Here is a 144,179-nt window from a genome sequence, read left to right on the forward strand (position 1 = left end):
TATCTCCTGATAAGACATATGGTGTGGAGTCACTCTTCACAGGCTCCGTTTGATGTGTATTGCTAGAGAGGTTTTTTTTGGGGGGAAGGGAGAGTTTAATACCGAAGAATAACCTTCTTTCAGTGTCCCCAATCCATCTGCTGATAGAAGAGAGCCTTGGGGGCAAGCTACACATGCTCAGTTTCGTGTGTAGTGATAGTTTTTTTTTTTTTTTTTGCTGATAGAAGAGAGCCTTGGGGGCAAGCTAGACATGCTCAGTTTGATGTGTATTGCTAGAGAGGTTTTTTTTGGGGGGAGGGAGAGTTTAATACTGAAGAATACCCTTCTTCCAGTGTCCCCAATCCATCTGCTGATAGAAGAGAGCCTTGGGGGCAAGCTACACATGCTTAGTTTGGTGTGTATTGCTAGAGTTTTTTTTTTCTTGAGAGAGTGCATGTGATCAGCACAGGGCCAATGAGCACTATCCAGACAGAGGTTAGGGGTTCTGCATCCTCTTAGAGCAGAAATAAAACTCCTCCTACAAGCTTTAACCAGTGCTCTGCTGAACACTGATAGAAGTCACAAGAATGCTCTAACTGCTGATGAGTAAAAGTATTTAGCAGTTTATAGTTACTAAAATAACTGCATTTCCATGTATTGTGGGAGACCATATAGAGTGAATGCAGGGTCCTGGGTTTAGATTTAGACTTTAGAAACACTTTCAGCATGTAGACGTAGTAAAGGCGACTTGCTGAAGTTCAAACTGAGCATCAGAATGAGGAAAAAAGGGGATTTAAGTGACTTTGAACATGGCATGGTTGTCGGTGCCAGACGGGCTGGTCTGAATATTTCAAAAACTGATGATCTGCTGGTATTTTCATGTACAACCACCTCTAGGATTTACAGAGAATGATCCGAAAAAGAGAAAATATCCAGTGAGCAGCAGTTGTGTGGTCGAAAATGCCTTGTTGATGTTAGAGGCAGGCATGTATTTAGAGTTTGTGCTGCCCTAGGCAACACAAAAAATCTAATCTGTTGTTAAAAACAACAGACTTACTGGCTGGATCACCAAGTGAAATTAAAGGAAATAAAGCCTAAAAAGAACACTATTGCAGCCACCACATCTAAGGAATGGTAAGCTACAATATATAAAGTTTTGGGTTTAATGTGATTCTAAGGTTAGGTTCACACCTATGCAGTGCCTTTTGTGCTGTGTTTTGCATTTTTGCACATGCATTTTTGATGCATTTTGTGTTTTTTCCCCAACTTGTTGCTGGTCAGAATAAAACGCAAAACGCATAAAAAATGCACTACATGCTTTTCTGCAGCATCTCCCTTGCAGTCCATAGAACCAAAAACGCATTTAAAAAAGTCCCTGACCTTTTCCAAAAAATGCACTGGGTGAAAACGTGGAGATGTGAACCTGTCCCATAGGAAACCATGTTAAATGGACTTCTGTGCGTTTCTGCAAAATGCAGTGGAAAACGCATAGGTGTGCACCTAGACTAAAGGCTTATATTTTTTTAAAATAATAAACACGTGAGCAGTGGTTTTGCACAGAGCAGCCTGAATCCTCCTCTTCTTGGATCCCCTGCAGGCTCTCCTGGCCCCTCTCTCCTTTCAGGTGCACCCACATAAAGCAGCTTGCTATGGGGGCACCCGCTGCTGCATGTGTCCATTCACACATGGAGATGTGGCTTATCCCCACCCCCTCTCTCTTCTCATTGGCTCGCTGTCTGTGATTGACAGCAGTGGGAGCCAATGGCTCCTGCTTCTGTCTCAGCCAATGAGGAGAGGGAGTTCAAAGACTCCAGTGCACATCATTGAATTGAGAGGAGGCTTAGGTGAGTATTAGGGGGGCTGGGGGTGTTGATGCACACAGGACGTTTTTTATCTTCATGCATAGAATGCATGAAGGTAAAAAACCTTGAGCTTTTACAACCACTTTAATACTGCTTTAAATAAGTTGTATTACTACATTGAGTAGTGTATTACCACAAAAAATAAACATTCCCCATTAAACTATTTGTTAAAACATTTACGCCAAGTTATTGCTGCTTACAACTTTCAATGCTGCTGGCTCCTGCTTTCTCTGTGCTGCTTCCCTGAACTTCTGGTATTCACAGGAAAGAGTTGACAGTGGACAGTGCAGTCTTCAGCCAGTCTGTTAGCTTAGAGGAGGGGGGGGGAGCAGAGAAGTTGCCACCCCAGGCTAAGGGGCTGTGTTTTTTTATTGATGCACACAGTATAGGAGACACAACTCTAGTCCCTACATGCAAGGGTGGCTGTATAGGACTCTGACACCCTGACACAGGAAACCAGGGGAACAGTAATGACACCAGCTTAAAGTGGAACACAGGCAAGGATTAAAGATAAAGAAACTGCATAACCAGAAGTGATTAAATCACCTGCTGAAAGTGTTTAGAAACTGAATATCACTTTAAAATGCTTCTGTGTCTGGAGTATAAGTGGCTAATATAAAACACATTGGTATTGGGATGCCTGCCTTTACATTATTATTATACAGTATTTATATAGCACCAGAAAGGTTTGCTCAGTGTTGTACATTATAGTGGAGGACAGAACATGAGACAATACAGTAACAAAACAATTCACGAGGGGTTCGGGGGCCCTGCTCTTTCGAGTTTACAATCTAGGAGATGAACTTTAATGGCATCCCAGTCTTAGTCCGTAGGGTTCAATATTGAGTTGGCCCCGCCCTTTGCAGCTATAACAGCTTCAACTCTTCTGGGAAGGCTGTCCACAAGGTTTAGGAGTGTGTCTATGGGAATGTTTGACCATTCTTCCAGAAGAGCATTTGTGAGGTCAGGCACTGATGTCAGATGAGAAGGCCTGGCTCGCAGTATCTGCTCTAATTCATCCCAAAGGTGTTCTATCAGGTTGAGGTCAGGACTCTGTGCAGGCCAGTCAAGTTCCTCCACCCCAAACTCGTTCATCCATGTGTTTATGGACCTTGCTTTGTGCACTGGTGTGCAGTCATGTTGGAACAGGAAGGGGTCATCCCCAAACTGTTCCCACAAAGTTGGGAGCATGAAATTGTCCAAAATGTCTTGGTATTCTGATGCCTTAAGAGTTCCCTTCACTGTAACTAAGGGACCAATCCTAACCCCTGAAAAACAACCCCTCACCATAATCCCCCCCCACCAAACTTTACACTTGGCACAATGCAGTCAGGCAAGTACCGTTCTCCTGGCAACCGCCAAACCCAGACACGTCCATCGGAATGCCAGACAGAGAAGCGTGATTTGTCACTCCAGAGAACACGTCTCCACTACTGTAGAGTCCAGTGGCGGTGTGCTTTACACCACTGCATCCAAAGCTTTGCATTGCACTTGGTGATGTAAGGCTTGGATGCAGCTGCTCGGCCATGGAAACCCATTCCATGAAGCTCTTTATGCACTGTTGTTGTGCTAATCTGAAGGCCACACAAAGTTTGGAGGTTTTTAGCTATTGATTCTGCAGACAGTTGGCGACTTCTGCGCACTGTGCGCTTCAGCATGCGCTGACCCCGCTCTGTCATTTTACTTGGCCTACCACTTCGTGGCTGAGTTGCTGTTGTTCCCAGTTGCTTCCACTTTGTTATAATACCACTAACAGTTGATTGTGGAATATGTAGTAGCAAGGAAATTTCACAGATGGACTTATTGCACAGGTGGCAACCTATCACGGTACCACGCTTGAATTCACTGAGCCCCTGGGAGCGACCCATTCTTTCACAAATGTTTGTAGAAGCAGTCTGCATGCCTAGGTGCTTGATTATATTCACTTGTGGCCATGGAGGTGATTGGAACACCTGAATCCAATGATTTGGATACTTTGGCTGCTCAATTCTCCGGCATTCTCGGAGAACACAGTTCTCCTGTGAATGCAGTTTATGAAGCAGTTCTCCGAATGAAGGGAGAACGGTCTCCAAACGCTTGAAAACGGTCTACAAACTCTGGAAAACGGCTGATTTTACTATAATCTCGCGAGATTACAGTAAAAGATCAGTTTACTAAGCAGAGGTAAATTATCTCTGCTTAGTTTGCGGTCCGTCCGATTCTCCAGCTCTGGGCTGGAGAATCTGGAGGGAGAACACAGATCTCCAGTGAAGGGCTGACATGATCTCCTGAGTGTCATAAACTGTGAATGACCAGAGAATAGCTGAGATCCGTTGAATCGCAGCTATTCTCTGTGTCATAAACGGACACCATAGTGTATTTAGGAGGTGGAAGTTTACTAGGGTATCAAATGTCACAGGTTAAGGTCGCAGGCTACTGCTAATAGATAAAGAAGTCTATTGCCAATCATTGGGGCTGATTTACTAAAGGCAAATAGACTGTGCACTCTGCAAGAGCTGTTTCTCCAGAGCTTAGTAAATGAGCAGAAGCTCTGCTGACTTTTATCATCCAATCATGTGCAAGCAAAAAATGCTGTTTTTTTTATTTTCCTTGCATGTGATTGGGTATTCTTTTCAAAGTGAAGCTTTACCTCATTTACTAAGCTCTGGAGCAACTGCACTTGCTGAGTGCAACTACACTGCAAAGTGCACAGTCTACTTGCTTTTAGTAAATCAACCCCACTGCTTCCAAGCCTATCGCTTTATATCTCAGCCAGAACAGAAGACATGCAAACTATGCATAAGTCACTGTAAACTCCATCCACTAGGTGGCTTCACAAACACATCTGTTCTGATTTACCCAACTGAATTGCTCTGAAAGCATCTGGCTCTAATCCTACTACAGAATACAAACCATGGCACAATCAACACTCATTAGAATTCCTATACAGGAATGACTGATTTGCTGCATTAGGATTGCACTGAGCTGAGCAGCCAATCTAGATCCTGCATTGATGGCGACGCACGCACCTAGGCGCAGTGCTATTCGCTTGAAAGGCACCCCATAGCACTATGGTAGCGTCCCGCAAAGCAGTTTTATTGTAGTGCACACAAGGCACAGATATGGAGCACCTAAAAAAAAAATTAAAAAAAAAACCATGCCAGTAAATGATGCATTTCAGTGCATTGACAACCCATTCATAATGAAACGCATGTACGGCAATACACTGCAGTAAATCAGACCAGTGTGAATAAGGCTTTCAAAAAAGGTGTTTGGTTTGGTTGGTTGGTTGGTTTGTATCAAATGATTTGTTGGCATGGATGATGCAGTGTTTCTTTAGTTGCAGTGCTCCAATGATTTGGGGCCTCTATAGGGCCACTGCTTACATGCGTTTGGGTGGGCCGGGCTTGGAAAAATGCAGCAGGTCTGAATTTGTTCTGCTGTGGTGCATTAGGCAGCCCATTGAAATAAATGGGCGGTTTTAAAACACCGCACATATGTATGTTAAATGCACCATCATAGACCTGGCTTGTGAATGGGCTGCTTGTAAATATGGGACAAAACACACATTAATCATCATGTGTTAAATGCAACACAGTGGACCTTATACCAATGTTAAGCTGCACATGAAACATAGGTAATTCAGCCTTATTGGCTGTAAAGTCTTTGTTCTGGAACTAATATACTACCCTGGTGTTCAGGAAATGTCAGCTTCAATATGAGACTTCTCACATGGGCATTTGTCTCATTAGAGCTTTGCTTTGTTGTCCTGGAAATGGTCAGGTTCCATTTTTTGAGGAATGATCAATGATACCAGAAAAGCCTTCTTTTTCTGAATGTTATTCTTTGTCTTTTATCGCTGGACATACTGTACATAGTGTTTGTATATTTTGAATGCATTATGTTCAGAATGATAAAAATCATCCTTTTTAGTTGGATATGTTAGAAATATTGCATATAGAACTTGCAGCCAGAAGGTCACAATTGGATATCTGGTACTCTTGGGTGGATGTAATTTAGACACTTTACTGCTCTGAATACAGTCTTGCATACACAGTGGAGCGGCATTGTGCATATAACTTAAAGCACAATGTACAGAGTGGAGCAGTGTAGCGCATATAACATATAGCACAGTGTACAGAGTGGAACATTGCAGAGTATATAACATACAGCACAATGTACAGAGTGGAGCATTGTAAAATATATAACATACAGTACAGAGCACATAGTGGAACATTGCAGAGTATATAACATATAGCACAGTGTACAGTGTGGAGCAGTGTAGAGTATACAACATATAGCACAGTGTACAGAGTGGACCAGTGTAGAGTATACAACATATAGCACAGTGTACAGAGTGGAGCACAGCAGAGTATATAACTTAAAGCACAATGGGGAAGGCTTCCCTGAAGAGATGGGTTTTCAGGGTGCGCCTAAAGGAGAGGAGAGTAGGTGATAATCTGATAGGTTGGGGCAGGGAGTTCCAGAGGATGGGTGACACCCTGGAAAATCCTGGAGGTGGGCATGGGAGGAGGAGACCAGGGAACTAGAGAGAAGGAGGTCTTGTGAGGAGCGGAGTGTGCGTGCTGGGTGGTACTTGGATATTAGGTCAGTGATGTAGTACAGGGCAGTATGGTGGACAGCTTTGTACGTCAGTGTTAGGATTTTGAATTTGATCCGTTGCGCAATCGGAAGCCAGTGGAGGGATTGGCAGAGGGGGGTGGCGGAAATGGAGCGGTTGGAAAGGTGAATGAGTCTGGCAGCCGTATTTAGGATGGACTGAAGCGGGTTAGATAGCCAGCGGCGAGGCAGGCCAGTGAGGAGGGAGTTGCAGTAGTCGAGTCGTGATATGATGAGGGAGTGGATGAGCTGTTTAGTGGTTTCTGGGGTTAGGAACGCGTGTATTTTGGCGATGTTGCGGAGGTGGAGTCTGCACGAGTTTGTTAAAGATTGGACTTGGGGCTAGAAGGATAGGTTGGAGTCCAGAATGACACCAAGTACTCTGGCCTGCGGGGCGGGTTTGATGGTGGCGTTGTTGGATGTGACGGAGAAGTCAATGGGGGGTGGTGTCCGGGCTGGGGGGAAGACAAGAAACTCGGTTTTGGAGAGGTTCAATTTAAGGAAGTGGAGCGACATCCAGTCTGATATGTCGCTCAGTAGGTGTGTGATTCGGGCGGAGATCGAGGGGGTGAGGTGGGGGGTTGAGAGATAGATTTGTGTGTCGCCGGCATAGAGGTGGTAGTTGAAGCCGTGAGAGTGTATGAGTTGGCCAAGGGAGGAGGAGTAGATGGAGAAGAGAAGGGGCCCGAGGACAGAGCCTTGAGGGACCCCAACAGAGAGGGGGAGTGAGGGGGAGGTGGTAGCGCTGAAAGAGCATTGTGACAGGTAGGATGAGAGCCAGGAGAGAGCAGAATCTCTGAGGCCGAGGGAGTGTAGTTTTTTGAGGAGGAGGGGGTGGTCGACTGTGTCGAAGGCCGCAGAGAGGTCAAGGAGTAGGAGCACTGAATAGTGGCCATTAGCTTTGGTGGTTAGCAGGTCGTTGGAGAGTTTGAGTAAGGCAGTTTCGGTGGAGTGTAGGGGATGGAAGCTGGACTGTAGGGGATTGAGGAGGTTGTTGTCGTTGAGGTGAGAGCTTAGGCGGGTGTAGACTAGGCGCTCAAGGAGTTTAGATGTAAATGGGAGCAGGGAGATGGGTCTGAGGTTGTTTGGGTCATTGGGGTCCAGGGAGGGCTTTTTAAGTATGGGGGTGATGTGTGCATGTTTCAGAGGAGAGGGGAAAGTGCCGGAGGAGAGGGAGAGATTAAAGATGTGGGTGAGGGAGCGTAGGATGGAGGGGGAGGGAGGATTTGTGAGGGGATAGGGTCGAGGGGGCAGGTGGTGAGGCGGGCATCAGAGAGGATCTTGGAGACTTCCTCGATGGTAGTAAGGTCAAAGATGTGGAGTGTTGGGGGGGCTTCAGTGTGAGGAATGTAGGGTGGGGTGAAAGTGGAGGTCAGAGCAGTGGTGGGGCCGTGGGAGAGGGGTGATGAGGGGGTAGTTGAGTGAGGGGGAACGGGGTTGGAGGGAGTTTGAGCAGCGACGAAGTCCCTGCGGGTTATGTCGAGGGAGAGGGGGGATGAGGGGGTAGCTGTGTGAGAGGGGACGGGTTGAGAGGGCGTGTGAGTTGCGGCGATGTCCTTGCGAATTGTGTCAGTCTTGTTTTTGAAGTGATTGGCAATCTCAAGGGCAGTGAGTGAGGTGCTGGGTGGAGGTGGGGGTGGCGAGAGTAGAGAGTTGAAGGTGGAGAAGAGTCGGCGAGGATTGGAGGAGAGGGCCTTGATGAGGGTCAGGAAATAGGCTTGTTTGGCTGCGTGGAGGGAGGAGGTGTAGGTGTGGAAGGCAGATTTGTAGAGGGTGCAGGCTTGTTGGGATTTGGTTTTGCACCATAGTCGCTCCAGGGCACGACTGTGTGGTTTGAGGGTTTTGGTGTGATCAGTCTGCCAGGGCTGGAGCGGTCGGGGTCTGATGTTGCGTGTGTATATAACTTAAAGCACAATGTACAGAGTACGGCAGTGTAGAGCATATAACATATAGCACAATATACAGAGTGGAGCACTGCAGAGTATATAACATACAGCACAGTGTAGAGTGGAGCATTGTAGAGTACATAACATATAGTACAGTGTACAGAGTGGAGCACTGCAGAGTATATAACATACAGCACAGTGTGCAGAGTGGAGCATTGTAGAATATATAACATACAGTACAGTGTACAGAGTGGAGCATTGTAGAGTACATAACATATAGTACAGTGTACAGAGTGGAGCACTGCAGAGTATATAACATACAGCACAGTGTGCAGAGTGGAGCACTGCAGAGTATATAACATACAGCATAGTGTACAGAGTGGAGCACTGCAGAGTATATAACATACAGCACAGTGTAGAGAGTGGAGCAGTGTAGAGTATATAACGTACAGTACAGTGTACAGAGAGGAGCAGTGTAGAATATATAACATACAGTATAGTGTACAGAGTGGAGAAGTGTGGAGTGTCTAACATACAGCACAGTGGAGATTTACTAAAACTGGAGCACTCAAAAACTGGAACAGCTGTTGATGGCAGCCAATCAGCTTCTAACATCCACTTGTTCAATTAAGCTTTGATAATAAAACCTGGAAGCTGATTGGTTTCTATGCAAAGCTGCACCAGATTTTGCACCATACAGTTTTAGTAAATAACCCCCATAGTGTATATACAAAGTAGTAGTAGTAAATAACAGAGTACAAAGCACTGTGGAACTATTCATACAATGTGTTTAGAAATGGAGATAAGAGTTTTGTCATTGTCCTTTAGACTCACAATATGTGGAGAAAGATGTACATTTGCTATAACTGCTGCTTGCATTTAAAATCATTTAGCATAAGACATTCATTTTAGAGCTTAAAGTTATACTAAAGCTTCCCATTAAAAAAACAAACAAAAAGAAAACCATGTCATTCTTTCCTGCTCTGCATAATGGTTTTGCAGAGAGCAGCCCTGATCCTTCTCTTCTCAGGTCCCCCGCCGGTGCTCCTGGCTCCTCCCACCTTCTGAGTACCCACAAAGTAAGCTGCTTGCTCTGGGGGCACTCACACATGCTCACTCCCAAGCCGCCTCTGTGTCTCTATAAGACACTCATAGCACAGCTTGGCCCCGCTCTCCACTCTCCTCTCACTGGCTGTGATTGACAGTCTTGGAGGCCAGTGGCTCCCACTGCTGTGTCTCAGCCAATAAGGAAAGAGAGTCCCTAATGCACAGCACTGGATCGAAGTCACGGTGAAGTTAGTATTAAGGGGGCTGAAGGGGGAGCTGCACACTGAAAGTTTTTTTTACCTTCATCCTTTAAACCACTTTAATTACCTACTGTAGCAGCATGAAGGAAAGTAAATGGCTACTTAGCCTCTTTCAACTCTCTCACTGTTGCATACAGTAAATGAGACACTGGAAGCCATTGTACATGCTTAGTGGCTGCACACAGACAGAAGGTTATATAAGGGTATAAAGCTGCCATTCTCAGCCAGGGTTTTGTGGAACTCTAGAGTTCCTCCAGAGGTTGCTAGGGGTTCTATAAGCTGTGGCTGATTGACCTTCCATCTGTTAGTGCTTGCATAGTGGCATGAAACCAAGGATATTTTTTGCTGTCTTAATGGTGGCATTCCGATCATCACAATAAAGGGGGAAGGGGAACATCCCACTGACCATCAGTGTAAGGCACTTTTTTCCCACTGACCACCAATGTAAGGATCATTCTTCCCACTGACGACCAACCTAAGGAGCATTTTTCCCAGTAATCACCAACCTAAGGATCATTCTTCCCACTGACCACCAACGTAAGGAGTGTTCTTCCCACTGACCAGAAACTTAAGGAGCCTTCTTCCCACTGATCACCAACGTAAGGAATGTTTTTCCTGCTGATCATCAACGTAAGGAACATTTTTCCCACTGACCACAATGTAAAAAGCATTTTCCCCACTGATCATCAACGTAAAGAGCATTCTTCCCACTAACCTCCAACCTAAGGAGCATTCTTCTCACTGACCTCCAACCTAAGGAGCGTTCTTCCCAATGACCACCAACGTAAGGAGCATTCTTTCTGCTGACCACTAACGTAAGGAATGTTTTTCCCACTGACCATCAGTGTAAGGAACGTTTTTCCCACTGACCATAATGTAAGAAGAAATTCTTCCCACTGACCATAATGTAAGAATAAATTCTTCCCACTGACCATCAACATAAGGGGCATTCTTCCCACTGACCACCAATGTAAGGAACGTTTTTTCCACTGACCATAATGTAAGAAGAAATTCTTCCCACTGATCATTAACATAAGGGGCATTCTTCCCACTGACCATCAATGTAAGGAACGTTTTTCCCACTGACCATAATGTAAGAAGAAATTCTTCCCACTGACCATCAACATAAGGGGCATTCTTCCCACTGACCACCAATGTAAGGAACGTTTTTTCCACTGACCATAATGTAAGAAGAAATTCTTCCCACTGATCATTAACATAAGGGGCATTCTTCCCACTGACCATCAATGTAAGGAACGTTTTTCCCACTGACCATAATGTAAGAAGAAATTCTTCCCACTGACCATCAACATAAGGGTCATTCTTCCCACTGACCATCAATGTAAGGAACGTTTTTCCCACTGATCATAATGTAAGAAGAAATTCTTCCCACTGACCATCAACATAAGGGGCATTCTTCCCAGTGACCACCAATGTAAAAATCATTGTTCCCACTGACCATCAATGTAAGGAGCATTCTTCCTACTGACCTCCAACCTAAGGAGTGTTCTTCCCACTGACCACCAACCTAAGGAGCGTTCTTTCCACTGACCACCAACCTAAGGAGCGTTCTTTCCACTGACCACCAACGTAAGGAACATTCTTCCCACTGACCACCAACGTAAGGAATGTTTTCCCCACTGATCATGAACATAAGGAACATTTTTCCCACTGACCATAATGTAAGAAGAAATTCTTCCCACTGACCATCAACATAAGGGGCATTCTTCCCACTGACCACCAATGTAAAAAGCATTGTTCCCACTGACCATCAATGAAGGGAGCATTCTTCCTACTGACCTCCAACCTAAGGAGTGTTCTTCACACTGACCACCAACCTAAGGAGCATTCTTTCCACTGACCACCAACCTAAGGAGCGTTCTTTCCACTGACCACCAACGTAAGGAACATTCTTCCACTGACCACCAACGTAAGGAATGTTTTCCCCACTGATCATCAACATAAGGAACCTTTTTCCCACTGACCATAATGTAAGAAGAAATTCTTCCCACTGACCATCAACATAAGGGGCATTCTTCCCACTGACCATCAATGTAAAAACCATTCTTCCTACTGACCATCAATGTAGGGAGCATTCCTCCAACTGACTGTTGATAAATTAATTTTAGTAGTGGTTCCCTTAGACCTAGAAATTATTTCAAAGGATCTCTTGGGGTAAAAAGGTTGGCATAGGCTGGTATAAAGTGTGAACTGCCAGTCAGTCACAGTCCAATTTTTAGCCTTTCAGTAAACTACTTTCCTGCAGGAACTGGTTGTGAAATGTACCCACAGACTATTATAGTCTAATTTTACTCTGGATAATAATAGTACTTGCAAACCTAATAAAGATTCCTCACTGAAATCTTTGAAAGCATATTATTACCATTTATAAGAAAACATAATTATATCAGCTGAGCAATAAACTCTTAGTAAGTCATTATAAATTGCTGGTTATCAATCTAATACATGTACTGTATATTGTAATCTTACCGGTCTTTACGCTTAAGCAAAAAAAGTGGTTTGTATGTATGACTTTACATATACAGTAGTTGTGAACACAAACTATGGTAGGTCAAGCTAAGTGGAGCCAATGAAACTGCTGGTATAGTTTTATGTAAAAATACCCTGAAAAAACACCACAAAATTAGGAAGTAAATACTAACTCCATGCAGATAGTGTCCTTGTGAATTGAACCCAGTGCTGCAATTCCACTTTTTAAGATAATTTGTTGCTGGTCTGGTGTATCTGTCAGTATTTTCTGCAACAGGTGCTGACGCCTCCTCTCCCTTCCTTTTGTTAGTGGTGTGTGGCATCCTAGGTAGGTATCAGGGGCGGACTGACAACTCACTGGGCCCCCGGGCAATAGGGGATCATGGGGCCCCTGTGTCCTTGCCCAAACTCAAAAAGACCTATGAAAAGGTACCAGGGGCATCTCATGGGGCGCCCTACTGACCCCGGGCCCTCGGCAGTGCCCGAGTTTCCAAATGGTCAGTCCGCCCCTGGTAGGTAGGCAATGACCTGACATGGAGAATCAGTGTATACCAGCTGTTCTTGGAGCATGGGTCACATCTGGAAACCAGTGCTGGCTCTCCTAGCTTGGTTTTCCAGCACACTCGAGGGTCCAGCAAGGGTACCAGGCTCAGAACACCGGCTGCAATATCTGTAGGCCTTCCAGGATGGACTTATCTAAAAGTCTAAATCCATCAAGTGCTAAAGACAAGATGGGTAGACAGGCTGTCTATTACTGGTGCTGCTGCAAATGATTATCCACATGCTATATGTGTTCATCAGCAGCCTGGAGAAAACTTGTCCACAATCTATTTTATTTTTATTTATTTATTTTAGGTATTTATATAGTGCTGTCAATTTACACAGCGCTTTACATATATATTGTACATTCACATCAGTCCCTAACCCTCAAGGGGCATACAATCTAAGGTCCCTAACTCACATTCATACACATACATATACTAGGGCCAATATAGACAGGAGACAGTTAAGCTAACAGCATGTCTTTGGAGTGTGGGAAGAAACTGGAGTACCCGGAGAAAACCCACAGAGACACAGGAAGAACATGCATACTCCACGCAGGTGGTGCCATGGTTGGGATTCAAACCAGCAACACTAGTACTGCTAGGCAGAAGTGCTAACCATTTAGCCATTGTGCTGCCCTAAACTATTTATTAACTATTTGAAACCTGCAAGCATTATGCATAATTGCATTAAGTGAGGGCTGATTCATACTTTAGAGCTCCATTGTTATATTGCACATTAAAGCAGTAGTACGAGGAGAAAGATCATAGGTATAGAATGGAAAATTGGAAAGAGAAGTGAAGAGTTATATGAACCGGGGTAAATTATTAGGGGGATTGGGTGGGGGGTTGTGGGATGGTGGGATTGCAAAAATTTGAGGAATAGTTGTATATTGGATGTAAATGTTATTTGGCGGTGCTTTTGTAAAGAAAATAAAAGTTTAATAAAAGATTTAATTAAAAAAAAAAAAATTAAAGCAGTAGTAAACCTAAAAGCAAAAGTTTATTAAAGTGCAGCTTACCAATTCTTAGATGTGATAGCTACATTCATTTTCTTTTTTTTAGGCTTTCTATCTTCTCTAGTCATATGGCAATCTGGCCAGCAAGTCTGTTGTTTTTCAAAAGCTCATGGTCTACATCATAACGTATCGGTTTACATGGATGAGACAAACCATTCAACACTGGCAAGGGTGCTTAAAATGAGCAGCTTTTATTTCTTCATGTGATACCTTTATCCCAAATAGAAAAATAAATGTTGCTGTAACTGATTATAAAGAGTGAGGTGGAGTTTGGCTTCAATTAATTAGTGTATTTAAATCTGCTAGAACATTTAACACTCCCTTCTTCCCCAGACTGACAATGCTGTTGAGTGCTGTGCCTCCTGCGTTCATTCAGCCTGAGAGGAGACACTCTAATAAAGAAGGTGTGTTACTGGCCAGATCACTGAGGGAAAAAGCCAAAGGAAAGAAAACTGATACAGCCACGTCTAAGGATCGGTGAACTGCAATATATTACATTTTTGTTTTTTGGGTTTATAACTGCTTTAAATTTCGTAAAGGCAGCCCGTTCATTATGAATCTACTACCAATTCTCGACAACGGATCAAAAAACACATATGAATTTTTTTTAGCAGCACCTGCGTTGTGGTGTGTTGTGCTCTACTGTACAATGCATTGGGGTTCCATGCAGAATGAATGGTATCGCAATGCATCTCACATGAAACAGATGCATTGCCATGTGTTTTATTGCCACAGTCCACAAGTGTAAATGGGCCCTTAGAGATTCTTCACATTTGAGTGTTAAAATCCAGTGTGGTTTAGGTGCATCATAAGGGATTCATGGGGGACCTACTATCGCACTCTATATAAAGGACCATATCCACTGTTAAAAATGCACGTAGTTTGCTTCTGTTGTGATTGTTGTGGGCCGGGGGAAAAATCTGAAGGTTGCAATCTGCAAAAACTAAAATAATGAAGATCTCCTGCGCTACTATTACGTGATAAATTAGGTGAGTGGGAGCTGCAAGCACCTAACCATATACCATGTGGAAATAAAAACGAACGAAACCAAATTGATGCAGCGCTACCCTAATAATAAAATAATACAATATGGCAAAAACAAACAAAGTAACATAAATATATATATATGTGACAAAAAAATCAGTGGATTGATCCTCTCTGGGATCTCAATATAAAGTGACATAATATATGTATACGTGCCGTATATATATTTTATGTCACTTTATATTGAGATCCCAGGAGAGGATCAATCCACTGATTTTTTTGTCACATATATATATTTATGTCACTTTGTTTTTGTCATATTGTATTATTTTAATATTAGGGTAGCGCTGCATCATTTTGGTTTTGTTAATCTGCAAAAACTCCAACCTACAAAAATGCATAGAAGCAAAAAAGAGTGAAATTGAATGCAACAGCACAGACACCTTGCTGTTTCTGTGCAAAACTGTAGCATGTAGTGGTTTGGAAGCATACTGTCATAACACACTGCATATAACTACATAGGTCTGAACTCCTAATTGGCAGTTATTGATCGCTGCCCTTAACCACTCCGAAGAGACTGAGCCCTAAAGAAAGTTTGTTTACAGTGATCAACCTCTTGTACCATTGCAGTACTTCACATACAAGTGTGACAATGCTGAAATTATTGATTGAGCTAGAATAGAAATAGTTACAGTATAAAGAGACAAAGAAACCTAGAAGAGTGATGGCAGATAAAGACCACATGGTCCGTCGATTCTGCCCAGGGCTGCTGTTAGAAACCCCAAGCAGCCAATCTGACAGGGCCCCCAATCACGCACAGTTTACTATGTTTCAGTTATGAATGTTCATAGTGCGTGATTTGTACTGTCCACTCATTGTGTTCATTCAGGAAAGAAAGGGGCTGGTAAATGTGACATATTTACTTGACCCCTCCCACACTCTCCATCCTGAAGGATCCTATTGTGTGCTTGCAGCTGCCAGTGGGAAGGAGAGGAGGGAAGGCGGCAGCACTTTGGGGATGGGGGCACATGGGGCGTGGGCAACAGGGGGAAACGTATGCTGCACAGAGAGGGTAATGGGTTATGGGTGAGGCTGGAGAGCAATTACTGAACCTGAAAGTTAGTCGGGTCCCTGCAGCAGCTGCTGACTCTGACAGTCTGAGTGGCGTGATCACTCGCTGGCCACGCCACCTCTCAGCACTGACCAATCTGCGTTTGGATTTTTTGCTGTAATACAGTATTTTGCTGCACCACCGGGCGGCCTGGGACATTGGCAAATTATCCACAACAGAGGTCAATTTTCAGGATTCTGCCTGGGACAATCGCAGCGTGGGACATGGGTCAGATTTTTGGGACTGTCCTGGGCAATTAGGGACTATTGGCAACTTTGGATCTAATGTGCTTGCTCCCCTTCACTTGGTTTAGATGAAATCATATAAAGACAGAAATGGAGAGTATCTTATTGCTTAAAACCATCTGGGACCTCTTTCCTCCTGACGGTGACCCCTCTAGAGATAACTAAAGATCTATATAGAGGAATCAATACCTCCTTCCTCCTGACAATGATTCCTCTAGTAATAACTAGAGATCTACAGTATATAGGGAATCAAGGCCTGCTGCCTCCCACTGGTGATCCCTCTAGTAATAACTAAAGATCTATATAGAGGAATCAGGACCTCCTGCTGGTGACCCCTCTAGTGATATCTAAAGATTTATATACAGGAGTCAGGACCTCCTTCCCCCTGACAGGGATCCCTCTAATGATAATTAAAGATGTTTATAAGGGAATAAGGACCTTCTTCCTCCTGCTAGTAATCCCTTTAGTGATAACTAAAGTTCTGTGCAGAGGTATCAGGGCCTCCTTCATCCTGCGTATCCCTCTAGTCATACTTAAAGATCTATATAGAAGAACTAGTCCTTCCTTCCTTGCGATGATGATCCCTCTAGCGATAATTAAAAATTGTTATAGGGGAATCAGGACCTCCTTCCTGCTAAAGGTGATCCCAGTAATGATAATTAAAGATGTTTATAAGGGAATAAGGACCTTCTTTCTCCCATTGGTATTCCCTCTAGTGATAACTGAAGGTCTATATAGAGAAATCAGGACCTTCTTCCTCCCGCTGGTGATCCCTATAGTGATAGGTAAACATCTATAGAGGAATCAGGACCTCCTTTCTCCTGATGATGTTCCCTCTAGTGATAACTAAAGAGCTATATAGAGGAATCAGGACCTCCTTCCTCCTGACAATGATCCCTCTAGTAATAACTCGAGATCTACACTATATAGGGAATCAAGACCTGCTTCCTCCCACAAGTAACCCCTCTAGGGATAACTAAAGATCTATGCAGAGGTATCAGGGCCTCCTTCGTCCTGCTGGGGATCCCTCTAGTCATAATTAAAGATCTTTATAGAGGAATAAGGACCACCTTTCTCCCAATGGTAATCCCTCTAGCGATAATTAAAGATGCTTATAAGGGAATAAGGACCTTCTTCCTCCCACTGGCAATCCCTCTAGTGATAACTAAAGATCTATATAGAGGAATCAAGACCTTCTTCCTCCCACTGGTGATCCCTCTAGTGATAACTAAAGATCTATAGAGGAATCAGGACCTCCTGACGATCATCCCTCTAGTGATGTCCATGTTCAGACAGCAGCTGCATGTAAATAATATGGTCTTGGGCCACCGTTGACTCCTTTCTCATTCATAAAAGGCGCTTGGAGATGATGGTAGAATAGAGAGGTTGGAGATGATGGCAGAATACAGAGGATGGAGATGATGGTTGAATACACACAGAGGAAGGAGATGATGGTTGAATACACACATAGGATGGAGATGGTGGTAGAATACAGAAGATGGAGATGATGGAATATACCTGCTGTACTGTATGAGAATGGGTTGGGTGTTGGGAGTATTTTAATAATTTTGTCTCCTCCTGTACTCTTTGTTGGGGTGAGATGGGTGGGAGGGGACACAAAGAGAAGGGAGGGCAGTGAAAGTCCATGGAGGGGGAGAGAGACCCCACCCCACTAATGGGAAGATGCCTCCAAATGTGAGTGTTGGTATAGGGGAGGGGTAGGTACAGAGGATGATGATGGAATGGAGGGTACAGAGGTGAGCAATGGAATGGGGGTAAGGCCTGCCATCCCCCCTGGCCAGAACTGTGTCATTCACTGGAGGACTGGACATGAACTCTGGAGGAGAACTTGCAGAAGAGGACAAAGGTGGTAATAAGAGGAGCTCCCCAGAGGGCTGTGCCTGACTGCCCTGCACATGAACCAGCAATGGAGGAGGCCAGTGACAGGCAGCTCCTGTCTCCAGTGGCCACACAAAGTGTGCGGGGGGGGGGGGGTCATTGATGTAAGGGGGAATGAATACACTAATGTAAGGAGGGACACTGATAAAAAGGTAACTCTCCCTTACCTCAGTGTATTTACTGCAGAAGGTGGTCTGTTCCTGGCATTCCCCCTTACATCAGAGTTTGCAGGATTATCTCTTACAGTGCATGGGGTAACTCTGCAGACCCTGATGTTAAGGGGAACTCAATGGACTATGATAAAATGGAGAACTTTGTGGACTATTATGTAAAGGGGAACTCTGTGGAGTCTGATGTTAAAGGGAGCTCTGTAAACTCTTATGTAAGGGGGGAGGGGGACTCTGGTTAACAGAGACCCACTTACATCAAAGTTTCCCTTTACAGCAGAGTCTGCAACATTCCTCCTTACATCAGAGTCCTCAGAGTTCTCCTTTACATCAGGGTCCACACAGTTCCCTTTTACATCAGGGTCCGCAGAACTCCCCCTTGCAGTGTAAAGGGGAACCCTGCAGACTCTAATGTAAGGGGGGACTCTGTGCTGGGTTATATTAACCTGACCTTCATGTAAAAGAAAAAATATTTTTTGCCTTTTGTTATACCTTACAAACACATTGCTAATAGCACTGGCTGCATTGTAGTTAAATATTAATATTTGCACTATTTTGCACTGAAAACAGTAATTTTGTGCACTTTTTTGAAGTGTCAGTAGAAAAAAAAATTGGCTCTGTCAACAAATTTCATGTTTTTTAAAAAAAATGGTGCTGTCAGTAAATTCCTGTTAGTAAATTTCACTTTTGAAGGTTGGCAACACTGCCAAAGTTCCGCGTTACAGACACCGCCAGGGATATTAACCCTACAGCTCATGTTTGTGTCATCAGCAAACGTACATACTTCCTTGCAATCTGTAACTTGCTCAATAGAATAGAAAAATTGACTAAAAATACTGAAAATAATATTCTGAAATCCACAAACATCCCAAATATCCAACACTCAAAAGGTCAGACAAGGAATCTGTACAGACACTGCGATTACACATGACGGCCGCTAGGGGGCTTCAAATCCAACATCTGCCAGCACGACACACACTTCCCAAGTAAACATTACACAATCGCAGGTTTGTTAGGTACCAGCCAGTACTCGATATTTGACACGCCTCCCGTAGGAAACTGACCAATCATCAAACACTCAAATCCAGAATCGCAGTGAGGTGTGGAACGCAGGCTGAAACGCTGTTAGCTAGTGCGCATGCGCTGGGAGTGGGCTACGGTGGTGCCTTAGTGGCACTTTTGGGAAGAGAAGTTGATAGAAGGCTGCAATGGAGAAAGCTCAGAGTGCAGGTAAATGAATGGAGGGAGATCGACAGCCTAAAGGATAACCTATACAGGGGGGTCACTGAGCTGTGGCATGTCTGTACACATTACACAGGGTGACAGAGAGGGGAAGGTGCAGAGAAAGGGGTGACAGAGGGGAAGGGGTGACAGAGAGGGGAAGGTGCAGAGAAAGGGGTGACAGAGGGGAAGGGGTGACACAGAGGGGAAGGTGCAAAGGAAGGGGTGACACAGAGGGGAAGGTGCAGAGAAAGGGGTGACAGAGAGGGGAAGGTGCAGAGAAAGGGGTGACAGAGAGGGGAAGGTGCAGAGAAAGGGGTGACACAGAGGGGAAGGTGCAGAGAAAGGGGTGACAGAGAGGGGAAGGTGCAGAGAAAGGGGTGACACAGAGGGTAAGGTGCAGAGATAGGGGTGACACAGAGGGGAAGGTGCAGAGGAAGGGATGACAGAGAGGGGAAGGTGCAGAGGAAGAGGTGACAGAGAGGGGAAGGTGCAGAGAAAGGGGTGACACAGAGGGAAAGGTGCAGAGGAAGGGGTGACAGAGAGGGGAAGGTGCAGAGAAAGGGGTGACACAGAGGGAAAGGTGCAGAGGAAGGGGTGACACAGAGGGGAAGGTGCAGAGAAAGGGGTGACACAGAGAGGAAGGTGCAGAGGAAACGGAGTGACACAGAGAGGAAGGTGTGACACAGAGAGGAAGGTACAGAGGAAGAGGTGACACAGAGAGAAAAGTACAGAGGAAGAGGTGACAGAGAGAGGAAGGTGCAGAGTAAGGGGTGACAGAGAAGGGAAGGTGCAGAGGAAGGGGTGACAGAGAGAGGAAGATGCAGAGGAAGGGGGGACACAGATGGGAAGGGGGGACACAGGGCAAGGTGCAGAGGAAGGGGGGGACACAGAGAGGAAGGTGCAGAGTAAGGGGTGACACAGAGAGCGAGAGTTGACAGAGTGGAAGGGGTGACACAGAGTGGAGGGTGCAGATGAAGAGGTGTCACAGAGGATAAAATGCAAAGGAAGGGGTGACACAGTGGATAAGATGCAGACGAAGGGGTGATGGAGAGAGGAAGGTGCAGAGGAAAGAGGGTGACGGAGAGGAAGGGGTGACGAAGGGAAAGGTGCAGCGGAAGGAGGGACACAGAGGGGAAGGTGAAGAGAAAGGGGGGGCATAGAGTGGAAGGGGGACGCAGAGGAAGGGGTGACACAGTAGATAAGGTGCAGAGGAAGGAGTGACAGACAGAGAGAGGAAGGTGCAGAGGAAGGGGTAACACAGTGGATAAGGTGCAGAGGAAGGGGTGACAGAGAGAGAGGAAGGTGCAGAGGAAAGAGGGAGACAGAGAGGAAAGTGCAGAGGAAGGGGGTGATGGAGATAGGAAGGTGCAGGGGAAAGAGAGTGACATAGGAAGGTGCAGAGGAAGGGGTGACACAGAAGGAAAGGTGCACCTGATTGGGTACTTTTTTTTACAAAGTGAAGCTTTCCCACTCTGACATTTAGCCTCGGTTCCATATATATGAGAATTGGATGCATTTTGAACCACATCTGATTTGCATGACATGTGAACATCTGAAGGGCTTTTCTTTGGAGCCGGATCACATATGTGTGGGCCGTCTGCAGTGCAGTTTCAAAAAAGAGTTTGGTATGATTTTCAGCCTGGTTCAATGTGATTTCCAATGTCATACAGTTTTACAATTTACACTGGAATTGCACCTGAACAGTCACACGGACGGGTCTTTAAATCACACTGCAAACTGGCCCCACACATTTGTGAACCCGGGCTTACTTAGAAAAAGTGCCACTGCACCTGCTGAGTGTACAGTCTATTTGCATGCAGTAAATTCACCCGTGTGTTAAAGTGGAGCTCCACCCAAAAGGGGAAGTTCCGCTTTAAGTACTGGTCCCCCGCTTCCTGTGATGAATTAGCACCTTTGGGGAGTGGGTACCTGATTTTGACAGGTACCCACTTCCACTGCAATCACCTAGGCGATTGGAAGCAAACGTTGCCCCCCACGTAGTCTTCCAGTACATGTGACAGGTCCAAGAAGACTACGGGATCATTCACAAGGTGCAGTGCTACCTGCACATGTGCAGTGGGCACCTGGCTGTGAAGCAGCAAGTTGTCAAATCTGGGTGCCCACACTTAACATGCCAGGAAGCAAGGACGGCCGGTGAAACCAGCTGCAGTGAGGACACCGCTGGATAGTGGGACAGGTGAGTGGCTGTTTTTTAAAAGAACACCTACAGTTCTTTGTAGCTGCTGACATTTTTTTTTTTTCCCAGCTTTGACTAGAGCTCTGCTTTAAGCTACACAGAGAGGGTGCACTTTATGGACAATGATCAGGATTCCATACTGTCAGACCAAAGTGTTTCTATCGCATTGATCTATTTGATCCTCTGCCTTTATAGCCTAATCTGACAGAGTTTTGGCCTCCTGATGCCTACATCCGGGTATAGAAACCACTGCCACGTTCTAGGTTATTTGTGGTTGGCTGTTTGGCAGGAAACCTTAGCAGTGGATGATCCAGATGCTGTTGTTTCAGTATGCTTTATCAATGCTAAACTACACTGCTCAAAAAAATTAAAGGAACACTTTTTAATCAGAGAATCGCATCAAGCCAATTAAACTCCTGGGATATTGATCTGGTCAGTTAAGTAGCGGGGAGGATTGTTAATCAGTTGCAGATGATTTGGTGTTAATGAAATTAACAACAGGTGCACTAGATGGGCAACAATGAGACGACCCCCATAACAGGAATGGTTTTACAGGTGAAGACCACTGACATTTTTTTCTTTACTCATCTTTTCTCACTGTTTTTCATTTAACTAGGGTCAGTGTCATTACTAGTATTACGAGTCGATACCTGGACCCTACAGAGGTTCCATAAACTGTCCAACTCCTCCAGGATGGCACATCAATATGTGCCATTGCCAGAAGGTTTTCTGTGTCTCCCAGCACAGTCTCAAGAGCATGGAGGATGGGTCCTTAACCCATCAGCAGGACCGGTATCTGCTCCTTTGTGCAAGGAGGAACAGGATGAGCACTGCCAGAGCCCTACGAAATGGCCTCCAGCAGGCCAATGGTGTGAATGTCTCTGACCAAACAATCAGAAACAGACTTCATGAGGGTGGCTTGAGGGCCTGACGTCTCAGAGCCTGATTGGCATTTTCCATTGAACACCAGAATTGGCAGGTCCACCACTGGCACCCTGTGCTTTGCACAGATGAGAGCAGGTTCACCCTGAGCACATGTGACAGACGTGAAAGGGACTGGAGAAGCCATGGAGAACGTTATACTGCCTGTTACATCATTCAGCATGACTGTTTTGGTGGTGGGTCAGTGGTGGTCTGGGGAGGCATATCCATGGAGGGACAAACAGAACTCTACAGGCTAGACAATGGCACGCTGACTGCAATCAGGTATCGGGATGAAATCCTTGGACCCATTGGCAGACCCTACGCTGGTGCAGTGGGTCATGGGTTCCTCCTGGTGCACAACAATGCCCAGCCTCATGTGGCAAGAGTATGCAGGCAGTTCCTGGAGGATGAAGGAATTGATACCATTGAATGGCCCCCATGCTCGCCTGACCTAAATCTAATAGCACACCTCTGGAATATCATGTTTCGGTCCATCTGAAGTCGCCAGGTTGCACCTCAGACTGTCTAGGAGCTTAGTAATTCCCTGGTCTAGATCTGAGAGGAAATACCCCAGGACACCATCCGTCATCTCATCAGGAGCATGCCCAAACATTGTCAGGCATGCATACAAGCACGTGGGGGCCATACAAACTACTGAGTACCATTTTATGTTGCTGCAATGAAATTTCAGCAAAACGGACTAGCCTGCTGCATCATTTTTTTCACTTTGATTTTCGGGGTGTCTTTGACTAATGTCCTCTGTGGTTGATCATTTTCATTTCCATCAAACAATGGGGCATCCTTACGTTCCTAACACATTACCCAGTCCATATCAGTGTAGGTATCCAGCATGATATTTTTCCCCATTGAGATCTGATGTGTTTTCAAAGTGTTCCTTTAATTTTTTTGAGCAGTGTATGTTAACATCAGGAGCTGGTGAGTCCACTGCTCTATGTTCCAGCTATGTAGCCAACTATCTCATCATCAATAAATATATCATTTTTTTTCCAGCCACCCTGAAATCAGAAGCATCCCAAGTTAGGCGGCGTAAAAATCACAATGCGGGCGCACCAGAGAGACCAGCAGCACGGTCTCGGCATGAGCAGAGGAGCTTCATGAAGCAGGTGTTTGGTTTTGAGTGCTCTGATCTCTCCAGCTGGCAGCGATTTGTCAGCCTGATGAATCGACCAACTGATCCCGCTGGTCTCGGAGTATTCCGCTTCCTCTTTGGTGAGTTTTCACACTTGTGCTGCATTCCATTTAGGAATAATGTTGTATTACTGTATATCTAATACGTGCATTTTTCTTTCTCTGCTTGGACGTCTCTTTTTTTTCCTTGCATTTTCCTTTCTTGCTTCCTCTCTGCATAAGAGGCATAGGTTTTCACATCTGATCCATGACAACATATCTAAAGGATATCCTCTGTCAGAGTAATGGTCACATCCAGATGACCCTGTATTGTGCTGCTCAGATTATTGTTGCTCTGTGGTTACAGTAGACATTATAACCATACAGGGTTTTGTCAGAAGGGACTAAAGGAATCAAAAAACCCTTCAACCAAATCGGTGCATTGCACTGTAAAGCCCTCTTAAAACAGAAGGTATTCACATGTCTCATTATATTACATCTTCCAAATATAAGACCATTATTCTTCATGTAAGGACAGTGGTCAAAACCATGCAAATCTTTGTCTCCTCAACCAAATGTACATCCAGATCCACTGATGTATAGTACCCATATAGTCTAATAATATTGTGCCATTTACTGCAAACTGCACATATGTATTTCACAATTTTTGGCCGACATCAGTGCACTGTATGAAACCATAGCCATTATGGAGTAGAGATTAATGTGGTTGTAAAGGCTCAAGGTTTCTTGCCTTCATACATTTTATGCATGAAAGTAAACTTTTTGTGTGCAGCAGCGCCCCCAGCTTCCCCCAGTACTTACCTGAGCCCCCTCTCAATCCAGCGATCTGCACAAGAACAGCGGCTCTCCCGGGGACTCTCCCTTTTCATTGGCTGGGACAGCAGTGGGAGCCATTGGCTGAGACAGTAGTTGTTGTCAATTACAGCCAGTAAGCCAATGAGAAGAGAGAGGGGACATGCTGAGCCACAGTTCTGTGTATCAATGGACACAGAGCTGCTTGCTGTGGGGACACTCTGCAAGAGGTAGGAGCCAGGAGTGTCGGCGGACACAGAGCAGGTAAGTATGACATGTTATTTTTAGAAAATGCCTTTAATATCACTTTAAAACCCAACCAGGCATACATATCACAGTAAGAAAAGACTAGAGGAATCAGAAAGTCCTCCAACTTAATCAGTATGTAGCATATTAAAGGTTAAGCTCGCCTTTTGAAAAGAATAATAATGCACATTTTTTATAGGTAAAAAAATGTGCATTTATTTTTTTTTCTAAGGAGCCAGCAGAGCATTGCACACACGATCAGCAGACCACGAGTGCAATCTCAGGCTCCTGCAGACTCTCAGGATAATTGTCTGCCTGTACCTCTTGCAGGCAGGCAGTTACTTGAGAGCAGGAAAATCAATGAACTACCAGAGCCCTTGCCAGCACCCTCATAGTTCATTGAGAACTACAAGCCCTCATCTGCCACAGCTGACGGTACTTGTAGTCTATCCATTCACAGAAAACTGTTATGCGGCCGTGTCTGTGGAGTCCCACATATCCACACTGTTTTCAAATTGTGGCAGCGGGTGCGGGGAGAGGGCCTCCCATCTGCTGTCATAGGGAGTGGGCAGATTCCACCCTAGAAACGGGTGGAACATGTGACCTGTTGCAAAAATGAACTTATCCGTTAAAGTCTTCTTAGAACAGAAGGTGTTCACATGTCCCATTCCTTCACATGTCCCAAAAATAAGTCAGTTAGTTCTCATTTCAGAACAGTGTGCAGAGCTTACAAATCTTTGCCCCATCAGCCTTGTGCACATCCAGAACTGCTAGTGTATAGCCTAATATTATAGAACCACAACATACAACCAGGGGCGGACTGACAACTCATGGGGCCCCCGGGCAATAGGGGATCATGGGGCCCCTGTGTCCTTGCCCAAACTCTAAAAAGCCTATGAAAAAGGTACCAGGGGCATCTCATGGGGCCCCCTACTGACCCCGGGCCCTCGGGCAGTGCCCGAGTTTCCAAATGGTCGGTCCGCCCCTGCCAACTGTTTCAGACATTTGGCGATCATCTGTTCAATGTATGGAAACCATGTCTTCTATGGAATATTGTTAAAGTATGAAGTTATTGATAGAGCCAGTGTTTGAATTCAGATATCCAGACTTATCGTAGCCTAGCAATGCTTGGGATGATTGTAGCCATATGAGTGCACTTTCAACGAGAACAATTGAGTACTGTCCATGATAATTTTATTACTTGCACTAACTTCCACATTTTTAGGGAAAGCTTTCAGAGTGTATCATCCTTTTCATCAAGGTCCTGCTTGGGAGAGGGGGGTAGACCCGGAAAGCTTGTCCTGAATATTTGGAAGTTCGTGCAAGTAGTAAAATTTTCACGGGCAGTACTCAATCATTTGTGTAGCCTAACAAGAACATTGCCTGCACACAGGATCAAGGGTCATTCTCCTTTCTGGCGGGGGAGTGTTGACTGGACGAAGACTGATGTGCAATGATAACCTAACCTTTCATACAGTTTGCCTAATGTGAGAGGTCAGCCATTTATACAAACACAGTAGCTGTGGGGTTACCTGACTACACAATGTGAAGTTTTGTCTGCTCTCATCCTGCTCGAGAGACACGTCAGCTTCAAATAACATAGAGGGTCATATTAGGACGACCTAATGCTTCATACATACTAGCAGGATTTATCTTCAGATTTCATCAACATGGGGAATGTACTTGATTAAAGCTGTGTTTTGATCTCCGTTTTATGTGCTTCTCCCTTTGTTGATATGCTATTCCATGTATTTACATCTGTTAACCACGTACTGCATCATGTGTTTCCATACGTTAATACATCTTTCCTATGAAATAAACTCATGAAAAGTGCACATACTTTCTTCTTTGTACACTGCAGGTATGCGTTGCACATAGAACTGTTATGATAATTTTGTGAATGGCCCCTTTCATTAACGTTACATCTCTTTTACCAAACGGTACTTGTAGTACAAGCTGCTAGTGTTAATGAGGATTCAGGGTTTCCAGTCCTATGGGACCACTAAAGCCGTGTTTGCGCTAGCTGCCATGAAGTGCATTTCCATACTTGCTGTCAGATTTGAGAAACCTCCACTATATGCTTGTTATGTGTTCGCATTCTTCAGCATACCTAAAAATAAGTAGAATAAATGTTTTCTTACCTTTATTGTTGTTTCTTTGGAGAAGATCTATACATAATACTCTAAGCAGCTTGAAATTGTTCAAAATTATTATTATTATTATACAGTATTTATTTAGCGCCAAAAGGTTTGCTCAGCGCTGTACATTATAGTGGGGGCCAGAACATGAGACAATACAGTAACAAGACAATACACAAGGGGTTCGAGGGCCCTGCTCTTTCGAGCTTACAATCTAGGATAGTTTACAGCTTGTAAATAGGCAATAGGGGTCATAATAAAGACATGTTTTAAGTGCATTAACATAAACTGTACCACCCAAGCTTTGAGATCCTAAACCCTTTGTTAGTATAGACGGGTGCACATCTAGTTTACAACTAACTACAAGATCTACCAGCACAGTACAAACGGGTAATCTGCATAGCAGAGGAAAACATCAGTTTTGGAGTTTTCAGAAAAGAGCAAGTAAGAAAGGTAAGAAACACATTTTATATATTGTTATGTGAATGGGCACATGTAATAAATATAATTGTAGGTGTTATCCCAATATCGCTGCAAAAGTAAAAGATGACAGCAAGGAAATAGCTCATAGAGGGTCTCTGTGCAGAGCAGTTATGTTATACGTTAATGTATCTGCCTTCCCCTCAGGTCTTCTTATGGTTCTGGACATCCCCCAGGAGCGCGGACTCAGTTACCTGGACCACAAGTACCTAGATGGGCTGGACGTCTGCCGATTCCCCCTTTTTAACAACCTTCAACCTTTGCCCCTGGACTGGATGTACCTGGTCTACATCATCATGCTCCTAGGTGAGGGGTTCACAGTTGATCGCATTTTACATACCTACCAAAAACTGTTTAAAAACAAATCAACTGATTAATTTATCTCACTATATTTATCTCAATATAAACACGTGTGTTTAATTTCTAACATTTTGGCATAATGTCTTTTTTTTCTATTTCTCTCATTTTATCCGCCTATACAGAGTAGTGTACTCCCTCAATTACTGCAGAATGTTTGGAGTCTAAATGATGCCCTTAATTGGCTAACTTTAGCTTTTCGATATCTTTACTGTCTTATGTTAGCCAATAAAGAGTATCACCTAAAGTGTTACTAAACCCAGGACCCTGCATTCACTATATCTGATCTCCCACAGTACACAAAACATGGAAATGCAATAATTTTAGTAAATATAAACTGATAAATGCTTTTCTCATCAGCAGTTAGAGCAGTCTTCTGACTTCTATCAGTGTTGAGCAGAGCACTGGTTAAAGCTTGTAGGAGGAGTTTTAATTCTCCCCTATATGGCTTTAGGACCCCTGACCCTCTGTCAGGACAGTGGTGATTGGCCCTGGGCTGATCACATGCACTTTCCCAAGGAAAAAAAAAACTCTCTAGCAATACACACCACACTGAGCATGTGCAGCTTGCTCTGTTCTATCAGGAGACGGATTGGGGGACAGTACAAGAAGGGGAGGATCAGAGAAGACAGGATCAAACAGCCTTTTTTACACAATGCAGAGGATTAACCTCTTAGGTTGCAAAGTGAGTATAACAAGCATGCTTTACTTCATATATGGACTGATTTTACTGTTGTGGGTTTAGTAACACTTTAAATACTTCATTACCGATGTACGTCTTTAGTCACTTCCCTGCCTAATTCTGACATTTCTCTCCTACATGTAAAAAAAAAATCATAATTTTGTTTTGCTAAAAAATTACTTAGATGCCCCAGACATTATAAATATATATTTTCACAGAGAAATAAAATGGTGGGTTTTGCAGATTTTTGTTTCACTCTGTATTTGTACATTGGTTTTTCAAAAGCAAATTTTTTGGAAAAATACAATTTTAGTGCACACAAACTCCATATAATACTCGTTTTAGGTAAATATTAAAGTGGAGCTCCAGGCATCATGATTATTATTACTTGTACTGAAATAATTGGCTATTGTTATAACTATTTATACCTGTTATTCTTACATCTGTAAATCGATCACACAAGCTTGTCAGCAGGCAGGGGCCATGGTAGATGTGGGCATCTGAAGCCCGCTCCTGTTCACTTCCGGGATTCGGTGCAGCTGGCTACCCAGCATGCACCTCGCGATCTCGCGCCTGGGCAGTAATGACACTGCGCAGTAGCAGTTTGTTGATTGAAGGTTGCCATAGCAATGGTGGCATTGGCGGAAGTTCCCACCCTGTTATGGCAACCTGTCAAATCAGAAGACCTGGAAGTTGGATGCGTTCTGGGAAATAATGCGATTTTTCATTTTTAGTCAATTCGCTTGGACTCCTGGGATAGATAACACCGATATCCCAGGAGTCCATGCGAAGCACCTTTTGACGACATTGCCTAGGCGGCTGGACCAGAAGTGCTGCATACACAGATAAAAATAAGGTATTCAGACATAACAAAAATTATATTAATATCCATTAAGGAATACACTGCGGGTGGGCATGTAGATAAAAGCAACTTTTAAAAATGGGTGGAACTCCACTTTAAATAGAGTAAATAGATACCTAACATGTCATGCTTTAAAATTGCGTACACCCGTAGAACCGTGCCAAACTAGGGTACCTAAAAATCTCCATAGGCGATGTTTTAAAAGTCTTTACAGGTTACCAGTTTAGAGTTACACAGAAGGTCTGGTGCTAGAATTATTGCTCTTGCTATAATGTATGATACCTCATATGTGTGGTGTGAACACTGTTTACATATGTGTTTGAGCATGGAGGGACAGGACGCTTTAAAATTTAGTTTTTAATTGCTTTTACTGCTATCATAAGCAATGTAAACATCCCTTGGGATATTAACAATCAGTGATAGGTACTCTTTACTGAGAGATCCGGGGTCTGTGAGACCCCAGATCTCTCCTCTGCCCTTTAAAAAGTTCTGATCACATCAAGTTCTGTGTGATCAGAAGGTTTCCCAAGTCCAAAAATGGCTTTGTTTACATCCAGCGAAACCGGAAATGACGAAATATTCGTTGCTTCCACTTTCTAATACCATAGAGATGATTGGGGATGTCCTGGTCCACGTTCAGATCTATTGTAAGCCAGATCAGTTTCTGGCTCCCTTATGCCACGGGAGAGAAGGGGAAGGCTAGTTGCTAGGATTTATTTTATATTGCAGAGGATAGCTGGCCAAAAAAAAGATAGGATGATGCCTGTAGCTGCAGGCATCATCCTGGTATCTCCACTTAAAGTCCAGGACATCATATGACGTCCTACGGGTGGGAAGTGGTTAAACAGTGAAGTGGTGGATGCCTATTTCTGTACTGCCGTTTGTAAACACCAGTACAGAAATAATCATTGGGCAGCCTGTGTGTCTGTTAATGGCAGTTAAGTGTTCTTGCATGGCAAGACCATTTACTGTTATCTCACATATATATTCTTATTATTATAGCCAAATTTACCACCCTAACTCCTCCCACAGTTTTTACACTACATAGACAGTAATATACCGAAACGTGCGGATTGTTCCCGATTGGTGTGCTATTACTTTGTGGAATGTTTTGTCGAATGGTTCACAAAATATCGGCATTTTTGTGGTGAATTGGTCCCATAGGAATGAATGGCGGAATGTTCAAAACTAGAGTGTGAGCTGAAAAAGCAGGACATGATTTCTAAATTGCCATCACTCCCTCATTTTCAAGCCCACCTACAGAAATCTTATATCAATACGTTCAGCTATCCCTGCTGCCACTAAAAATGTCCACGGCTAAGCCATAGTCCTGATAGTTTTCACAATTTGTTTGCAACTCACGCCGCCCAATGACATTCATTGAAACTCCACTCTAGCCACCTCAAATTTGAAGGGCAATTTCCAAACTGCGATTGTGCCTTCATTTTTAATATTTCAGAGACATACTATGCATCAAAATGTAGGTATTGGTCTTGTGATTCTCACAATATAAAGTGCTTCAGTGTAGGATTTATAATTTTTAAACTACAACTGTTTGAAGATGGCAACCGCCAGTGAAGTGAGCAAGTTGGAGCAGTTTGTTTTTAACTGCTCTTCTCTGCCCTTGCTGTAGAGTGAGTTGCCATAGGAACTCAGGTGTGTGACACTCCACCAAGTTACTCCACCCACTCCAGTTGTAGACTACTGGTGGAGGCAAGAACACTTCACACAATTTCCCCAGAAATTGTAGCTTTTCTAGTTTAATAAAGCCATGCTTGGAAAGCTTGCATCACAGGCACCGTGTACAGAGTCAATTAGATCAGCCCTATACCTTGTACTGTGATGTTCAGCCACACCGATCATATTTAAACATTGTTTACATTTTTAGAGCCTGCCCTTTTCTCTTAGGGAGAAAGAAGGAACTACAGTGTTTTCTGGCGTATAAGACTACTTTTTATACTTAAAAATATATCCCAAAAATTGGGGGTCGTCTTATACGCGGGGTATGAAATGTGAACCTTGAGTTTGTTTGGGTCAAGCTGGCTGGATGTGCAGTAATGTACATACAGTATACCGTGCTGAGCCAAGCTGGATGATGTCAGAGGGTGAACATGAGGATTTTAAGTACCGGTAAGGCATAACCATTTCAATTTAAAAAATCTGATGTTTTTAAATGGTGTTGCCTCGGAAGGGGGGTAGTCTTATACGGCGAGTATAGCCCAAAACCTATGTTTTAACTGGAAAATTAGGGGGTCGTCTTATATACCCAGTCCCCTTATATGCCGGAAAATACGGTAATCATTCATTCATTGGTTCCAAATCACAGGCAGATCAGTAGATTATCAAAGTATACATTGATTTTGGCATCATTAACCCTTTCACTCTCCTCCTTTCCCATACATGTGATCTACATCCTGTTTCTATGTGACCTACTTTTTACCCCTTCAACTTTCATATCCTGCACACCTACACCTTAACCCTTTCATCTGTTCTGTCTCAATGTATGTGGGCACACTTCCTCCTCATCCCTCTGTATATAACCTGTTCATTATTTGTTTATTTGTATCTACTGCACCATGACCAAGGTTCATATTTTAACTCCCTCAATACCAGCATGTTTTTTTATTTAATTAAAAAAAAGGCAAAAAATTAGATTACCTTGGGATGTCTACTTTCCAAACAGGGTTTATTTTTGGGGGGGATTTGTACTATTCTAGCATTTTTATTTGATGTGCTTGTATAACTGAGAGTAAGAAATCTTTTTTTTTTTTTCCAAGATGTTTGTCCCTTTTTCTTTTATATAATAACAAATAAATAACAACAACACAGTGGTGAGTAAATGCCACCAAAAGAAAGTTCTGTTTCAAACAATACAAACTTAATTTGGGTACAGTGTTTCATGACTGAATAACTGTCAATCAAACTAGCACAGTGCCTAAAAATGGCCTGGTAATGAACAAGTATGTACAGGCTAATGTCACTGGTTATACTTGAAACTTGATATAAACTTGGTTAAACTTGATATAGTGCCACTTAAAGGGAAAGTATAGTGTATTTTCCGTAAGCTCATATTTAAGTTATTATTGCTGGATTGCTTATATCTAAAAGCGTGCCTGCCAAAAGAAGAGGGAATGTACTTAACTTTCCAGTGGGAAGTGTCTTGAAGGGCCGATGCAAATTTTCCACACTTACAGCTCTGTAGAATATCTACTCCCCTTCTCCCCCTACACTGTGCTTCCTCCAAAAACAATATCTCCTGCGCTCCGGGACCCAGGCCGGTGGTGAGTAGATGGAAAACACTCCAGAGAGGCAACCACCGGAGTATCCAAAGTCGTGCAGCTCCAAACCAAGGCTGGGGAAGCCCGAACAAACTGTGAAGTGAAACAACAAGAAGCGCACCAACCTTGTGCATTACCTCAGTAACCAAAATTTATTTAATGAAGGAATGGTACTCACAAACAGCGGATAAAAACAGGCATGTAAGTCCACCAAGGGACTTCAACTACAAGAGACCAGCGCGAATCCCATCATGGGTGTAGGTACTCAGTCCAGCTGATGCGTTTCGAAGGTCAAGCCTTCTTCCTCAGAGCTCTCTGTGTAAGAACATCCCACTTAGGTCATCTGTATTCTTATCTGAGCCGCTAGACAAGCGTTACCCTGGGATGTTCTTACACTTACAGAATATCACATCTTCAGAGATTAGAACCTTATGGGACATATCCCTATTGGAGAGGCACTGAGCTTCCACACCTCAGCCCCAGTTTTTTAGGCACTGCTGCAGATCTGAAGAAGTAAGCGCTTTGAGACCAGATCGGTATCCTTTCCTTACACGAATGAGGGACCATCAGAGGATTCCGTTTCCGGGCTGTCTTTATCCGAGATCCTAGGATGCATGTGATCCAGATATGCGTTTTTATACTGGGTTTCTGGTGAGTAGGCAATCTATTCATATTACTACAACGGGAGACCGGATTGCATCTACAACACTAGAATTTTCACTGTTGACTGAGGAATTCGCATTTCGATACTACAGTGGACTTATTTTTATATTTTATTCTTATTCTTAATTTTCTGTAATTAAGGTTTAATTTTATATAGCGCTGCACTCTTTACTTGTATATTGTACATTCACATCAGTCCCTAACCCTCAGGGGGGGTACAATCTAAGGTCCCTAACTTACATTCATACATACACATACTAGGGCCAATTTAGACAGGAGCCAATTAACCTACCAGCATGTCTTTGGAGTGTGGGAGGAAACCAGAGTACCCAGAGGAAACCCACACAGGCACAGGGAGAACATGCAAACTCCAGGCAGGAGGTGCCGTGGTTGGGATTCGAACCAATGATCCTAGTACTGCCAGGCGGAAGTGCTAACCATTTAGCCACTGTGCTGCCCATATGTAATAGTAATTGTGATGTAAATAATAAATGAGTTTAGTTAAACTCACATTCTTCCTTACTCCTCTCTTCCATATATTCATTGTATTGTCTCCTTTCTTTTAGGAGCTCTGGGTATAACTCTTGGATGCTTTTACCGCCTTAGCTGCCTGCTATTTGTAGTGCCGTACTGGTATGTCTTCTTCCTAGACAAGACGACTTGGAACAACCATTCTTATCTCTACGGGTTGATTGGATTCCAGTTGACCCTGATGAATGCCAATCGCTACTGGTAATTTATTCTGCGAATCCCCTCTGTTGTCAGTGTCCTCTGAGACATGCAGACTCACAATATTATAAAGCTAGCCATACTCAGCTGGATTTCTTGTGTTCGACTTGCAGGCTGTATGAGAGAAAATCAATGATAATACTCCATGATTAGCACTGTTGATGAAGGAATCTGCACTGCCAGCTCTTGTATTCAAGCAGTCACAATTGATTACACATATATAGATCAGTCTACTACAGGGGTGGGCAACTGTGGCCCTCCAGCTGTTGTAGAACTTCAAGTCCCATGAGGCATTGCAAAACTGACATTTACAAGCATGACTCCCAAAGGCAGAGGCATGATGGGACTTCTAGTTCACCAACAGCTGGAGGGCCACAGTTGCCCACCCCTGGTTTAATAGATTGTCCAAGTATCTCTATTAATGTGAACCTGCCATTCATTAAAGGATCCATTTACATTCTTCTGGAGCATTAACATACATTGTGTTACACGGTGTACATTTCATTTAAAGTAGAATTCAAGGCAAAACCTAACTACTGCTTATGCTCCCTTCCCCCCTCCTAAAACTTATTCTGAATAACCTGTGTAAGAAAGATCTGTATACTTGCCTTTTTTCAGGCCACTCCCATTTGGTCACGTGATTTCCCCTGTGTCAGCCAGTGCTGGCTGCAGTGGAAAGAGAGAGAATGCTTGACAATGGCTGGTAATGCCTGGGAGTGGTGATGTCATGCTATGGCCCATCCATTGTTGGTGCTGCCTCCTTCCCTCTGCAGCTGCTGCTGGCTGACAGAGGGGAGCTGGATCACATGACCAGACTGGAGTGGCCTGAAAATAGGTACGTATGCAGTTCTTTCTTACAGGTTATTAAGCAGAATAGGTGTTATCAGGGGGGAGGGAGCATTTTTATGAGTAGTTAGGTTCTGGCTGGAATTCTACTTTAAGGCAGCCCATGCCATAAAATGTCTGACACATCACACTATGGTGCCTAACAATGCATTGTGACACACTGCAGTGCATGTGCATAGTGGTGCCATTCAAAATGAATGGCAACACATGAAACTGTGTGTTGTGCTCTCTGGACCCTTAGCCTTTTAAAATAAAACTCCTTGCTAAGAGAAGGTATTGCAAGGTGCCTGCTATCACTTTTGTTGAGCTCCTCTAGTCCTTTGTTACTAAGGAGGCAGGTTAACAGTTGTGGTCTCCATAAACTGAAGGAGGAGGGAAGGGGAAAGTCACTACAGCTGTGTCTCTAGTTCAGCAGAGAAAATATAGTGACAAGTAAAATGTAATGGCTAAATTTTAATCAACATGACTGCCACACACACAGCCTATCCTGTGCCCAGTACGCACGACCATCACAGCAGGTATTTTCTTTGCTCGTGGGAGCTATAGTGAGTGTGCTAGGGGAGCAAATGGAAGATGAGTATGTGCTGCTGGAGAGGGGGTTTAAAGCAAATCCCTTGCTTTGACCTGAATAGACAAACACGTTTTCTTGCTTGGACTTTCACAGGTCTTAGATAGATTAGGCATCTGCTTTTTGTTTATGGAGTAATTCTTGATTTATGATTAAGTACACTAAATATATTTTATATCCAGTATCAGAGGGTTCTTGTTTTTATTTTGTTTTTTATATGACATAGGTCAATTGATGGCTTATTCAGTTCTCGCAAACGCAATGCACATGTCCCACTTTGGAATTACACTGTCCTCAGAACCCAGGTAATCACAGTTTAACATTTTATACTTGTATACTTGACCTGTATAATACAGTTAGTTTTCCACAAAGACCTTCTTAGAGAAGTGTAGGACATTCGATCATGCAAACAGCTGCTATTAGATTTTGAGCGACATTTTAAACCCCAGCAACAATGTTCAAATCATCTTTTTATTTTTTACATCTTAAGGTGGAACTTTACCAATAACAACTTAATAAAAAATAATGTTCAAGGAACATAGATTCCACATTAATAACCATGCTTTCAAAATGAGTTTGTGCTGTAAATTTCCTCTAGCATTGTTCATGTTTCTTCTTGCTAGAGGCTGCCATTTTACTGAAGCACAGATTCTTTGAGCAGCAGTGAACCTTTAGGCTGTAAGCAAATTGGCCTCTACATTTTTGGTACCGAAAAATAGAGTGCAACTGAGCATGTGCAGACCAGAGTGAAAAAGTGTATGATTGGATTTTAAACCGTATAGGCGCTTTATTTGTAATGTTTTACATAGCTATACCTGCAAAATGGGCCAGCCTGAAGTGATCTATCCGGACTTAATTTTCTGTCTAAAGTTCCACTTTAAGATCAATGCAAAAATAAAAAGTTTCATCCCAGCAAAGGATATGCCAAAGCTCATCCAAGCTTTTGTATCCTTATATTACACCTGTCAGCAGTACTAAACAGGCTCCAGAAGTGCAATGCAGGCACAGGGTACATTCTCGTTTTTTCCTCCAGTGACTTCTACTATGAACACAGGGATTCAGAGACTGCAACTCAGGTACAGCAGTCTTGGGACACTGCATGACAACCGTTTCAAACTGTAAGGGTCCATTCACATCAGAAACTGCACGTAACTTTGTGTTTTTCCTTGTACCTATGCATGCAGTTGATGCACGTTTACAGGCAGTTGATGCATGATTTTCTATCTTCATTTGACCTGTGAGATCACTTCCTTCTTCTTTCTTTCCTTCTATGTGCACTGATGTGTTGCAGTTCATTTCCATGCGTTGCGCGTTTGCGGAAAAATGCAGCATGCTGTACTTTTCTGCACTGCACTACAATGGTGTGAACTATGCCCATAGGATAGCCTGGATTTTGGACTGTCTATGGAGTTGGAGTGCAGTCCAAAATGCATCCAACTGCATACCACTGCGTTAGGTGTGAAAGAGCCCTAAACGTAAACTTATGGTTTGTCTCTTCCCCTATGCATACAAAAAGATGTACATTGTCTGAAATAACCATTGGGTATGTCACAGGTCTTACCAAAATTCAGTAAAATTCACAAAGGAATCTTATTTACAATGGTTTGAAAAGAAAGGTGGAATAGGAAAGGTGAGTGCAGTTATATGTTTTGTACATTTTTGTCAAGACATTTTGGGAGGAATTCATAAAAAGTGTCTGAAACAAACTCTGAACTTTGTCTCTACTGAAGCACATTCAATCAGCTTTTGCATTGCCCTGTGTGTGTTTGTGTGTACATCATGTACATTTTATATATATATATAATTTTTTATTTTTATTCCACATCATTGAAAGTTTAAAGTGAGCATAAGTGTTTTTACAGTTGGTAAACCATAATAAAATTACCCCACTAATGACATGTTCTGCATGTATGGTGAATATGCCAATGTCTATGTAGTTTTTTCTTTTTTATGTTTTTTGCTACCTAATGTTTATGCTTCAGTGCATCTTAGCAGAAAAACATCAATGCAAGTATTTTTTTTTTTTTATAAGTTTGAACCATCTTTATTTGTGTGCCATCTTCTAGATCTTCATTGTGTACTTTATTGCTGGAATCAAGAAACTGGATGCAGACTGGGTAGAAGGGTATTCCATGGGCACGCTATCACGTCATTGGCTCTTTGACCCCTTCAAGTAAGACTGCATGTGCATCAGACAAATGTTGTACTGGTTAGAATGTACTACAAAGCTCATTCTTCCCAATATGGAATTTCAGTTTAGAGTTGCAACTGGTATCTTAGCACACATATTACTGCCCTTTGTGGGAGTAACGTTTGAGGGTGCAACTGCATTTCCTATAGTAGCCGCCTAATGGAATGATGGGTGGATCTGGGAGGCAGATATTTATAACATCATCCATCACCACTGGACATTTGAAATATTCTCCATCTCCACCATTGATTTGCTATAATGTGGTGCAGCCTTACTTGTGAAAATGTACTTATTATTATACAGGATTTATATAGCACCAACAGTTTGCTCAGCGCTTTACAATATAAAGGGAGACAATACAGCAACAATACAGTTCAATACAAGAGGGATAGGAGGGCCCTGCTCCTTGGATCTTGATGTTTTTTGTGATTTATTTGTGATTTCTACCTTTCACGGTACAAATAACAAACTGAGCATCGTGCTGTACGCCAGCCTCTCTTGTCAGCTAATTACAATTGGGCTGTCAGGATTACATGAAACAAATCTAAAGCTGGCCATAGATGTTACAATATTGTTCTACAATCTTCTTTAGATCTACCATCAATTATGTAATGTAAGGGCCTGCCTGATTAGACACAAACTAAATGAATTGTTTGGATAGGCCTTCTCTTTACATAATTTCTATAAATTTAAAGAAGATTGTTCAGTTTATATCATTAGATTTTAATGTTCACGATCAGCATAAAGGCCATAATTGACAGAAAAAGATAGCCCGTCATTTGCAGAACTAGTGAGAGGTCTCTATCACAACTTACTGTGTAATAATATCAATACTGTATATGAAATAAATAGTGTTCTGAACCCCCCTCTCAATCAGGCGTTACTGAGAAATACCATTACCATAAATGATACTGAAATATAACCACATAATACTAAAACGAAATAAAAACAAATATAACCAAATAAATAGGTGAACCCAAATGAAAATAAAGGTGTACAGTCTCTGTTTAAATGCTTGGAAAGTTCATAGATCAAAAGCACAAGACTTATTTTGTGATTCTGGAGCCATCACTATCCATAACAGTGCTCCACTGTATCTTGCAATATACACCAATTGTGCCACCTCTGTGCTCACAGAACTCTCACCTTCATGAAGATGTGCATGGACCTTTAAGGTTAATGCATCTGGATTCTTTCACTGGCCAAGTCATCCAATAACTCTACACCGAGTTCACTATATGAACCCCTGATGTATTTATACATGTTGATCATATCCCCCCTTAATCTCCTCTTCTCAAGAGAGAATAAATTCAGTTCCTCTAATCTTTCCTCATAGCTGAGCTCCTCCATGCCTCGTATCCGTTTAGTTGCCCTTCTACACTTCCTCCAGTTCGCCAATGACCTTTTTGTGAATTGGTGCCCAAAACTGAACTGCATATTCCATATGAGGTGTTACTAATGATTTGTACAGGGGTAATATGATATTCCTCTCTCTGGAGTCTATACCTCTTTTAATACAAGAGAGGATTTTGCTCGCTTTAGAAACCGCAGCTTGGCATTGCATGTCATTATTATCATTATTAAGCTTGTGATCTACCAGAACTCCCAGATCCTTCTCCACCATTGATTCCCCCAGTTGTACCCCCCTAGTATGTATGATGTATGCATATTCTTAGCCCCCAAGTGCATAACCTTACATTTATCAACATTAAACCTCATTTGCCACAAAGTTGCCCAATTAAACAGTGCATTGAGGACGGCTTGTAAATTGGAGACATCCTGTAAGGACGTTATTCCACTGCACAGCTTGGTGTCATCTGCAAAGACTGAAATGGAATTTTTAATCTCAGGCCCTACATTGTTTATAAATATATTAAAAAGTAAGAGTCTCAACACTGAACCCTGGGGTACACCACTGACAACCCTAGACCATTCAGAGTATGAATCATTAACCACTACTCTCTGAATACAATCTTTTAGCCAGTTTTCTATCCATTTACATACGGATTTTTCCAAGTCCATAGACTTTACCTTACACATTAGCCGTGTGTGGGGAACTGTGTCAAACGCTTTTGCAAAATCCAAGTATACCACGTCCACCACCACCCCTCTGTCCAAGGTTTTGTTCATCCCCTCATAAAAAGAAATCCGATTTGTTTGACAACTTCTGTCTTTCATGAGTCCATGCTGTCTGTTGCTTAAAATATTTTTTTCCAGCAACAACTCATCTATGTGGTCTTTTATTTACCGTTTCAATACCGTGCAATTTTACACCTTCCTGCCCAGGCCATTTTTCAGGTTTCAGCGCTCTCACACTTTGAATGACAATTGCGCGGTCATACAACACTGTACCCAAACTAAAATTTTATCATTTTCTTCACACAACTAGAGCTTTCTTTTGGTGGTATTTAATCAGCACTGGGGTTTTTATTTTTTGCTAAATTAACAAAAAAAGACCAAAAATTTTGAAAAAAAAACACATTTTTCTTTGTTTCTGTTATAAAAGTTTACAAATAAATAATTGTTCTTCATAAATTTAGGCCAAGATGTATTCTGCTACATGTCTTTGGTGAAAATAACCCAAATTAGGATGTATTTTTTAGTTTGTAGGAAAGTTATAGAGTTCACAAACTATGGTATATATCTGAATATTGATCAATCCTGAAGTACTGACAGCCAATCTAATTTCTTGAGGTCCAAGAATGTCAGAACAGTACAGATATCCCCCAAATGACCCCTTTTTGCAGAGTAGACAGTCCGACGTACTTCATAAGAGGCATGGCGAGTTTTTTGAAGTTGTATTTTTTTGTCATAATTTTTCGGAAAATGAAAAAATTAAACAAGGTATTTTCACTATTTTTTTTTTTACATACTGTCACCAGTGCAGTACAGCGTCATCATATAACTGGCATGGCGGTGAACAGGGACACTGACTGGTGACAGTATGAAAAATTTTTATTTTTATTACATTTTATTTTAAGATTTTTTTTCATATTTTACTATGACCAAAGTAGTACAATATTACCATAGTAACATTGTACTACTTTGGGGAAGTGATCAGTATTTTTTTTTTTTTTTTCACAATTTGCTTATAGCAAATAATTACTTTGCTATAAGCAAGCATTTACCTGAATGAAATCGATTCATTCAGCTTTTTTTTTTTTTTTTTTTTGTGCTTAGCTGTGATTTGGTCACAGCTAATAACATGACATGTGCATGTGATTAGCTGTGACCATTCACAGCTAGGCACTAGTATACAATGGATGGCATCATGAATGAAGCCATCCATTGTATACAACTGTCATGTGACCTGCTGTGATTGGTCACAGCAGGTCACATGGTACCAGCAACGGGAGTCGGTACTCGGATCTGTCATGGGCCGTGTCCAAGGTGCACTGCCGGTGACAGATCGCACTGCTGCGCCGCTCTGCATTAGCGCAAACTGCGCATGTGCGGGAGCACGCCAAATGGCGTGCACCCGGAGTGCAGAGACACATTTGAAGCCGCCAAACGGCCATTGGCCGGGTGGCTAATGGTTAAACTCTCCAGTACCTTCCCAACTATAGAAGTTAAACTAACAGGTCTATAATTACTTGGTAAAGATTTTGACCCCTTTTTAAATATAGGCACCACATTGGCCTTACGCCTATCCAGTGGCACTATGCCAGTCATTAAAGAGTCCCTAAAAATTAGAAACAATGGCTTTGAAATGACAAAGCTCAATTCTTTAAGGACCCGTGGGTCATGCATACTACAGAGATCTCTACTGATTCACAATGCTAGAACCTGCATATAAAAGAAACTCTGGTATTTCTTATGGCTGTACTATTAATGTTAACATAAAGAGATTCTACATCTGCTCTGTTTCTCCCATTTAACTTCTCTGCATACAGTATGTGTTCAGTTGAACAGAGGGAGGTCTGCGGCAGACATGACATACAGGAGTTGGTCACCAGGTGGCACAGTTTAGTTATAGACTATAAAGAACACTGATGTATGTGGGACGATCAAGTCAAACCAGGATCTTTGAGTTTATATAATAAAGAACAAATTTCAATGAGTGGAAACTGCATTTATTTTTCAACATACTCCCCTGCTACATATATACACTTATCCCAGAGTTTAACTAATTTCTATAAAGCTTCGGCATAGCAATATTTATCAGTACGCCTGAAACCATGCTAGCACAGCCTGCTTCACACACTAACACTTCAGTCATCCCCCCCCCCCCCCCCCCCCGCCACCTATCAATAATACGACACGCTTGCCAATTACTACTGTGTGTAGTACCGTCATGCTAGCATCCCTTTTTTATACCTGTAAAATTAAAAGTCCCATTTTGGCTTGAATGCCCCTCATATATTAATTTCTGCTGAACCACACAGTACATAGCAAGGCCTTTTTTTTTTTTTTTTTTTTTTTTTTTTTTTAAGTAAAACTAAAGGCAAAACTTCTTTTTATTTTGGACATAGTGAACAAGGAGGTTTTTTTGTGCAATTTATGTCCCAATGGGGAGATTTCTCTTCACTTTACTGTTCCATAACCAAAACAGGAATCAAAGGAAAATCTCTCCAAAGTGAGGAAATCTCAGGATGACCAGAACCTGTGTCTTGATTGTAAGATTTCTCCTAAATTCCTGTTCCGGTGACAGCCCAAAATTAGGGATTTTTCTTTGCTTTAAATAGAGAAGTTGCATCTGTGTGCACCTCAGGTTGCCCTGCCTCCTGTTACAATGAACCCGCACCAATGTTTGTAGCATGTATATTGTAGATATCACCAGCACATCTCTTGCTCGCAGCAAGCCTTTTAGAAGTAGAGTATGATGGGACATGCAAAGTCTAAACTAGGGCATTTCCAATGACCAGGATGATTTTTTGAGCAGCCGTGGAAGCATAAAAAGTTGATTGGCTTGAATACACAAACATCTATCTTCCCTCCAGTTTGAATATATCCGATCCTTTGTGTTTTTTTTGTAGGTTGTTTCTAACTGAGGAGATGACAAACCTTGTGGTGGTCCATTGGTGTGGTCTGTTCTTAGACCTGACTGCAGGATACCTCCTCTTCTTTGATGTCACACGCCCAATAGCCATGTTTTTTGTCAGCTATTTCCACTGTATGAATTCCCAGCTATTCAGTATAGGTAAGTGGAGTTAGTGAACACAGCAAAAGGCATTAATTTAAAGGGAAATCCATAGTGTATTTTCAGTGAGCACCTGTTATTATTGTAATGTTTATTTTTAGGCCTCATTCACATAGGCGCACCAAAGGGCCATCCTTACCTACATGGGATTCACTGGTGCTCTGTGCAGCTGCGTTCAGCCAACCTGTCCAAATCAATGACAGGCGGCCAGCTGAACACATCTCCAACTGCATGCATCTCCAACTGCATCCTGGAGTGTACATCTGTGCAGGTCCAATACACAGATCAGAACACAGTCTGTCTGTGTTCTTGACTGTATATTGGACCCGATTAGATACAATTTCAGCCGCATTAAAACAAAGTCAGCAAATATATTTCAGTTGTGAAGTAAATACATGCAAATTGTGCTGTTTTACTGTGTAGAAATCAGAAGTAAATGTTACTTAACTGTTCAGAAGTGCACCGATGATTTACAGATGTTTAAAGACTAAGTGTAGTAAAAATTAAAACCAGAAAAAAACCACACTAGGGACATGACTTACAGTCAGTACGATGTGTTTCATCTGCTGATTCCTCTTCTTTTGGTTGAAATTCTCCTCCATCCCTTTATACCTAGCTGCACCATTCATAGAACCCTTACTACAGCTTCTATTCATGAAACAGCATCTAAGAATGGAGGATGGGTGGATGATTGATGGGTTAGCCCACTCCTCTAATAGGTTCTTCCATTCATAGAAGCTCTACTGTTTTCTATGAATGGAGCAGCTCAATGGAAAGGGCTGGCATAGTCGGGCTCTTGATGAGAACCTGTGACAATCCCTTAGTTCTATTAACCTTTGCCACACCGGAAGATTACAGAGGCCATCAGGGCACTCTATGCCACCTAGGGCTGTGCAAGAAGGTTTGATAAAGTGGGACGGGTTCCCCGAAACACGTTGCCATAATTACAAGCAAATAGTGCAGTTAGGGACAGCTGTGAGTGAGCCCTGGCATAGAGTGCCATATGGATGGTTCCATCTTCATCCAGCTGCCCAGTCTGCAAGCCTGTCTGACAGTCTGCAAGGAGCTAAAGGAGAAAAACACAGCTTTTATTGCAGCCTAACCACCAGCTACTGACACTGGTTTCATTTCATCATCTGGCTGTGCATTACATGCCCTGATTTATGTGAGTGAATTTGTTTTTTTAATTGTCATAGTAAAGATTATGTTTTATTTAGCAGGATTGTTGTGCTCTTCCCTTTTGGTCTTTGTCTTTAAAGCTTCTCTGCATTCCTTGTGCTGCTGGCAAGAGATCTGTAGGATCCAGACCTTAGTGATCTTAAGAGAAATTTGTTAATTCTGTATTGGATTTTGTCCAAGGTTGCTGTACAGTGCGGAAGGGATAAGTGTTCTTTTTTTCCCCCAGTGTTTCTAGATGTGACATATAAATAGAGCACAAGGCTGTAACTGAGAAGAAGAGAAATTCACACAGAGCCCTAAAAAAACCAACCAGCTAATGTCTCCCTGCAAGTTTATTCCTTTATGCATCTTATTTCACTTCATATGGTAGTTTATTGTTTGTCTCAGTCTTACTCTCCACCTTCCTTGCGGTTTTCTATCTCCATAGCTATGCTCTGACCTTGTGTTTAACTTACATCCTCCTCACAGGTATGTTCTCGTACACCATGCTGGCCACTAGCCCTCTCTTCTGTTATCCTGATTGGCCACGAAGACTTGTGTCGAAACTGCCCCGCTGCCTACATTGCTTTTTACCCCACACTCAGTCACCGCAGAAGAGTCCAGAGTGTGTCTACCCTGGTCAAAGGGGGAAAGGAAATGCACAGTATGGGCTGAGACAGAAACTAGGAGCCATCTTTACTGTCCTCTATATACTAGAGCAGCTGTTCCTGCCATATTCACATTTCATTACCCAGGTGAGAGCAGCCTCAAGTGACCCTGTCCACCTTATTTAACTTTAAAATATGAAAGTCCTGATGCAACAAGATACCTGATATTTTTTTTAGTATCCATAAAAGTCTCCTTTGTGCCCCTCTCTGTTTTATTGTTGCTTAACACAAATATGCAGCAGCAAGGAGGGTGGGTCTTTACAGTGGTGTCACTAGGTTTGGTGTCACCTGGCATGGTAAAACATGGTGTCACCCTCCCTCCACTTCTCTTTAGCCAGGCACTTGGTGCAGGCTAGTTTTGAGCCGGCAGCGCACGGTCAGAGGGCACCCCCCAAACTGGCCCCTGTAAATGATGCTGTCGGTGCCTGCACACCTATGAGTGTGCTGTCACTGATGATGGTGACACCATCGCGGTCAGACATCACTTCCTCCTTGATGGTGTCACCCAGACCTGGACTGGGACAAAAAATAGGCCCAGGCATTTTAGTCTGAGCAGCCCATTTTTTTCTTTCTTTTAAACCAAATTACAAATAATGACATTTTTTATGTAATACTTACCTGCTCTGCACTTGTGTGTGCTCACTCTTGAGCCACAATCTATGCATCTGTAAGACGCACAGAGCCATGGCTTGGCCCTGCCCCCCACTCCTTACCAACTATGATTGACAGCTGGCTCCCGTTGTTGTGTCTCAGCCAATGAGGAGAGACCTGGGAGAGCCACTGCTCCTGTGCACAGTGCTGGATCGAGATTGGCTCAGGTAAGAATTAGACTGCGCTGAGTGCAATACACAGAAAGTTTTTTTTTTACCTTCATACATAGAATGCACGACCACTTTAACTCTTTGGGGGTGGGGGAAGCAAGGTAAATTCATTTACAATGCTATTTGTAATATGCAGTATGTAGGGGGTTAATGTGGCAATTAAGGAACCCCTTTTTTGCTGCATTAGTGGCACTAGTGTCCGTGTTATAAACCCTTTCATGCTGCAGCATAAAGGGGTTAATTAACATTGACACTGATGTAGCACAAAGGGGTTCATTAATTGCCACTGGTCACTAATGCGTCAGTGAGTACATTAACCCCCTCCATACTGCATATTACAAATCGCATTGGAAATGAACAACCTCCCCTCCCCCAAAGCGTTAACCAGCTAAGATAAGGTGACACAACAGTGCCTTAGGTAAGAGTATTCGCCACTCTGCTCACTCACTTGCAGTGCACATGGGTTCTGGCTACTGGCTATGCAGGTCGCATAGGCAGTACACTCTTTTTCTGCTAAATCTCACGCTCCCAGGCCTCTTAATCATGACATCACGCCAGCTGGGACTAGGAAACCCCTGTCGGGTGAAGATCACTCCCCTAACAGGGAAGTGACTGTATTGCTATTAGACTTGTGCCGGCTTGGTGCAGGAACGTGCTGGGCACACTCACACCATTCCACTGCAGCTCTGTAAGCAATAGTACAGTGTGTAGCGGCGGCCCTGGTGTCAAACCTTTAGAAGGTGTCACCCGGGTGCAGTCCGCACCCACATAGCGACACCACTGGGCCTTTACACCCACACTCTGCACACGTGTTCATGGTGGCTGAGGTTTCTGTGTTGAGAATGTGCTCAATGCTTGCTCTGTCCATTCTCCTTAAGATTAAAGGACACAGCCCTTTGCAGACCCCAGCAGTCAGTGGTGAAAGCTTTCATTTGTAAAGAGGCTATAATACCAGAGATCTAGTAGTTTTATGTAGTATGTCTGCAATCTCTATCTCATTTATTGTGTTTTCAGTCTCTAATCAACCCTGTTGCACATCAGCAGTCTCTGATCATGTCCTCTATTATGTCAAATGTCTCTGACAGTCTTCTGCCATATATTTAACCACCTCCCGTCCGGCCATTGTATATAAACGGCTGGATGGTGGCAGTTCAGGGGTGGATGGCTGTTTATAAACGGTCTCCCCGCCCCCTGCTTGTGCGCGCTCCCTGGTAGCGTGCAGCACCGTGATCCGGTGCCCGCTGTGTCCTCTGGACACAGTGGAACACCGATTGACGTACGGGACCTCTCTGCGAGGTCCCGATCATGTGATCACTGATTGGCCAATTAGTGATCACATGAAGAGTAGTAAGCAAGATGTCACTTCTGACATCATTGCTTACTACGTGTGAAATCTGTGAATGATCACAGAGATCACATCATACAGGGCTATTCACAACAGCCTTGTACCATGTGACAAGCTGTGACCAATCACGGCTCTCACAGTATTTCTCAATGGCCGCAAGAATGTAGCCAGAGAGGAGAAACGATTGCTTTTACAGCCTTTATGGGTGTAAAAGCAATCTGTGTTAAAAAAAAAAAAAAAAAAAAAATCGTCATCACCCCCCACAAGTAGTGCAGTGTCACCATGGTGACACTGTACTGCTAGGGTGACAGTAAGTAAAAAAAAAAAAAAACAAATAATATAAAAATGTAAAAAAAAAAGTTTAAAAATTATAATTTTTGGTTATAAACTAATTTGGATTTTTTTTTTTTTACTAAAAAGATAACTGAATACATTTTGGCCAAGATTTCTAATGAAATATTATTTATTTGCAAAATTTTATAAGAAAAAACACTTTTTTTTTTTTACATTTTTAGACGTTTTAATTTACATAGCAAAAAAATAAAAATCCCAGTGGTGAATTAATATCACCAAAATAAAGCTCTATTTGTCTCAAAAAAATGCTAAAAAATTCATATGGGTACAGTGTTGCATGATCGCACAACTGTCATTCAAAGTGTGATAGCACTGAAAGATGAAAATTGGTCTGGACAGGAAAGGGGTGAAAGTGTCCGGACTTGAAGTGGTCAATGCAGCCCTTTGGAGCTGTTCGGGGCAACAGTTGAGGCCCCCTATACCTTGTACATTGACAACCACTGGACTGTATCTTCATCAGTTAGTCTCACCACGTATTGGAGTAGTGATTTAATGATGTTCGGAGGAAACCAGACAAGGACAAAAAGGCACACACGCAACTTGCTATTGTTTATGAGCATCTGCTTTCTCTTTTCTTGCAGCTGTAGGCACTGGCTCACATTATGTCCTCTACATTTACTGGATCTGCTTACAGTGTTTTGTGTAGACAGCAAGTCCACTTTACATGAGAACAGTTGTGGATTATGTGCATGTGTCTTGTCTAGATTGTAAGCTCTATGGAAAGGGCCACCTGTTGGTTTCTTGAAATTTTTTCATATTACTAAACTTTAGGTACTTTTCTTTAGAGCATTTTATGTATTGTTACCTAAATTATCTTTCTTTGTTATATCTATTTCTTTGTGCAGAACCACAATAGATAATTGCACTGTATTAATTAAATACCTATAATAAAGTAATAACCTGCATAGATTACAGTCTGTGTATGTCTCCTCAGGGCTACAATAACTGGACAAATGGCCTGTATGGTTACTCCTGGGATATGATGGTACATTCCCGTTCTCACCAGCATGTGAAAGTTACCTATAAAGATGGTGGCACTGGAGAGATCGGATATCTTAATCCTGGGGTGAGTGACTGGCTGCACCACATGCTGGAATAAAACAATGCTGTTCTGAAATATATTAATAATATGACCCATGTAAGTAATGAACATCCGTTTGCCTGGGGTTTAAATGTATTTCTTTAGTTGACTGCCACAATTATTCAGCAATGTATATATTATTCATTTGCATCAATCCCTGCCCTCAATGGACCTCCAATCTAAGGCAGTTAAAGGATGAAACATTTTTTTAATTATCATTCAACCAGCAGGCTGAATGAAGAAAAATGACTAGATTTCTCCCATCCACACGTTCGAAGTGGATGGGTGAATCCTCACGCTGTATCTTTTGTATTCCGACAGCAAAGGGACTTTCCTGCTGTCAGAATACACTCATCAGCACTGCGGGCTATAGCTGGCGGCACTGATCGTGTGGAAAGTTTTTGTACAGAAGTTGATCAGTGGATCGACTTTTGTACAACCACCCTGCCCATACATGAATCAACATTTGTTTGGTCCCTGTTGAAGCAGCTGAATTTCAGTCCATATACAGCTGTTTTAAAGGAGAAGTACAACCAATTCTCTTTTGGCTGTACTTCTCCTGTGAATCCCAGAAGTGCCGTTTTTTCTGTACTCCTGTGGCCCGTTTCAACCTGCTGTTGGCTAACGTCACTCAGCTTGTCCAGGCTGGGGAAAGATCCTGACGTCAAAGTCTGGATCCACCCCAGTGTCTGGAATGGCACTTGACTCAGTCTCACACTTAGCGCCGGCAGGGGGGCAGAGGCAGCATCGGACCGATGTTGCATCCACCTAGGTAAGTATAATTGGGGAAAAAATAAGTCCATACTTCTCTTTTAAGGTTCTTTTCTCACATTTATTTATTTATTTTAGGTACTTATATAGCGCCATCAATTTACGTATATATTATACATTCACATCAGTCCCTAACCCGCAAGGGGTGTACAATCTAAGGTCCCTAACTCGCATTCATACATACACATACTAGGGCCAATTTAGACAGGATCCAATTAACCTACCAGCATGTCTATGGAGTGTGGGAGGAAACTGGAGTACCCAGAGGAAACCCACGCAGGCACAGGGAGAACATGCAAACTCCAGGCAGGTGGTGCCGTGGCTGGGATTCAAACCAACGACCCTAGTACTGCCAGGCGGAAGTGCTAACCATTTAGCCACTGTGCTGCCCACATGCATACATACACATACCAGGGTCAATATGGACAGGAGCCAGTGAAAATAACAGCATGTCTGTGAAGTATGGGATGAAAATTAAGTACCCAGAGGAAACCTACAAGCAGAGGGAGAACATGAAAACTCCATGCAGATGAAACCTGGCCAGGATTTAAACCAAGGACCCATTGTTGCAAGGCAGGAGTGCTAACAGCAACTGCAGCGGTTGTTTATTATGTCTAGAATTCAAGGCAAATTATGTGGCTTCTAAGTAACCAAATGTACCTGTCTCCACTACACTTTAACCCTGTGTGTGTGTATGTGTGACCGTTTTAATCCAAATAGGATACAATAGGGGATGAACAAGTGGTAGGTATATTTGCATATATGCAAGTGTATTAATTGGCTGTGTGTATTTAATATACTATCCTGCTTTAAAATTGTATCCATGCTTTAGGTGTTATTGCTTGTTACTGCAATGCATTATAAGGTATGTTTCATGGTGTGGTGCCATTTACCGTATTTTTCGCTCCATAAGACGCACCTGACCATAAGACGCACCTAGATTTTAGAGGAGGAAAACAAGAAAAAAAATATTCTGAACCAATGGACTGCAGACACAGTACAGGAACTGACCAGAGACTGCAGACACAGTTCAGGAGATGACCAGAGGCTGCGGACACAGTACAGGAGATGACCAGAGGCTGCGGACACAGTACAGGAGATGACCAGAGACTGCGGACACAGTACAGGAGATGACCAGAGGCTGCGGACACAGTACAGGAGATGACCAGAGGCTGCGGACACAGTACAGGAGATGACCAGAGGCTGCGGACACAATACAGGAGATGACCGGAGGCTGCGGACACAGTACAGGAGATGACCAGAGGCTGCGGACACAGTACAGGAGATGACCAGAGGCTGCGGACACAGTACAGGAGATGACCAGAGGCTGCGGACACAGTACAGGAGATGACCAGAGGCTGCAGATCTACTACAGGGGATGACCAGAGACTTGCAGACACAGTACAGGAGATGACCAGAGGCTGCAGATCTACTACAGGAGATGACCAGAGACTTGCAGACAGTACAGGAGATGACCAGAGACTTGCAGACACAGTACAGGAGATGACCAGAGGCTGCGGACACAGTACAGGAGATGACCAGAGGCTGCGGACACAGTACAGGAGATGACCAGAGACTGCGGACACAGTATAGGAGATGACCAGAGGCTGCAGATCTACTACAGGGGATGACCAGAGACTTGCAGACACAGTACAGGAGATGACCAGAGACTTGCAGACACAGTACAGGAGATGACCAGAGACTTGCAGATACAGTACAGGAGATGACCAGAGGCTGCGGACACAGTACAGGAGATGACCAGAGACTGCGGACACAGTACAGGAGATGACCAGAGACTGCAGACACAGTACAGGAGATGACCAGAGGCTGCAGATCTACTACAGGAGATGACCAGAGGCTGCGGACACAGTACAGGAGATGACCAGAGACTGCGGACACAGTAGAGGAGATGACCAGAGGCTGCGGACACAGTACAGGAGATGACCAGAGGCTGCGGACACAGTACAGGAGATGACCAGAGGCTGCAGATCTACTACAGGAGATGTGCAGAGACTTGCAGACACAGTACAGGAGATAACCAGAGGCTGCAGATCTACTACAGGGGATGACCAGAGACTTGCACACACAGTACAGGAGATGACCAGAGACTGCAGACCTTTGGAACGCGGGGGAGGGGTTGGTCGGGTACCTGAATTTGACAGGTACACGCTCCCACTTCCGCAGAGTTGTCTTTCCCCCCCTCTGCGGAGTCTTCTGGGGCACGTGACAGGTCCCAGAAGACTACGAGGCCATTCACAAAGTGCAGCGCTTCTCGCACATGCGCAGTGGGCACCCAGCTGTGAAGCCGCAAGCTGTCACAGCTGGGTGCCCACACTGAAGATGCCGGCGCCAGTGAGAGAAGACGCCGGTGAAAGCAGGACACCGCTGGACCGAGGAACAGGTAGGACTGAGGAGCAGGTTCTTCTGCACAGTAGAGCCAAGCGGCCGGTCCGGTATTCTAACGCAGCGACAGGGGGAATACCGGGCCGGCCGCTCCATAAGACGCACAGACATTTTCCCCCATTTTTTGGGGGAAAAAAGTGCATCTTATGGAGCAAAAAAAATACGGTATTTGAAATGGCATCCCAAAACACTACAGCAGTAGCTGGTAACATACCTGTGATGCAGAGCACCATAAAGCACATACAGCATCATTGACATTTATTCATGTGCTAAGATGCACTGCCGGCCTATTCAAGATGAATGGGGGCTGCCTTAACGCAGTACACCTTAACCGTTGCTGAATGCAACATATAGGAGGTCTATTTACAAATGTTTTCACCCAAGATTCACACATTGTTCTAATTGAATTTTGTTGGACAAATGTGTGAAAGCTGTGAGAATGTGGTGTGGAAAAATGTATAAATAGCCAACATAGTGTGACCCTAGGTTCACATCTGTGCGGGTGGTGCCGCTGCGGATCTGCACGAAAATCTGTGCAGCCTTACCAACCGCACAGAGAAATGCGGACCCGTGGGTGGGTGCCATTGGTTCTAATGGCACACCGCCCACACTGGAAAACGCAACCATACTGGGAACCGAGGTTCCTGTGCGGGCTGCGTTTTCAAAAGTGCAGGGACTTCTTCCCTGTGTGTCACGGTCACGGGAGTCCATTCAAATGAATGGGCTTTCGTGCCCATGCAAAACGCGGCCTGCACATATATGTGAACCAGGGGTGAATGGGCCAACAATTGGGGTTTATTTACTAATGCTGGTTCACTCAGAATCTGGTGCAGCTGTGCATGTTAGCCAATCAGCTTGTAACCTCTGCTTGTTCAATTAAGCTTTGGCAATAAAACCTGGAAGCTGATTGGTTTCTCTTCAGAAATGCACGAGTGAGCCAGCTTTAGTAAATAAACCCCATTATGTACATTGGGATGATACAAAAATGAAGTAAAATGTACTGTTAAATGATACTGCTATATTATACAAGGCAACACAACATGTAGAAATGTTGAACACAACTGCAAGCCATCAGAATTGTGTTGGCTGGTCCGTGTGTATAGTTCCTTCCCTGGATTGGAACTTTCAGCTTGGCTAAGTGCCACATTTTTGTTTATATAAAACCAACGAACTTCCTGGAGTAGGTTTGTCAGATAGCAGATTCACGGAAGCAGCTCATGCCAAGACGGTTATCTGGCTTTTGAAGGTCACTCCGGCATGTACTGAATGTAGCCATTGTGAAGTAAGCTGCTTAAAGTTACAAACTACAACTTCTGCATTTTTATTTACAAACACTAAATGGAGTTCCACACTTCTCTCATAGGGCTCATGTACACGGGACGTTTGGAAAACTTTTCTGAACGATGGAAACTGACTGCTGGAAACGTAGGTTAGAAAACGGCAGTTTAGCCATGTTTGCATATAGCGTTTATGTGCGTTTGCGTTTAGAAGCGTTTTTAAAAGATAACCTCAGGAGACCTTCCCGAATGCCCAGAATGCACTGAAAAATAGTAACAAATTAACTATTTCAGACATTTTGAGAATAATAGAGGGAACAGAAGCAGAGAGAGCAGTATGTGTTGAGATTACCTGTCTTTTCTGGTTGTATTCACTATGGATCCCATCATGAGCATATAATGCGGCACGTTCTACCATTTTTTTCCTTCACGTAAAACCTGGAACTGACTGCGCTGGTGTACCGGGTCCATTTGAATACATGGAAAATATTTTGCATGCATTTCTGATGATGAAAAAAAGGCTCTGGACAGCATCTGGATATGGAACAGTTAAAAAATGCTTATAAACGCAAACGCTTATAAACACGGTTTACCACGTTTACAAGCGTTTGACGTCTGAAACGCCGGTAAAATCTACTCCTGAACGCACGTTTGGTGCGTTCAAAAAAACGACTGTAAACTCAACTGCCTGTAAGCAACTGTAAACGACTGAGTGTACATGGACACAGGAAAACATTAGGGCAGGGGTGTCCAAACTTTTTTCAAAGAGGGCCAGATTGGATGAAGTGAACATGGTGGAGGGCCGAACATTTTTCCGAACATTCTTTGAACCATTACAATTAAATGCAAATAAATTATTTTATGCCAAGTTAATTGCAAACGACATACTTTTCATTTCATAACATTAAGATCAACTGACAGCTGAGTTTTCACAATGTATTGAAAATAAATTTTAAAAAAACTTACCTGCACTAATGTGAAGGGTGAAAAAGGTAGCTGGAGCTGAAGTCTCTGCTCGGCAGCCGGGAGGGGAAGAGAAACACACTTCACGCTGGAAGCCCGGCCCTGACGTCACCGCCCTCTGTCGCTCCCAGCGCGGCGCAGTCACGCATGCGCACTGCTCTCAAGCAGAAGACTGTCTGCCACAGAAGGGAGGGCCGTGGGAGGGCCACATTACACAGAGCAGGGAGGGCTGTTGGAGGGCCGTATTAAACCGACCCCCGGGCCGTAAATGGCCCGCGGGCCGGACTTTGGACATGCCTGCATTAGGGAGACTTCAGGGGCTGCTGAAAAAACCGCTAAACAGCTCCTGAACGTCAGTTTAGGAGCTGCAGTGTACATGAGCTCATATGGTAACCAATCTGTTTTTTAACGTCTCTGTTGAAAAAAACTTATTTACAGGGCTCAATATCCCAAGCTAAAATAACAGAGTTGTACCTTATCCCTGTTTCTTCTCCCTCTTCTTTCTTTTTCAGAGGGGTCTTATGTAGATGTTTGATGTAAGGGAGTCTGAAAGCAGCCAGCTGGTGTGCTCTAATGCTTTGTTGCATCCAGTGTCATGGGTGCCACTTATAATAAAAATTAATCTGTAAAACACAATTTTTTTTAGTAGAAACCATCAAAAAAAATGCATACAAAATATATAAAAATGAGGGAAAATCATTATAAAACACAATGTATTTATATGCAAGCTGTGTATCCAGAATCACAGGTGTAAAGTTCAGATATAGTAGGGGTAGTTCAACCATGTAAAGGATAGGTTCACCTTTTATTTACTTAATAAATAAATAAATGCACATTTTTTTTTCAGGTAAAAAAATGTGTATTTATCATTTTTTTACACTGCAGCCTGTAAAGCGTTGTGGCAGATAGAAGGTGCAATGACAGGCTCCAGTAGACTCTCCGTACACTCTGCCCGTACTTGGTACGGCAAACAGTTGCCTAATTTCAGTAAGAATCAATGAATTACTACAGTGCTTACAAGTGCCTTCACAGTTCATTGAGAACTACAAGTTGTCTGCTGCAGTGGCTGATGGTACTTGTAGTCCATTCATTCACAGAACTCTGTGAGGGAATGACACGGCCATGTGGGTGGAGCCCCGCACAGCCATGCTGTTTTTAAATTGTGACAGCAGGTTCAGGGCAAAGATCCTCTGGGGGGAGAGAAGGAAGGAACTGGAACGTTACATGGTGCCCCCTGAATATGCGTGGAATATGAAATATGTTCCAAAAGTGAACTTCACCTTTAAAGAAGATGTCTGTGAATTTTAAAACTGGGCCATACATGGTTAAATTTTTGTTCCTGCATTTATAGGAAAATCCTTCTTTAGAACATTTTTGCTGTCATTGAGTCAACTCCTTTTGTTCGAAAAAAGCCCTTAAAATGTAATCCAGACCTGCTATTTGAATGGAATCTCAGATGTATTAAACAGGTTTCATTAGAATAGGTATCATTTTACCTGAACACAAGGTACATTCACAGAATTTCATTCGAGGAAAAACTTTCCATCCTGGTCCTTTTGAATTCTCTCATTACTATGGTTGAAAATGAACATCAATTTGACCCCACTAACCATTATAAAATCAAACAAACGTAAATTCTACTGGTGTATGGCCTGCTTAACTCACCAGACCCCAATAGGAAGGTGTGTAATGTACCATTGTGTATCTCTCATACATCACGCTTTAGTATAAACAAATGGTTAAAAAACTGGAACTTTATACATTCCCAGAGTTTCAAGTGATGTGCCAATCACAAAATGGTTGAATGTTCCAGGGGAGATATCTGTGTTTTTATGTCTCTCATGGAGTGTATTCATAACTGGAGCCTTAGGGTAAATTTATGCTGATAATTCTGTAATTCCGCAGTGACAACATTTTGACCTAGTTTTAACTACCAGTAGTTTATTTCAAGTAAAGCAAGTTTTTTACACCTAAAGGCTGACTCTCCAGATTCTTTAAAACAGCCCTTAAATTTTGCTGCTACAGTCAATATCTCACTTGTTTTTGCTTTGGCTTTTGCAGGTAAGCTCCACTGTACAAAAGGCTTGACCAACTTATGTTCTTTTTTTTTTTTTTTTTAGGTATTCACGCAGACCCGACGTTGGAAAGATCATGCTGATATGCTAAAGCAGTATGCCACCTGCCTGCATGGACTTCTTGGAGCATATAATATCTCTGAGCCTGAGATATACTTTGATGTGTGGGTGTCTATCAATGATCGCTTCCAGCAGAGGTGAGTACTTTACTGCCTCATCCAGAGCTACAGAGTCATTTGTCATTTTCATCATAACCGTTGATTAGCAGTAAAGTTAGTACATCAGGTCTCGCCAAGGTTCCCTTTTAGATTCAGATGTCTACATACACTCACCGGCCACTTTATTAGGTACATCTGTTCAATTGCTTGGTAACACAATTGCGAATAAGCCAATCACATGGCAGAAACTTAATGCATTTAGGCATGTAGACTTGGGGAAGATGACTTGCTGAAATTCAAACCGAGAATCAGAATGGGGAAGAAAGGGGACTTAAGTGATTTTAATTTGGCATGGTTGTTGGTGCCAGACGGGCTGGTCTGAGTATTTCAAAAACTGCTGATCTACTGGGATTTTCACGCACAACCATCTCTAGGGTTTACAGAGAATGGTCAGAAAAAGAGAAATCATCCGGTGAGCGGCAGTTGTGTGGACGAAAAATGCCTTGTTGATGTCAGAGGAGAATGGGCAGACTGGGTACTGCGACGTTCAGATAGTAGTGTCAGAATTAGGCCTAAACAACATGGAAGCATGTATCATTGGTTCAGGCTGGTGGTGAAATGATGTGGGGGGATATTGTCTTGGCACTAGCAAGGTGTACCTAATAAGGTGGCTGGTAAGTGTATATAATAATCTGTCTACCTAGAGTTGTTGCTAAATTTTAGGCAAGGGTGGTTCATTTAGGAAACAGGATCTGCCTTCCTAGCTGTTTGATATCCAGATATTTCTTGACCCAGAAAATAAGATGGTATGCCATATATTTGCCAGTTGTTGGCATAGAAGGTTAAGTTCAAAATGACCCTGTTCCATGGATGGTCTACACACTCATGGACATCTTTTAGATCTTGTTAAAACCGAACCCATGGCAGATAAAAAAAAGATGCTAATTAAGGCAGCTGTGTATTTATTAACCACTTGCCCCCCTGCCCTATAGCAGAAATACTGCTACAAGGCAGTAGAGCTGTGCAAAGTCATGTGTATATATATATATACATGATTTGCATCTCCAGGTAGGGGGTGCGTACGCATGACGCCCTACTCATATGGCCATTGGCGGCTATGGATGTCAATCTCCGAATCCTGGCCGGCGATTCTCTGCCTGCATCCGGCGATCGCTGAGAAACCGTGACGAGAGAGACCTGTGCGTAAACAACACAAGTCTCTCTCTTGCCACCAATAACATGCTGCTGTGTATTTTCACAGCAGAGAAATACACAGCAGCATGTTTCCCTAGTAAGACACACACAGAACACAGTGTTATTAATACAGTGTCAGTGCTTTTTATTAGCACTGATAACTATATCAGTGTCATTGGGATGTCAGTGGCAGTTAGTTCCCCCCCCGTGTCAGAATGCCCGCCGCAGTCCCGCTATCAGTCGCTAATTGCCGCCATTACTAGTATAAATAAAAATTCCACTCTATATACCACCATTTGTAGACGCTATAACGTTCACTTAAACCAGTTAATAAACATGTATTGGGTTTTTTTTTTAGCAAAGACCTGTAGCAGAATACACTTTGGCCTAAATTCATGACAACATTTTATTTTTTACATTTTTTTTACTAGATATGTTTTATAGCAAAAAGTTGAAAATATTGTTTTGTTTTTTTCAAAATTGTTGGCTGTTTTTTGTTTATAGTGCAAAAAAATAAAAAATGCAGAAGTAGTCAAATACCACGGAAAGAAAGCTCTATTTGTGGGGAAAAAAGGACATAAATTTAATTTGGGTGCAGCGTTGTATGACCGCGCAATTGTCAGTTAAAGTAACACAGCGCCGTATCGCAAAAATGTCCTGGTCAGGAAGGGGGGTATATCCTTTTGGAGGGCAAGTCGTTAATACATTATTAAATGTACAGTATGTTTTAAATGGAAGCAGTGTAAATACTTGACCTTGTATAAACCTCTTACTATTCACTGTACAGCACAGCTTAGACTGGTAGAAGCACAAGAAGTCAAAATCAATGTGCCAATAAGGGAAATGTTTTTAGCAGGAGAGAACAGTGACAGATGAGCTCATTGGTCTCTTGCTTTGCCTTCATTGTTCATTCGCAGGCTTAGGAAAGGACAAGACTTGTAGGTGTTACTTAACTGCAGCAGAGAAAAGTCAGACTCCTTCCCCTGTTGGATAGGGCTCTGTGGCATTGCAGAGCTGTGTAAATCTCAGGACTGGCTGGACAGAAAAGCAGGCAATGACAGGTGAAATAGGTACTATATATTTATTTATTACAGGTACTTATATAGTGCTGTCAATTTATGCAGCGCTTTACATATATATTGTACATTCACATCAGTCCCTAACCCTCAAGGGGTGTACAATCTAAGGTCCCTAACTCACATTCATACATACACATACTAGGGACAATTTAGACAGGAGCCAGTTAACTTACCAGCAAGTCTTTGGAGTGTTGGAGGAAGCCAGAGAACCTAGAAGAAACTCACGCAGGCACCGGGAGAGCATGCAAACTCCAGGCTGGTAGTTCCATGGGTGGGATTTGATCTGACGACCCAAGTGCTGCTAGGTGGAAGTGCTAACCACTTGGCCACTGTGCTGCCCAATATATACCCTATGTACTATAATACAAGGCCTGACTGAAAAAAAAACTGTTAGTATGATTCAAATAAAGCTGATATCAACTACATGTATAGATGGTAAATATTATACTCTCCCTAAGGGCCAATTCACACCAGTGTGTTGATCTACATTTTAGCACAGATGTAAAACGCAGAATAATGTAAGGGCATCTGAAAAGCTATCATTTCCAGTGTGTCCTATTCACACCATGACGCTGCACATGTATGTCAACGGACATCAAAATGTATATCAACGGAAGTCAGCACACATTAAAATGGATGGAAATCATACATGCATGCATTACATGCATTTTCCACACATTTTAGCACAGGTAGTGTGAATTGGCCTGAGTCTGGCGGAGTTACACGGATTTGAAAATTAGTTCCTGCACTACTTTTACTGCTTTCTGGTGCATCTGTGTATGAAGTCGCACAGATGCCTTACAAGTCCCACTAACATGCGACTTCGAAATCGTGCAACTTCAAGTGAAGTCGCATGATTTCAATGTATTCAGTATGAACCAGGGTTTAAGGTGGACCTTAATATTATATACTGATATACTGAGTGTGTGGAACGGCATGAACAGTGCCCTGGACCCTGTTTTTTTTTTTTTTTGAAAAGTGGATTATAATATATACAGTTTGCAGTCTTTGTTTAGTACAGTTAAAGACTTTGTCCTTTCTTTTTGCTACAGTATATTAAAACTTTGGCCCCGAATGGTTGGTGTGTTTATTCAAGGAGGCTGCCAGATTGTTCTCTGCACTATTACATCTGGCTGCATGACAAATCGTATAACAACTGTTTTCCATTATAAGCGATAGATGAGCTTTTCTGTTGTAAAATGTCTCAGCACATGTGATCAAATGTAGAAAGATATATGCGGCGCTCCCTTGCCAACAAAACTAAATAAAAAAATATAAATGCATGTGACATAAACGCATAACAGAAATACATAAATATTTGTTGAATCAATATGCAACAGTACACCTCTGTGTAATAAAAAGTGTTCCGTGAGAACATAGAATAAACATATGCAGTCTGTGAATTCAGACTAATCTTCCTTCGTGCAACTTATACATCTTCCTGCAGTCTGTGATTGCATTAATAATGGTCACCTTCATGCAACTTTAAAGCAGAGCTCCACCCAAAAAGGGAAGTTCCGCTTTAATGCTTCGTCCTCCACTCCCCCGTTAAGGATTGACACCTGGGTACCCGAATTTGACAGGTACCCGTTCCCACTTCTGGTGCAATCGCATAAGGCAATCGGAAACGGAAGTTGTTCTCCCTCCCTGTAGTCTTCTGGGACATGTGACAGGTCCCAGAAGACTACGGGGCCATTCACAAAACACAGCGCTACTCGCGCATGCGCAGTGGGCACCCAACTGTGAAGCCACAAGCTGTCACAGCTGGGTGCTTACACTAAGGATGCCGGTACCTAGGAGAGAAGATGGCTGGTAAAACCAGCCATGTTGAGGACACCGCTGGACTGAGGGACAGGTAATTGTCTGTATTTTGAAAGTCAGCAGCTACAGTTTTTGTAGCTGCTGACTTTTATATTTTTTTATTCAACTGGAACTCCTCTAATGATATAATGCTCACCTCCAAAGTGTGACCTAAGATTAAGAACATATGTTGTTAGGTCTGGATGCACTTTTCTCCTATGGGGTTAATGATCTCTCCTCCTTAGGAACAACAGCCAATCTTCTCCTCCCCGATCTTATGGGTAATCACTCCTTCTTACTCCTCCATTATGCTCACGTAAACACAGAACAGCATTTCATAGTGTAGTAGTTAAAACTAAGCTGTTTATTAAAAGTATTGCTCTTACATATAGTTAGAAATCAGCGCTCTTTTAAGACCAGTATTTTGTACAGCCACAACTCACTCCTGCAGCGTCTGACGCCCAGCTCCTCCCACACGTTTACATCTTTAATTTTTTACTTTTTTTTTTTTTTTCTTCTAAACGTTTTCTCATTACATAAGGGACAAAAAGTCCCCTACATGAGCATTTTTTGGTAACAGGTTCTCTTTAATGAAGCAACAGCAGTGGCATCACTAGGGTTGGTGTCATCTGGTGTGGTAAAACATGGTCACTCCCCCCTCTCAAAAATCAAATTTCCCACATAACTCAAACACTGGGCAAGCTAGCACATCGGGCTCTCTCCTGTCTAGTTTTGGGCTGGCAGTGCACACTCACGGTGTGCACACCAAACCGGCCCCTGTAAATGAAGCTAGGAGAACTGCAGGGGGTGATAAGAGGAGACACCCCATCCAGGAATACAGAAACTGCCCTCCCTCCCGCCTCCAGTTAAAGAAGAACCTCCAGCTAGGAGAACTGCAGAAGGGTGATAAGTGGAGACCCAACACCCCCCCCATCCAGAAATGCAGGAACTCCCCTCTCACCTCCTTCCAGTTAAAGAAGACCCCCAGCTAGGAAAACTGCAGGGGGGTAATAAAAGGGGACCCGCATCGAGGAACATAGGAACTCCCGTTCCTCCAACTACCGTTAAAAAAGACCCCTAGCTGGGAGGACTGGAGAGGGGTGATAAGAGGGGATCCTGCCCACCCCCCCCTATAGTAGAAAGAGACCCCTGGCCAGGAAGACTACAGGCAGCTGCCCCTTCCTTCCGCTGGAGAAGGTGAATGGCTTGAAGCGAGAGAACACATCCAAGGAGCCGTACATGCATAGCATTCCTGGTCACAGTGCGGTGGGGGTGAGTCACAGTAGTGGCGGAGAAAGAAGAAATCTGCACAGTTCAGATGGCTGTGATGGAGCTGTGGGCAGGCCTGTCACTGCTACTTCAACTGCTTGCTCTGTTCTCGCTGCTGAAACCGCTCTCCCTTTCCTCACTGTACCAGGACAGCTGATTTGATCCCGTGCTCAGCACATGGGGGAGGCTGCAGGATCCAGGGTGGAGGTGGGGATGCTGCTAAGCATGAACAGTGAGTTCAAGCATCCTTCCACCTATACAATTAAAAGCAGTGGAAGCCGACGGGAGGAGAGATGGGGATAGGAGGATTGGTGCTGCGCAGCTGCCACTGATGTGTCTGGACTGGATGCAAAACTTGGACTGACAGGTGGCAACCCTAGAGTCTGGTGGGTGTCACTCGAGTGTGGTCCACACCCCCACTGGATATCGGGTCTGAATAAAGCTAATGGAGTGCAGACAGCACTCCATTAGCTTCTTTTCCAGCCATACAGCTTGGAAATATTGAGACCAGAACCTGGAAGTGACATTTTACAAGTCGCATCAGGGTCATTAAAAGGATGGGGAGATCAGCGAACAGCAGCACCTTTCATCCTGGTCCTGGATCCGATGGGCGCTTGGACTCAAGTAGTTAAGGCATAAAGTCTGCAGTCATTTTAGAAACCATGTTGGTCTTGTATCTGATGTGACCGTCCGTTAGGAATCATTGACAGTACTGGTGTTACTTTCATTAAACACTTTTTCCTTCCTGCAGCATTTCTGACTTGGCTCCTCTTCTCTGTGTTGTTTTTCATGTACTGACATTGATGATCTATCTCTGTGCCAGGCTGTACGATCCCACAGTGGACATAGTGAAAGCCGATTGGTCACCTTTCCATAAAACACCTTGGGTTAAGCCATTGTTAGTTGACCTGTCACCATGGAGATTAAAATTCCAGGAGATTGAGAGCTCTTTGGACAATCAAACTGATGTGGTCTTCATAGCAGACTTCCCAGGTAAGGGTGGCAACTTGTAGTATATTTATTATTGTATTGACTGTTCTTTTTCTGTACTTCTTTTGCTACTCATCCCTCTTAGATGCTTGCCACTTTCTGTGTATGTCTGTATTGTTCCAATTCTTTATTACCCTCATCTGTACTCTTAATCTGTTTTTATTTTTGTTCTTATTTCTCAGGCCTTTACCTGGAGAATTATCTGCATGAGGATTTAGGTAACACCAGTATACACGTGCTGCAAGGGGAGGTCAGTGTTGAAATTGTGAAGGACTCTAAAAACTTCACCCTGAAGGAGGGAGATCGAATGCAGGTAATAGAGGGACCCATGAAGACCTATAAATGTGTAGGATTCACCCCTCCATCTATTTATAGGGGTTTGTTTAACCGCTTCCCCCATGTACATAAACGGCTGGACGTGAGCAGTGCAGGAGCGGATGGCTGTTTATATAAATGTCTTCTCGCATTCCCTGCCTGTGCGCGCTCCCTGGGACCGCGATCCGGTACCCACTGTGTCTGGAGGACACAGCAGAACACCAATCTCTGTACGGGACCTCTGGGTGAGGTCTCAATCATGTGATCATTGATTGGCCAATCAGTGATCATGTGAATAGCAGTAAGCAAGATGTTACTTGCTGACATCATTGCTTACTACTAGTGAAATCTGTTAATGATCACAGAGGTCACACGGTACAAGGTTTTCATAACAGCCTTGTACCATGTGACCAATCACAGCTCTCACAGTATTCTCAATGGCTGTAGGAATGCAGCCAGAGAAAAGGAGAAATTATTGCTTTTACAGCCTTTATGGGTGTAAAAGTAATCAGTGAAAATAAAAAAAAAAATCTTCATCACCCCCCACAAGTAGTACAGTGTCACTATGGTGACACTACTTCTAGGGTGACAGTAGATTAAAAAAAAAACTCATAAATATTATGAAAAAAAAATGTAAAACTTCTTTTGCAAAATTATAATTTTTGGTTATAAACTAATTTGGGTTTTCTTTTTACTAAAAAGATACCTGAATACATTTTGGCCAAGATTTATGAAGAAAGATTATTTATTTGCAAAATTTTATAAGAAAAACACTTTTTTTTAAATGTTTGGACTTTTTCATTTATATAGCAAAAAAATAAAAATCCCAAAAGTGAATAAATACAATCAAAATAAAGTTTTATGTGTCTCAAAAAATGCTAAAAACATCATATGGGTACAGTGTTGCATAACTGCGCAATTGTCATTCAAAGTGTGATGGCATTGAAAGCTGAAAATTGGCCTGGACAGGAAGGGGGTGAAAGTGTCCAGACTTGAAGTGGTTAATTATTGCTTTTCATTATGCCACTTTGCCATTTATTTCTTCTCAGCTGTTTTTTTATAAACTAAAAAAAAACAAAAACAAGTTTGACATGGAAAGTTTTGACTCTAAATTTAGTATTACCCCGGTTCACATATGTGCGGGCTGCGCTTTGTGTGGGCACGAGAGCCCATTCATTTGAATGGACTCCCGTGCCCCGTGACACGCAGGGAAGAAGTCCCTGCACTTCTTTTGAAAACGCAGCCCGCACGGGAACCTCGGTTCCCAGTACGGTTGCGTTTTCCAGTGCGGGCGGCGTGCCATTAGAACTAATGGCACCCGTTCGCGGGTCCTCATTTCTCTGTGCAGGTGGTGTGGCTGCACGGATTTTCTTGTGGATCCGCAGTGGCACCACCCGCACAGATGTGAACCTAGGGTAAGGGCTCAATAACGCAGTTGTTCATACGGCCAGCTGTTTTTGTTCAGGTACAGCTGCTCAGCCTGTACAGATTAATGACAGATCCTGAAGCTGTCCACATGTGATCACTTATTGCGTGATTACCTGCAGTTAAGGACAGATGAGCAGCCCTAGGCGCAGGTTGTGCACAGAGCCACTCATCTGTTCCTAGCTGCATGTAATCACTCAAGGACAGCCATGGACAGTGTCAACCCATCATTGATTTGCTCAGGCTTTCGGTTGCAACTGAATGTAAACACCTGCCCCCCATATACGAAGGCAACTTTCACACTACTTCACTGAAGAAGTAAAACTAGAGTTGGAGAGCCCTTTACTTATACAATGCCATTTGTTCTGCATGGGCATGGTGACAGTGGGGTTGATTTGAGTTACTTGGAGAGTGCAAAATCTGGTGCAGCTGTGAACAGAAACCAATCAGCTCCCAGATTTCATTTCCAAAGCCTAATTGAACAAGCTGAAGTTAGGAGCTGATTTACTGCCATGCACAGCTGCACCAGATTCTGAGTGCCCCAGTTTTAGGCTTGGTTCACATATGAGCGGGTGGTGCCGCTTCGGATCTGCATGAAAATACCTACAGCCGCACCACCCGCACAGAGGAATGCGGACCCGTGGGCAGGGGCCATTAGTTCTAATGGCACGCAGCCCGCACTGGAAAACGCAACCGTACTGGGAACCGAGGTTCCCATGCAGGGACTTCTTCCCTGCGTGTCATGGGGTACGGGAGTCCATGCAAATCCATGCAAATGAATGGGCTCCTATGCCCGCGCAAAACGTGGCCCACACTGCCGCATATATGTGAACTGGGGGTAAATCTCCCCCAGTGTGTCTTTAAGGCTAGGTTCACACCTATGCAGTTTGCGTTTGAACCTTTTCTGCAGTACATTTTGCAGTGCGTTTTTGCATGTGCGTTAAAACACATCAAAAACGCGGCAAAAATGCACTACATGCTTTTCTGCAGCATTTCCATTGAAGTCTATAGAACCAAAAACGCAACTTTTTGCATTTATAAAAGACCCTGACCCTTTCCAAAAAACGCACCGGGTACAAGTACGGAGATGTGAACGTGTCCCATATAGAATCACGTTAAATGAACTGTACTGTGTTTCTGCAAAACGCTGCGGAAACCGCTTAGGTGTGAACCTAGGGCAAGGCTAGTTTACACCACAGTTCATAAATTCGGTGTGCTTATCCACATGTTTAACCACTTGCCTACCGGGCACTTTCACCCCCTTCCTGCCCAGTCCAATTTTCAGCTTTCAGCATTGTTGCACTTTGAATGACAATTGCGCAGTCATGCAACACTGTACACATATGACATTTTTATTATTTTTTTGAGACGGATAGAGTTTTCTTTTGGTGGTATTTAGTCACCACTGTGTTTTTTTATTTTTTTGCTAAACAAATCAAAAACAACAGAAAATGAAAAAAAACCCAAAACTTTTTTTCTTAGTTTCTGTTATAAAATTTTGTAAATGAGTAATTTTTCTCCTTCACTGATGTGCGCTAATGAGGCTGCAGTGATGGGCACTGATAGGCGACACTGAGGAGGCACTAGTAGATGGCACTGATGGGCATTGACAGGCATCACTGGTGGGCATTGACAGGCATCACTGGTGGGCACTGAAAGGCAGTACTCATATATGGCACTGATAGGCAGCACTGACTGGCACTGTTAGGTGGCACTGATGGGCACTGATAGATGGCACTGAAAGGCTGCTCAGATGGGCACTGATATGTGGCATTGATGTGCACTGGTAGGTAGATATGTGGCATTGATGTGCACTGATGGGCACTGACAGGTGGCATTGATGGGCACTGACAGGTGGCACTCATGGGGCTACACTAATTATCAGTGCCCTGATGATCAGTGTAGATGTCCCCTCTGAGGAATGCCGATTACCGGCTCTCTTCTCATCACGAGCTGTCAGCGTGAGGAGAGAAATGCCAATAACCAGCATTTCCTTATTTACATGTGCTCAGCTGTGATTGGACACAGCTGATCACATGACAGAGCCAAAGTCCTCGGCTCTTTCTGCTGATTGGTGATCTGCTGTGTCCCAGGGACACAGTGCACCACTGATCGCGGCGCTGTGTGCCCCCGGGGACGTCATATGTCAGAATGAGAGAACCACCGCCCCTCTGTCATTTCCTTATATGGCGGGTAGGATTGGATAAAATGCTCTCCAGCACATTTTGTTTTTCCTCCTAAGGATGTCTGCTTAATCATGTTGCTTTTCAGGGGTGTGGTATACACTGTCGTAAGTGTAAAAGGAGCCCTAACCACTTCCTGCCAAGTGTACAGCCTTCTCCTGTACTCTTTTATTTATCCTTTGCTAGAGAGGAAGATTGTAATTAAAGTCTGTGTAGAAATAAAGAAATAAAGTATAAAGGTAAAATAACTAGATCAGGGTTTGTTCAGGATCAAAGGTTGAGGGTCAAAGGTCAGGGTCAGCATGTTGTGGGTAAGATAAAGCAAAAAAAGTTTTTTTTTTTTTTATTGCTTCTGGGCCTGACTATGGGTACATATAACAAATGACAAACAGATGGTGTATTGCAGCTATTGTCAGAAGTAGGAGAATTTTGTTTTTGTTTGTTCTTTGGTGCTGAGTTATGGTATTTGCAAAAAAATATACAGCTAAGTTTAAAAAAAAAAAATTATTTATTTACTATTTTAGGATAGTTTTTCTCTGATCATAAAAAAAAAAATCAGGAGGTGTCCATTATCATTTACTACCAGATGTAGGCCCAATTTGTCCTGAGAAAAACAAGGTATAATTTGGATACACTAAGTAGCAAGGATATGTTTTCGTTTTACTAACACACACCAAAGTTGCAAAACTGTTTTCAGGCTTTAAAATTTGCTTTATCTTTTGCCATGAAGGGATAAACTGTTATACATTTCCGTTTCCCATGCACAACAAGTGAAATTTCAATTATGGATTGTGCATTGATCATTGCCTTTATTACCGGCCAGGAAAGCATAATGATATTTATTAGAAAATGTCTGATATTAAAGTGATTATAAACCATTACATATACCCAGTGAAGTGACTGGCCTCAAATGATAAACAGAGATTAAACAAATCCTCCTACATAGGTTGTATCTGTTTATCTGCAGTTATTTCTTACCTACAGCCATTCAAAGTGCTGAATTTATAAAGATTGTCAGAGTTCAGAAAAAAGGGTGTGGAGAGCTGAAATTGGACACTGCGGAGCTCAGTGAGAAGAGCTGATTGGAGGAAAGAGACACACACACACCCTCCACACAACTCACAGGAGACTGTCAATCTGTTGGGAGGTCCCTCCCTTGTCACCATGTCACCATTTTTCTCTTGGTGTCAGGGAAACTTGTCAGAAGTGACTCATGCTGATAGCAGAAGAACAAAGCAGCAGACAGACATGACAGTTAAAGTGTTACTAAACCCAGGACTCTGCATTCACTTTATCTGGTCTCCCACAGAACATGGAAATGCAATTATTTTAGTAAATATAAACTGCTAAATATCTTTTGCATCAGCAGTGACTTCAGTCAGTGTCCATAAGAGCAGTGGGTAAAGCTTGTAGGAGGCGTTTTCATTCTCCTCTGGCTGTCTTATGAGGCTGCATGACCTCTACCCTCTGTCTGTAAAGTGCTGATTGGCTCTGTGCTGATCACATGCACTCTCCCCCCCAAAAAAAATAAACTCTCTAGCAATACGCACCAAACAGAGCACGTGCAGAGTGTCTCCTAGGGTTCTGTACCATCAGCAGATGGATTGGGGACTGTGGAAGAAGGGGAGGTTCAGAGAAGACAGGCTCTTTACACAATGCAGAAAATTAACCCCCTAGGTTCCACAGCGATTATAACAAACATGCTTTACTGCGTATACAGACTGATTTTGCTGCTGTGGGTTTAGTTTTAATTCTCTTAACTGAGACAACTACACACTATTAAAGGGTTTGCTTTGTTTATAGTTCATGTCTGAAGTTTACAAAAACTCTAATCTTATGGAAAAATTGTGTTTCATATACCCAAGATGTCAATAATCCTACCCCTTTTTTTCAGTTGCCAGGTGGGGAGTACCACAAAGTGTTCACAGTGTCTTCGGGCCCCTCGTGTTACATGTATCTTTATGTAAACATCACAGCTGTGACCCTGGAGAAGAACCTCACGCGCCTGCAGGAGCTAAAGGAGAGGGTGGAAAATGGCAGTGGTGAGTTACGAAGGGGTTAAGGGTATTGGATGCCTTTACATTAAATCCATTAGAAGAAAAATAATTCCAGTAATTATATACCCTATCTCTATTTGTGAGCAAAGGGGTTGTCACATCCTATCACCATACCTTAAAGTACTGAGGGTATTTACTGAGTATCACCAGGGTTGCATATACTGTAGGTTCTAGAGCAAAGGATGGAGTTGGTTTTGTCTTAAACTTGTCTGCTACAGAACATAGCAGATTACACTTGGCAAGACGGAGGTCTTGTTGTGCTTGGTTTGAAAGATGTATAATACTTTTTATAGGTGGGGGGAAAGCTATAGTACCGTTGTTAATCATACCAACCAGCCATGCCATTATGACCACAGACAGGTAAAGGGAATAGCATTGATTATCTTGTGACAATGGCACCTGAAAGGGGTGGGATATATTAGGTAGCAAGTGAACATGTCACCCAGGAGGTGAAAAGCAGAAAATTGGGCAATTGTAAGGTTTTGAGAGACTGCGACAAGGGCCAAATTGTAATGGGTAGACAAGTGGGTCAGAGCAACTCCAAAACTGCTGCTCTTGTGGGACGTTATTGGTCTGCAGTGGTCAGGACCTACCAAAGGGTCCAAGGAAGGAGAACCGGTGACAAGGTCATTGGCACCCAAGGCTCATTGGTGCAAGTGGAGACAGAAGGCTGACCTGCGGTAGTCTGATCCAATAGAAGAGCTACTGCAGCCCATATTGCTGAAAGAGTTAATGATAGATCCGATAGAAAGGTGTCCCAACACACAGTGCATCACAGTTTGCTGTGTATGGGTATGTGTAGCTGCACACTGGTCTGGGTGCCCATGCTTACCTGTGTCCAAAAGCACTTACAATGGGCACATGAGCATCAGAAATGGACCACAGAGCAATGGAAGAATGGGGACTGGTCTGATAAATCACTTTTTTTCTTTGAAATCATGTGGATGGTTGGGTGTGTCGCTTACCTGGGAAAGAAATGGCAGTAGGATATAATATGGGGAAAAAAGCAAGCCGGTGGAGGCAGTGTGATGCTTTATCTAATGGTGTCCATGCCTCTATGGGTTAGGGCTATTTTTGTTGGCAAAAGGGGGACCTACCCAACTTTAGGTGGGTGGTCGTAATATTATAGCTGGTCAGTCATGGTCGGTGTATGTCTGTGTAGTTAAGGATCAACAGTTATTTCTAATATTATAGCTGGTCAGTCATGGTCGGTGTATGTCTGTGTAGTTAAGGATCAACAATTATTTCTAATTCTCAAGGTAATTGCATGCACACCAAAGATAAGTACAGGCTTACCTCGATTTACGAACGCCTCGGTTAATGTAATTTTCGGTTTAAGAATGAAAATAATGCATCGGTTTACAAATTGTTTTCGCAATACGAAGCAAGTTTCCCCAGGAATCATTGCGCCTGAGGTTTATAGCACCAGCCTCGTGTCTTTAAAGTGCACTGCATAAAGAGTTTTGAACAGATAAAATACTTTTTTTTAACTTTTTTGTGACCTCCGGAACGGATTAATTGGTTTTCAATGCATTTATTTATTTATTTTTTTAATCATGTCCCTGTACGGTATTTATGCCTTTAGAGTGCACTTTAGAAAGAGTTTTGAACACAGAAAAGACTTTTTCATTACTTTTTTCTGACCTCTGGAACGGATTAATTTGTTTTGAGTGCATTCCTATGGGAAACCACGTTTTGGTTTACAAATTTTTCCCAATACAAAACGTCCTGGAGAACGCATTAAATTCGTAAAGCGAGGTACGCCTTTACTGACCATACTCCCCATGCTTCTGAGACTTTGCTTGTAATAGCAGTTAGAAACCCAACCTTTTGATTGCTTACTGTGTAGTCTTCTCGCTTTGTTGGACCATAGCAAAGGTTTATTTACATAATGTGTCAGATAAGTACTTTGCTTTTCCTACCAGATGATCACTGGAAGTCAGCCGCATCAAAGGGGATTTAAAGTGTAACTAAACCCCACTGCAGATTACCAGTCTTTATATGGTGGTTGCATTAGGTTTCTTTTTTGAGCTTAAAGCGAAATAATACTTGCCTCAGGTCCAACGATGGAGAGTCCCCAAGCTCCCTGCCTGGCCGCTGACATCGTTGGATTACCAGCTTGCGAGGATGATGTCACTCTCGTGCATGAGTGGGAGTTCACTCAGATTCGGCATTGACACATTTGTACAGTGATCTGCACATGCGCGGCTCTCTGTACAAGGGCGGTTGGGCAGGTAAGTAGCCCCCAGTCACATCAAAGCCAATTTTGAAATCGTGCGACTTACAGTGATTTAAAATCAGGTGACCTGCCAATTTCAGTTGCGATTTGCAAGATATCTGACACAGATGTCTATGCAGATCGCAACAAAAGTAATGCATGCACTACTTTAGAAATCAGTGCAGCTCCAACCAAGTTCACGTACCAGTCCCGTCATCCCTCTCAGCAACACCCTTCCCATGTAATGAAGATAAACAAAGGCAAACTTGTTCAAAGTCCAGCCTGGGTGGCAGCCATGGTTCCCTCCATATATACAGTAGAAGAGAGCATGTAGCCTCCCAGGGACAGGACATGTGTTAGCAGAAAAGAACAAAACAGGGCGCACTCTCCTCGAGCATTAACACAATAACCAAAAATGCAGGGTGGATAAAAATCAATGATTTTTTTTTAAAAATCAAAAAAATCTGTTTTTTTTATTTAAATCAGATTTTTTTGATTTAAATCGGATTTTTTTGATTTAAATCAGATTTTTTTTATTTAAATTGGATTTTTTTTAAATAAAATGCTTTTTGAGGAAAATATATTACCATCGAAAGGTTATTCCATCATGAAATAAAGATTAGTTTTTTAATTATGTAGAATAAGGCTGTATATGTTTAATTTTTTTGGTAAATAAATTCCATTAATCCATTCACAATGTCATGCTCTTCCAGAGGTTTTTGTAAGATTATTGGGCAGTTTCTCTGCCTACAAGATATTATCACAGATGCTTGGTTTACTTTTGCAGTTATCAAAACTGAATTTGACTCAGCGGAGATCACATGCCTCTTCTTCACAGCAAAAATGTTATAACATGAACAGAGTTAAGAAAAAGACCTTAATCCTAACTTCTACAAACCTATGAATACAGAATCAACCCCTTCAGTGCTAAATTTCAAGAAGTTCAGTGAATAGAATAGAAACAATATTTGTCTGATTGTTTGGAGTTGAATAGATCTGCACAAGAAGAAAGTGAAACTAAGTGTGAGGAGGAAGGGGCTGACAGCCTAAGTTTCTTAAAATATATATATTTTGTTTAGCCAAATTAGTTAACAAACATGGATGTTTGTTTAAGCAAATAACATATGCTGTAATGTTATTGTTTCAGTTGAATAAATCTATTTAAATTGTTATTATTAAGGTAATAATTATTTTTCTCCTTCCTAAGTACAACAGAAAAGTTGTCCAAATATGAATGATTAACCTGGGGATAAAAAAACTAATATAAAAAGTTGTTATTCTAAAAATCTTCATCTACTTGCATATTAAATTTATACCAGCAAGAATTAGGCTTTATGTAGAAAACTATGATTTAAATCAAGCCTTACTGACTAGTGATTTAAATCGTGATTTAAATCAGTTTGATTTAAATCAAATCCACCCTGCAAAAATGTATTAAAAAGCTGGTCAGGGAGTTCTTCGGGAGTCGAACTCCCTTCCTCAGAGAAGGGGAGTTCGACTCTTGAAACGCGTTAGCACTTTACCCGAGGATGCATGCTGTCCACGACTGGCACCTTTTGACTTCTTGTCTCTCTTTTTATGACCTTTTATGGCTTGTGAGTATGTTTTTGCATCTTTTTAATACATTTTTGGTTAATGCAGAAGGAGAGTGCGCCCTGTTTTTTTGTTTTCTGCTAATATCAAGATTCCCCGATCTATCAAGGGCAGCACCTCAGCAAGTGCACAATTCCATTTTGAGTGCAGCAAGAGAGATTTAAGTGCCGGTTTCTGGTTACTACAGGACGTGTGTTATTCACAGGTTTACAAAATAAAAATAAAGGGGAAAAAAAGAAAAGCACCTACAACATCTATTGACTGTACCGATAAGCTGCAATATCACATTTTTTTTTTTTTTTTGCTTTTAAGATTAGATATGCTTTTAACACCGTAGGGGCAGTTGGTATGAGACATACAGTCCCTGACACTTGGAACTGGTTTTAAAAAGATTTCAGCAACAGTTGACTGCCTCAACAAAACAGAAGCAGGCAAGGATCTGCAAAAGCATTCACCAGAAATGCTTACACTTTTTACACAGTTGCCTTAAAAAGGAATTCACTTCAGAATTGAAAATGAGGTTCTGAGATGCAGATGCAACAGTTTCTACCTACTTTGTTTCTCACCCAGGCATTGCTGCAGTGCACTAATCCACTGTTTAGCTGTAATCTGGTTGTGATGCAGGGCGGCTGTTCCCAAACTTGTCCCACACATAGGGAGCATCCTAAAAATATCAGTGCGATCGCCATTCACACTCAGACCTGCCTTGGGAGTTTGAATTTGGAGATACAGGAAGCAGAGAAACATAGCATATCTGCTGTGAATTATTAACTCAATATAGCATTGTTGAAGGGTTTCTGGCACATAGTCATGTGGAGGTTAAGGCATGTTGGGATGTTAAAGAAATCTGATGCGTTCATAGGGCTTGTGATCATTATAATGTTCTGCGCTATCTGTTCCTAGTTTTGAAACCAAGTACATAGATATTATTTCTATTAATATTATTATTTGTTTTTTCAACGTTTTCGTGAGAGCAATGGCAAGTGGCACAATTTTTTTTTCAAGTTTCCATATGTTAGGGTAATATAACCTTTTCTTGTGCAGATTAAAACAGATAACACCTTTATTTCCTCACTAACTTCTTTTCAATGTGATGGTTTCTTTGCCATCTAGAGAGTGCACCCCTGCCACCAGAACTTCAGCCGCTTCTCTCAGGAACGTTAGATGGAATCAATGTCACAGACCCTCTAGTTCTCACGTACCTGCGTAGACAGAAGCGAATTGAGGAAGCAGAGCGCCGACGCAATGCAACTGTCGTACAAAGATTTGAGAAGTTTTTCAATAAGAAGTATTATCTTCTTCGTCGCAGGTAAGTGCCTTGATTTGGGTGTTTATATTATATTTCAGGCACCATCCAGTGTCAGCATCTGCCTGCTGGACTAAGATACTGGCTCAAAGAGGTAAGTCCCATTCGCCATGCAGTTCTTGGCTTTTTTGCTCAGAAATGTCTTGACACAGATGAGTCCCCTCCTGCAGCTATTCATGTTGTTGAAGCTCTGCAAAGTTACAGTGTAGCAATTTGATCACTGAGGAAATGCATGCTTCTGCCTGTAGCAGACTGATGACCTAATCCCAGCCTAGGCAAAGTGGAGCTCAAGGACAGCTTTATATTGATAAAAGATGGAGCTGTTTTGAGAAAAAGAAACCTACCGGTGCTATATACTGTAAGGCTAGGTTCACATCTGTGCGGGTGGTGCCGCTGTGAAAATCCATGCATCCGCACCACCTGCACAGAGGAATGCGGACCCGCGGGCAGGTGCCATTAGTTCTAATGGCACGCCGCCCGCACTGGAAACCGCAACCGTACTGGGAACCGGGCTGCGTTTTCCAAAGAACTGCAGGGACTTCTGCCCTGCATGTCACGGGGCACGAGAGTCCATTCATTTTACATGCAAACATGTAAAAATGTGAAGGTAATTTTAAAATATACTTTAGAATAAAGAGTTAAAATATTATTGCAAAATATGCCAAAGATAAATCTGTACTTTCCTGTTAAGGAAGGCTAAAAAATGCTAACTTCCTACCTGATAACACAGCAGATTTATGTCGCCAAGTTTTTTTGTATTTTGAAGAGGAAGGGGTGGGACTCCCTCCTATTTTTCTGAGTGAAGACTAAACTGTACCATTCTCAGGCCAGGAGGAATGTTATATTTACATTCAATAATGTAGCTTAACAGAGTTTCAGTTTAGCTGGTAACTTTCCAACTGTGCTCAGTGTCTTTTTTTGTTGCTTAAACCATATTTCTTTATTGTCCATTGAGGAACACAGGAATTCAGAAACAGACAGGTTATATTGCCACCTACAGGAGGTTGGGACACTGGCAAACAGAAAAATTGTTGGCCAGCTCCCAATTGATCCCGCACCTACCCAGCATGCCTCAATTTTTTGTTAGTGTCCTAGGCGGTTACATACCTTTCCTTCAACTCTGCTAAATAAAAGTCAAATTTTTTTGCTAACCTTCATAACTTTGTGGCATTTTTCCTTGGGGACTTTAATCAGCATTTATTTTTTATACTAATACTTAAGCCGTTCTTTGTATAGCAGATATCCAGATTGGCATTTCCTCATCACTAGCTCTGAAGATCATATATTGGACTTGACAGTATCTGCTATCTTGAACCTGGGACCCATATTGTCATGGGGTCATCATCATCGACTCATCTCATTTGGGTGTGAACTTCCTAGCTGTCTATGCTTAGATACTGTGGCACTCTAAAGAAGCTGTAAGCTTGCTCTAGTGCCATCCCCTGCAGAGTCAGTCTTTGACCCTCCTAAGCACTTAAACCAGGCCTATGGCCCCTGTTACCTTCTTTGAATCACAGTCCCAACAGTCAGCGGTACATGCACACCGTGCTCTCAATGGACAGCATGCCGTCTTTTGAGAGAGCTGTGTCGCAGCCGTGACTCCCACACACATGCACAGGAGTGACATCATCGCAGCTCGGCCATTCAAATGGCAGGAGCCCAAGAACCCAGAAGAAGGACCAGGTGAAGATGGGTGCCCTGTCAGCTGTGACAGCGCACTGATGGATGGCTTCATTTTGGAAACATAGATTAGTGACGGCAGAAAAAAGACCCAAGTGGTCCCTCAAGTCTGCCCATTTTAAGGCAAGTCTGTCATAATGTGCGAGTATGCGATGCATACTAGCATATTATGACATTATCCTGCAGGGGCACAATTTATTTTTTTTTTGTGATTTACTACCGCTTTTACTGTGTCAGAGTAAGTAGATTCCCTCAAACAGGATCCTTCTACCTCTAGGATAGGCCACTGTATAATAGAGCAGTTGGAGCAAATGTCTAAGGCCCTATGCTTTAGTTGTTATGGCTTGTTACAGGTATCGCAACTTGTGTAGTGAATGGGACTGATGTCCATACAAATGTATCGGGTACTCTGGATGTATCTTCAGCCTCGCAAGCACATAGCCAAAGAGCATCTGACTTGGTTATCCTTTAAAGTATGGGATCTCTTTGGACCTGCTCTCTACACTTTCATTAGCAACACCACTGGTGGCTGGACTGTGCTTCTGCCTCAACACTGGAGGTCTGGAGAAAGCTTAGCTACTTCAGCAGTATTTACTTTATTTAGAACCTACTTCCCTCTCAAGCCCTAGAACATGAAATCAGAGGTTAGCTAATATCTCTGATAAACCTTCTGAAGGTATATTCCTACAAACATCCAGATGAAGAGTCAATGCAGAAAATAGAACAAGTGGTCCATTGAGTCTGCCCCATCACACCAAGATCGGTGTGATCAAATGCTTTCCATTTTTAAAAATGCCGTTGTTTTCATCCAGGAAAGTGATGTATGCTCATCGCTTCCTGTTTCCTATATCATAGAGATGGACAGAGTGGTGCTGGGGTTTGTCTGTCTCTATGATCAGCCAGCGGAAGCACCGGCTGGTTGTTCGGGTGTCACGGATTGAACAATCTCTGCCTATCCTTCCAGTGGATGGGACTGACAGTACAAGGCTGCAGATAACAATAACTGAATTATAACAAAAAAAAAAAAAAAAATGTAAATAAAAATAAATTTAACCACTTGTCAACTGTTCTATAGCCGAATGATGGCTACAGCGCGGTTGTCCAGTTCTGGGAGAGCGTCATATGACGTCCTCCCACAATGCGCCCTCGGCGATCTCCGTGATCGCTGTGTCCTACAGACATAGCTGGTCACGTGATGTGGTAAAAGGCAAATCACGGCGACCTTTTACCACATGATCAGGCGGTAAATGCAGTTGCCAGTTATCGGTTGCACTTTCCCCACGTTGTCACAGCGTGAGGAAAGTACTGTCGATAACCGGCAATTGTTAGAGGACGGATCAGCACCGATCATCAGGACACTGATGATCAGTGCCCAGCAGTGCTGCCCATCAGTGCCACCCACCTGTGCCAATCCGTGCCATGTAATTCCACCCACCTGTGCCCAGCAGTGCCACCAGTCAATGCTCAGCAGTGCCGCCAGTCAGTGCCCATCATTGTTGCATATCAGTGCAGCGTCATCAGTGCTGCCTCATCACTGCACATCAGTGAAGGAGAAAACTTACCTGTTTGCAAAATTTTATAATAGAAACAAAGAAAAACTTTTTTTTTTTTCAATTTTTTGCTCTTTTTTTGTTTATAGCGCAAAAGATAAAACACCCAGTGGCGATTAAATACCAGCAAAATAAAGCTCTATTTGTGTGAAAAAAAAATTATAAAAATTTCATATGGGTACAGTGTTGCATGACCGCGCAATTGTCATTCAAAGTGCGACTGCGCTGAAAGCTGAAAATTGGCCTGGGCACGAAGGGGGTATAAGTGTCCATTAGGCAAGCGGTTAAAAAAATGTTTTATTCAAATACATAAAATGAAAAATATGTAATAATCTGCACATACTAATAATCAGATAATATTACCAACAAAATAATATATAAAAAATGTAAATAAAATAATAACAAATATGTATCTGCAGATAACAATAATCAGATTACAACAAAAAAATATAAATAGAAAATCATAAAAATATCAAAATAAATGCAAATAAAAATAGATATATTTTATAAAAATAAAATAATCAATAAAAATAATTTAATACATAAGATAATCTGCAGATCCTCCTCCCACTGGTCCATTGGCACAGAGCGCCACCAATCAGAGCCAGGTGTTCTCTGTATGGCTACCCAGCCCTGATTGTGTTCCTATGCAGAGCTGCTGGACACAGAGAACACCTGGCTCTGACTGGCTGCGGAGGGGGGGTGGGACTGGACTGGAGCGTGCCTCTGCCAAGCGAAAAGGGGGTTCCACAGACGTCCGGACAGCCTGCAGAAGGCTGTTGTCCCCCAACATTCCTGCACTCATCTGTCCTACGATCCAGTGGTGTGTTCACACCAGCTGGGTTCATCAGCCATCCTCTCTTTCCAGTGACATTGATGTCACATGGGGTGGGGTCACATGCGTGATGTCCCCATGTGGCCCCACCCCTTACATATTTAAGAACTGTCAAACCACCAGAGCAGGCAGTAGGCTGGAAGCCATCGTTGGGAATGGATTTTTTTTTTTAAATTCTTTTTTTCGAGGCTACGGAAGGCATCGTGATTGACGTTGGATCTACTGCGGGGGACATTCTTTTAGTTTTTCTTTTAATAAACGACTTGTCAAAGACTGTATCCTGTCTTTTTTTCACACTACAATTTTTGTTTTTTGTGAATGAATAGGGTACCCCATACTCATTCACATAGGAGAGGGCTGGGATCTGGGGGCCCCCTTGCTAAAGGGGGCTTCCAGATCCTGATAAGCCCCCTGCCCGCAGACCTCCACAACCACTGGCCAGGGCTGTGGGGAAGAGGCTCTTGTCCCCACAAGGTGCTTTGGGGGGAAGCCCTCCTGCCCCAAAGCACCCCCCCCTTCATGTTGAGGGCATGTGGCCTGGTATTGTTCAGGAGGGGTAGCTCGCTCGTTCTCCCCCCCCCCCTTCCTGACCTGCCAGGCTGCATGCTTGGATAAGGATCTGGTATACATTTTGGGGGGACCCCCATGCCATTTTTTTTTAAAGTTTGGCGTGAGAGTTCCCCTCAAAATCCATATCAAACCCGAAGGGTTTTTTTACATTATTGTTTTAATTGCCGGCAATTCTTTTATATTCAGCTGTCAGTGGGGAACCCCGCTGACAGCTGAAACATTAACACGTGGTTGTCACTACTAAAATACCGCATGACTTGATAAAATAACTCATGCGGTGTTTTAGTAGCGTTTACTTTTTCTGACCTCCGGAACGGATTAATTTGGTTTTCAATGCATTCCTATGGGAAACTGCGTTTTGGTTTACGAATTTTTCACAAGTCCTGCAGAACGAATTAAATTCGTAAACCAAGGTATTACTGTAACACCCCTATGGTTTCTGAATTCCTGTATCCCTTGTGGTACCTCACTTACGGTAAGTTCAAACTTTTTATTGTCACCCAGTTCTAGTCCTATGGATTTTTTTTGATTGTTTTTTTAAGCTCTGCATGTATAAATAACTTAATTTTTTAAATCCATTGATGACAGCCTCCCAAATCTGTACATTTCATTGCTCATTGTAATTTAGGCTTGGTAGTTGTGGGTGCAGTTACTTAGGGCTAAGATTTGTTTGAAATGAAAAGTACAGTAAATGAGCAGACCTGAAATATCAGACTATCACAACTGAAAGCATAAGTATCTTTTTCAGTTTTGGAAACTGTGACAGTGTTAAAACACCTGTCAGGTTTTTATTGATATCTGTGCCCCTTTGGAGGGGCTCTTCCTCTCTATTTTTTAAATTTTATTTCAGGTACATATATAGCGCCGTCAATTTACGCAGCAATATATATATATATATATATATATATATTGTACAGTCACATCAGTCCCTAACCCTCAAAGGGCGTACAATCTAAGGTCCCTAACTCACATTCATACATACACAAACTAGGGCCAATTTAGACAGGAGCCAATTAACCTACCAGCATGTCTTTTGGAGTGTGGGAGGAAACCGGAGTATCCGGAGGAAACCCACGCAGTCACAGGGAGAAAATGCAAACTCCAGGCAGGTGGTGACGCGGTTGGGATTCGAACCAGCAACCCTGTTACTGCCAGGCAGACGTGCTAACCAGTTAACCACTGTGCTGCCCAATACCATACTCACCAGAACAAAAAAAGATGGGAAATGACTTAATATTGTTTCCTCAGGACAGGAAGAGAAGACAAATATCCCAGTGAGAAACAGCCAAAAAAAAGTCTTAATTCTACAGTACTGGACTACAGGCTTTGTAGTCCTAGACACTGGGTTATGTGCAGCCACCTTCAGGTAACTGGACACTGGCAAAAAAAAATAAATTTTCCGCTTTCCTTGAGTTTATGGGGAAAATCCCTATGCAGGGAGAATCAACTGGCTGGCATAAGCACCCCCACTCGGCATACCATACCGATTCACTTCCACATTATGGAAGCATTGTTCTCGGATGAAAATGATGAGGAGGAGGAGAGGGAGAGGAAATAATAAAAGGGGAACAGGAGTCAGAGGACTCCTCTCAGGAGCATTGTCAGTGGACCACAAACCTTCTCAAACTTAAAGAAACAATTGCAGTTTTGATGGACGCACATGTTTGAGTGGGCGCCATCTCTGCCTTCTGGCCCTAACGGCACCAGTATAGGATTTCTAAAAAAAAATCCAAGATACCCAATAAGGCATTTCCAGTCCACCCACTAGTGAGGGATATTCTGCATTAGGACTGACCTTTCTAAGAAGTTTGTCCAGCTACACCCTGTTGAGGAGGCTTACCACAAAAAGTGGAAGGTTTTGGTGGTAAATACAGGTTTTTCTTGACTCATTGAATCCCTGACAATTCCAGTTGAGGGCATCCAGATTTTTAGTGTTGCTGAACCCATGACCCTGCATTCACTATATCTGGTCTCACACAGTACACACATGGAAATGCAAATATTGTAGTAACTTTAAACTGCTAAATACCTTTTATCATCAGCAGTATATAGCAGTCTTGTGACTTCCATCAGTGTTCTCCTACAAGCTTTAACCATGGCTTGGCTGGAGTTTTCATTCTGCTATGACTGTCCTAGGAGGCTGAACAACCCCTGACCCTCTGTCTGGACAGTGCTGATTGGCCCTATGCTGATCACATGCACCCTTCCAAAGAGAAAAAACAAACATTCTAGCAATACAAACTACAGTTGCAAGAAAAAGTATGTGAACCCCTTGGGATTACGTGGAGTTTTGCATGAATTGGGCATAAAATGTGCTCTGAACGTCATCTAAGTCACAACAATAGAAGAACACAGTCTGCTGAACATAATACTACACAAACATTAGATGTTGCCATGGTTTAATTGCACATAACATGTAAACATTCACAGTGCAGGGAGGAAAAAGTATGTGAGGCCCTAGCTTAATGACTTCTCCGAGAGCTAATTGGAGCCAGGAGTGAGCCAACCTTGACTCCAATCAGTGTGATGATATTGGATGTGTTGCTGACAGCTGTCCTGCCCTTAAAAAACACACACCTGTTTTGGGTTTACTGGTTTCAAGAAGCACTGTCTGATGTGAACCATGCCTTGCAGAAAAGAGCTCTCAGAAGACATAAGATCAAACATTGTTGACTTGCATGGAGCTGGAAAGGGTTACAAAAGTATCTCCAAAAGCCTTGATGTTCATGTGTCCACGGTAAGACAGACTGTCTACAAATGGAGAAAGTTTAGCACTGTTGCTACTCTCCCTAGGCGTTGTCGTCCTGTAAAAATGACTGCAAGAGCATAGTGCAGAATGCTGCATGAGGTAAAGAAGAATCCCAGAGTGTCAGCTAAAGACCTACAGAAATCTCTGGCACATGCTAAAATTTTTGTTGACACATCTACAATAAGGAAAACATTAAACAAGAATGGAGTATATGGGAGGACACCACGGAGGAAGCCATTGCTGTCCAAAAAGAATATTGCAGCACGTTTGAAGTTTGCAAAAGAGCGCCTGAATGTTCCACAGCACTACTGGCAAAATATACTGTGGACAGATGAAACCAAGATTGAGTTGTTTGGGAAGAACACACAACACTGTGTGGAGAAAAAAAGGCACAGCACACCAACATCAAAACCTCATCCCCACTGTAAAACATGGCGGAGGGAGCATCATGGTTTGGGGCTGCTTTGCTGCCTCAGGGCCTGGAGGGATTGTTGTCATTGATGGGAAAATGAATTCCAGAGTTTATCAAGACATTTTGCAGGAAAACGTACGACCATCTGTCCGCCAACTGAAGCTGCGCAGAGGATGGGTGATGCAACAGGACAATGACCCAAAACATACAAGTAATTCAACAAAACAATGGCTGCAACAGCACAGAATATGCCTTCTGGAGTGGCCCAGTCAGAGTCCTGACCTCAACCCAATTGAAATGCTGTGGCATGACCTTAAGAGAGCGATTCACACCAGACATCCCAAGAATATTGTTACACTGAAACAGTTTTGTGAAGAGGAGTGGTCCAAAATTACTCCAGATCGTTGTGCAGGTCTGATCTGCAACTACAGGAAACGTTTGTTCGAGGTTATTGCTGCCAAAGGAGGGTCAACCAGTTATTAAGTCCAAAGGTTCACATAGTTTTTCCTCCCTGCACTGTGAATGTTAACATGTTATGTGCAATTAAACCATGGCAACATCTAATGTTTGTGTAGTATTATGTTCAGCAGACTATGTTCTTCTATTGTTGTGACTTAGATGATGTTCAGAGCACATTTTATGCCCAATTCATGCAAAACTCCACGTAATCCCAAGGGGTTCACATACTTTTTCTTGCAACTGTAAACTGAGCTGAGCACATGCAGAGTATCTCCTTGAGCTCTGTACTATCAGCAGATGGACTGGGGATAGTAGAAGAAGGGGAGGATCAGAGGAGACAGGATCAAACAGACGGTTTTACACAAGGATTAACTCTTTAGGTTCCACAGTGAGTATAAGAAGCATGCTTTGCTGTATATACAGTGATTTTACTGATGTGGGTTTGGTAACAGTTAAAGGATTCTTAGGACAAGAGGTTAAAGGACCTCCTTAAAGTCTCTTTTGCTCTATTTAGCCCGGCTATGCAAATGACTGTTGTCTCTGGCCATTTGTCAGACCTTTGAGGTCTGGGCCAAACGTGGTGACCCTAGGACAATCCTTACAGATCTCTCAATTCCTCTAAAAGTTGAGCACCTCCCAGCGGGTTTATGGTACTGCATTGGTGACTTGGCCGATTCTCGGCACCATACTTCTAAATCCATCTATTATTACTTAACTGCAACAAGAGGAATTTATGGACATCAAGGATGTTCACATAAGTGGTTCCTGCATTTACCGTGATCAAGTGGCAGTTTCAGTTTGTGATACTTGTTGGCCTGTCCAATTGGCAGGCAAGCTTTTGCAGTTATCAGCGCCTGGATCTGAGCGAATGGTCACTTCTTCACCCCAAAGTCTTCAGAGAACTCTATTACTAGTGGATGACAACGAACATGGATCATCTCTTCAACACTTTATCTCTTCCACTTCAACAACCGGATGTACAGATTCATGGTCAAGACCAGGGTAACCTCAAAATATGCAATGGTGACCCTGTGAGATAATTTTTCATCTGATCTTCACCTTCTCTTCAGTACAGATTCGTCATTGGCTGCTTTGCAAGGTTGTGGTGGGAGGCATTCAGGTGATTCTGGTGCCACCAACTGGCTCAGAAGAACTTGATACTTGTACATCCTCTGATTCCTGGGACACTCTCTGTGGGCTTTTCCCAACCTGTGTTGTCTTAAATGCTGGTCTATTATCCTGTTTCACAGTCATTGGATTTGAAGAATTAGTTGTTGAAGCCCAGGCCCTGAGAGAACATGGTCTTTCTGACTCCGATATCTCAAGATTTTAAGGGTCCACGCACACTGGGTTTACAAAAAGGCCAGTTCCCATAGCAGAAAGAAACGCTTAAATAGAGCAATTTTGTACAGGAGTGTAGGTGTGTTTAGGAGCTTCTATAAGAGTTTAGGAGCATTCAGCGTTTTTTTTTTTTCTCAAAATACGAACCAGAAGGCTTTTTTTCTGCCTCTAACCTCTGAGCTTTAAAATATGCCTCTAAACATCCTAATATGCATCAACAGGATAACATTGAGCTGCTTCTACAGGCAGAATGCTAAGCTCATGTAGAAGCAGCATTTTTTAAGCCAATATCCTAAAGTCTAGGAGGTCTGCTCCTCAAACACATGGAAGGCTTACTTTGCATGGTGCTAGGAACAGACGTTTGAACCTAGACATTATTCCATGGGAGTATCCTGTCTTTTCTTTTGGTCAGGATCAGCACTTTTCCTTGAGTACCCTGAAGGGTTTCACTTTCAGAGACCTCTGGCTGTTCACTCTGGTCAAAGCTTTTGTACTATGGGTAGCTCATCTAGCTTCCCCGTTGGTTCCCTGGTATCACCATGGGATCCTAATCTGGTCTTGGCAGCTCTCCAGAGGCCTTTCTTTTGAACACTTTTGGGACATTCCTTTTGCCTTACTCTTTAGGTGTTTTTTTTTGTGGCATCACATCAGCGAGATGTATCCTGGAAATGGCAGCATTATCTGTAGAGAACCTTTCCTGGTTCTTCATAGGGATAAAATGTTTTTGAGACCTCTGGTTTAATGTCTCCTTGGTTTCTTCCTTCCACCTTATTTAGGACGAAGCCCTCCTTTCTCATTGTTCCCTCCCAGAGGGCTCCCGCATAGGGCTGTTTGTGTCTAGTTCCACCATTGCTAGTTGGACTAGGCAGGTCATCACTAAAGCTTAATAAAGAGCCGTAAAGGGCAAAGCTCCTCCATTTGTTGTTAAGCCTCACTCAGCTACAGTTGTGTTCAAAATAATAGCAGTCAAACATCACTAACCTGCTCAATCACTGTTTTTGGTAGAAATGATATTTCTACATGGCAAATAATTTACTAGCAGGTGTAGTAGAGTAATAGAAATCCAACAGACCCAACAGTCATCACATGCATGCTGCCGATTCTGTGTAATTGAAGCACTAATTGAAAGGGGCATGTTCAAAATAATAGCAGTGTAGCGTTCTATTAGTGAGGTCATTCATTCTTTGAAAAACAGGTGGCAATTATTGCCTTTATTTAAGGAAGGAAGGCAGCTAATGTTGTACATTACTCTCTGAAATTCTGAGGAAAATGGGTCATTCCAGACATTGTTCAGAAGAACAGCGTACCTTGATTAAAAAGTTGATTGGAGAGGGGAAAACATACAAAGAAGTGCAGAAAAGTATAGGCTGCTCAGCTAAAATGATCGCAAATGCTTTAAAATGGCAACCAAAACCTGAAAGATGTGGAAGAAAGCAAAAAACTACTATTCGAATGGATAGAAGAATAGCCAAAATGGCAAGGACTCAGCCAACAATCAGCTCCAGGAAGATCAAAGAAGGTCTAAAGTTGCCTGTGAGTACTGTTACAATTAGAGGACGCCTATGTGAAGCCCCCGCAAAGTCCCACTGTTGAAAAAAAGACGTGCTGAAGAGGTTACAAAGAGCACATTGACTGGTCTAAAGAGAAATGGTGCAACATTTTGTGGACTGATGAAAGTAAGATTGTTCTTTTTGGGTCTAGTGGCCGGAGACAGTTTGTCAGACGACCCCCAAACACTGAATTCAAGCCACAGTACACTGTGAAGACAGTGAAGCATGGTTGCGCAAGCATCATGATATGGGGATGTTTCTCATACTACGGTGTTGGGCCTATTTATCGCATATCAGGGATCATGGATCACTTTGAATACATCAGAATACTTGAAGAGGTCATGCTGCCTTATGTTGAAGAGGAAATGCCCTTGAAATGGGTGTTCCAACAAGACAACGACCCCAAACACACCAGTAAACGTGCAACATCTTGGTTCCAGACCAACAAGATTGACTTTATGGAGTGGCCAGCCCAATCCCCGGATCTTAATCCAATAGAAAACTTGTGGGGTGACATCAAAAATGCAGTTTCTGAGGCAAAACCAAGAAACAGAGAAGAACTGTGGAATGTAGTCCAATCATCCTGGGCTGGAATACCTGTTCACAGGTGCCAGAAGTTGGTTGTTTTTTTTTTTTTAATTTAAATATTTATTAAATTTTTCATATTAATACAAAAACCCAAAAAGGGAAATAATTCTCATACAAGTAGACAATTATAACATTTCTACCTTTCCCTTACTAAAAACTCGTTTCCTTCCCGTCCCACTACCCCCCCCTTCCCGCCCCTCCTCCCCCTCTGCAGACTCTAGCCCTTTCTAATCTCTTGAGGCTTATTAATTTTTTGCTAACATCCTAGTTCATATTTTCCTATATTTCTCTTTCAATCCTGCTCTTTCCCACTTTTCCCATCTCCTGGAATAAACTCTCATCCTATCTTCTTGCATATGGTATGATCTTTCCATTCTACCTATCTGGTTTACTCTATTAATCCAGTCTACCTCCTTCGGTACCTCAGCTTTCCTCCAAAACTTGGGTATCAACCCTTTCGCCGCATTCAAGAAGTACCAAATACCTGAATCTTTATATTTATTTACAGATGTCTCCACATTGTGTAGGAGGCACGTCGTTGGGTCTAACCCTATGTCAATTTCAGTTATTTCTTCAATTAATTTAACTATTATCTTCCAAAAAGCCTGGATTTTCAGACATTCCCACCATATGTGAAACACCGTGCCTATCCCTCCACATCCTCTCCAACACATATTTGAGTTTTCCCCATTCATCTTGTGCTCTACACTCGGTCTAATGTGCTATCGTGTCACACACTTATAATTAACCTCAACCTCTCTCATACTAACATTATCGTGTATCAATCTAAACATCTTTCTCTGTCTATCTTCATCAAACCCAACTCCCATATCCCTTTCCCATTTTGTCATAAAAATTAACTTTGTGTTTGTGTCTAATTCTGTGAGTATTTTATACACTTTTGAGATACCGTGCTTCCCATCCCTTTGTGTCTCTAACAACCTTTCAAACATATTCCACTCCTGTTTTGTTCTCGGGTTTCGGTAGATTTCCAATAAAACTTTTCAATTGATGATATTTCCACTCATCTATTCTAATAAAAATATCTCCCTTCTTCTCTATTAACTCTTTAAGTGATCTCAATTCTCCCTCCACCAAAACATCTCTCAATTGGGTATCCTCCTTTCTAAACCATCTCCCTGATATCTTATTCTTTCCCGGGGGGAAGTACTCAGTATTTGTGAGAGGCATTAATATAGAATTAAATTCCCATTTCATGTTTTTGTGTAAATTGTCCCATACCCTAAAGACATTTAAAGTGTAGATACTTGTGCTTTCTTTAATTCCCCTGAACTGTGGTGGAACCCATATCATCTGACTCAATCTATTGCCACTAAGATAATTTTCAATTGTTACCCAACTTTTCCCCTTATGGTTAAATGTCCAGTCATATATTCTTGCTAAAATCACTGCTTTATAGTATCTCTTGACATCTGGTAGGCCCAATCCCCCTTTCTCTTTAGTCCTACTCAATGTTTCATATGCTATTCTAGGTTTTTTATTCTTCCATATATATCTTGTTAACATTTTTTTCATTATCTTTAAGAAGGCTTCTGGAATTTTAATTGGTACCATTTGAAATCTATACAGTATTTTAGGCATAATTACCATTTTGACTAGGTTTATACGTCCTATCCAGGATGGATTTCCTCCTTCTAGTCTTTTTAAATCTTCCCTGATCTCATTTATCAAAGAGATATAATTTAATCTATACAAATGCTTAGATGAGGCAGTGAGTTTTATTCCTAGGTATTTTATCTCTTTTTCTCTCCATATAAAGGGGAATTCTTTTTGTAGTTTTTCTTTTTCATTCTTTGGTATATTAATATTCAGGATCTCTGTTTTCGTTGGATTAATTTTTAAATTTGATAGTTCACCATACTCTTTCAGAATCTTCATTATATTTGGGAGAGTTATTCGGGGATTCCCCACATAGAACAATAAGTCGTCCGCAAAGGCCGCTACTCTATGTTCTATGGATTCTATCTGAATTCCCTTTACCGATCCACTATTTCTTATTATTGACAACAGAGGTTCGAGTGACAATACATATAGCAGAGGGGACAGTGGACAGCCCTGTCTTGTACCATTAGACATTCCGATGGGTTCTGATCTCTCCCCATTTACCGTGATGATTGCAGTAGGCTCCCTATATAGTTTACTTATCCACTCTCGCATTCTGTCACCTATCCCCAGCACTTTTAAATTGTCCATCATAAAGCCCCAGTCCACTCTATCAAATGCCTTCTCTGCATCAACCGACAAGAGCACCACCGGGGCTTTCCCCTTTCTACTTCTCTGAATAAGCATCAGGGTTCTCAAGCCGTTATCTCTGCCTTCTCTCCCCGGTACAAAGCCCACCTGGTCTCCATGGATCCATTCAGGCATCAGATCCCTCAATCTGTTTGCTAACACCTTTGCATACAGTTTAGTGTCTGTGTTCAATAATGAGATGGGTCTATAGCTGGAGCACTGAGATGGATCTTTTCCCTCCTTGTGAATAAGTACTACATGGGCCTGTAGGGATTCTCTCCTCACTTCCATCCCACCTCCCAGAGCATTCATATATTTCTCCAGCTTGGGTAACAGTACTTCACTAAATTTCTTATAGTACTTAACTGTATATCCATCCGGGCCTGGGCTTTTCCCCCCCCCTGTGCTTCTTAATGCTATTTTAATTTCTTCCTGGGAGATTTATGCGTCTAGGGAGTTCAACTGTGCTTCACTTAGTTTTGGTAATCCCGCATTTTTTAAGTATGTCATCTTTTTTTCATTAATTCCCTCTTGGGCTTCTTTTAGAGGGCCTTGGGGACTAATATTATATAACTTTTTGTAATACTCCGTAAACACTTTAATAATCTCTTTATTTGAGTGGACCAACTCCCCCTTTGAACTTTTTATCTTTTCTATATAGTTCCTATTTTTCTTTTTATTCAAAACTCTCATTAGATATCTTCCTGGTCTGTCTCCCCATCTATATCTCTCGTTCAAAACCCTGTTGTATACTCTTCTCTTCTCCTCATCCATCAACCTCTCTAACTCATCTTTTTTATCCAATAACCTCTGTCTCGTATCTTTTGTTATTTTCTTCTTATGGATCTGCTCCAAGTCCAATATTTCTTTTAAGAGCCCACTGACCCTCTCTCTTCTTTCCTTTTTCTTCCTTGCTCCTGCCGCAATCATGATTCCTCTTATGAATACCTTATGGCTTTCCCAGACTGTAGCTATCGATACTTCCTCTGTTTCGTTCTCCTTAAAGTATACCTTAATCTCTTTCTCGATTTTCTGAACTACATCCTCATCCAGAAGAAGAACCTCATTTAACCTCCACCCTAATCCTCCCGTCCACCTTCTTCCCCATCCCATTTTCATTACAACCGGAGCATGATCCGAGAACGTCCTTGTCTCTATGTCAATTTTAACCAGATGATCTATAAGTTGATGGTCTATTAAGATGTAATCTAATCTCGAGTATATCTCATGTGCATTAGAGAAGAAGGTATAGTCTCTGTCTTTCATATGCTTTATTCTCCAAGTGTCCACTAGTTGATATTCATGCATCACTTTTTTCAGAGCTCTCAGAGACCTACTCCCCTCTCTTTGCACAGAAGAGGTATTATCCTTTTGTGGGTCCATACAGAAAGTTAGGTCTCCAGCTACTATCAGGCGCCCTTTTTTAAATTCCATTAATTTTTTCAGCAGACCCTTCATATACATCTCCGGGTTTTTATTAGGGCAGTATATATTGGCTAAAGTGCACTCAATCCCCTGGAGTCTACCTTTTAAGAATAAAAACCTCCCCTCCGGGTCGGTTCTTCTATCCTCCAGCTCAAATCTCATATTCTTTGCCAAACCTATTGCAACCCCTTTTGCTCTTTTAATTGGAGAATCTGCATAGTACCATGTTGGGTAGTGTTTGGATTTCAATTTCACGTTTGCCTCTATCTCAAAATGCGTCTCCTGTAGAAATACCACTGACGTAGCCCTATGATGTAACTCATTAAACAACCTAAATCTCTTCCCTGGACAACTCAACCCGTTCACATTATAGGTTATAAACTGTATTTCTTCCATCATTCCCAATTTAACTCCATCTCTCTTCCAGATTGCCTCTTCCTCTTTATCCCTTCTGTCATGCAGAGTATTGACCCAATACCTCCTCCCCTCCCTCCCTCCCACCCAACTCTCATCCCCTCCCTCTCCCCTTTCCCCCCACCCCTTTTTAGGCTTGTAAAGTGCCTACTAATCATTTGTGGGATCATTCCCACCCTTGATTTAAGACTTTGGGGTTGACCTCCGCCCATGGGCGGCTCACCTCTCCTCCATCCTCCCCAGTTTACCTCTCTCTAAAAATTTGACTCAGAAAAAAAAGAAGAAATCAGTCCGGAAGAAATACCCTATTTTCAGAAGGGGGTGGGTGGGAAATGAGGAGAATGGAAGGGAGAGACAAAAAAAAAAAAAAAACAACCGAGTCTCTATTTCTCCCCTCCCTCTCTCCCCCGCCCCAAACCGCCCCCTCTTCCTCCCCTAACCCGCAGCCAGTCCTCTTTTCTTATGTCTTCTAATTCTCCTTTTTCTTCTTCCCATCCTTCTATTTCCATTCTTTGCAAGTCCAATCTCTCACAAAAGACTCTCAGTTCCTCTGGAAATCTCAGATAGGCTGTAACTCCGTTTCTCCATCCAATTAGGCATTCTGGGGTTCCCCATCTATACTGCACCTTCTGCTTTCTCATTTGTTCCAATAAAGGTCTCAAGGATCTTCTTCTCCATAGGGTCTCTGATGTTAAGTCCGCATAGATTTGGATATCTAATCTCTATATTTAATTATTGATCTTCCTTTAATCTTCCTCCAAATCTTATCTTTGTCCCCAGATTTTTGAAATTGAACAACTGTATCCCTCGGTCTCTCCTTCCCCATGATCTGTTTGAGCTTTCCTGTTCTCAACACTCCATCCAGATTAATCACTTCTGATTCCGCTCTATCCATTATGGAGTTTAGAATTTTACTAACTAGTTCATACAGTGATTCCCCTTTTACAGACTCTGGGATTCCTCGTACCCTAAGGTTACTCCTTCTTTCTTTATTCTCTTGAACCTCCATTCTATAAAGAAGTTTTTTCTGAATAAAGTCCATATTTATTATCTTCCTTTCTAGTTTAACAATGGTTTGGGCCTGATTTTTAACTTTCTCCTCTGTTTCCTCCACTCTCAGCAACAGGTGCCCCAAATCATTCCGAATAGATGTCATTTCTTGCTTTATCATTTTCTCCAGACTTTGAAACATTTTGTATCATCTCTTTTTTATTTGGTACATGTAGTTCACCCTCAGGTTCGTTTTTCTCCAGCCTTTCCACCGTTTGTTGACTACAGCTGCTATTCATGTCCAGTGATAATCTAGGGTTACTTCCCAAACTGATTTCCATTTCACCTTATTCACTAGCATCTTGGGGCCTTTCTGGAGTACTATTTCCTTGAGTAGTATATTTCTTGATCGTTCCCGTTTGGGACCCTTTGAGCCCTGCTCCTTTAATTCCTTTATTCTTCATGTCCTCTATAGGTCTTGTTTTCTTCTATGACCCCTTATAGAGATGTATGTCATATGTCTATGGCTTGTTAACCCAGCCTTGCCTTGCTATTTTTCCTTTTACTTTACTTTTCTGTGTCTCCTTATTCCTCTTCTCTTCTCCACCTCTTTTTGACCCTTGGGAATCCCCCCTCCTCTCTTTCACCTTTTTCCTCCCCTCTGCCACAGGAGATTATAATACACACACAATATTCCAGTATGTAAAAAAAAGCCCCAGCCGCTCTCACTCACCCGTCTCTTTACTTGTAAGAGGCTCTGGTCGTCGGGTAGAGGGCTTTTCTCAGTCCTAGGGGGATTCCTCCGGGTCTCCTTTGGCTTTTCGGTCACTTAGGGGTCATCACAAGGCAACAGACTGCTTCTCCTAATTTTTCAGGGTCCAGGGCTAGTCTGCGCGCCGGGGAGCGAGGCTAGGAGTGAACCGGCAATTCCCTCTCTGCTCGGGATGCCGGCCGGTCTCACCTCCTCCCAGAGATCCTCCGCGGCTAGTCACATGGTCCCGCCGCGTCTCCTCTTCTTCCGGCTGACCTGGCTCCTGGCTCTCTTCACGGGCCACTCACCTCCCCTGCTCTCCGACCTCTCCTCCTCGGCCCACCTAACTGCGGTGAGTCTGCCCCTTCATTTTTTTGTTTCGGAAGGTCCCTGGGAAGGATGGAAAGCGGAGCATAGCAGAATGCTAGTGCCTCACGCTCTCCTCGGCCGCCATGTTCGGGCTCCTCCCCCGAACTGAATTGCCAGAAGTTGGTTGACTCCATGCAACATAGATGTACAGCAGTTCTCAGAAACAGTGGTTATACAACTAAATATTAATTGATTCAAAAGAAAGCAAAATCTTCAAACATTTTTCAGTTTATATAGTGAATGTTTGAGGTTGTAAAGAAGAATACAAACACTGCTATTTTTTGAACAGTCTAATATTTACTTTTCTTTAATTTTTAGAGGAACAACACAAATTTGATATATTTTTCTTCATGTTTTGATTTGGAATAGAATGTGTAGTGTTGCCAATGCATTTGTGTTTATGGAAATAAAAGCTATTAGAAGGATTTTGAGCTTTATTCACTTTTTTCAACACACTGCTATTATTTTGAACACAACTGTATGTTTCTCACTGCCTCTTGGGCATTTGGTGTCTGTTTCTCAGGTTGGCAAGGCTGCCACATGGTCTTCTGTTCAGACATTGTCTTACCAGGAGGATGTTCAAACCTCTGCAGAAGCCAACTTCAGCCATAAGGTGCTTCAAGCTGCTCTCTGAGTTTGGTTCCCGTGTTTTTTCCTTTTTGGGCCTATTGGCATTACTTGCTGTGTTGCCTGCTACCCATTTGTATTGTGTGGGGACATCCCAGCATCTGGCAATGTACAATTAAGTGAAATCCTTTTCTTGGAAGTACAGTACAGGACTCTGGAAATCCTCCCTTTTTCCTGGTATATTGCTGCCTGCAACCTGTGATTCTCATACGCACTATGCCTCTTGTAGCACCTCCTCTCTGCACGTTTGTAGTTCAGAAGGCAGGCTCTGGGAAATGTATGTCACAGCAGTGCCTAGGCACAGGGCACAGTGAATATGGAATTTCAGGAAGTAAATGTGTGGGGATCTTCACAAACTAAATGTACAGACTTTAAGATCATTCAGATTAATAGGAATAGTCTAGAAACATGTTGCAATTTAGTGTGCAAGTGAATATAATTATTTTTTGACCATAGACATACACTTTATGTATGAAATGCAACTAAGAATTGCATCATTCTGTAGAGCTTTTATTATACTGCATTTTAAAATCTATTACAATTCCTTATGTATTTTTGTTGTCTGGCTCAGTTTCCTGATGACAGTCATTTCTCTGCGAAATCTCATTGTGGGCCGCCCATCACTGGACCAGTTAGCAGACGAAGTAGCATTTGCAAGTATCAAATATGAGGATTCAAGGCAGCAGGAAGACAAGACAAGAGAGCCTTCCACAAGGGAACCTGAACATACAGATCTGTAATTTGTGTTTTGTGGACCAGGCAGTATATTACTGTGATTGTTTTTTATTATCTATTATTGTACAGTTTTTACTGAGAAAAAAAAATCAAATCAAACACACGACTGTGAGATGTGCTAGAGATCAAGTATCTTGGCATAAATAAATGATTCTTAAATTGTACTTGGGGAAAAAAAAAAACTTTTGTTTAGCTCCTTTTCCATCTCTTTAAAATGTTAGTCTAAAGATCATCAGCTTCAGCTGACCTACTAACCTAAAGTACAGCTAAAGGCAGAATTGTGGAGATGGATTAGAACACCTGTCAGGTTTTTATTGCTGTCAGTGCCCCATTATGGAGATGCATTCTCTGTTTTTCATGTTTACCATCATCACCAAAGGTGAAAGAAAATCCCAAATTTTGGGTTGTCCCCAGAACACAAATTTATTTATTTCAGGTACTTCTATAGCGCAGTTAATTTACGCAGCGCTTTACATACATATATTGTACATTCACATCAGTCCCTAACCCTCAAGGGGCGTACAATCTAAGGTCCCTAACTCACATTCATACATACACATACTAGGGCCAATTTTGACAGGAGCCAATTAACCTACCAGCATGTCTTTGGAGTGTGGGAGGAAACTGGAGTACCCAGAGGAAATCCACACAGTCACAGGGAGAACATGCAAACTCCAGGCAGGTGGTGCTGGGGTTGGGATTTAAACCAGCAACCCTAGTACTGCCAGGCGGAAGTGTTAACCTTTTAGCCAAATAGTGGTAATATCTTCAAGGGGGACATTAGTTCTGGTGACAGTCAGGGATTCCTGAACTTTATAGGGATTTGTTTTCTTGCTTCCTGTTTTGGCAATGGGACAGTGAAGAGAAATCTCCCCAGTAGGACACAGATGGCAAATATAAACCTTACAGGGGTTATAACCCTCCATTACTCTATCCAAAATGAAAAACAAATGTTTGCCTTTAGTGCTTCTTTAATACTTTGTTCCTGAAGGAATATACAAATTAGGAAAGTTCAAAAGGCCAGAAGTCTTTTTATGCATACTTTTTCTCTGTCAAAAGATTGAAGAAGTTGGGTCAGTGTGACAGCTAGGCAATTAGCATTCTCAGAAGGGGTTGTCAGTAGTGGCAGCCTCCATGTTTCTCTCACAACAGGTGTACTTTACCATGCAGCTCTGAAGGTGAACCTACAAAGTGATGATCACGAGGCATGGTTTAATTTGCTCTACCAGAAGAAAAAAATAATTTTTGTTTGCAAAAGAAAATCAAACACTACCTGGATCCTGATTTACGGAAACGTAAAAGATAAGTTCGCCTCTGAGAACATGATATGTTCCCATTTTTAGGGTGGAACATGTAAAATGATTCCTTCTGATTTTAAATCGGGGGTCAGCAACCCGTCAATCGCGATCTACCTGTCAACCGTGGGAAGGTGAGAAGTAGATTGCGAACAGGTCCCTTTCCCCCAGCCTCCTCTGCTACTGCTGTTATTCTCAGTGCACAGTGGAGAGTGGAGGCAGAGGACACTACTGGGGAAGGGGGGAGGTGATGTGCAGAGGAAACTGCTATGGGCAGGGCCACCCCCATAGCAATGTCCTCTACTGCCCCTCATATCACCCCCTTCCCTTTTCCCCCATAGCAGAGACCTCTGGCTCCCTTCTTTCCCCCACCAGCAGTGTCCTCCGCCAGTACAGGAGGGGGCAGGAAAATCACAATCCCCAGCCACTTGCTGGGAATTCAGATTTCTAAAATACCTGTCTGTGGGAGGGAAGGGGATTCCCTCCCACAGACAGGTATTTTAGGAATCTGAATCCCAAGCAAATGGCTGGGGATTGGGATTTTCCTGCCCCCTCACCACACTGGTGCCCTAAGGCAGCTGCCTAGGGCACCAGGGTAGCTGGAGGGGGCAGAAAAATCCTGATTCCCAGCCACTTGCTGGGAGTTCAGATTCTTTAAATACCTGCCTTCCAACAATCCCTTTTATTGTCCTCCAGGAGCAGCTGAAAGCTAGCATCTCCTCCTCACCCTCCCACCACCGTACAGCTGCTGCAGGAGGAAAATCCAGGGGATAGGTTCTAGTAAACACCTCCCCTGCTGCCCCTCCTTTTTTTTCTGCTGCCTGGCCCCTCCACCAAGTGCTCCCCTTTCAACAGAGCTCCTAAAGTAATTGTGAAAAATATTAAAAAATAATAATGTAAAAATAAAAACTACTGACACTGTCCACTGCTCTACTCACACCATCCACTGCTCTACTGACTGACACCATCCTCTGCACTGTCCACTGCCCTGCTGACTGACACCATCTACTTCTGTACTGACAGACAACAACCTCCACCCTACTGATACTGTCCACTGCCCTACTGACTGACTCCATCCACTGCCCTGCTGACTGACTGATATTGTCCATTTTTTAGGTAGGCTAAGTTTGTATTTTTACAGTGACCTTTGTTTTATTATATTATTCTACATTTTCCTTGCTATTTGGTTAGGCCTTGCTAGTTTTGTTTTTTTTTTGTTTTTTTTTGTTTTTTTTTAAAGGCGCTGAACCCCAGTGATCTTTTGATCTTTCATGTTGTTCAGGTAGATCTCCACCTCTCAAAGGTTGCCTTCCCCTGCTTTAAATTACTGTATTTTTCGCTTTATAAAATGCTCCTGACCATAAGACGTGCCTAGGTTTTAGAGGAGGAAAACAAGAAAAAAAATATCCTGAACCAATGGACTGCAGACACAGTACAGGAAATGACCAGAGACTGCGGACACAGTACAGGAGATGATCAGAGACTGCAGACATAGTACAGGAGATGACCAGCAGACCTTTGGGGAGGGAGGGGGAGCAGGTACCTGAATTTGACAGGTACCCGCTACCACTTCCATGGAGTTGTCCTCCCTTTAGTGTGAGCAACCGGGTGCCCACTACGCATGCGCGAGAAGCGCTGCGCTTTGTGATTGGTCCAGAGTCTTCTGGGACCTGTCATGTGTCCCAGAAGACGCCGTACCATTCACAAAGCGCAGCCGGGTGCCCACACTAAAGAAGCCGGCGCCGGAAGACTGCACAGCAATGGACCGAGGAACAGGTAAGGTTCTGCTGCAGAGAAGAGACGAGCGGCCGGCCCGGTATTCTGACGTGGTGGCGGCAGGAATACCGGACCGGCCGCTCCATAAGACACACTGACATTTTCCCCCCCTTTTTTGGGGGGGGGAAAAAGTGCGTCTTATGGAGCGAAAAATACAGTATGTGCATTTAGAAACGCATCCAGCCCTATATTGAAGCTATCTAGAATTTGCTAGAAACAGATCCTGGGAAGAACTATTCCACATTTTCACAGCTCTTGCAGACAGAAAATCATGGGGGTTAATCCTCTTTTTCTTCAGGTGCAGACTGGTTTTTGTGATGACTCTAGGGTGATCAACTCTACACCAAGTTTAGTATGTGAAACATTTGTGTTTTTACCAAGGTGATAGTTTCCCCTTTAACTGGCTGTACTCAAAAGTGAATATATTCAGTTCAGCTAGTATGTCCTCAGGTTATGTCTTTCATGTTTTTTCTTAGTTTAGTTGGCTTTCTCTGTACTCGTCTAGTTTAACATGAATTGGGTGAATTAAATACATCATTTTGAGTTGACTCTGAAATATAGAGGGCAGCTTTTCTAATGGGGACACTTGTTCCATTAACTGTCTAAAGCTGGCTATACTATAGATGGATTGAAATCTGGCCAATTCAGCAGGGCCTAGCTGCATTTCAATCAGTGTGTGGTTGTCCCTGATCAACATCAGTTGATAAAAGGGACATGCTGGAAAATGGAGGAATCAATTTGTGTTTTCATTCAGCCCAAAGTGGCTGAATAAAAAAATTTACCTGTCTATGGCCAACTTAAGGTTCCCCCTTCCAAGAGATTGCCTCTCATTTCTTGTGTATAAATGAAACTTGCACTTAGGTAGATCTATGAGCAATATCAAACAATGACATAATATGCTGTTATGAATGAATTTGTATTTCTATAGTGCTTTTCTTCCTGGGGCTTCAGAGTGCTTTATTTGTCATTGGGGCAGTTGGTCAGGCAGCCATAAGGGCATACACAGTAGAATCTCATACTAGGGCCAATTTCAGACAAGAGCCAAATAACCTACCAGCATGTCTTTGGAGTGTGGGAGATGATCCTCGCAAACACAGGGAAAACATTGAAACAGCATGCGGATAATGTCCTGATCAGGACTCGAACAAAGACCCCAGTGCTGCAAGGCAGAGGTGCTAACCACTTGCCCACTGTGCATTAAATACAGTAGTTTGTTTTTCTGAGTTCCCCCTATAGCAGTTGCTTCAGCCAGTCCCGCTGCAGCATCAGGAGCTACCTCCCTATTTGCACCATTTTATATTTCCTGCCACTGCCAGTTTTACCACAGTAAGGGTTACATTTGAATTGATTGGTTTGGCCCTTCGACCTGAGTTGGCAGAAACGAATTTGAGTAAACATCTGGAGCCTTCTGTTTAAGCTGTGATGGCTTCTTACAAGTATCTAATTTTGTTTTGCTTGGGTTGGATGTCCCTACAGATGTGTAGCTGGGAGGCTGATGCTGTGTCCAAAGAGCATTTAACTTGATGGAAGTGTAACTCCACTTTTTTTGAGAAAAAAAAAACCAAAAACCCTGCAATATACAGTTGTGTTCAAAATAATAGCAGTCAGACATCACTAACCTGACCAATCACTGTTTTTGGTAGAAATTATATTTCTACATGGCAAATAATTTTCTAGCAGGTGTAGTATAGTAATAGAAATCCAACAGACCCAACAGTCATAACATGCATGCTGCCCATTCTGTGTAATTGAATCACTTATTAAAAGGGGCATGTTCAAAATAATAGCAGTGTGGAGTTCTATTAGTGAGGTCATTCATTCTTTGAAAAACAGGTGGCAATTATTGCTCTTATTTAAGGAAGGAAGGCAGCAAATGTTGTACATGCTGGTTACAGTGCAGTTCTCTCTGAAATTCTGAGGAAAATGGGTCGCTCCAGACATTGCTCAGAAGAACAGCGTACCTTGATTAAAAAGTCGATTGGAGAGGGGAAAACATATAAAGAAGTGCAGAAAATGATAGGCTGCTCAGCTAAAATGATCACAAATGCTTGAAAATGTCAACCAAAACCTGAAAGACGTGGAAGAAAGCGAAAAACTACCATTCGAATGGATAGAATAGTTAAAATGTCAAGGACTCAGCCAACAATCAGCTCCAGGAAGATCAAAGAAGGTCTAAAGTTACCTCTGAGTACTGTTACAATTAGAAGATGCCTATGTGAAGCAAAGCTATCTGCAAGAAGCCCCCCGCAAAGTCCCACTGTTGAAAAAAACGCGCTGAAGAGGTTACAATTTACCAAAGAGCACATTGACTGGCCTAAAGAGAAATGGTGCAACATTTTGTGGACTGATGAAAGTAAGATTGTTCTTTTTGGGTCTAGTGGCCGGAGACAGTTTGTCAGATGACCCCCAAACACTGAATTCAAGCCACAGTACACTGTGAAGACAGTGAAGCATGGTTGCGCAAGCATCATGATATGGGGATGTTTCTCATACTACGGTGTTGGGCCTATTTATCGCATATCAGGGATCATGGATCACTTTGAATACATCAGAATACTTGAAGAGGTCATGCTGCCTTATGTTGAAGAGGAAATGCCCTTGAAATGGGTGTTCCAACAAGACAACGACCCCAAACACACCAGTAAACGTGCAACATCTTGGTTCCAGACCAATTAGATTGACGTTATGGAGTGGCCAGCCCAATCCCTGGATCTTAATAGAAAACTTGTGGGGTGACATCAAAAAATGCAGTTTCTGAGGCAAAACCAAGAAACAGAGAAGAACTGTGGAATGTAGTCCAATCATCCTGGGCTGGAATACCTGTTCACAGGTGCCAGAAGTTGGTTGACTCCATGCAACACAGATGTACAGCAGTTCTCAGAAACAGTGCTTATACAACTAAATATTAAGTGATTCAAAGGAAAGCAAAATGTTTGAGTTTGTAAAGAATACAAACACTGCTATTTTTTTGAACAGTCTAATATTCACTTTTCTTCAATTTTTTTTTAGAGGAACAACACAAATTTGATATATTTTTCTTCATGTTTTGATTTGGAATAGAATGTGTAGTGTTCCCAATGCATTTGTGTGTATGGAAATAAAAGCTATTAGAAGGATTTTGAGCTTTATTCACTTTTTTCAACACACTATTATTTTGAACACAACTGTATATTGTTAACCTGGGGTGGATTAACAAACTTTCTTGTACACTGCTACCTTTTTCTGCTCTGAAGAAATAGGTGTTTTTCACCAGATTCTGAATGGAAGTATCTGATTGGTTATAAACATCTGGTGCATTCTTCTAATGAAAAAAAACTTCAGGGCCTTCTTCCCTGTAGAACATTTTAGCCTTGTTGAGTATCTCACCAAAACCTAAATTTCTATTACAGGGGATGCTTAAAATTTGACTTAAACCATAGTGCAGACTTCTGAGAAAATCATATCTAATTTCTTCTGGGGTTGTTATATACATGAACAGTGTACAGAATGCTAAGATGCCATATTGCATTCACTTTTACAGAAAACATTAGCTGCAGATTGAAAAGGAAAGGTTTTTTTTATCAATAAAATAAATTAGAGCATGGTTTCTAATGATGCTCTAATATGCTTCTATTTGGCTATATTTTTAGCTAGCCTTTGACCCTCCAAGGACATTTTCACTTTGGACCTTATTAGCAACACCATAGGGTGCCAGTGTGCATTTTTGTCTCAATGCAGGTATCCCACCCTTCTTCATCTACTGCAGTAATAGATACTAGCAGGCCTCTTATTTAGAGCAGAGGTCAGCTACCTTCAGTGAAAAGCCTTACATGAGTGGGAGCTGTTTGTATAGCCATAGATCTTTGAGTAGTTTGCCTCCCCAACATTTTGGGAGCTCAGGATGCTCCTTTTATTGCACTAACAAACACCTATGTACCCCTCATCTGCATTACAAATTGAAATAAATGATGGGGGTACTGTGCACCCCTGGCTTGTCACCAGGTAGAACATACCCAGTTGCTACTAAAGCTACCACCTGTGGATACAGTAGGTTTTCATGGTACCTGTAGATGGGGCCTGCTAGGGCTGATCAGTAGCCTCAAGGAAATTTCCCCAGATCCCTTCTTTGGTTGTGCTCTTATTCATAGCAATGTGGCCAAGATTCTTATCATTTGCTCCACAACTATGGATGCTTTGCTGGACCAGTTCAGGTGCATTGTGGAAGCTTATTCTGTATTTAAGATATTACTCCACTTTTATTGGAAGAAAACAAAACTTCTCTCTGGGTGACCTATGTATACTGCAGTTTTTATAATTACCACAATGGCAGGGTCTGCATTCCCTTAGATGTGAATTTCCATGTTGTTGCAGGGTGTCCATAATCTTACTTGCATCTTAGGGCAGTGTTAGCTGGGAATAGGCTTTGCTTGGTCTTAAATTATATTTAAAACATAACAGACTACATGTAACAATACCCCTGTACAAGAAACCACTTGCTAAATAGTGCTACTATGCTGTTACAATCAATGGGCAGATGTTTATGTGCTATTTGGTGGGGGGTTAAAAAGCAGTAAAAACTGCATCACTTTAAATCATATGGAACTCTTCACACCAGTGCAGGTTTAAGAGTCAAGCTGCATGTTTAAGAAGTGCACTAAACTGCTTAGTAAAACTCTGCCCATGTTTAACAGGCGCATGTTTGGAGTCAGGCAACCAGAAAATGTCGATTTTTTACAATGGAGCAGTGTGAAAGGGCCTTTTAATGAGTTCATAAAGTTCGCACCCCAATGATAATTCTATCACTACTCACCCCAAACCTGGAATTGAACAGTGCTTTATAGCCCCCCCCCTTTGCAGTACTTCAGGTTGGTGTATTGCAGAGCACCAATGACAAGTGTTGTGATGCACTGGAGCACAGGCACATCAATGGTCACTGTGGCCCCCCCCACACTACCCTCATGTAGAGAGAAGAGCCTCAACCCTTTATCCCCATCAAGTAGATTACCTCAGTGCAGAACTTCCTTATGCTGTGCCCACCAGAAAAAGGTGGTGTGTGGCTGGACTAAGGGGGAGTCCATCACCAGGGCTACCCCACCACCAAGCATCATGTTGCCTTGGGGGTTAACTAGAGTAAGGCCTTAAAAGCAAGTCTTCTCAACTCTCCTGTGATCTTATTGCCTTTGTGGTCCTGCAGTAGGCCACACAGGATGGAGCAAGCTGCCCTCCAGAAGAAAATGACCTGCTTGGACCACAAGTCAGTTTCTGCATCAGATTAGTACCTGTTCCCTTGCTGGGTCCAGACCCTTGCCCTACACCTTGGGCTTGAGCCTTGCTGTGCCACTGGCTCCTGTCAAATGCTCTGAGGAGGCAATGCTTCCAGACAGCCTGGTTTAGGCCTGTATATGTGGCCCTGTATCTGTTTACTGGGGGGGGGGGGGGCACAGAGTAAAAGTAGAGTGTTGTAAGGAGACCCCCCCCCAGAAGATGTCTGTGGGGGCTGCTCTGTGCAATACTATTGCACAGGGCAGACTAGCATTTAAAAAAAAATAAAAAATGCTCCAAGTGTTAGTAAACCCAGGACCCTGCAATCATTAGCTCTGGTCCTCCCACAGTAAATGCAATTATTTTAATATAAACTGTTAAACACCTTCTCTTCAGCAGCATAGAACAGTCTTGTGACTCAGTGTCCAGTCAAGCACTGGTTAAAGCTTGAGCATTTTCAGGTTGCAGGACCCCTGACCCTCTATCTAGACAGCACTCATTGGCCCTGTGCCAAGCACATGCACTCTAAGAAAACCTCCAGCAACACACCAAACTGAGCATGTTCAGGGTATATCTCCTGATAGGAGATGTGGCAAGAGGAGGCACTGGAAGGTGATCAAAGACAGGCTCAAACAGCCTTTACACAATGCAGGATTAACCCAGCCTCTCAACCAGGGTGCTTTGGCAAAATGTCAGTTTCACCAAAAAAAAAAACCCACACACAAAAACTACACACTAGGGAGTGGAAGAAGCCTGACTTTGTGCACAAAAACCCTCAGGCTTTGTGCAAATATTACAACCTACCAGTCATGACATTAATTGGAGGATGTCAGTTGCCTGCACAGCATCCTTGTTTGACCCTCTCCTTTCCTGCTGGGGTCACATTAGCTCAGTAATGGCATAAAACACTTTTTCACACTGGTCCTAATATATTTGATTTGGAAGCATAGGGCCTGTCCACTTTAGACGGGGGTGCCCCGGGCCTGTCCACTTTAGACGGGGGTGCCCCGGGCCTGTCCACTTTAGACGGGGGTGCCCCGGGCCTGTCCACTTTAGACGGGGGTGCCCCGGGCCTGTCCACTTTAGACGGGGGTGCCCCGGGCCTGTCCACTTTAGACGGGGGTGCCCCGGGCCTGTCCACTTTAGACGGGGGTGCCCCGGGCCTGTCCACTTTAGACGGGGGTGCCCCGGGCCTGTCCACTTTAGACGGGGGTGCCCCGGGCCTGTCCACTTTAGACGGGGGTGCCCCGGGCCTGTCCACTTTAGACGGGGGTGCCCCGGGCCTGTCCACTTTAGACGGGGGTGCCCCGGGCCTGTCCACTTTAGACGGGGGTGCCCCGGGCCTGTCCACTTTAGACGGGGGTGCCCCGGGCCTGTCCACTTTAGACGGGGGTGCCCCGGGCCTGTCCACTTTAGACGGGGGTGCCCCGGGCCTGTCCACTTTAGACGGGGGTGCCCCGGGCCTGTCCACTTTAGACGGGGGTGCCCCGGGCCTGTCCACTTTAGACGGGGGTGCCCCGGGCCTGTCCACTTTAGACGGGGGTGCCCCGGGCCTGTCCACTTTAGACGGGGGCCTTGACTGAAATAGGCAGAACACTGGATTAACCCACAATGAGTATAACAGGCATGCTTTACTGCATATACAGACTGATTTTACTGTTGTGGGTTTAGTAAAACTAAAAGCCCAGCATTGAGCTGGTGTACAGGGGAGTTATGCCAGTGCTGGGAAACTCATGCATGAGATGTACTGTAGCCCTGGCCTCTTGTCTACCAGCTAGGATATAATCTAATGTAAGCAAGGGGTAGGGATACAGGTGATGTTACCCAGCTTTTGGGAAATACTTCTGAGTAGACACCCAAGAGACTAGTTCCCATCAGGTCCACTATTTGATTGACAGCACAGCAGTAGGCAGACTAAAAAGCCAACATCAGCCCTCTATCCCAGTCAAGTAAAGCACATCTAAGGGGGCACTAGTCTCCCTACACCACCCCTAAAATAGAAAACTCCATCCATGCAACTCTCAATGTGCCAGGCCCAGTGACTGCATGAATGAGTTTCCAGTATGGACACAGACCTCTGAGCAGGCACCAGATTCACATACCCATCTGACAGGCACAAGAACCTAAACTCAGGTCCACACCCCGATAATGCTACTTCCAAAAAGCCTTACAGTATTCATGTTAAGATTTTGACCGACACTGTTACAATGTGAACTTGCTTAGAGGAAATGCTCTTGTGGCCTGTTTAGATTCTCATTTAATAATCAGTCAAGACACATGTTTCAAAGGAGACCCTAATACTTTATTCATGAAATCTCAAAATTTTTACCAGAACCAGACACATGGAATAAAAAAAAATTGGAGGTGCTTTGTGGAACTTGACTCAGTCTGAGCCCACCACAGGACAGTTGTAAACCACCAGTTTCTCTGTACAACACTGGCATAGCATTATCCTGCAGGGGGCCCTCTAACCAAGAGAAGCTTACACATGATACAAGCCAGGACCTCTGCAATGTGCAGCCAAGGATTTTCTGTACTACACCTCAGCATGCCAGAGGTTACTGGTTGTGTGGATATCAGAACCAATACAACAGCATAAAGTGTACCAAAAATAAAAATGTTGCCTGTGACATGGGCTACTCTGTATTTACGCCTTGTCTGGCAACACAATAAATAAAAGCAGTTACACATCCATTTTTCAAGTAAGATCCTCAACTCTCCCTGCCCCCTGCCAGTTGTGCCTCAACTCTGCATTGCACTGGTTTCTCTGTAGCCACACCAGACAACTGCAGAGGGGGAATAAATAAAACAGACATGGCACTGGCTTGCAGCTTTTACATACTGGGCAGGGAGATTTGTGCAGTGTGGCTGAATGAAAAGGGAAACTAAAAAAAGCCATACAAAAAAAAAAAAAAAAAAAAAAGAGTGAGTCTACAGGCACCAGGAATATTTGTAACCATTAGAGGCCACTTTCCTTCAAATTGGGAAGGTGTGCACTGCATTAACAGTGATAGAAATTCTGAGTGTATGGTTTTGGCAAAGTGCTGATTTTATGCATAGGGAAAATTTAAGTGCACGCAGGGCATGCCTAGGGAGGTGGGTACCTATAGGTTACATGAAAGCACTCAGGACCCAAACACTCATGTCCTGTACAATCAATACCACAGGGAGGTTACACAGTGGCAGATCTGGAACTATGCCAGGGATAAAAATACTTGGTCATGGAGATAACTTAAGGCTATTGACAGAAAAGCCTCAACTGCTAGAAGCACCAAATAGACAGGAAAGGATGTAGGTGATAAAACAGCTAATATGGTCCCCTCTCCACAAGCACAGCATGGCACTGGAGACTATACAGTGAGCCAATAGATTAACAGGAAAGGTTAAAAGGGGCCTTTTCCCACCTTACAAGCCTGCAGGCTTCTCTGTATGCAACGCCAGCAAGTCAAAGGGGGAAAAGCCTAACAATCAGTACTCCAGCTTTTTGGGAACTTCCCAGGGGAAGCTTTCCCTACCAAAATGACCATAGGCTGCAGTCCTCTGATAAATTGCCTTCTTCAGCTCCAGATCCCTGGAATATACAAGTTCATTTGTTAATACAAGAGTATGGAAATTAGCATGTTGTGTGGTGTGAAGTCTCAACTATGGGAAGAACCTGGCCAATGGTTCTGTACAGGGCACTTACCCCAGCGATGTCCAGGACACTATACTTACCACTTCAGATTGCCATGGCCCACCAGTGGACCAAAACTTCCATCTTCTCATCTCGGTCTAGTTATCACACGACAAGCCCTTTTACTTTACACTACAAGGACATCTACCTTTATGTGTCATGACTCCTCCCTCCCACTTGTTAAAACTATGGTCACCAACTTTACCTGACAATGACACCAGGGCGGAGGTCAAAGTTCTTGTTCACAATAGTCAGAAGCTCCCTCTCACTCTTCTGTGAGGTTCCGTAGTGGAAGATTGAGATAGACAGAGGATGTGAAACACCAATAGCATAAGAAACCTAAAAGAAACAAAAAAGTGCCATCTGGGGTGACTGACAGCTTAACAGCTTGTTCTCCACCCCCAAAACTGCTTGTTAATCTACCATGTCCATCAGGTACTTCAGTTAATGCAAAGGCTAACATACCTGGACAAGCACACGACGGCAAAGGCCAGCCTTTACCAGGGACTTTGCAACCCAACGAGCAGCATAAGCAGCAGATCTATCCACCTTTGTGTAGTCTTTGCCAGAAAAGGCTCCACCACCATGGGCACCCCAACCACCATAAGTGTCCACAATAATTTTGCGTCCAGTCAAGCCAGCATCACCCTAAAAACAGTCAGATGTCAGCATTAATACATGGGACAAAGTTGCAAACAAGACTACAGTATTAACAAAAAAAAAAAAAAAAAAAAACAAAAAAAACAACTCAGTCTTACCTGTGGACCACCAATTACAAACCGCCCACTTGGTTGCAGATGGTAGATTGTATCATCATCCAAGTACTTGGCAGGGATCACAGCCTTGACAACCTTCTCCTTCAGTGAATCACGCATCTCATCCAGGCAGATTCCATCATCATGCTGAACAGACACTACAACTGTATGCACTCTGATTGGGATCACAGCTCCACGGTCCTGCATATACTGGACTGTAACCTGCCAAATTAAAGTTTCATACCAATGTTTATACTGCCAACAAAAAAACCCTTTTAGATTACTATTTTCAGCTTGCTCACTTGAGTCTTGGAGTCTGGGCGAAGCCATGGTAGAGTCCCATTGCGACGCAGCTCAGCCATCTTTGCATTCAATTTGTGTGCCAACACTATTGTAAGAGGCATACACTCTTCAGTTTCATCAGAAGCATAGCCAAACATCAAGCCCTAAAGTAAAAATACAATTCATTAAGATGAAAGGCAATACTGGTAACACTGGCTGTTCAGTACTAAGGGCCTAGGTTGAAGTCTCACTGTTCAAACCAGTACAGATCTTAAACATGGTTACCATTAAGCAACACTGGCAGTAATTTAAGTACAACCACTGTCATAAAATTCTTAAACTGAATTATTAATTCTCACCTGGTCACCAGCTCCCACATCCTCTTCATTCCTGTCCAAGTGAACACCCTGGGCAATGTCAGGAGACTGTTGTTCGAGTGCAACCAACACATTGCAGGTCTTGTAGTCAAAACCTGAATAAATGACAGCAGATTACAAATACTATAACACTAATAAGCTAGTTAAAAGGTTTTGAGCGCCTCAATTCAGCACTCACCTTTGGAAGAATCATCATAGCCAATATGTTTGATTGTGTCCCGCACAACCTTCTGGTAATCCACTACAGCACGAGAAGTGATTTCACCGGCTAGGAGAATCATGCCAGTCTTTGCCACAGTTTCTGTAGGTGAAACATGTACTGTGGTTAAGACAGCGGTTACAGTTTATCCTCCCAAACATTTAACTGATCAAGATGACTTACCACAAGCTACTTTTGCATCTGGATCTTGCTTGAGGTGGGCATCAAGGACTGCATCACTGATTTGGTCACAAATTTTGTCTGTGGAGAACATTCATATTAATTCAGACATCAGGACTACAATTAACAAATGTAGATTGTAGCATCATCTATCCTTGACTGATTAATATCTATTCAGTCTGAAAGGTGACAAGATTAGTGCTATAAATGGATTCCAGCTCACAGCTGCCTCTTCATGAACTGCTTACTGTAGTGAGTGTAATACAATGCCGACATCCGATCGCCATGCAATACCTCTGTTTTTTGCTCTGACCACCTGTAAGGATATTTTTCCATCTCTTAATATACAGCCTAGTAGTCACTGCAATGCTGGAATTGCACAAGTAGTGCACTTCATTGGAAGTAAATACAAGAATAGGGAAACCACTGTCAAGGAACCATTAGGGCTTCACATCAGACATACCCCCCTGTATTCTCTGCATACTGCCTGGACTTTGAATGGGACATACCCTGAAAGCTTGTCCTCAAAATTGTATGTTAGTGGAAATAAAAAGATATCACATCAGTACTCAATTGTTTCTGCTGCCTTCTAAGAAACTCAATCCAACTACAACCCAGAGCTGCTGCTAAATGTAGAAGCAGGGAAATACGCAATCAACACTGCAGCTGTCCAAAGCATGCCTCTGACCTGAAACCTGATCCATCTTCAAGACACTCAGCCATTGGGCCAATCCATCCAACACCCACCAAGGAGGCAGGGCCTGAGCAGTCACAGGATCCATCCCAAGACTACGCACAAGGATATTCAGCAGGCTTCCCCATGTCATAGCTTATGGAGGGGCAGCCAATCTGAAGCCTTTACTACAATCCTTGTGGACACCTCTATTATCACAATCTAATATCAGAAATTACTGAGTGTTTATCTGCAAACAACTCCCTCCTCACATACAAATAAAGACCAAACCGTAAAATCCTATTGCCTTGTATGTCACCCAGAAACACTATACAATCACTGCTAAACCAAGGACAAACCTAAGCAATCTAATCCGTGTTCAATCAGGCAGACTCCTGTGCTACTTGGTTAAAGGCGAATGTACAGATTGTAAAAATATGGTCACCTTAGGCTAGCCACACTATACAATCTGTACCACACTATACAATCTGTACCACACTATACAATCTGACTGCACAATCTCCTTTAGATCTACCGTCATTTATGTTGATCAAGATCCATCATGACTGGATACTTGACCAGGTTGCCTAGGTTCATCCTCCCATCAATGCCTACAAGCCATTCATGTTTAATACTAACAGCGTTTAATGCTTCAAGTGTTAATGTCTTAAAGAAAAAAAAAAAATCTGAAACTGGTGTCAATATTCATATGTTTACCCATTTTCAGCCCAGTCACATGATCACCTCCCCAGGTTAATTGGCAGTGGTTATAGTAGAAGGTACACTGAAATGATGGCTCAGAAGCCTATGGGTGACGTCACTTCTCAGGCATTCGTCATATTTGAGTGTGCACACCACCACTGGCAGACATGGGGGAGCCAGATCTCATGACCGTGAGAACATAAGCCTATATAGCCTTCAACCGCTGTTCATACATGAATTACTCTTTTCAGCCATCAGGCTGGCCAAGAAAAAAAAAAAAAAAACGAGTAATGACTCCAGGGACACGCAATGTACAGCCATGCACTGAGATTAGAAGAGGCAACTGTACACCAGGGTGGTATATGGGCACCAATGTATGCTCTGTGTGAACACCCTGCATTCGCAGCATACATCAGGACACATTACTTTACACAACCCTGGTGTAGATTCCTCCAATCTCAATAGACAGCTGTATGCAGTAGTAGCAGGACCCAGGAATGTTACAACCAGACTCCATGCAGATGTGTGCACATGGTGCAATAAAGGCACATTTCCCCTCATGGGAGCACTGCCCTTGTTAGACACACCGGTGTCTAGATAACATCGCTTCAAATAAAATCTTGCAACAGACTCACAACCACTAAAGTCCCCGGTAAGGTGGTACCATGCAGTTTGGTGCAATAAGACTTTAAAAAGTTGCACCTGCCCTGCTCTTTGCACACTCAGCAGCCCAAAGAAATGGAATAGGCAGGCAAAGTCTTGCTCAGGTGTTAACAGTCCCTTACTGTACTAGTACAGGGCAGCCTACTTCTGACAGATCCAATCCATGACAGCTTATATACAGAATTCAACTGTACACAGGATTCCACATTAGGAGGATAAGATCTGTGCTGGGGGACCCTCATTTAGGTGACTAGGACCTCATTTGATTAAACCAGTGCTGGGATTAGGACCCCTGATTAGCCAAAGATTTGTGCTGGGACTAGAACCTCCCATTAGGTGACCAGGACCCACGCCAGGTGCCCCCTCCTCCCATTAGGTGACCAGGACCCGTGCCAGGTGCACCCAACCCATTAAGCGGCCAGAACCTGCAATGGGTGCCCCCCTCCTCCCATTAGGTGGCCAGGACCTGCACTGGGTGCCCCCAACCCATTAGGTGGCCAGGAACTGCAATGGGTGCCCCCAACCCATTAGGTGGCCAGGAACTGCAATGGGTGCCCCCAACCCATTTGGTGACCAGGACCTGCAATGGGTGCCCCCAACCCATTTGGTGACCAGGACCTGCAATGGGTGCCCCCAACCCATTTGGTGACCAGGACCTGCAATGGGTGCCCCCAACCCATTTGGTGACCAGGACCTGCAATGGGTGCCCCCAACCCATTTGGTGACCAGGACCTGCAATGGGTGCCCCCAACCCATTTGGTGACCAGGACCTGCAATGGGTGCCCCCTTCCCATTAAGCGGCCAGAACCTGTGCTGGGAGTGTGCCCTTAGCAGAACCACCATCACACTGCACTCACAGGCGGGGTCGCCCCACACCACGTGCTCGGCCAGAGCTGCATTGCGGCGGCGGCGCGCACCGGCCTGATCGCGTTCACGACCACCGAAGAGGGAGCAGCGCTGAGTCCGCTCCTGTCACATTAGAATGAGTCATCCAAACTCCTACCTCCCCCCAACTGACCCCCGCCATGAACTCACCAGGGTGCCCTTCGCCGACGGATTCGGAGGTAAAAAGGAAGCTGCCCTCGTCGATGAGAGCATCGTGAAACCCATTGAGCAGCTGTCCGTTCATTGTGCTGATTGGTATTACTGAGCTACGCTGCAAACACCGACCCTTTACCGTCTAATGGTCCTCACCGATTGGAATGCAGAAATGGCGCCAGTGACTCCGCTTTTATACCCTGCCTTACCGACGTCACGGATCCCGCGCGACCTCGCCGGACCACTCCCAGCCCCCAACCGACTACGACGTCACCGCTGGGGAGAGTGGGCCGGGCTAAAAGTAGAATGTACTACAGGTTGTATTGTAGGGGTAGTAGAACGGTATGAACTCACCCAGAGGAGATGGAAGAAAATATAAGCCTTACACCAAACATCTTTTGTAGCGGGAAGTCTATGTGAGCTGACAGGTGTGTAACATGGGAGGGAATTGCAGTCAGATTATGTCCTGTGGTACAGTCCAAGGAGATGGACTGGGAGATGGTGGGCGGAGCCTATTTATTCCTGTCTGAGAGGGAAAGAGGAGACCTGAGGGAGGCAGGGACTGGGGAGAGGGGAGTAGTGCAGCTGTTCTGCTCATCATTTGCTCCTCCTCCTCATGTCACAAAGTGTAACACATGGGTCCTGTACCAGCAGAATGTACAGTTGTGATAGCAATGTTATATATTATCATTTTCCTACAGCTCACAGCAGCCTTTTTAGCCCTGAGAAATCCTTGAAATAATGTTCAGGTGTCAGGGAACCCCTCCTATGAAGTATATCTACAGCTCACTGGTCATTAGTAAGATCCACAATTTATAGATGTAATAATAATACAGAATGTGGTGTACCTAAAATATTTTAAATCCAAGGTGGAGCATTTTTACTACACCCTGCTCTATATCATGGAAACATTTGCTGTAATAATCACACTATAAAAATGAAAAAAATAATGTCTAGGAGAAAGACGTCCCTTATGTTGGTGGTTAGTGGAGAAATGGATCTTTATGTTTCCTTACACTGGTAGTCAATAGAAGAGATGCCCCCATGTACTGGCGGTCAAAAGAAGAGATGCCCCGTACACTGTTGGTCAGCAGAAGAGATGCCCCATACACTGGTAGTCAATAGAAGAGATGCCCCCATAGATTGGTGGTCAGTAGAAGAGATGCCCCCATACATTGGGGTTTAGTAGGAGAGATGAACCCATATACTGGTGGTCAGTAGAAGAGATGCCCCCATATACTGGTGGTCAGTAGAAGAGATGCCCCCATACACTGTTGGTCAGTAGAAGAGATGCCCCCATATACTGGTGGTCAATAGAAGAGATGCCCCATACACTGTTGGTCAGTAGAAGAGATGCCCCCATATACTGGTGGTCAATAGAAGAGATGCCCCATACACTGGTGGTCAGTAGAAGAGATGCCCCTATACACTGTTGGTCAGTAGAAGAGATGCCCCATACACTGGTAGTCAATAGAAGAGATGCCCCCATACATTGGGGGTCAGTAGGAGAGATGAACCCATAAACTGTTGGTCAGTAGAAGAGATGCCCCCATAGACTGTTGCTCAGTAGAAGAGATGCCCCCATATACTGGTGGTCAATGGAAGAGATGTCCCCATACACTGGTGGTCAGTAGAAGAGATGCCCCCATATACTGGCGGTCAATAGAAGAGATGCCCCATACACTGGTGGTCAGTAGAAGAGATGCCCCCATAAACTGTTGGTCAGTAGAAGAGATGCCCCCATACACTGGTGGGCAGTAGAAAAGATGTTCCCATATACTATTGGTCAGTGGAAGAGATGTCCCTGTACACTAGTGGTCAGTGGAAGAGATGTCCCTTTACACTGGTGGTCAATGGAAAAGATGTTCCATTACTCTTGAGGTTAATGGAAGAGATGTCCCCATACACTGGTGGTCAGTAGAAGAGATGCCCCCATACACTGGTGGTCAATGGAAGAGATGTCCCGATACACTGGTGGTCAGTAGAAGAGATGCCCCCCTTCACTGGAGGTCAATAGAAAATAAGTCCTTTTACACTGGTGGTCAGTGGAAGAAGTGTCCCCTGATTGCAAGAATTTTAATAAAGAAGAATTGTAAGAGATGTCCCCTTACATTGGTGGTCAACAGAAATGATGTCCCCTTACATTGGTGGTCAGAAGAATAAATATTCCCTTACATTGATAGTCAGTGGAAATTATGTCCCCTTATCATAGTGGTCATTAGAACAGATGTCCCCTTACAATAGTGTTGAGTGGAAGAGATGTCCCCTTACATTAATTGTCATTGGATAGAATGCACCAGTTGATTGGTGTTTAGTCCAAAGCACACTCTCTCCCCTTACTTGGTGGCCATTAGAGAAATTTCTGCTTGTAATGATGTTCAGTGAACGATCCTCTTGTTAGGGAGTCCCCTAACATGTTCAAAGGTAGAAGGGCATCTTTACATCATGGCCAGTGAGAGGAAGAATGCCGTTTACATTGGTGGTCAATGAAAGGATTGCCATCCCTACAGACAGCTAAAAAGATTCTTGGTGTAAAGCTGCTGGCTCCAATCAACAACCAGCCTCTGGATGAATCCTGTTTGAGAATGCCTAGTTTAGAGGGACACTTTGGTTTTCTCAATGAAGCACAATTGTCTGTTGAATTGTCTGTTGAATGGTGTTAGTAACAGTAAGAAGGCCAGATGAGATTTAAAAAAACCAAATGCCAGGTGCCGAAAACATGGATATGATGTCAGTGCAGAAGATGAGATATAGCAGAAATTGTATCAGAATCTGAGGCTTTGAATGTATATGAAAGACAGTTGGCAAATTAATAATTCACTATTCTAGAATTCTGGAACACCACAAAAACACATTAAATGTTTTAGAACATTATGAATTCAAATTTAAATTTAAGGTGGAGCTAATGACTTTGATTTAACATTTTCCCAAAACAGTTTAAATTCAAGGCAAGCACACTTGCAACTGAATCCTCAAATCCTTTTGATGACCACAGCAATGCTTAAAGTGAAACTAAACCCATTGATTTAATATTTAAAAAAAACAGTTACATTCCAAACATACCTGCTGGGAATGTAACTGTCACTTTGGCTGTGCTTCCAACCAAACTGTCAAACCATCAAATGGTTGGAGTCATAACTGATCGCATGTCAGCATCATGGCAGTTGAAGTTCCAACAGAAGTCAAGATAGCAGTTTCCTTGGCTAAAAACGATAGAAAGGTTTAGTTCTGCTTTAAAAATGATGGTCCTAATGTGTTAATACATGGGTATTGATAAGCATTAAAAATGTTGCTTTGCTTTCTCATTTCCTTTGAAATCACTTGAAATGAATGCTTGCGAACTGCCATAGATTGCTATGAGAGGTGAAATCACTCTGAAAATATTGCATGTATGATCTTTTTTTTTTCATTAATCCTCATCAGAAATAAGAAACTTTTTGAATACAATGCTTTTCTCTTGTCCAAGCAGTTGGAGAAAAGCATTTAAAGATTAGCAATCACTTGAAAAAGGCCCAAGTCATTACTGTGTAGACCTCTGGACCCTAATCTCTGGCTTATAGCCTTTGCAAGCCCTAAGCTGGCCAAAAAGGGTTTTCTTTCCCCAGCTAGCGAGATGAACAACAACAACAACAACAACAAAAAATAAAATCTAACAGTCTTCTTCATCCACAAAAACAAGATGGATGGAGGAATTCCCTCTGCCAGGACAGGTGTAGACCCCTGGACTCCATTCTCTGGCTGATGGCACTTTGGTACTTGCTGTGCAGACCTTTGCGAGCCTTATGTTGGCCAAACCAGCTTAGTTTTTTTTTTTGTTCAGCTAGCGAGCTGATAAGAAAAAAATTAACTGATTCCTCCATCCACACAAATGAGGTGGACAGAACAACTCATCTGCCAGGACATTGAACTCTTACAACGGCACTGATAAGTGGCTGTACCTAACTGACTGCAGGTGCTGGCTGATGGAACATTTTCCAACATGTTGCTTTGACAGAAGTTGATTAAATAGTAGTGTTCTGTCAAGCTGGGGTAGCTCACACTCTGATGGAAGTTTAGCCAGTCCCTACTGAACCAGATTCATTTTGTTCAGTGTATGGCCAGGTATAGTACTGAAAGTTGGAGAATTGATTTGCAAAGGCATTGTAATGTCAGTGACCAGTCTTTGAATGTCTCCTGTAGTAGGTGTCCAGTCTCCCAAAACATCTTTAACATGTCTGCAGTCTCTGACCATCTCCTCTAAAGTGTCTACATTCTGAAATAATTTGTAGCATTACATATAATGAATATTATATTGTGTTCACTGATTTGTTTCTTTATTTATACCCTGTATGGATTTTCTGGATGACTTATCCTATGGTCCATAATATATAGCAGTATAAAATTCATAAGTGACTATATCTGTACATTAAGAACCTTAAACATCTCCAAGACGTGGGGCCCCAGGTTGCTCCCAATTTGGCCCTGTGGCCTATACAAGCCTAGAATTATCTGTAATACTGTTCATCGGATATCAGAATATCCAGTGCGGTCCAAAACGCAGCGATGTTTTCATTGAGAGGAACAATTACATTATGTTCTATGATGTTTATATTTTTTAGCTCTCATTTTATGTCAGCTCATGTTGTTATTTTATGATTTCCAAGAGTACGAGTCTAGGAACATGATCTGCCTAGGAGGCAGGGCCAGGACAAGGGGTGGGCAGAAGGGGCAGCTGCCATGGGCACTGTGGTATCATGTGACGTGGGGGGAAATTTGTGCTGGGTGGGGGAATTTGGGAGGCAGCAAGAGGTAAGAATTGTTGTAGAAAGAATAATGTGAGGGGGGGGGGGTGCTAGGAGTGGTGATTTAGGAGGATCTGTGTTGGGAAGGGGGATAGGGAAAAAGGATTTGTGTTAGGAGGGGGGATTTGTGCTAGAATAGGTGATATGAGGGAACTTGTGCTAGTAGGGGAAATTTTTGTTTTGGATGGGGGGTTGTGCTAGTAGGGATGATTGGGGGCATTTGTGCTAGGAGGGAAAATTTGGGGGGAAGATTTGTGCTAGGAGAGGGGAATGGGGGGAATTTGCACTGGAAGGGGGGATATAGAGTGGGGGGGGGGAGAGGATGTGTACTCGAAGGGGAAATATGAGAGGTAGAAGGCTTGTGCTAGGAGGGATGGTTTTTTTTGGAGGAGGTCATTTCTGCTGCGGGGATTTGGGGGATGAGAGGAAAAGATTTGTGCTGGGAAGGGGTATTTCAGCAGGGGGTTGGATTTGTATTGGAAGGAGGGGGGATTTATGATTGGGGATAAGCATGCAATTTTTTTTTTTGGGGGGGGGGGGATTTTTACTGACACATAATGCTCATACATCTTGGGGATAGGGGGCGCAGTTTGACATCTTCGCCCTGGGCTCTAGATGATCTTGTCCCGGCACTGCTAGCAAGATTACTCTGGATTATGCTATCAATGTTATATTGTGTTCTGCGGGGTCTCTTCAGATGACTTTGATAGGGCACAAGGATCAGCACCCAGGATTCACACATTTTTCAATCCAAGAACATGTGTGAAAGTTGTGTGGATCTTGTGAGGAAACATTTAAATATAGACCCCTCTGTCCTTTTTTTCATGCTTTTCTGTATAGAATGCACATTACTTAGCACAATGCTATGGGAATCCTGATAGACATCTTTCTAATGGCCTGCAGGATCTTGTGCGAGTCAGTTGTAGTCAATCTTTTTCTGTGAGGGCTTCACCATGCTCTGCAGCTCTGTGAATAGGTTGTTTCATGAAAGGTGTGTGACTCCCCCCTCCTTCCTCTGCAGATTTTCCTTCCGCAGAATCTGTGCTGATGAAACAAAGAACTGGCACGTGGAACCTGAGCTTCAGAGGCATGACATTGCATTTATTGAACAGCACTGCATGCTCGCATTCAATTCTTGCATACCTCCCAGCATTCTAAGACTGGGAATAGGGACATATTTTAGCACAAAAAATATTAAACCTAACGCAGGCCATACATGGGTCGAATTCCGAATGAATTTTCTTTAGAAAATCAGAAATTTAGTGCATTTTGTAATCCGATGGTGCCACTATTGATTTCGAAATTCGACCAGCCAAGCCTTCAATTTCACATGTTACAGAAAAGAATTTTCATGGCCAAGAAGAAGAAGGAGAAAAAGAATTAAAAGAAGAAGAAGAAGTAGAAAAAGAAAAAAAAGTAAAAGAAGAAGAATTCCAGTCCGCTATTATATTTGACATGAAAAAGTATTGCGGTTGCAACAATGTATCTATTTGTATCCGAATAAAAACATCTGTATCCGAAATGGATACAAATGGATACAATGTTGCAACCGCAATACTTTTTAACGTCATATATAATAGCGGAGCTCTCTGCAGGGACAGAAGTAATTAAATACCGGCCGTAGACAGGACGAAAATCGGCCGATTTTTTTTACCGTTGGTGGTAACGTCGGCCTATTGAACAACCGTTTTTTCATTTTTTTTTTTTAAAAAAAGGCCGGTTTTCGACCCATCTATGGCTTGCATAAGTTGGTAAGAATAAGGATAGTACAAAAAATAGGAACCATGCCTGCTTTGGGGCTATGCTATATCTAGTATTACAAAGTATATATACGTATATACTCTCTCACTCTCTCTCTCTCTCTCTCTCTCTCTATATATATTGTGGGAACTCGCTTCAACGTGGTAGAGCTTTTAAACGCACACAGCTACTCGCTTTCTTTAAGAGCCTTTTTTAGCCCACTTTTATTTAAATGAAACAGTTCAATAACATAAGAGGTTCCCACGCAGGGGTATCCACCATCACACAAAACTCAGCCTCCTGGCTTATACTCCGCTTGATGTCTGCCTCCTGCAGACTTCAAGACACAGCTCTTGCACACCGCTGGCCACTAGCACACAGCTAGTCTCTAGCAGCCCCTTGCTGCTTTTGGCTTCCACCTCCCCTAGGTGAAGCCCACCTGACTCCTAGCTGCCGGGGTGGAATCCTCCTGACTCCGTTTGCCGGGGTGGAGCCCAGAACTATGGTTAGGCCTCTACAAAAAGGTCTGCACACACCTGTGCAATCAGTGTGCTGGGGGTTCTCAAAACATGGACCCCGGATTGGAGATTTCATCCCTCCCAGATCTCTTCGAAATCTCCAGGCTCCAGATCCCAAAACAAACTTACTGAATAAATGAGGAAACCGAAAAGTCAGTTTCCTCTGCAATACATTAACTCTCTGGAGCCCCTCAACCTGCCTGGTTGAGAATCCAGGGTTTTCGACTTGAGTTTGACCGTGGCAGGACACCGCACTGCCACATATCCCCCCCCTTTGTTTTGACCCCGTAGGGGGCAGAACACACAAACCTAAAACCCGTCCTTTAGCCCTTCTGTGCCGACTATCACCTGTAAAGGTCCAATTCTGGCTGACTTCATTTTCATCTAAGGGAGACACTACTCCCTGCCCCAAGAGGTGACTTCCCCTGTCTCCCCTAACTTGGGCTCTACTACTTCCCCGTGCCTTTTTACGAGTGCGCTTCCAAAAGCGCGGTCTTTCTAATTTTCTTAAGACTATGCTAGTCCTTTTACCACTAGGGGGTTTACAAATCTCAGTACCCTTTGTAATCTGGGGTTGACTCCTAAGCTTTAAATGCCTGGTACCTGTCATATTACAACGTGCTCTCTCAAATTCCTCTAGACCATCCCTTTTTGCTTCATTTACTTTTACAGGGGATAGATTTTTAAACCCTTTAGTAACAGACATGGGCTCTTTTATTGTGGCATCAAACTCTTTTAACATCCCCTCGTTAAGCTTTGGGCCATTTCCCTTAGACCTTTCATTCTTATAACTTGGGTGTTTACTGGACCTTTGGAAAACTTTTCCAGAGTGGCCTTCCTTACATAATTCTGCATTTGGGTAGACGACCCCAACCACATCACATTTACATGCGTCTTCCGGCACTTCTGCCCAAACCTCTGTCCTGTCCAACAGTACTCTGGTGTGCCTCTCATACAGATTACTGCTATGAAGCAACCCAGCAATGCACTGAAAGACAATTTTCACCATCACCAACAAGGATGGTATCACAGAATTCCTATATTGACGATCTTTGTCTTGTATAGCCTGTAATACCCAGCTCCGATTAGTGGGACTCCACTGTACCAGCTCTCCCGAACATGGAAGAGACAGTATGGTATACACCGGCTGTACACTCCAGAAGGCTAACATTTCCTTCAGCAGGTCTGTTATAAAAAGACAGCCCGATTCCACACATAAGACCTTCCTGGGGACATGGAGACACTCATTTACTGATGCCTCAGAGGTGGTGCTTCTTAACGAGGCTTCCTCTTGGCTGGAGGTACCCAACACAATAACCTGGGGCTCTCCCAGAGCGTAACCAGGTGTGGGATTCACCCAAATACTCTGAGGCTCAGTGTCAATGAGCTCTTCCACATCTTCTCTATGGATATCAATTTGGTATACTACACCATTAACTATTTTATGGGCTGTGGGCAAAACTTCTGCTGAGCGTTTATCCTCAATGGTGCCTCTTACCAGCGGTGGGTTAATTTTGGCAGTGATAGGAGCGCCCTGGACTAATAACTGCTCCACAGTCCCTCTATTCAGCACAGCAGAAGTTGTGTCCACTTCATTGTTGGCAACAGAGGTATCTTTTATTAATGCCAACAAGCTTGTTGCCCATCTGTCCCAGTCCATCGTCCCTGTGATCCCATCAGAGGTACTACGCAGCACCACTCCAACCGCTGAAGGAGACACAGAGGGACAGAGTGGCTCTGTATCACACCCATTACCTATATCTTCATTATCCATATCACAATGGGAGACTCCTTTTCTAGGCACAACAGGTTGCAATTTCCTACTCTCACCACCGTGACCTAGTGGCGTGTCATTCACTACAAAAACCTTTGCATTAGTGGATTGCATTAACCCATCATTATGAATATGTTCATAACTTTTAGACTCACCATTGCCACACTGAAATAACAAATTCTCATCACTCAACTCAGATACAGTCTGGTCCACCAGAGCAACATCATAATTATCCTGGGTTACCTTAACCACCGTTGCTAGGGGAGATAACACATCCTGCTTAGTGGTCACCCCTACTACATTTAATTCAGCATTCTGTTTATATGACATTGGTGCAACCCCAATATCAGTACTCTTCACATTGATATTTTTAACCGTTGCCTCCCCACTAAAAGCATTATACAGAGGCAAGTCTTTCTCACAATCAACAGCAGTGGGTTTCCCAACTGGGAGTATCCCAAATTTATAGCAGAGAGTCTCAAAGTCAGTCTCAATCAGTGCATCAGTATCTCTCACATTTATCTCAACAGTACCAGTCTTACCCACCACTGTAACAGGCTTCACCTTCACTTGAGTGCGTGGAATCTGGATCCTTTCGGTCATCTCCTCTGCTTGGCTTTGGCCAGCCAGTTCATCCATGCAGCTACAGGATGATACTGTGGCAGGCACTTCTGACTCCTTGGCACCCCCTGCAGGCACAACAGGTACTTCCTCACTGTTGCTAGAGGTGGCTGCCAAAATTTTTAAACACAAACCTGGGCTTGCAGATGAAGACTTTTGCCCAGTAGCACCCTCATCAGTGGTATTCCATAATCTGGGGCAGGTAAAGATACCATGCCCAAACTGACCACATTCCAGGCAGGGTATGGTTCCACAGATAACCTTCTTGGGATACGGAACCACATCTCCCTTGTAGCCCCTTTTCCTGGTTGTCAGGTTTTCTCCTGTTGCTATGGGAGATGGCACTCTCCCAGCTGAACTTTGTGGGTTCCTCCAAATGCGCTGAACTCTCATCTCCGCGTTGCCACAATCCTCTGCAGACGACACTTCTCTCACAGGGTCCGCAGGCCTGAAGTCACACGTGTTGCTATGGGCAACCACATTCTCCTGAAACTTTGAGGCAGCCTGCTGCTCCTTCCTGGAACTCCAAGCAGGCTTCCCAATTGCATACCCAGACCTTTGTCTGGTTCTGTCACCTTGTACTGGAAGCTGGGATAAAGGGCACTTGGAGACAGTGTGCCCCCATTCACTGCACCGCAAACAGCGCTCTTGCGGCAGTATCTTGGCCGAACTTCCAACACTGCATCCTCTTTCAGGCTTAGTACTCTGCACACAGAAAACTGGTTTCCTTTCACCAGCATTGCCAGGGACAACAGCATGCACTTCCCACTGTGGCAAACTCTGTGCAGCCATGTATGGGGCTTGTTCTGGTGGTAATAACCCCTCCAGCAACAGGGCTCTGTCTCTCATTTCAGAAAAGCTTGCTTCTTTTTTGAGTTTTGACCGCCCCATCTTTGCAGTCACTCCACAACACTTTTGCACAGTCCAGGTACACAATGGAGCACTGTCTCTTTAAGGCAAGTTCCTTTTCTCTTGCAGGATCTCCTCACCTGCACACACAGATAGTGCAGAGTCATGCACCAAACACAGTTCAACACATAAACTTACTTCCTTGCTGGGATCTCTAGTTCTGCCCACGGCATCCTCCACCATATGTGGGAACTCGCTTCAACGTGGTAGAGCTTTTAAACGCACACAGCTACTCGCTTTCTTTAAGAGCCTTTTTTAGCCCACTTTTATTTAAATGAAACAGTTCAATAACATAAGAGGTTCCCACGCAGGGGTATCCACCATCACACAAAACTCAGCCTCCTGGCTTATACTCCGCTTGATGTCTGCCTCCTGCAGACTTCAAGACACAGCTCTTGCACACCGCTGGCCACTAGCACACAGCTAGTCTCTAGCAGCCCCTTGCTGCTTTTGGCTTCCACCTCCCCTAGGTGAAGCCCACCTGACTCCTAGCTGCCGGGGTGGAATCCTCCTGACTCCGTTTGCCGGGGTGGAGCCCAGAACTATGGTTAGGCCTCTACAAAAAGGTCTGCACACACCTGTGCAATCAGTGTGCTGGGGGTTCTCAAAACATGGACCCCGGATTGGAGATTTCATCCCTCCCAGATCTCTTCGAAATCTCCAGGCTCCAGATCCCAAAACAAACTTACTGAATAAATGAGGAAACCGAAAAGTCAGTTTCCTCTGCAATACATTAACTCTCTGGAGCCCCTCAACCTGCCTGGTTGAGAATCCAGGGTTTTCGACTTGAGTTTGACCGTGGCAGGACACCGCACTGCCACAATATATATATATATATATATACACACAGTATATATATATATCAGGGGCGGACTGACAACTCATGGGGCCCCCAGCAATAGAGGATCATGTGGCCCCTGTGTCCTCTCTCACACTCAAACCACACACAAAAAAGCCTATGAAAGGTACCTGAATAGCCAGTCCACCCTTAATATATATATACAGGTGAAACTCGAAAAATTAGAATATCGTGCAAAAGTTCATTTATTTCAGTAATGCGACTTAAAAGGTGAAACTAATATAAGAGATAGACTCATTACATGCAAAGCAAGATAGTTCAAGCCGTGATTTGTCATAATTGTGATGATTATGGCTTACAGCTCATGAAAACCCCAAATCCACAATCTCAGAAAATTAGAATATTATATGCAATCAATAAAACAAAGATTGTACATAGAACAATATCGGACCTCTGAAAAGTATAAGCATGTATATGTACTCAGTACTTGGTTTGGGCCCCTTTTGCAGCAATTACTGTCTCAATGCAGAGTGGCATGGAAGCTATCACCCTGTGGCACTGCTGAGGTGTTATGGAAGACCAGGATGCTTCAATAGCGGCCTTCAGCTCTTCTGCATTGTTCGGTCTCATGTCTCTCATCTTTCTCATAGGAATGCCCCATAGATTCTCTATGGGATTCAGGTCAGGCGAGTTTGCTGGCCAATCAAGCACTGTAATCCCACGGTCATTGAACCAGGTTTTGGTGCTTTTGGCAGTGTAGGCAGGTGCCAAGTCCTGCTGGAAAATGAAGTCAGCATCCCCATAAAGCTCGTCTGTGGAAGGAAGCATGAAGTGCTCCAAAATCTCCTGGTAGATGGCTGCATTGACCCTGGACTTAATGAAGCACAGTGGACCAACACCAGCAGATGACATGGCTCCCCAAATCAACACAGACTGTGGAAACTTCACACTAGACTTCAAGCATCTTGCAGTGTGTGCCTCTCCATTCTTCCTCCATACTCTGGGTCCTTGGTTTCCAAATGACATGCAAAAGTTGCTCTCATCAGAGAAGAAAACTTTGGACCACTGAGCAACAGACCAGGTCTGTTTTTCTTTAGCCCAGGTAAGACGTTTCTGACATTGTTTGTTGTTCAGGAGCGGCTTGACAAGAGGAATACGACATTTGAAGCCCATGTCCAGGATCCGTCTGTGTGTGATGGCTCTTGATGCACTGACTCCAGCCTCAGTCCACTCCTTGTGAAAGTCCCCAACACTTTTGAATGGCCTTTTCCTGACAATCCTCTCCAGGCTGTGGTCATCCCTGCTGCTTGTGCACCTTTTTCTTCCACACTTTTCCCTTCCACATAACTTTCTATTAATGTTCTTTGATACAGCACTTTGGGAACATCCAACTACTTTTGCACTTACCTTTTGAGGCTTTCCCTCCTTATGGAGGGTGTCAATGATGGTTTTCTGCACAACTGTCAGGTCAGCAGTCTTTCCCATGATTGTGATTCCTTCTAAAGCAGACTAAGAGACCATTTAAAGGCTCAGGAACCCTTTGCAGGTATTATGGCTTAATTAACTGATTAGAGTGGGACACTTTTAGCCTAGAATATTGCACCTTTTCACAATATTCAAATTTTCTGAGATTGTGGATTTGGGGTTTTCATGAGCTGTAAGCCATAATCATCACAATTATGACAAATCACAGCTTGAACTATCTTGCTTTGCATGTAATGAGTCTATCTCATATATTAGTTTCATCTTTTAAGTTGCATTACTGAAATAAATGAACTTTTGCACAATATTCTAATTTTTCGAGTTTCACCTGTATATGTATAAATAGAGAGTTGAATACAAAAAGATATAGCCCTACCATCAGTATGCTGCAGTGTGACCCAGTTATTTCAACATGAGCTATCTACACTACAGATCATTGTAGGTTTTATTAAAGTTCATATGTTGCTAAGGAAAATAGTATATTCAAAATATATAAATGTCTGTGTATTCTTTCATTTCAACATGTTCTACAGCCTGTATGAGTTTTTTTCAACTACGTGCAAAGAAGGATAATTGCATTTTACATCACTCTGGAGCAGAGTTGAAAACAGCCGAGCTGGAATTACCTTGCACTTTCTTGGTTATGACAAATGACCTTTTGCATTATTAGATTTACATACAAGGTAAGAAGTAGGGGCATGCATGACTGACAAGTTATTGCTTTTGCCTCTGGTCTTTCTTTTACATGATAAAGATCACAGGATAGGTTTCTTGCTGTGATTTTTTATTTGAATAAACATTTATTTAATCAGTTGCCCTCCAGAGGATTTACCCCCCTTCCTGACTAGGCCATTTGTTGGGATATGACGCTGCGTTACTTTAACTGCTAATTACGTGGTCATGCAACGCTGCATCCAAATGAAATTTATGTCCTTTTTCCCACAAATAGAGCTTTTGGTAGTATTTGACTGACAATTTTAGGAAAAAAACAATATTTTTTAACTTTTTGCTATTACTCATGTCCAGTAAAAAAACAATGAAAATCTAATTTCATCATAAATTTAGGCCAATATGTATTCTGCTACATGTCTTTGCTGAAAATAATCCTAATACGTGTAAATTAATTGGTTTACATGAAAGTTATAGCGTTAACAAATGGCGGTATAGATACTGGATTTTTTTTTTAATGCTAGTAATGGCGGTGATCTACGACTTATAGCAGGACTGCGCAACTGCGGCAGGCATTCTGACACTGACTAACTGTCACTGACATCCCCCTTGACATTGATACAGTGATCAGTGCTAATAAAAAGCACTGACACTGTACTAATGACACTGGGCAGGAAGGGGTTAACATCTATGGCGATCAAAGAGTTAATTGTGTGCTGTTTTACTGTGTGTTGTGTGTGTGCTTTCCACTCTTTGCACGCTGCTTTGTATGGTTCTGCTATTCAGAGCCATACAAAGCAGTGTGCAGGAGCTGACAGGGGAGAGAGCTATATTGTTTACATACAGGTCTCTCCCCCGTCCATGATACACAGTTATTGCCAGGTGCCAGAGGGGAATCACCAGCTGGGACCCGGTGATTGACAACTGAGACCACCAATGGTGGTGTGGGTAGGGCGCGCGCCCCCTACCCGGAAATGCAAAATCGTGTAGATATACCTGATTTTGTGCATCCCTGCTACCCTACAGCAGTATTTTCTGCTACAGAGTGGTGGGAAAGTGGTTAAAATGGTTGTAAACCTCAGACATGAAATATGAACAAAGCATATCCCTCTATAGTGTGTACGTGTCTCAATCCAGAGCACTAAATGTAATTTCTGTCTTCAGTCTTGTTCCTCTGCTATCAGCTTCTGATAAGTTTTTCTGACACCAAGAGAAAAATGGTAACAGGGGAGGGCACAGCCTGTGATTGACAGCCTCAGGTCTGTACCTGTGTTCTGTGTGAAGGGGGGTGTGTCCCTTCCCTCCAGTCAGCTCTCAGAGCTCTCCTTACTGACTGTAACTTCAGCTCCCCACCTCCTGCTTTTCAGAGCTGGGAGATCCTGTGTAAATTCTGCACTTTGAATGATTGTAGCGAAAAGATGGCTGTATATAAACAGGTACAACCTATGGAAGAGGATTTGTTTCATCTCTGTGTATCGCCTGAGGGCTGAGGCCAGTCACTTCACTGGGCATATGTAAGGGTTTACATCCACTGTAACTTGAACAGGACCAGTTCAATGGTTGAGTGCTGAAGCAGCTGCCTTAGGCCATGAGCTAAAAGTAGTTCCTTAGGTCTGCCTTTCACACAAACTGGGGGGCCTAAGATGACCATGAAAGATGCATACTGGATATTTTTAACACTGCTGGTAGGGTTTTTTTTTGCTTCTAAATGCCCCTGAATGTTAGTCTATGTGTCCATGCACACATACGGTTTGCTTTTAGGGGAGTGTAGAATCAGGGGTGTTTAGAGGAAGAAAAAAGAACACTGTCCAGGAGCAGCAACATTAAATAATTTCAATGGGCAGAACAAATTATTATTCTCACCACGCAAATGAAATGAATTAACGTCCAAGTGCTTGACATGCCTAAATGCATCTAAGCATGTTACCAATGTTTAAATGCGTCAAATGTTTTTTTCTGCAAAAATGCTGCTGCCAAGAGTAAAGGCATCTAGGAGAGATAACCAAACGTCCATTGTGCAGGAGGCCTAATCCTTGCATATGTGCAAGTGAACCGAAAAACCCCCCCCCCACACACACACACCAGCCCAGATGATAGACATGGATTGGACACAGATCTGCTGTCTACCATACACTTTCCAATTTATACAACATATCTCAGGAAGGATCCATTGTGCTTCTTATCTGTATAGTATGCACCTGTGCACTCGGTGGTTGAAGAGCTGACTGCTATGATGTTCAAGTTGATCTTTGCTCACCTTGTATTTGGACTTTTTGGCTGGATTTGAATACAATCAGTTCATTTTTTTCTCTTGCTTTCTCTCTCTCCTGACATGGACCAGGGAACAAAGCAAAGACTTGGAGAAAACTATCTTAGGACACGATTTCCATTCAAGCCTATGTAGGTACAAATCGCACTACTGTAAACTCGCACAGGACCCTTTTTAAAATTGTATCGGAATCTGACTGCATAAAGGCGAATGGCTTCCATAGAAACTCATGCGTCAGGCTTAGACAGTTCCAAATTACATGACAAGTTGCACCCTATTGTCAGCAATGGAACCATTCAAATCAGTGCAACTCCGACTTTGCGGTGCCGCACTGAGGAAATAAAGTTCTTGCAATATTTTATGCAAGTTCAGGTGTGACTCACATAGACATCTGCACATGATGTCAGCCAAGTCGCATCTGAAATTGCACTGACCTGCAGCTTTGAGATTGTGCAACTTCAAGTGAAGTCGCACAATTTCAAAGTCAGATTCAATGTGAATCAGGGCTTACAGTTACATGGACAAGCCTAGACATTGGGATTCATTTTTAAATGCTACTTGTGTGTTGCACTGTCATGTTACTATGTTTCACTTTCTTTAAATAAAATGTAACTTGTTTCTTTCTACTCTTGCTTTGTAGAATTAAATATTTTGTTCCTGTGTCCTAGGGTGCTTGGTTTTTAATTACAGCACTTTAGGCTGCATTCACATGGACGCTTGTATCTGACAGCACCTAAATGCCAGTAATCTGCACTTGATAAAAGGTGAAATATTTCATAGCTGCGGTTTGTAAATGATTTTTGGCTGCAGATAGCTGCGTCAGCGGTTTAAGGTGTTTCTTTTCTCAATACCCCATTCTTGAGGGGATGTTATACCCCAGACACCTCCTCTCCCACTTTGTTGGTAGTTTACTGAGCAAGGAGATAGAGCTGTGTAAGGGCTCATGTACACAGGGCATTTGGAAAACTCTTCTGAACGATGGAAACTGACTGCTGGAAAGCGTAGGTTAAAAAAAGTCAGTTTAGCCGCGTTTGCATACCGCATTTATGTGCGTTTAGAAGCGTTTTTAAAAGATAACCTCAGGAGACCTTCCCAAATGCCCAGAATGCACTGAAAAATAGTAAATAATGAACTATTTCAGACATTTTGAGAGAAATAGAGAGAGCAGAAGCAGAGAGAGTAGTATGTGTTGAGACTACCTGTCTTTTCTGGTTGTATTCACTATGGATCCCATCATGAGCATAATGCAGCACGTTCTACCATTCTTTCCTTCACGCGAAACCTGGAACTGACTGCGCTGATGTACTGAGTCCATTTGAATACATGGAAAACGCTTTGCATGCATTTTTGATGAAGAAAAAAGGCTCTGGACAGCATCTGGACATGGAACAGTAACAGTAACAGCTTCTAAACGCAAATGCTTATAAATGCAGTTTAACCGTATTTACAAGTGCTTGGCGTTTGAAACGCCGATAAAATCTACTCCTGAACACAAGTTTGGTGCGTTCAAAAAAACTACTGTAAACTCAACTGCCTGTAAATGACTGCAAACGACTGAGTGTACATGGACACATAGGAAAACATTAGGGAGAGTTCAGGGGCTGCTGAAAAAAATGCTGAACAGCTCCTGAACATCTGTTTAGGAGCTGCAGTGTATATGAGCCCTAATTGAAATGGCATGCAAAGCAAAGGTGTTTCTTCTCATTGTGTGCCGGATGAGAGGAGAAGATTGAGAGCCGGTTCTCACAGACAGCAAACCTTTTAAAAAATACATTGCACTAAACTCCATGGTACTATAGTGCCATGCAATTTAGTGCCTGCAAACACACTGCATTGTGATTGCATTTGGGGTGGCAATTAATTGGCACCTGCTTGCAGATCGCAAGGGCAGTGCGGCCACCTGCAGTATGGGAAATGTGCAAGGAACGCATCTGCTGTGAACCAGCCCTGAGACAGAGAGAGAGGCAAATTATAGGAAGATGGGTATATCCCCTAACATCCCAGAATCTAACTAGGGAATATTTTGTCCTGATGTATGAGAAATACTGAAAAATGTTACAACTTTACCAGAATGTCAGTGTATACCTTTGACAGCTTATTAACTATTGTTAGACTGCATATGCAAAGAACGAATACCAACATGAGGCTGTATGAGAACCAACCTGAGAAGGAGTACCAACATGAGGCTGTATGAGAACCAACCTGAGAAGGAATACCAACATGAGGCTGTATGAGAACCAACCTGAGAAGGAAAACCAACATGAGGCTGTATGAGAACCAACCTGAGAAGGAGTACCAACATGAGGCTGTATGAGAACCAACCTGAGAAGGAGTACCAACATGAGGCTGTTAGAGAACAAACCTGAGAAGGAATACCAACATGAGGCTGTATGAGAACCAACCTGAGAAGGAATACCAACATGAGGCTGTATGAGAACCAACCTGAGAAGGAAAACCAACATGAGGCTGTATGAGAACCAACCTGAGAAGGAGTACCAACATGAGGCTGTTAGAGAACAAACCTGAGAAGGAATACCAACATGAGGCTGTATGAGAACCAACCTGAGAAGGAAAACCAACATGAGGCTGTATGAGAACCAACCTGAGAAGGAGTACCAACATAAGGCTGTATGAGAACCAACCTGAGAGGGAGTACCAACATGAGGCTGTTAGAGAACAAACCTGAGAAGGAATACCAACATGAGGCTGTATGAGAACCAACCTGAGAAAGAGTACCAGAATGTCAGTGTATACCTTTGACAGCTTATTAACTATTGTTAGACTACATATGCAAAGAACGAATACCAACATGAGACTGTATGAGAACCAACCTGAGAAGGAATACCAACATGAGGCTGTATGAGAACCAACCTGAGAAGGAATACCAACATGAGGGTATATGAGAACCAACCTGAGAAGGAATACCAACATGAGGGTGTATGAGAACCAACCTGAGAAGGAATACCAACATGAGGCTGTATGAGAACCAACCTGAGAAGGAATACCAACATGAGGCTGTATGAGAACCAACCTGAGAAGGAATACCAACATGAGGGTGTATGAGAACCAATCTGAGAAGGAATACCAACATGAGGCTGTATGAGAACCAACCTGAGAAGGAATACCAAAATTCCAGGAAGAAAAGGGATAGGTGTATCATTTTCTGCTGCTAAAGGCAGCTATCTTCAATTAGACTCAATGCGCCTTTAGCTGCTGATAGCTGCAGATAGTTTATCCTGGACGCAGCACTTCTTTTCCCAAAGGCAGCTAAACTGTCTGCAGGTAAACCTTGCTAAGCGTTATGTATGAATAACAGGATTACTTTGCATTGTGTGAGTCCATCTACTTTTAGAAAAGTCTTCTAATCGCATCTAAACTCTGAAATGTAGATATTCGTGTGAATGTAGCCTAAAAGCCCAATTCACATGACCATAAAAAATCGCATTTACCACTGTCTTTTATTTATGAATCTGAAAGTAGCTGCATGGTTTTTAATGGAGCCATTCACACAAAAGCATAAAAATGCACTGCCTTCAGATCCGTGAAACAAAATCCAAAAATCTGTGTCTGAGGACATGCCTATACACGTATACCATTGCAAAAAGAACAGGTCAATTTGTATGCACTAAAAAAAAAAGATCTATTTGCTGATCATTAGGCAGGAACGTTTGTTCTTCATGTTCTGCAAATTTGATACGGTTGTGTTAGGGCCATGTGAATGAGGTCTAAGGATTACATAGTAACTCATCATATTTCATATATACACATACATTCTGGGGAATTAACTATACCCCCGGCACCATTATAATGGCACAGGAAACTGTCATGCTCCATATTAAAGTGGAATTAAACTTAAAAGCAAACAATTATTTTATTGCAGCTTACTATTTCTTAAACGTGATGGCTGCAAAAGTTTTCTTTTAAGGCTTTCTTTTTTCTATTTTCATATGGCCAGAAACTCTGTTGTTTTTCAAAAGAACAAGCTCTCCAGCAGAATGTATCAGTTACAGAGATGAGACAAGCCACTTAACACTAGTAGGAGTGCTTTCAGTGATCAGCTTGTATTTGTTTATATACAATATGTGCAGCGCTAGTCAATAAAGCAAAGTAAAATATAATAATGAAAAGTCACAAATAGCATAAAATTCTAAAAAAATGACAGTCTATATCAGTGATGGCGAACCTATGGCACGCGTGCCAGAGCTGGCACGCAGAGCCATCTCAGTGGGCACGCCAGGAAGAAGAGGATGATGAGCGCACATGGACCGGCCATCCAGATCTCGTCCACACTGGATCCCCATCAAACTACATTTCCCACATGTCTCTGGGGCCAGGGTGGGCGTGGACGAGAGGAAACGGCTCCAATGCGGCTCTGGCACCAGGGGTGATGTACCCGGGGATGGGCGCGGAAGAGAGGAAGAGGCTCCCACACTGCTCCCACACTGCTCCGGGGCCAGGGGCAACGTGTTCAGCGTGGATGGGAATGAGCTGCTGGGTTGGAAGCCACACCGACGCTGCCAGAGGTGAGATTGCTTGCAGTGTCATCCATCAGTGCCCAGCAGTGTCGCCTGTCAGTGCCCAGCAGTGTCGCCCATCAGTGCTGCCCATCAGTGCCATCCATCAATGATGCCCAGCAGTCCCATCCATCAGTGCCCAGCAGTGTCGCCTGTCAGTGCTGCCCAGCAGTGCCATCCTGTCAGTGCTGCCCAGCAGTGCCACATGTCAGTGCCGAGCAGTATCGCCCATCAGTGCTGCCCATCAGTGCCACCCATCAATGATGCGCAGCAGTGCCATCCATCAGTGCCCAGCAGTGTCACCCATCAGTGCCCAGCAGTGTCGCCTGTCAGCACTGCCCAGCAGTGCCACCTGTCAGTGCTGCCCAGCAGTGCCACCTGTCAGTGCTGCCCAGCAGTGCCACCTGTCAGTGCTGCCCAGCAGTGTCGCCCATCAGTGCTGCCCATCAGTGCCACCCATCAATGATGCACAGCAGTGTCACCCATCAGTGCCCAGCAGTGTCACCCATCAGTGCCCAGCAGTGCCGCCTGTCAGCGCTGCCCAGCAGTGCCACCTGTCAGTGCTGCCCAGCAGTGCCACCTGTCAGTGCCCAGCAGTGCTGCCCATCAGTGCCGCCCATCAATGATGCCCAGCAGTGCCACCGATCAGTGCCGTCTGTCAATGCGTCCAGGTAGGCAAGTGGTTAATTGCAGTGTTGGCACTTTGAAATAAAAAAGTTGGTTTGTGTTGCAGTTTTGGGCACTCGGGCTCAAAAAGGTTCGCCATCACTGGTCTATATGGTATCGTGTAATATGACTTCAATCCAATGGTGGTGCTCCTTGAGGTAAGGTAAAAATTGCGCACTCACCAGAAGTGTAATAAAATTACGTGGTGTGGATATCAACGGTGAATCCCTTCACAGGTGAAGGACAGGACTTGAACATGGAATGGTTCTCTCTCCAGGTGGCAAGGATATGAGCCCTCAAAGGAAGTAGGTAGATCCAGATGGCCAGAGACCCCTTTAAGGGATGGATGGTTAGAGATGCCTGTTTACAGGTGCGCCCTCTCTGGACCGGAAACTGGATTGCAGCAAGGCTCTAAAATGATATAGCTCCTCAAAGGAGATCAAGGAGAGTGCCCATAGTGTAGTAGTTTAAGCCACAATTTATTAAATCATAGCAAGGTGAGGTATACAGCGACTAAGCAAATGACAGCGTTAGCAGCATGAACAACAGCGTCAGGTTTAACAGACTGACCGTCCAGGAACTAAGATGGCCACCGGGCCTCCACGTGGCACCGTTGGCGTGACGTCACAACATCCTAGGCTCCTATAGGACCATATAGACTGTCACTTTTTTATAATTTTGTTATTGGTGACTTTTCATTATTATATTTTACTTTGCATTATTGACTAGCGCTGCACATATTGTATATGTTTTAACGAGGTTTCTTTTGGTTTCCTTGGGTGCTCAGCTGCTTATTATTAGACAGCTCACTTTTATTACTATTTTTGTATTTGTTTATGTATGTGTGGCTTAAATTTTTTTAGTGCATCTAAATTTGCTAGTACATAACACTCTTCCACACACCCCCAGAATGACAATGCTACTGCCCAAAGGTGCCCCCAGTGCTCCATGCACAGTGGGGGCACTCTAATACAGGAGGTGTGTTACTGGCCAGATCACCAGGTGAAACCAAAGGGAAATAAGCCTAACAAAAGAAAACTAATGCAGCCACCCCATCCAAGGACTGATAAGTTGCAATATATAAAATTTTTGGTTTGGGGTTTAATATAGTTTTAACTGACCTGTTCCATGTCTATCTGCACCCCCCTCACCAGTCTGTATTTCAGAGTGAAAAAGAAACTAGCAGAAGTCTGCACTTAATTAAGGCCCTTTCACATGGCCAGTTTATTGTGGCCTCCGGATTCCTGCAGCAAAAATTTGTGGATTCTCGCTGCAGGCATGATCAAGTTATGCAATTAGCATTGGCCGCTCAGCCTTATTTAAACCAATGGCGAGCTAACAGTGGTCGCTGTTGATCGCATGTAGCACACAGAGTGATTAACTGCGGTTCCGGGACAGCTGACTGCATCCAGGCTTGGACATCTGTCCCCAAACCGCAGTTAATTGCTCTGTGTGCAGCCACATGCGATCAGCAGCGGCAGCTGTCAGCCCGCCATTGGTTTACATAGGCTGAGAGTCCACTGCTAATCGCATAACCCGGTCATTCCTGCAACAAGAAGGAATCTGGAGGTCGCAGTAAACCGGCCATGTGAAATGGGCCTAAGAGGGAATGAGGTAGTTTTCCATATAGAAAACTGCCATAGATTCCAGCCTGGTGTGACCTGTATGGGAAGTGTCAGCAGACAGACAGCTCACATCCCTCTCTATGCCCACGCAGTGATTTCACTACAGGAGTGGAGCCTAAAGGGATAACAACCCTCCCCCTCCCTCCCACTCAGAGCTGGGTGGAGGGTCAGGGACAGGCAGAGAGATCAGCCCATGCAGCTCCAACTGTCCATTCTCTGTGCTGTTTCTGTTGCAGCAGAACAGAAAATGATCGCTCCTAGTTCATATAGTGAACTCGATGTTTTTCACCTTGAGGTCATCACTCTTTACGTTTGGAAGAAAAGAGATTTAATCTCCAAACACGAAAAGGTTTCTTCACAGTAAGAGCTGTGAAAATGTGGAATAGACACTCTCAAGAGTTGGTTCTGGCCAGCTCAGTGGATTGCTTAAAAAAAGGCCTGGATTCTTTCTTGGATACACAGAATATAACTGAATACTAACATTTATAGGTAAAGTTGATCCAGGGAATATCCGATTGCCTCTCAGGGGATCAGGAAGGATTTTTTTCCCAGCAGGAGCAAATTGGATCATGCTTTGCTGGGTTTTTTGCCTTCCTCTGGATCAACTGTGGGTGTAGGATTATAACTTTGTTTTTTAATGGTTGAACTGAATGGACTTTTGTCTTTTTTCAGCCAGACTAACTAACTATATAAATTACCAAAGATGAGTCCTGGCTTCTATACAGTGACACCCGGCGCCCTACACCATCTCTTTGGTTATTGCCTGTTGGCTTCCCTCACGGTCAGATACTGAGACCCGGTGCTGCAAATCTTGTCAATTCTGCCTGTCCCCTTCTTGCTGTGAATGCAACTTACAATTTTTTAATAAAGTGTTTGTGTTTAATACTACTACACTATGGTGGCCCTGGCACCTGTTTGCTCTCTTCCTTAGAGGAGCATTTACTGCCTCTAAATGCTGCTGCTTCTAAACTCTGGTAAAAGCCTATGTGTGCATGGAGCTATAGATGGGCAGCACAGTGGCTAAATGGTTAGCATTTCCACCTGGCAGTACTAGGGTCATTGGTTCAAATCCCAAACGCAGCACAACCTGCCTGGAGTTTGCATGTTCTCCCTGTGTCTGCGTGGGTTTCCCCCAGGTGCTCTGGTTTCCTCCCACACTCCAAAGGCATGCTGGTAGGTTAGTTGGATCCTGTCTAAATTGGCCCTAGTATATGAATGTAAGTTAGGGACTTTATATTGTAGGCCCCTTGAGGGTTAAGGAACTGATGTGAATGTACTATATATGTAAATTGACAGCACTATATAAGTATCTGTAATAAATAAATATAGACTTTTATTGAGTTGTGTAGGGGCTTTGGCAAAATATGCCAAAAGCTTAAAAAACGAAAGTAACAAATAAAATAATGCTCAAGGCTCTCAAGAACTGACAATCTATTGTAGTATAGGAGTGCAAAAGGCGTAAACCATGTGATGCAAATGTTGCAATACCTTTACAGTTTGTCGTGTTGTATCCGTCCTTGTGCCCCCGATAGCATCATTTGAAACAGTTTAAATTTAGCTCAAATCCTCAAGGAAAAATCGATATTGAGAGGTTACTCACACTCATACAGGCATGTGTTTATTTACATTCGTATCTAACAAGGACACACAGGGTAATTTTTGGAAAACAAAAAAAAGTGAAAGAAAAGAGAGAAATGTAAACATTTATTCGGAGTCCGTGTAATATTAACTCATTGAAGATATGCAGTTACAGGAATTCAGAAGATATTATAGCACACAAATTAGACTATGATTGTTAATGTATGCTTTTTTAATTCCAATATTAAATGTTTTTCCCCCTACATTGAACAATATGAAAATAGTTTACAATCTCCTGCAACAAAAAAGAAACATTTTCATGTACAGATAGGTGCATAGCCACCCTTAAATATCATTTTGCAATTGAGCTGAGGCTGTTTATCTTTAGCTTTGTCATGGTCCTGCACTGATCAGCTTAGTCCTATGCTGAACTGCAACCTCCTACATCAATGCTGCATCAAGTACACTGAAGTCAATGAACTTGACAAATCTGCCTTTGCAGGAGACTTCAGCAGATCTGGCTAATGAGGAATAAGTTGACCAGCAAAGCAAAGCAAAAAAAATAAATAAAAATGAAGTACCAGTTAGTTTTTTTTCCTCTACTAATCTAATATACAGTAATTATAGACAAAATGTTTAATTAATGGAAGATTTCTGTCAAATACAAAAAAACGTTCATTGATTTAGTGAATAGAACCTACCTGAAAAATGGCTATAATTTTTATTTTGGTATTCATCTACTGTACTCGACTAAATCTCTTTGTATTATCATTTTCTTAATAGGCCTTACTCTGAACCTCTAAAATGCAGATTTGTATATTCCCTTTTGTGCTAGCATCATCCCCTTTCTGGGCATGCTGCAGCCTCTCTCACATGCTCTAAATGCTCCTCCAAAGGTTGTTAAGAGTTCCTTGCCTAACCACTAATGTAAAGAACATTCTTCCTCAAAGTTTTCACCAATATGAGGGCCCCTATCAGGTGTTTATGAGAGACCCTTCTCTGCTGACCACCAATATAAGGCATGCCCTTCACCACTAACCATCAATGTAGGAGGACGACACCTTTGCACAGACCACCAAGGTAAATGGGGCCTTCTCCACTGATCACTAATGTAAAGGACATTCTTTCTCCAACCTTCCACCAAGGTGATGGGTCCACAGGCCACAAATGTAAGAGCACCTACTATGTTGGCCTCCAATGTGAGGGAAGTCCTTCGGCACTACCCATCAATGTAGGAGGGCACCTATGCACAGACCACCAATGTAAATGGGGCATTCTCTATTGATCGCTAATGTAAAGGACATTCTTTTCAACTGTCCACCAAGGTGAGGGGTCCCTTCTCCCACTGACCTCAAATGTAACAGGCCCTTCTTTGCTGACCAACAATGTAAAGGGGCCTTCTCCACTGGCCATCAATATAGAGAATACTTTTCCACTGACCACCAATGTAATGGGACATTACAACTTTCACTGGCTGCTTTTCTTTTCTGGCCATTATTACTTATTTGTGTTTCATGAATACGCAGAGCAGCCTTTCAACACAAAGGAACGCTTGAAATAACTTTCTGGTCTCAGGGAACCCCTGCTAAAATGTACCATATCTACAACTCATGATAGGTTAGTGTGATGGTCAGTGGGAAGAATGCTCCTTACACTTGTGGTCATTGGGAAGAATTACCCCATTGCAGATAGCTAAAAAGATCAATGGTGTCAGTGGGAACTTATCTGAGAGGCAGAAATTGCTCACTGCTGAACCCTAGTTGAGAAACCTTGATGCAGAGCATGATTTCTATAATTACATTCACAATTTCCTGATCCTGGTAATATCAGCAAAGGACCATGATCACCAACATAACATTCAACACTGCAGGAGCATTTCAGTCTATCTAAAGTGGTTGTAAACCCTTACAGATACATAGTGAAGCGACTAGCCTCGGGTGATACAAAGAGATGAAACAAATCCTCCTACATAATTTGTACCTGTCTATCTGCAGTCTTCTCTTCTCTACATCTGTTCAAAGTTCAGAATTTCTAAAGCTTGTTTGAGAATTTATAAAAAAGGGTGTGAAGAGCTGAAGTCACACTCTGCAGAGCTCAGTGAGGAGAGTTCTAAGAACTGATTGGAGGGTGACACCCCCCCCCCTTTCACACAGTACACAGGAATAGAGCTGAGGCTGTCAATCTGCTGGAGGTCCCTTCCTGTCACCATTTTTCTCTTGGTGTCAGGAAAACGTGTCAGAAGTGACAAAAGCAGGAATGAGGCAGCAGACAGAAATGCCTCTCTTAATTGAATCAAGTACACACTATAGAGGGATATGCTTTGTTCATATTTCATGTCTGAGGTTTACAACCACTTTAATTAATAGTGAGCAGTCACAGATCTTGCCTCATATATTTATGTGAAGGGGTCTATAGGAAACTGGCTGGTTGAGGTCAAGGCAGAGTCAACAAACCATGAATACAGTAGGTTGTATTTTTTAAAGACTACACCTAGCAGCATTGTTGTTTGACCATGCTCTGTCAGCACAACATGTTTGTTATAAACAGAGTAGTTTGTGTACATAGAGCTGAGTATTTGTACAGCAATATGCTTTTTGCTCTGTTCATGTGATGATGCAGCTAGAATACACTGTACGTGTTTTCACTAACTTTTGCTTCCCTATACATTATGTAAAAGAGTACATAATGGGGTCATTTATGAGCACTGGTAGAATCAAAATTAAATATATTTCATGTTACTAAACCCAAAAACAAAAATGTATCACAGCATATTGCAGGTTACCAATTTTATGATGTGGTGGCTGAATTTGTTTTTTTTTTGTTTATTTTTATATGGTGATCTGATGAGTCTGCTAGGATTTACCCCCTTTCCTGACCAGGCCATTTTTTGCATTACGGCTGACAATTGCTCGGTCATGCAACACTGCACCCAAATTAAATTTACGTCCTTTTTTTTCCCTATGAATAGAGCTTTCTTTCGGTTGTATTTGATCACCTGTGCGTTTTTTATTTTTTGCACTATAAAAAAAAGACAATTTTGAGAAAAAAACAATTTTTTTGACATTTTGCTGTTAAACATGTCTAGTAAAACAATTAATAAAATCAAATTTCGTCATAAATTTAGGCCAAGTTGTATTCTGCTACATGTCTTTGCTAAAAAAAAAATCCCAATATGTGTAAATTAATTGGTTTACGTGAAAGTTATAGTGTTTACAAATGGCGGTATATATACTGGGATTTTTATTTTTACTTGTAATGGTGGCGATCAGTGACTTATAGCGGGACTGCGGGACTGAGGCGGGCATTCTGACACTCGGGAAAACTGACTTGGTGTCACTGAAGGCCACATGAAGTTTGGAGGTCTTTAGCTATCGACACTGCAGACAGTTGGTGACTTCTGCGCACTGTGTGCTTCAGCATGCACTGACCCCCTTTTTTAATTTTACGTGGCCTACCACTTCGTGGCTGAGTTGCTGTTGTTCCCAGTTGCTTCTACTTTGTTATAATACCTCTAATGTTTGATCGAGGAATATTTAGTAGCAAGGACATTTCATGGATGGATTTATTGCACAGGTGGCAACCTATCACGGTACCACGCTTGAATTCACTGAGCTCCTGAGAGCGACCCATTCTTTCACAAATGTTTGTAGAAGCAGTCTGCATGTCTAGATGCTTGATTTTATACACCTGTGCCCATGGAGGTGATTGGAACATCTGAATCCAATGATTTGGAGGGGTGTATACTTTTGGCAATATAGTGTATGTGTGGGTGAGATGAGAATATGCATGAAAGCTTTGGGAAGGAGCTAGGCAGCCTACATGCACATGCCTATTTATACCCTGATGAAGAGCATATTACACTGCTGCACATTTCTAAAAGATGTGAGTAACACAGAAGCAGGTGAGGATTGTACATTATTCCCTCATGAGAAGGGGAGCTAGGCTCATTCCTCTTTTTATGTAATCAGTGGAGCACATTGATTCCAGTCAACCAGGTTGTCTATAGTTTTGTGAAAATGTCTTGCTGATTTCACATTCAGGATGTCAATTCTTAAATACATGAGAGGGGTGCAAATCAAGTATCTTATAATTTGGTTTCAACAGAACCTAGTAGAACACACTGGCAACTTTAAGGGAATATAGGAGGTTGAAAAAGCCCTTGGTGATTTTTTTTCAGTAATTTTGCAGGTGCCAACCTTAATAGTGGACTGAAAAATGGCAATGTTCTTGGCTGAGACCAAACCTCTATTGCCTAATGAAAACTGATTGGATTAGGGTGTCATGGATCCACAAATATTTCCTTGAAGTTCAGCCAAGTCTTTAAAGATGGATTTTCCAGTTATGAAAATTTTGGGAGGGAAAGAAAAAATATAGGCTACTAGCTAAAATGTAAAAAGGGAGTATGTTCAGGAGGAACCACAAGGACCATTATCTGAAACAAACTCATCCCAATAAAAATAGTTTACCCAGTTAAGTTTGATCAAAGGAATAGGATTAGAGGAACTACTCAATGGATTGAACTTCAAGGAATTCTCTCCAGAGTGAGGGGCAATCTCATCTGATCATTTGTCCCCAGAACAAGTGCCCCACTAGAAGATGCCTGCACATCTCCTGTACCAGTGACAGCTGTAAAATGTTGATTTTTTTTAAACGTTTCTGTCTTGGTGAGAATGGGCATCAAGACTAATGAAGCGGGTGAAGCTACCCAATGGGGACATAGCAATACAGTCCTAACAGGAGCTTTCACATATCAAAACCATAAAAAAATATGTGTTAGCTTTAGATACATATAAGTTCTTAGAATTCACCAAAGATTTCATGGACACTTATCTCTTAGAAAACACACTTGTTCCAAAATGTTAGTGATTCAGTATATTTTCTTTGTTCAGAAACATTCATTGATTAGTCCTTCTGCACTGGGTGGCAGATGCATCATAAACATTAGAGCAAAGTTCTTCAAAGGATATCTTTCCGATATGGCAGTATTCCGAGATACTTGCATGTTATCTGTAACAGTCTGCTTATATAACTTTTCTTTTAGGTGTCACATCACCTGTCAGTATTCAACAAATGAATATGCAGTATTCTAGTCATCAGTTCGTTGTCTTTTTTATGCATTAATTTATTTCTTGTTTAACCTATATTACTTTTATATTTATGAATTTGATTCAAAGTGTATGACATGATTGATAATGGTCTGACTGGAAAATGACTAGATTTCTGAGTCCCTTCTAGGACTTCTTGACTGCATTTTTTTCAGGGAAAAGAAAATTACGTTTTATAAAATTGAGTTTTTTAATGAGTTACTAATATTTTACTGAGATAAAGTTGTTGCTCTGGACTTGCTGTTTTGCCCCCATCATTAGAACAAACAATCATGCAATGCACAGTACATATCTTCCAATATACATCTCATTTATTGCTAGCCTTAAGGCCCACCATAGAGGTGAGAGGCCAACAGACATTTTCCAGTGCTTCCTTAAACACGGTTGCATCATGGGACCAATCATGTTTGTGTCTATGGAGAAAGGTGGGGGAACCCAATGCAGAGGACTGGTTCATTAGGGGGATAACACTAGTAATCAACAACATTCTTCGACACGTCTCTCCTCAACACATCCAGTAGTGCCTGTTGGCATCTCAAGACATTAAATCTCCATATTCAGTCTGTTTATATGTAATTTCTATGGGAAATTCAGCTGAAAGCCTTGCACTGACCCTCAGTTAGAGACCAATGTGAGTAGGCTGCAATCAAAGTCACCTTTTTGTCTATCTCAAATCCCAAATAAAGCAGCAATCTGTAAAAAAGAATGTAAATCCTGTAGTGGGAATGGGAGCATTGACTTGTAAAGGGGTAATAATTGCGATCTCACAGTTTCCAATCAAACCTGTAGTGCAGCCATTCTCAGTCAGGTTCCATAGAACCAAATGGTTCCTCTGGAAGCTGCTATGGGTTTGAGCTGTGGCTGATTGACCACTTTGAACACTTATCTTATAGTGCCTGGATATCTCCAGGTTCAGTGCCCCCTGGTAAGATAGGGACATGACACCAGTTGCCTTTTTTAGCTGTCCATAAGGGTGCAATTTAAACCCCAACTGTAAAGGCGGCATTTGTCAGGAGCATGTAATGCATCTGTTCCATGGGAGTTGCCGGTCTCATTCCAGCATCCTGGTTTTGGCTGATCTGCTTGGCTGATCTGTTTGGCTGTCCACCTGCAAGGTGATTGATGTAGGCACAGCCTCTGGGTAGTGTTCAAACCAGTTGTAGGCCTGCCAAACCCTCACTGTCATGCTTGTGATAGTGTTTTTAACATGTGCTTCAAGCCCCCTGCTTTCCTGCCTTGTTCCCATGCCTTGGCCTTCATCTTCGCCCTAGCCCTTCCCTGCTAGCTAGTTTGGATTCCCTTGTTGACAACCTCCGATCAGATTTTGACTATGCTTAGAACTCAGCTTGCCTTTTGAACACAGATATAACCCTGACTACTTTTTGAACGCTACCTGCCCTGAACCTGGACTGTTACTGAACCACGCTGCCTGTCTGCAAACCTCAAGTACCTGTTCACTGTGCTTAGTTTGCGCCTGGCACTATAGCAGTGTGTATAAGACCTGGGTACATCCGAGTATTGCTCGGAGTAGTAAGCCTACTTGCCTTCAGGGCTGCTATAGGCAAAGAGCACAGCAGTATAACACTCTAGTGCCTGACCACCAACACTACTGGTAGGCTTGACAGCATTCTTTCCACTAACCACCAATTTAAGGATTATTCTTCCCACTGAATTAACTTTAGCAGGGGTACCCTGAGACCTGAAAATTATTTCTTCTGGGGTACAAAGTTGGAGAAAGGCTGTATTAGCGTGTCCACAACCTCTGCCTATAATTTCATCTGGTATGTCTGTAGTTTTTGCCAGTCCTCTTCAGAAATACATGAACTGAACATTTTGTGCAGGCCGTTGAGGCCCCCTATACCTCGTAAGTTGATGTAAATATTTGTCTCTCCTGCTGCATATGCTGCCAAGTGCTGCCAAGTCAGAAGGAATAGCTGGGTAAAGCTTTTTTCCAAAACCAACACATCTGAGAATGTTGATCTCCTATTTTACTCGCAGTTCTAAGTGATTTCTCCGAAAGACCTCCCATCACTACAAGAGACAGGAGTGATGTAGTGGTCAGTGGATGGAACCACAGCACGCAGCAAGGAAAAAACATGCATCTGACAAACCTAGAAGTGTCTGAGGGAGGTTGCAGCACTGTATTGATGCAGTGGTAGAGGCACAGGCCATCAGAGAGGTGAAATACTGTATATCTATTGCAAGGAACAGGCATTTCAATTTTTTGGGCGACTGACAGAGTCATGTTAAATGTAGAAACTCATAGTAACCAATTGGATTCCACCTTGTACTGGTCTTTGGAGGGTGAATTACAGTCAGGTCCATAAATATTGGGACATCGACACAATTCTAACATTTTTGGCTCTATACACCACCACAATGGATTTGAAATGAAATGAACAAGATGTGATTTAACTGCAGACTGTCAGCTTTAATTTGAGGGTATTTACATCCAAATCAGGTGAACGGTGTAGGAATTACAACAGTTTGCATATGTGCCTCCCACTTGGTAAGGGACCAAAAGTAATGGGACAATTGGCTTCTCAGCTGTTCTATGGCCAGGTGTATGTTATTCCCTCATTATCCCAATTACAATGAGCAGATAAAAGGTCCAGAGTTCATTTCAAGTGTGCTATATGCATTTGGAATCTGTTGCTGTCAACTCTCAAGATGAGATCCAAAGAGCTGTCACTATCAGTGAAGCAAGCCATCATTAGGCTGAAAAAACAAAACAAACCCATCAGAGAGACAGCAAAAACATTAGGTGTGGCCAAAACAACTGTTTGGAACATTCCTAAAAAGAAGGAACGCACCGGTGAGCTCAGCAACACCAAAAGACCTGGAAGACCACAGAAAACAACTGTGGTGGATGACCGAAGAATTCTTTCCCTGGTGAAGAAAACACCCTTCACAACAGTTGGCCAGATCAAGAACACTCTCCAGGAGGTAGGTGTATGTGTGTCAAAGTCAACAATCAAGAGAAGACTTCACCAGACTGAATACAGAGGGTTCACCACAAGATGTAAACCATTGGTGAGCCTCAAAAACAGGAAGGCCAGATTAGAGTTTGCCAAACGACATCTAAAAAACCCTTCACAGTTCTGGAACAACATCCTATGGACAGATGAGACCAAGATCAACTTGTACCAGAGTGATGGGAAGAGAAGAGTATGGAGAAGGAAAGGAACTGCTCATGATCCTAAGCATACCACCTCATCAGTGAAGCATGGTGGTGGTAGTGTCATGGCGTGGGCATGTATGGCTGCCAGTGGAACTGGTTCTCTTGTATTTATAGATGATGTGACTGCTGACAAAAGCAGCAGGATGAATTCTGAAGTGTTTCGGACAATATTATCTGCTCATATTCAGCCAAATGCTTCAGAACTCATTGGACGCCGCTTCACAGTGCAGATGGACAATGACCCAAAGCATACTGCAAAAGCAACCAAAGAGTTTTTTAAGGGAAAGAAGTGGAATGTTATGCAATGGCCAAGTCAATCACCTGACCTGAATCCGATTGAGCATGCATTTCACTTGCTGAAGACAAACTGAAGGGAAAATGCCCCAAGAACAAGCAGGAACTGAAGACAGTTGCAGTAGAGGCCTGGCAGAGCATCACCAGGGATGAAACCCAGTGTCTGGTGATGTCTATGCGTTCCAGACTTCAGGCTGTAATTGACTGCAAAGGATTTGCAATCAAGTATTAAAAAGTGAAAGTTTGATTTATGATTATTATTCTGTCCCATTACTTTTGGTCCCTTACCAAGTGGGAGGCACATATGCAAACTGTTGTAATTCCTACACCATTCACCTGATTTGGATGTAAATACCCTCAAATTAAAGCTGACAGTCTGCAGTTAAAGCACATCTTGTTCGTTTCATTTCAAATCCATTGTGGTGGTGTATAGAGCCAAAAATGTTAGAATTGTGTCGATGTCCCAATATTTATGGACCTGACTGTATTTTGGTTGCTATGAGTTGTTGAACTTACAAATGAGCACTTGAGAATAAGATCTCTGTTTAATAATGCTTGATAACCATTCAGATATGCTGAATAGCATCCCACCATACCTGGTTTACTTGTTGCAATCACATTTATAAAGATCTATGCATTCTCTTTCTTAGTATTAACAGTTTGCACACAGATGGCTGCTTGCTTTTCATGATTTGTGAAGGTAACACTCATAGTGCTGCTATCCTGTGGCTTGGGAGTGAGCCCAGCGCTTCTTATTCACTATAATTAACATTTCTTCACCTTCTTCAGAATTTCTACTTTAAACCAGCCAATGTGTCACTATCAATGATTCATCAACATTCATTCTTCCCATTTCTTTGTATTTTTATTGAAACCCATATTATTACAAAATATTCATATCCAGATTAACTGGTTTATCAGAATTCCAATTATATTTCCACCTTGTAATTTTTTATATTATGTATTTAAATGTTAAAGAGTAACTCTACTTTTGTTGAGATAAAAACATTTCCCTCTGGATGATCTATGTACATTGCAAGGATTTTAACAAACTGTGTTGCGGGTTCTTACCTTTTGTTATTCTGAAGAAATAGCTGTTTGTGTATGTCCGGGGGAAGAATGAATGGTAGTGGTTTTATCTTTATCAATTAGCTGCTGCACCTGCAGGGCTCTAATGAAGAAAGTGGCAGGGTCTGCATCCCTTTAGAGATGATTTACCTTTGGGAGTCACTAAAAATGAAATTTTTGTTGCAGGGGATGCCCAAAATCTAAATTGTATCTTAGTGCAGACTTCTTGGAAAATCAGTTAGCCACCCACACAAGCAAGTAACCACATTTTCAGGGAGTTTTCTGTACATCATCTTTGTACAGGACACCACCAGGTTGCCATATCGCACTGCATTTTACAGAACATTAGAGCTGCAGATTGAAAAGGAAAGGTAATTTTCAATATCATTCAATGACAATATGACTTGAGTCACAATTGTATACACTTTATTATTTTTTTTTTATTTGCTATTTTTTTCCCACAAAAGTGGATTTACCCTTTGTAGTAAATGTGGTTAAAGCGGAGCTCCACCCAAAAGTGGAAGTTCCGCTTTAAGGACTGTTCCCCTGCTCCCCATTAAGGATTGGCACCTTTGGGGGGCGGGGGGGGGGAGCGGGTACCCGAATTTGACAGGTAACGGCTCCCAATTGCAGTCAGACCGCCTAGGCGATCGGAAATGGAAGGTGTCCTCCCTCCTTCCCTCCCCGTAGTCTTCTGGGATATGTGACAGGACCATTCATGAAGCGCAGCGCTAATCACGCATGCGCAGTGGGTACCCGACTGTGAAGCCGCAAGCTGTCACAGCCGGGTGTCCACACTGAAGATGCCGGCCTCCAGGAATCCAGGACGGCAGGTGAAACAGGCTGCAGGGAACACACTGCGGGACCGAAGGACCGGTAATTGGCTGTTTTTTAAAAGTCAGCAGCTACAGTTTTTGTAGATGCTAACTTTTATTTTTTGACAGGATGAGTGGAACTCAGCTTTAAAGCAGTAATAAATCCAGAACCTAAAATGTAATATATTGCAGCTTACCAATCATTAGATGTGGTGGCTGAATTAGTTTTCTGTTTTTAGGCGTTTTCACTCTGTTTTCACAGGGTGATCTAGCCAGTAACATACCTCCTTTATTAGAGCGCCCCCACTCTGGACAAATGAGCACAGGAGGCACAGTAGACAGCAGCATTGTCAGTCAGGAAGGGGGGAGTGTTGTATATACTTGCAAATTTAAATACAATAACAAACTGAAGCTCAAACTCCAGCTACTACTTTACAAGTAAATACAGCAAACAGTTTTTTTTCCTTTTAGCACAAAGGTTTTACATAAATAAAAGCTGATCATTGTAAGCACCCCTGCTAGTGTTAAATGGCTTGTTTCATCACTTGAACTAATTCATT

At 43.0% G+C, this 144,179-nt stretch overlaps 2 protein-coding genes across 2 annotated transcripts; one reads left to right on the top strand and one right to left on the bottom strand.

Annotated features, from left to right (window-relative positions):
- Nucleotides 1-19,198: 19,198 nt before the first annotated feature.
- On the top strand, nt 19,199-92,521 carry GGCX (gamma-glutamyl carboxylase). Its single transcript, XM_089681691.1, has 15 exons — nt 19,199-19,320; nt 23,447-23,665; nt 27,388-27,546; nt 33,649-33,814; nt 35,452-35,530; nt 37,292-37,398; nt 42,393-42,556; nt 44,204-44,469; nt 47,837-47,968; nt 55,518-55,669; nt 61,796-61,965; nt 62,145-62,275; nt 67,780-67,927; nt 72,867-73,062; nt 92,194-92,521. Exons 1-15 carry the CDS (start codon nt 19,299-19,301, stop codon nt 92,360-92,362), a joined length of 2,280 nt encoding a protein of 759 aa, XP_089537817.1. The 5' UTR covers nt 19,199-19,298; the 3' UTR covers nt 92,363-92,521.
- A 10,428-nt stretch (nt 92,522-102,949) lies between these two features.
- On the bottom strand, nt 102,950-109,386 carry MAT2A (methionine adenosyltransferase 2A). Its single transcript, XM_089681692.1, has 9 exons — nt 109,209-109,386; nt 106,139-106,216; nt 105,935-106,057; nt 105,739-105,851; nt 105,400-105,543; nt 105,101-105,319; nt 104,808-104,990; nt 104,548-104,681; nt 102,950-104,240 (listed from the first exon to the last, which is right to left on the bottom strand). The coding sequence occupies exons 1-9, from the start codon at nt 109,300-109,302 to the stop codon at nt 104,138-104,140; spliced, it is 1,191 nt and encodes a 396-aa protein (XP_089537818.1). The 5' UTR covers nt 109,303-109,386; the 3' UTR covers nt 102,950-104,137.
- Between the last annotated feature and the right edge of the window lie 34,793 nt (nt 109,387-144,179).

Source organism: Staurois parvus, unplaced genomic scaffold, assembly GCF_062004578.1.
Source record: "Staurois parvus isolate SC_StPar_1 unplaced genomic scaffold, SC_StPar_1.0 ptg000276l, whole genome shotgun sequence".
Lineage (NCBI taxonomy): Eukaryota > Metazoa > Chordata > Amphibia > Anura > Ranidae > Staurois > Staurois parvus.

Excerpts from the sequence above, each read along its gene's own strand:
- GGCX (XM_089681691.1), top strand. The coding sequence starts at position 19,299 with ATGGAGAAAGCTCAGAGTGCAG. Across the intron at positions 35,531-37,291 it reads ACACTGTCCTCAGAACCCAG|ATCTTCATTGTGTACTTTAT; the intron begins GTAATCACAGTT and ends GCCATCTTCTAG. Across the intron at positions 61,966-62,144 it reads CTTCATAGCAGACTTCCCAG|GCCTTTACCTGGAGAATTAT; the intron begins GTAAGGGTGGCA and ends CTTATTTCTCAG.
- MAT2A (XM_089681692.1), bottom strand. The coding sequence starts at position 109,302 with ATGAACGGACAGCTGCTCAATGGGTTTCACGATGCTCTCATCGACGAG. Across the intron at positions 104,991-105,100 it reads TTGTAATTGGTGGTCCACAG|GGTGATGCTGGCTTGACTGG; the intron begins GTAAGACTGAGT and ends GACTGTTTTTAG. Across the intron at positions 104,241-104,547 it reads CGCCCTGGTGTCATTGTCAG|GGATCTGGAGCTGAAGAAGG; the intron begins GTAAAGTTGGTG and ends TGTATATTCCAG.